This window comes from Numenius arquata, chromosome 14, assembly GCF_964106895.1.
Source record: "Numenius arquata chromosome 14, bNumArq3.hap1.1, whole genome shotgun sequence".
NCBI lineage: Eukaryota > Metazoa > Chordata > Aves > Charadriiformes > Scolopacidae > Numenius > Numenius arquata.
In genome coordinates this window covers 13,350,629-13,493,266 of record NC_133589.1, presented here as the reverse complement: position 1 = coordinate 13,493,266, position 142,638 = coordinate 13,350,629, and the positions used below count along the sequence as shown (strand labels likewise).

The following is a 142,638-nucleotide window of genomic DNA, read 5'->3' as shown; positions in this document are numbered from 1 at the left end:
AAAAATACTCTGGAGAGAAGCAGTTGTGCATGGGCAGCTGCACTCTCAAGTCTTCATTTTATAACAAGAAAAACATTTTCTTCCAGCCATATATAAGTAGAAACCACATCCATTAACTGATCATCTCTGGATGGCTCAGGAATAGAGGAGTGCACTAAAAAATGACTTGTAACAGGAAATCGATCACTGGCCATGATGTTCATGTCACTAACAAAAAATCAGATGCTTAATCATACCTTGTAGGTACCTAACACAGCTGGTTTCTGTGTCAGGGGCAAAACAGGCAGCCGTTAAGAAATAACAGTAGTTCCTCTCATGTTATTTTTCGTAACACTAGCCCCAGCTTTGTAGTGTAGGTGGGACCTCGCACATCTTGGGACAAAAATGGCCTCTTACATTTTTGTCAAATAACAAATAGATATTGCTTTGATGTCCCAAAACAAAATAAAACAAAAAACCAAACAAACAAACAAGAAAAAAAAAAAAAAAAAAGAAAAGAAAATGTTGTGGCAATTTGGTTTTAAATTATGGGGGGATAGGGGAGAGGAAGCCACACAAAAAAACTCACCACATTTAAATTTCACCATGCTCTGAAAAAACTTTAGCCACAGCTTTCTAGGATCAGCAAATCATATAGCATTTAGTGCAGAATGTAGATGGAAGTAATTTTTATGTTACCAAGCAGGGGTCACTATCCAGCCATAGCTGAGACACATAGGAACAGGTTACTTGACTTTCTAAAAAGTCAAGCTCATAGAATAGTTTTAACAGGTTACATTAGTATCCATCAAACACATTACTTTCTTCTTTTGACAGTTCATCTGTACTGCAAGAAGTACTTGAACCAAGTCCAGAGTAAAAATTGATTTTGATTAGAAATATTTACAAAATTGTTCATTTTGCAGGGATTACACTGGTGCTGTCTTTAGCTAAATCTATACTAGTATTTACTAATTATTAACAATACAGACTTTGGTAAATGAAAAATATTTATATTAGAAAAACACTCAAAACCAACCTTACCCCAATGTAACTTGTTGGTTTTGATTCTTGTTGTTTGTTTGTCTGTTTGTTTAAAGAAATTATTTTACAAAGCTGCCACTCTTGGAGAAATTTTTTCAGTAGATTAAGTACTGATGTCTCTTCTACACACCAACTTCTCTCTCTCCGTATGTGATCCTCAACATCTTAGATGTGATTTTGAATGTTATGTTTGTTCTACTGGAAAATGGCAAAGCTGCCCAGAACTCCTGATGCAGCTTCCTTTGAAGTCAGAGTGACATCCTTCTTTTACCATTTAGTGAGAGATGGATTCAGCTCATCATGGAAAGAAGTTGCTTTTTCTGTTTGTCTCCCATAGCTGGCACAGGAGAACACATTGCAAGACAAGCTATCTGGGGTGCCTTTGCTGACAGATTTCAGTTTTAAAGGTGACTTTGAGAGGACTATCTTTAATCATCAAGAGACCCTAATAACTGTCTAAATTGTGAAAAGTGACACTTTCATTTTAAGAGAGAAGGTATACACTGCCTGTCCAGCTGGAGGGAGTGGTAAGAAAAGAAATGGAAGCTTAATGTACAGAAGGCATGTTTATGTCTAATCCACTAGGGAAATTGCTCAAGAGTACTCCTGTGATGTGAAAATACATCATACTCCCAAGCTTAACGAGAGTTAGGTTGATTGCCTGAGTAATATCGTTGGTAGCACAGAACTTTAACTCCAAAATTAAAAAAAACTCCAATTTTTTTAATTTGCCAGGAGCTCTATTTGAAGTACGCAATAAGCCTAAATGGAATATGCTGGGGATGAATAGGAGAGAGATTGGAAATGTGGAGGGAGGGAATGTGAAGGCTTTTCGTTCTCTAGTGAAGGGTTTGTCTTCTGGCAGTGACCAGCACTTCTGCTTCCACTTAGACCCAGCTCTTTGTGCTCAGGTATAGACTTTCTCCCATCTTTTTGGCACTTGTGTCTGGTAAAGACCTGTCAGGTGAAGAATGGGGGACGGGACTCCTGATGTGCTACTTAAGTGCCTGCATTAGGAGACAACCCTTCTAAATCTTTTTAGGAATAATGGATAAGAAACACGTTTGATGTTGCCAGAGCTCCTGAAATTCAGTCTGCCAATCAAACAGTGAGAAATATGGGTGGAGAGCTAGATAGAATGAGATCAATTGCATGTGAATGTGCCTCACAGACACCTGCAAAGGCACACACAGAGAAATGATTTTTTTAAGTAACTGATTAAAACTGTGCAGCTAGCCTGTTTGCCTCATATAGCAACACATGAAGAAATTACTGCAACTACACTGGAATCCACGATCCCAGAACTATCTTCTAAAACTCCAGTTAAAATGTACTGTAGATGAAGATGAAGGTTTGCCTTGATCTGCCTAAATATGATTCAGTTACCACAGTCATAAAATATTTAAGAAAGAAATGTAAGGGTGAAGTACAAGGTAATATCTCAGCACTTAACAAACCTAGATGTCACTTAGAAATATCTATATTTCCTAGAAATAAATAAGAAGTACTGACATGGTACCTCCTATTCACAGCTGCTATTGGTGTGGGTCTGTAGCCTCACCACACAGAAATTGCACTGAAGTTGCACATCTAAAATATCAAAAAGTTCTTTCTTCAGGGCATTCTAATCAAACCTAGTAGGTTCTTTTAATGAAAGTATCTTTTATTTCTTAACTCGTCATTTTTAGGCAGACTACACCTGCTTATAATAAAATCTGCAAGTGTCTTAGCAGACCTGAAGGCTTTGTCCAGTAACCTAAAAACAGTACTTGACATGACAGCAAGAGATAAAAAATTTCTCTGAGGCTCTGAAGAGTCTGTAAGCATAGTTATGTATCCAATTTTTACTCATATTCACTATTTTATTACACTTCATGACTACCAAAGAGCTGTCCTTTGTTTCCAAGCGAACATCATATTTATAACAAAAAAAAAGCTCTGTACAGTCTCTGCTTTTGTTTTTGCAGAATTCATTTCATTGAAGAGCTGTAATCTAAAATTCCATGCCTGAGAAAAATCAGAGATGTAGCTTTTGCAAATATAAACACAACTTCTGAAATGCTAATAATTCTATCCTTAAATTTTAGACTATCCACAACACAATAGTTGAGGTGCCCATGATCAGTCTGGTAAGGTTCAATTAACTTTTAACCCTCAAAGGCTTAAGTGATACAGCAGATAGATAACCATTTTCACTGATCCTCACAGTTTTCAGCAACATCAAGCAGCAGACCTCTCTCTTAGGCAAGGAAGATTAAAGATTAAAGAAAAGACACCTTCCAATTTGAAAGCACAAAGAGACAATCTGTGCTGTTAGTCATGAACCTGTCAATATGTTTGTACAGCTGTTTCAGTAGCCCACTGGGATCTTATTCTTACTTTAACTTATTCCTACTTTAATCTTATTCTTACTTTAACTTTCTAGTTACTGTTGCAACACAGCTACATTAGCATCAGGACCTCATAGGCTTACTTTGCTATGTTTGCTGCACTTTTAGGTATATCATGAGATGCTGCTCCAAGAGACTAAACACACCCTAAACCTCTCTGAAGGATTGCTCAGGGAAATTGCTGGTTTTGAGGGATAGAATACCATTTTAAGACACAGGACAAATATGTTCTGCCAGCAAGGAGAAAACAGCCAGGGTCAGAGAGAAGAGGTGAGTAAATAAAGGATTAAAAAAAGCAAGTCCGTATACAAGCATGTATGAGAGATGTGTTGTACAGAATGTGATGCAAAGAAGCCAAATGATCTTTTAGGAGAAGCCTAAAAATATTTGAAAATGTTTATTTTGGACTTTCTGAAAACGTTCTGACATTGATAAATCAATCTAAAGAAAAAGAAGGAAATCCAACCAATGCAGTTAGAAACTTAAAGTAATCTTCTTGAACACAATGTTCTTCAAAGACTTTGAACACTGCTTTTAGTCATTGATTTATTTTCTTAAATTGCCACATATGTAAGGTTTTTTTCAGTCCAGGGAATCCCACTGAAAGGATAGATATGTAGCTGTCTTGAAGATTAGTTTAAATATGTGTTTAAGCATTTTCAGTGATCAAACTCTTTTGAGGGGATTTTGAACATCTCTGCCTTTTAACAATTGAGTACGTTTCTGAGCCATTCCAGGAAGAAACATCTTGCTCCTGTGGAAGAAATAAGCTGAACTCGACATTAAATAAATGGTTATTTCAACAGTAATCCCACTTAAAGACCACATGCGGTGACAGATATTGTACAGAAGCAGAGTCAAAACACTATCTCAAAGAGCTTCCCCTCTGAATCAGAAATGGGACCTTGTAAGTCAGGAGGGAGGGAAGGGTGGATGGAAGTATAGAAACAATATAAAAGTTACTCACACAAAAGCTGTCTGTGTGAATCAGTGATGTTTGCATTCTCATGCCAGAAGGGGTTTATCAAAGGGTAACATTCACTCCTCACTAATAGAGAAGGGAAAAAACAATGAGAAAAAAATAGTATCTTATTGCAATATATCCTCTTTTTTTTTGTGTGTGTACATATGATTAGTATCATATTATCTGCTTTAAAAACTGTCATTCCTAGGCAGGGAAGGAAAGGAGGTGACTTTCAGTACCCAACATTGGCCAACTTCTGCTCCCACGGGGCCTGACCACTGAAGTAAAGAGAGCAACATCTGCTCATTTCAGTGGGGCTCAGGGTACAGTGAAGGGGAGAACTCCCTTAACCTGCTCCTCCCCTGCTCCACTGGAAGTAACATCCTTTCCTGCCTGTGATGAAAACCTTGTTTTTAACGGTGGAATCAGAACCAAAAGTAATATCCCTGGCATGCAAATTAAACCAGATGAGGAAATCCTATAATACCCACATAGGGTTTATGGATATTTCATTAAAATCCAGAACTGTGAAATACCAAGCAGGATCAGATGCAGTGCGATTACTTGGTGAACTTGGTAGATCTTTAGTCACTTACCTTTAGCTAGTATGGGATTAAGTTAATTTTGTTTACATTTATATTAGTTATAGATATGTTTCAAACTACTAACACATATATTGATATAATCTGTATTATTTATGCGTAAAAACGAAATTGATTAATATTTTTTATTCTTTAAATTATTATTTATCATTTTAATAGCTTTAAAGCATAACTTTCGCCTCTTAATTCCCCCTGAGTCAAATGAAAAGACATCTCTTCCCTTCTAAATGGTTAACGCTTATTAAATTAGTTTTGAACTAGAAGTTAATGTAAAATTAGGTTACAGCAGCAGCGAATTCGCTGTCCCCATGCCCACAAGACATGTTCGACAAGGAACTGCCGGTGGGTCGAGGGCGCCGAAAGGGGAGCGGGCTGGTTTTCTGAAGTAAAGCCAAAAAAAAGAAAGCGGCTATCGCGACAGGCTGTCACGGCCCCCCCGCCCAGCAGCCATGGCCACAGGCCGGCGCTGCCCCCTCACTCCCCTCCCGCGCACTCACCGCGGCAGGTCCGCCACAGACCCGAGTGCGAGCTGAGGGCGTCCGTGCCGTTGGGCGACCTCTCCAGCCTGGAGGCATCGATGATGTACCAGAAGTCCGTCGCGATGGCCACCACGAGGAAGACGAAGCTTGAAATGCCCACCAGGGCCACGAAGAGGGAGAGGACGCCCAAGCTCACCTTCATGCCGCCGCCCGCCCGCCCGCCTCAGGCAGACCCAGAGCTCGCGCCCGCGCCCGCGCCGTCTCCTCAGCGGCCGCGCGACGGGCCGGGCCAGCGGGTCCCGCCGCAGGTAGCCCGCCTCGCGCTCCGCCCCGCCCCGGCGGGAAGGGCCGTCTCCCTCAGCGCCTCGCCAGCCGCCCGGCGGAGCGGGGACCCCACGTCCCGCCGCCACGCCTCAGCCCCGGCTCCCCGCGGCGCCACCGGGCCCTGCTCCCGGCCCGGCCCCGCTTTCCCGCCCTGCCTGTCAGCCCCGGCCCGGCCCCGAAGGTCCGTGGGTGTGGGGAGGGGGCGCTGAGGCGCTGAGGCACGGATAGGGCAGCCCTTGGGGATAAGGCTGCCTTCCTGGAAAGGGAGGGCGGGGAGGGGGGGTATCCTGATAGCTTTAGGCAGCTTTGAAACTCTGGGGTGGTTTCGCCTCAGGACAAAAGCCTCCTTACCCCAAACAGCACTGTCCCTGAGGAGAGCAGGGAGCAGAAGTCATGGCCTGGGGAGCAGTAAGTGCTGGTGTTCTCACAGCCTTTCTTTCTGCTGCTATCTGTATTTACAACAGATTTCCTCTTGCTCTTTGCCTTCCAGATGCCGACCTGTGAAGGACAGATCTAATTTGAGAAGTGGTGTGAGAGAAGGCAGTAGCGTGGCAATTGCTGCCTGATGTAGTGATGTCTGTACGCTGCTCAGGATCGTTTTCCTGTCAAAGTGTCACTGATGGAGGGAAGGACGCAAGTGTACCCTTTTCCAAAAACTTCGGAAGGACAAGCAGTGATGTAGTTTCCAAGGGCACACGTGTTCATGTGTGAGCCCCTAAGCCACACTTCGCCTAGCCTCCTGCTGATTTTCGGCCCACTGAAATCTGCTGGATAACAAGGTAAATTGCAGTAACAGAACCTTGGTTTTAAATCTGCAGAGCATTTACTAGGGAGTTTTACTGCGTCACTTCACTGGCATAAAGATAGAGTGCAGGTAGGGTCAATAGGGCATCTTGTTTTCTTACTCACAATTCACTTCAGGCCTTCCAGGGAATTGCTAAGTAACTCCAAGTCATTAAAAAATCATTTATTTTCTGGCATGGACACAGGGCAGAATGTGTGACATCATTACCCAACCATAGCAACAAGCTGTCGTGAACCAGTAGGGTTTCAGCAGAAGGATCAGTCAAAAGGAAAATATTCCTTGAGAGAGAGTGTTTATTTAAACACAGTAATCATCAGCACTACAGACCACATTTTACTCTGCAAAAGTACTGAAAGGTGTATGTTTCTGGGATTATAACAGTCTTTCCATTCAGGAATACACTTTAGCAGCTAAAGCATTGTTTTGAGCTTTTGCATCTCTTTCTTAACATCTCAAAGTTGTATCTGTAGTATATGAAAGTGCCTGTGTAGTCCTACAAACTAAGCACCTGTTACCTCATCATAATTGTAATTGTTGGGTGATAGAAGCCATACAAGTCTTATGAAGCAAGGTGAAATGTTTTGTTAGACTAAGTGATTGAGTAAGAAAAAACGAATGATCTTTGGGGCACATGGGTCTTAACTGCAGAGTTACTTGAAAGTTTTACTTACCCCATGAACACCATGTATTAAGCAGATGTTTTACCAGCTCTCTTCTCAAATCTAAACCAGAGGCATTCATACATCTAAACCATCATGCCACTGCAATGATCAGCCATTGTCATCTTTCAATTAAAATCAAGGGAAAGCAAAGTGTGTAAAACTTCAGGAATATCTAACCCAGCTGGGTCCAAGCTGTTAATCAGGTATTGTACAAAATGGTTACTACCAGTGATGATCTGTGTCCTGGAGAGTTCTTGTACTAGTCTTGGGCCCACAAAGTCCTGGACACATACTTATTTTTAGAAACATTATTAAATAATTTGTTACAGCCATCAAGATATGTGGAGGTCCTTGTAGAATCTGTCTAGATTAACTTCACAGTAAACAAAAGTTAGAGCCTGCTAACCCCTGATCCTTTTGTGACCAGGCTGTGAGGATAGAAAAGTTTATGTCAAGAACAAATCAACTCTACATGGAGGTTTAATTTCCACATCAGCACAATCTATTCAGGCATTCATTCTCATGCTGAGGAAAAATTAATTCCTACAAAGACAGAAAACTAAAAAAGTGTAGTTCATCAAAACACCTTCATGTATTCATTAGGAAAGGTTCATAATGAAAGGAAATATTCTGTAGTACAGATTAGTTTCTCCAGAGATTTAATTTCCAATTTACTGAGGTCTCTAAAAAGAAAACAAGGCTCTTCAAGTTAAACTAGAATTTTCAGAATTAAAGATTCAAAATTTTAATCTGGTCTTGTGAAGAAGAAGTGACTCGCTTTGCATAGACAGACCAGGTGTTGGTTAGATTTGCTAACATCAATCTGCTGCTCAGAATATCAGACATAATTCAGAAAATGCTTGCAAAATGGCAATTATTAGTGCACAGAGTGCGATACAGCAAAATTAGCAGTCTTCCAGTCTGAGCAGAGCTTGTGTAAGTAACTTTTACCCCATCCTTTCTGCTTGCAAGATTACACAGGTACTGAAGGATTCAGAGGGCATTGTGCTCTGGAAATCACCAGTGTGGCTTCCCAGGACTCTTACTGGGCAAAATGCATCTATAGTACAGTTCCTTCTGAGTTGTTCTGAACCTGTGCTATACTGGTGCAGCAGAGGCCTCAGCCCAGTTATGTTTAATGATTGAGAGCTAAGTCCAAATGAGATCTTTGAGGTAAAGTTGCCGTGGAAGTACTATACTAATTGTGTTAATACTTGAAAGTGAGTGAAAGCCAGAGAAAGTGATTTGGCACTTTGTGGTCAATCATTATAAATGGTTTACTGAATATCAGTGCTCAAAGTAGGAAACAGCATGCCATTAATCATATTACAGACATGCTTGCTATCAGCAAAACATCCACCTGTTGTCTGGACTTAACTTCTGTCTGGATTTAAAAGAGCCATTCCTCTCTCATGGGTCGAGTGTTTGTCTTTTCAAACTATACAAACTATCCATGTAAATTTGGTAAGCAGGTATACTTTTTAAGATGTTCATCAAAATCTTTCTTTTTAAAACAGACTCTTCGTACAAGATGAATTCCTGAATTTTCCCCAATGTTTATTTTATTTCATTTCCCCTGCTCTGTTTGTATTTGTGAAAGAGGTGATTGGGTTACTAAAAGTAAATTATATGTAAACTGAGGAAGGAAGGGATTTCCACAATATTTACCCATATGACTGCAGGAAAGTGAAAGCCAGGCAGCATAAATGTGCACCAACGACTGTAATTAATTTCTGCCACAGAAAGAAGTGCTATCAACACACCTGATGTTATTCACAACCTTTCCTGGGGAAATATCATGCTTTTTCTGTTTTTCATTGACTGAAGAAATAAACAGAAAACCAGTTTTCCACTCAGCATTCCGCTAAAGCTAATTGGATTCTGACATCTATTGTTATTTTAAGCTATTAAACGATTACCACAATTACTTCCTCTGTGGTTCAAAAGAGAAAAGAAGAAAGGCTATAATACTACTATTTTCAGATTCGCTGCCCTTTGAAATTACTAGCTTCTGGCTAGTTGATCTGAAGTTTGACCATTACATCTCAGATTTAATCTTTTCATCATGCAGTTGTACACATCCATTTTTTGAACAGCCACAACCTGCAGTGGATTTAAAGGAAGACTGACTAGTCACAATTTATCTCTGATGAAAGAAACCCACGGGGTGTAGACATGTCATATTGAATTAAAAGGGGAATTACAGGAGGGACAGGCCTGAAGTACTCAGCACAAATTATCACAACCAACTTTGGTTTTTTTTCAAGTCTTGTTGTAAATTGTTTTGATGGAGAACTAGTTGTTGAGGTTATAGTAGGAGAGATACCTCCTTTTGAGCCACCTGGTTAGATTATACTCTGTGACCTTACTGCAACAAAGTTTAGCAATTTTATTCTAGCAAATTACAGCAACAAAAAAATCTGTAGTAGCATCTACCATTTCACCTACCATTTACCAGGGAAAAATCTTCTATCTACACATAAACAGTACTACCCATTTCTAAAGGTAGGTAGAATAATAATATGTCTACAGTGATGCTTGCATGGATAGTAAAGAATCCATGGTTAGTGTTTTCATTTGGATGGTCTATAATCTTTTTTATGGTGTTGTGTTTAAGTGTTTTAGTCTCAGGTTTAGTTCCTCTGTGATATGGGAGTGGCTCTTCTCCAAGGTCACTAGGAAATACACTGCCAAGGACACCTAGGAAGGCTCATTTTAATAAAGTCATTGCTTTTAGATAAAAATTGCTAGAACATGCTGTGGAAAAATGAAGAAATATAATTATCTGGCTTTCTGACAGTAAAGGAGATGACTATTTGTGGAGTATTAAAAGCAGTGTTTTTGAATGGCACAAATCAAGTATGTGCTTTTCTTTACAAATTTCAGGTTCTAATGAATCTGGCAAAACTATGGTGTGTAATAAGTTACTGCTGCTGCATACAATGCAGGACTGTGCTTTGGTGAAAAGAAAAGGAAAAATATGCCAGTAAGTTCTGAAAACTCCACACTGGGTGAGCTAAGAACTTTACCAACTTATGGTGTGCCCCAGAGGGTCTCAGGCAGTTGTTCTGATTACGTGTACCATAACTTAGTATTTTGTTGTCTTTAGAGTGTTTAGCTTTCATACAAGCTATAAGCAAAGCATATAAGGATGGTTCAAAACATGCTGAATAAGCTCCCTTGGCATTCTTTCTTAATGTATTTGTGTGTTTCTGTATTTGATCACATGATACTTAGGCTTCCTCCTTTGGATTGTGGTGAACTCTAAGTCCCAAGTTTCCCTGTTTTCTCTATGTGAGAATATAGAGTGTGGGAAAGCTTTGATTACCCACGCTTATGCTTGGTGATACGAACAAAAACTGGACTGAAGAAGGATCTCAAGAGGCTGGGTCAGATAAGCTTTGTAGTTAAGTTTTTCCAAATACTTTCCTGCTTGAAAGGCTGTACAAAACACTCAATAAAGAGATTAGTCACATCTCACATTTTGAAAGTTTTGTCTAGAGCCAAAAAAATAATTCTATTTTTCAGTCTAGGCTTTCTTTGAACAGGTAGCTGCAAAGTATGCAAGATAGTTAATCCAGTGCTCCAAATGTACAAAGTGTTAGCTCAAATATGTGAAAGAAAGCTCCTCGTTTAGGCACTCTACTTCTAATCCTACCTAATAACATTCAAAAATTATCTCATTGTTGTTGTACTGAATATAAGATTTCCTAACATTTTCTTCTGGGCTCGATCTCCATCACTTGAAAACACCCAAAGATTAATGCTGTTCTTATGTGTCGCTTTTCTTACTCAGTAATAATGTCTCCAAGTCATCTACTTGACAATCCCCAGTGATAATGGCACTGTGTTTCACCATGGGGCATCCCAGCTCAAATATTGCATTTAAACATACCCCCAAAAGTTGCCTTAGCCTCACATCCCTCAGATACACAAGAAAGATGCCAGACAAAAAAAGATGAGTATTGAAAGTAAAAAGCAACAGCTGGTCTCATTTCTCTTCTCTTTAAACTTGTGCACTCTGGAAATTGATTTACGGAGCACTGGTTTGAATTCTGACATGGCTACATACAAAGAACTCCATAAAACTCTGAAAAGCATAATTTGATTTACTGGAAATTGCTGTAGGAAACACAAAGTAAAAAAAGGAAGTTTGTGTTACTTAATCTTAGTCAAGCAAGTATTTATGTAGCGTGTCAAGGAGAAGAAGATCTATTGCTAGTAAGAGTGTATTGAGCATGTGGAACAGATGCTGATAAGCTCAAACACCGCAAGTGACAGGCCTGGCAGGGAGAAACACTGTTCAAGAAGACAAGGGAAAAGAGGGCACAACACAAAGGCAGTGCAGGAAAAACAGAGAGGAACCAATCCACCCAGAACAGAAGTAGTTTTTGACTGTTGAAGAAGTAAGTGGAAAATAAGAGCTTGAAAGAAATCCCTCCTCAGTATTTCAGCACCATGACTTGCAGGATGTGTTAACTTTGGTCTTTCAGACCTATCAAGAAAAAAAATAATGGAGTAAGGCAGCTTTTAAAATAAAGAAATCATGTTAAAATATGAGACTTTTCTTTTCCATCTTGCCCACTGAGACTTTCACAGGGTGGGCCTTCTCCTTTTGCCTTACCATGCAGTCTTGAAGTGCCCTTCTGCATTGCAACACTCTCCACAACCTTTTCTAGGTCCCCAAGTGTGTCTCCCCATCAGCCCTGACACCCCACCAGGCTCTGTTCTCCATCCATTCCCAGGCAGGAAGTTCCCTATGTGTGTCCTTCAGTTGCCGTTTGCCCAATCAATGTGGTTCCCAGCTAAGCATGTCCATTTGGTCTCTAAAACGCTGCAGTCTCCTGCTTCTTCCACAGGATCTGGTGGTGCATATCACAGAATCACAGAATCTTCATGGTTGGAAGGGACCTTTGAGATCATCGAGTCCAACCACAAAAAAAACCCCCAAAAACAAACAAACACAAACCAACAGACACTAACCAACAATCTCGGGCACTAGAGCATGCCCTGAAGCGCCATGTCTACACGTTTCTTAAATACCTCCAGGGATGGTGACTCCATCACCTCCCTGGGCAGGCTGTTCCAGTGCCTGACCACTCTCTCAGTAAAGTAATTCTTCCTAATATCTAATCTAATCCTCCCCTGCCCCAACTTCAGACCATTTCCTCTGGTCCTGTCATTATTCACTTGGGAGAAGAGGCCAACACCCACCTCTCTACATCCTCCTTTCAGGTAGTTGTAGAGGGCAATGAGGTCCCCCCTCAGCCTCCTCTTCTCCAAACTAAACGTGCCCAGTTCCCTCAGCCTCTCCTCATATGACCTGTTCTCTAGACCCCTCACCAGCTTGGTGGCTCTCCTCTGGACACGCTCCAGCAGCTCAATGTCCTTCCTGTAGTGAGGGGCCCAGAACTGAACATAGCACTCGAGGTGAGGCCTCACCAGTGCCGAGTACAGAGGCACCATCACTTCCCTACTCCTGCTGGCCACACTATTCCTGATAGAGGCCAGGATGCCATTGGCCTTCTTGGCCACCTGGGCACACTGCTGGCTCATGTTAAGCCAGCTGTCCACCAACACCCCCAGGTCCTTTTCTGCTGGGCAGCTTTCCAGCCACTCTTTCCCAAGCCTGTAGCGTTGCCTGGGGTTGTTGTGACCGAAATGCAGGACCCGGCACTTGGCCTTATTAAACCTCATCCCATTGGCCTTGGCCCATTGATCCAACCTGTCCAGGTCCCTCTGTAGAGCCTTCTGACCCTCAAGCAGATCAACATTCCCACCTAGTTTAGTGTCATCTGCAAACCTACTGAGGGTGCACTCAATCCCCTTATCCAGATCATCAAAAAAGATATTAAACAAGACTGGCCCCAAAACTGAACCCTGAGGGACACCACTGGTGACTGGCCGCCAACTGGATTTCACCCCATCAATCACAACTCTCTGGGCATGGCCATCCAGCCATTTTTTTACCCAGTGAAGAGTACATATGTATCAGGGAAAAACAGACAGGCATGTAGCAAAACTGAAACCTTCCTTCTTGGGCGTTATCCAGACATTAATTATCCAGATATTTAAAAGATAATACGTCCCTAAGTGCTTAGTATATAGATAAGAATTCTAGGAGTCTTAGAGAATAGCCTGATCTGAATCCTCAAATTGTGAACAAAGGTTATAAAACCCTGCCTCTGAAACAGATCAGGGAAGAAGTGAATGAGGTGGATGCGATACAAAACCTTTTCATAGTATCAAGGTCAATGGTGATGCTAAAGTGCTTAATTTAATAAAAGCATCTCATTTCCATTGCACAGTTATGATTTGTTACAAAGTAAGTGAAATACCGTGCACTTGAAGCAGATGGTAAAGGTGACCTCATCTGCATGACTTTGATTCAAAGTGATTATGGGACATGCTTACAGTCTTAATACCAGTAGACAAGATGGTGGATTGCATTAAGCAACAGGAACAGCAGCATTTTTTGGCTAGCCCACCTAGCTCAGAAGAGGATGTCTACCATGGTATGTGTAAGCAAATACAGAGGAGACACAATGAGAGGGAGGTGAGAAGTACAGGATAGCAGAAAGGAGCAGGTCTAATGAGATTCTAAATCGAGATTAAATGACCACTGATGATGATGTGAACAGCTTGTAATAAACTGCTGTATTATCTAATTATTACTCTGTCTTGAATAGGCCCAGTTTGTCTCTAGCATAGACTTCTTGGGACTCAGTCAATAGATGAAATTGGCCCAATTCATCATTTAAAACAAGCAGTTAGACTTCTCTAAAGCTGTCTGGTATGTGAGGTAAATTAAAGTCTTTACCTTCCTCTTTTTCATACACTACAGGTCCAAGCCTGAGGCTGATTCACTGCCGTGTTAGGCTGACATGCTTGAAAAAGTAAGGAGAAGTAGTGCTAAGCAGAATGGTTTCTCTTACTTTCTGGAGCGTTGATCAATGTTAAAGTCTTTGCTAAAATTTTAAGGGAGCATTTGGTATGGAGCATGTAAATATAAAATCCTTCTCTTCAGTTCTTCACTGTAATCTAGTGTAGAGATATTGATTTAAAAGACAATTGATGATCCCTGATTGCTGCTGAAGAATCAGAGTGGCTTTTGTATTTTGTGGATTTGATATGTTTGGGAGGGCTTTTCATTTACTTTAATTTTGCTCCTTTTCCCCTGACTAGTGAGAGATATTTTGGGTGTTTGCAGTCATAATCACGGGGTTGACATTGTTCTAAGAATCACTTGAGACATTACATAGATGCCTCTCTTAGAAAAAATTCTGTGCAAATCAGCTCATGTTGGACGTGAGAAGTCATGATGAGGTGATGACAAAGGCATGCAAATTGTTGTTTTGAATAAGCCCATGGAGAAAAATGCTATAGTCAGAGAATGTAAATGTCTCTGATAAACCACCATAAGATAGTTAATGAAAAAGAAATCCCTGTGGATTTTAGCTCTGTGCTGCTAATGTTAGTGCTTTGTGATTCAGTTTTCCTGCTGGTGAGGCAGTATGATTCTTAGCTTCCCCTGGGAAGGACCAATGCATATTCAGGAAATGTGGAAACAAGAAAGCTGACAGCTGCAGTTGCCCTTTTTAATTATTTTTAAGTTATTCCTCTCATGCACTTTTCAACTTCAAGCAGTTATTTAGGAATTTTCAAGCTGGTGACCAACACTGCGGTGCCATACCTGCTTGGCGAGCAGAGCAAAATCCTGTACTGATTTATCATCTAGTCCAACAGTCCTTTTATTTGCTGTGTTACCTGACATTTCTCAGTGCTGCTTGATGGCTTATGGAACTTGCCTCAAGTACTTTGCATACCAGTAAACAAGATGAAGTGAAAACCGGTTCAGCATATCTCCTTTCAACAGCCCCAGTACGGTAGGATTGAAATGATGAGGGCTGATACATTTTTTACTTCCTAATAGCCTTCAGTGTGTTTTTTGTTTTATTTTTTGCTTTTACTGACCTGATGGAAGCACAGAATATGCTTCTGTCTGGTAGACACATAATGAAAGAAAAGACGACAAGAAAAGAGACAGTGCGTATGGGAAAGCTACTGTCAGCTATCAGCAATATGCTACTGCATAGTACTGATGCCGTGAAAGACAAAATCAGGACTCAATAGTCGGGATGACTATTAAGCAGGTATCCTTTATTGCAGCGCTGGACGCACAGGGGATAGCTCCTCCAAATGTGCGTGTCCGACAGAGTCAGTTTAACAACATATATGCACACCATACATACATATTCATGCAAGGAGTTTTAACATATTCATTAGTTTCCAGTAACTCATTGCCATATGCTACCTCCCTCTTGGAGCCCCCCATTTGTCAGAGATAACATTGTGCTGGCCTCACAATTGCTATCTACATAGGTACCTTCCTGTCTTGTTACTTATCGTAGCTCTGCAGGGGTGTAGGCCCCTATTTGTGGTCAGCCAAGTTATATTTGCTAAGCAAACCTTCAAGCCATACCTAGCCTTATTCTTTAATTCAATCCCCCCTTTTCTTTATGCTATTGCAAATTCTTTTGCATAATTTTGTTTACAGTCCATAATACATGTACTTGTTGAGCAACAGTTCGTACTTTCCACCACAGCCAAATGTTGAGAATAGTCAGCAGTAGGGCTGCAACAATCAGCACTAGTACAGGATGCACTAGGAAATTGAAAACCTGTGCAGTGGTTGGAGATTTTAGTGAGGTATTTAGAAAAATGTCCCACCAATGATGTTCACCAGTTTTCTCAATGGCTGTGATGATGTTCTTTATTTCTACAGTATCATGCTGGACTTGCCATAATGTTCGTTTCGAAGCTTCCTTCACCCTCTTTAGCAACATTTTAATGTCTGGGTGGGAAAGCATTTTCTTCAGGACATTAATGTCCATTCCAATCTGTAATTTAGGTATATCATTGTATAGCGTGAAACTGTCAGAGATCAACTGAGAAGTGGTTATTGGAGCAGAATAATTAAAATCACAACCTTGTATCTTGGTAAAATTACAAACACAAAAGTTAGTTCCATTTGTTTCTTCTTCACAAGTATCAATGCTGACATTAACACAACTAGTCCTTATACAGACACATCCTTTTCCTACATAATACACCTGTGATTGAGCATGTTCTGAGGGAAGCATCTCAAACGTGCATGTACTGTCCTCTGTGTCTAAGCACAAATCTTCATTTTCAATTACTGCATTCTCACAAACATATCCTAGTTGTTCCTTTGGGATGCAGGCTTCGGTACTAATGGTCTGCCATTTTCTTATATCATCATTATATTTTGCCCAAACATTATGGTTTATTGGTCTGACTACTACATCTTGATGGATTGCCCCTAGTGCTAAAATAGGGAAAATATCCCATACCTTTGCCTTTTGAATTGTCAGCACGTAGGCTTCAATTTGTTCTTTTGTGTCATCATAGGTGAAATTAACTAATTGCCACCAAGCCTGATGTTTTAATTCGAATGGGGTGGTAGTATCGTTCTTAGCGATAATTTCTCTAATTTCCTGTGGTAGGTTTCCTGACATCCCTTCTCTGATTATATCAGAAACCACAGATTGTATCCAAAGTTGTGTTTGTATACACTGAATGGCAATAGAGACATTTCCTTGTAGTCCTTTTTACAAAAGTTGCTACTGCTTGGAAATCCTCAGTAGTATGGTTAGATAATAGGGAAACGAAATCAACAGTTAATTGCTGAGTTTCAGCCAGAGTGATTAAAGATGACCTTAGTGGTACTTCTAGCCTTCCTAAATCAGAGGTGACTGTGCTCAGTTTATTAATTATTACTTCCTGATCAATCGAGTTTAAAACTCCTAGTCCAGATCCAAACCATCCTGTTAAATCTCTCTGTTTCCTTGAGTGGTGAGCTCTGGAATGTAATCATGCCTTCCATCCTTTAAGACTTTGTGAAATAAAAGGTAAGCATTCTGATTTCATCTGAGATATATCAGCTTGTACCTTTACCCGTACCTTCTTTAAAGAATATGTGGGGTCCAGAAATAATTTCTGCTCATTGGATTGTCTCACTACATAAGGGCCTGCGAACGAAAGGTTATGGTATTTCACAGCACATTTAGCTGGTTCAAACAGAGGGATGGTGGTTGGACTTGGAGTAATTATATTTCTCCGAGGCACATAGAGCACAAAGGGGAATAGGAATGTTGCTGCACGGCTTTCTAGACTCCATAGTGCGCATATCTTATAAACTGCTTCTCCTTTATTTACTATAGTAAGGCTACATTGAGGTTGCTGACATGTAGCCTTCAAAGCAGTTGTTGGTACTTCCCATATGGTAAATTTCCCTTTTTCAGTGCTATTGTATTTTATATTTATAGTGATGTTTTCAGCCTTTTCAGATGCATTACAAGTAACCCTACTCCTAAAGGTAAATGTTTGAGTGAAAGTTTTTATCTCCTTTTTGCATGCTATATTTTCCCCATATATTACATAATTTTTATATATTACTGGTGCATTATAATTGAGAATAGTATTTGAACGTTTCACTTCTGGAAAGGGGATAAGTTGGGGAGAGAGAGTATCCATACCATGTGTGGCGGTTATATCCTTTGGGACTAAAATCAAGGCCGCTTGTCGGTATGATCTTATAATTTCCCTTGCATCATGTATAACTCCTATGCACCTAATCATTGAACTAACTTTAGGTTGGACCTCTGCTCGACAGTAATCTTGGTGGAGTGTACATACTGCTGAAAATATGCATTGTTGTGGCTCTTCTAAATTATATACATAAATGCCAACCGTTATTACAGTGGTTAAGTACACTTGTGTCATATCAAATTTACATGCTATATCAATCAAGCTGTTTTCTCTTATTTCAAAGGATGGTATCTGTTGTGAATCTCCCCAGTCTCTTTTAATCTGGCCATCAATTTTTAAAACTGTGTATACCTTAGTCTTTTTATATGTGATATTCAGACCTGCATTGCCCAAATGTCCATTCCTGGTCCAGTCTTCGGGGTCGGGGACATCATCTAGGTCTTGATGGGTGGTGCAGTTCTCTGTCCATCCAGCTGTGATGTAGAAGATCACAATAATGATCTCCGGAATCGCAGTTTTGCTGATCCGGTACATTCGGAGGTCCATTTCTGCTCAAATTGGGGATCTTCCTTATGCCTCGGAGCCGTCTTTTGTAATCTTAGTTTTAAAGGTCCTAAAGGTTCAGAAGTCCACTGCTTGTCTGGAGCTTTTTTCACTCGAGAGTAGTGAATCCAGGACGGCTGCTCCTTCACCTTGATTGCAGTGAAGGTGGTCAGTAACACTTGAAATGGTCCGGTCCACCTCTCTTCCAGTGGATTGCCTGAAAAATTTTTGATATAAACCCAATTTCCAGGACTAAAGGGATGGATAGCGTGATCCAATCCCTTAACTCTAGTTCCTAGGACACTCTTATTGATTTTCTCTAATTGTTTTCCCAAAGAAATAACATATTTTTGTAAATAAGAATTACCCAACTGGTTTAAATCTTCTCCTTTATATTTTGTCTGGTATGGTCTCCCATATAATATTTCAAAAGGGCTTAGGTTTTCTTTAGCTCTTGGCTTTACACGTAGTCTAAGCAGAGCTATGGGTAATGCTTGATACCAATACAAATCTGCTTCTTGACATATTTTGGCTATCTGCTGTTTTATCATGTGATTCATTTTTTCTACTTGCCCACTGGCCTGCGGCCTATATGGGGTGTGTAACTGCCAATCAATTCCCAATAGTTTGCTAACTTGCTGCACTATTTGTGCACAAAAGTGAGTACCTCTATCTGATGAGATGACTATAGGTACCCCAAATCGAGGTATTATCTCGTTCAATAACACTTTAGTCACTTCTCTTGCCTGGTTTGTTCTACAGGGAAAAGCCTCTGGCCATCCAGAAAAGGTGTCTGTAAGCACCAATAAGTACTTATACCCCCCTTTTCTTGGGAGTTCGGAAAAATCGATTTGCCAATGGTCTCCTGGTATGTTTCCTTTCCCAATAGTTCCTAACTGTACTCGATTACCTGTGTTGGGGTTACTTCTCAAACATGTTTCACACTGCTGAGTCACCTGTCGAACAGTGGTATATAAATTCTTCCCTATCCATCTTTGGCCTAAAAATTTATATAACGAATCTGCTCCCCAATGTGTCTTATCATGTTCTTCTTTAACAAGTCCCCACACTAGTTTGGCAGGTATAATCATTCTACCATCACTCAAATGAGCCCATCCCCGGGAAGGAACTTGTCCTCCTAATTCTCGTATGAACTCCTCATCTAATCTAGAATATTTAATGCCCTCGTGGTCATCCAGGTCTTGATTTCTATTGTCTGGAATTAAGGCTAGAATTTGTTCTTTCTGTATTCTTTCTGCTGCCTGTTTAGCCTCATAATCAGCCAATCTGTTACCTCTTTCTTGGTCAGTGTTACCCCTCAGATGTCCTCGACAATGCATGATGGCGACGCTAGCTGGTAACCGTACTGCCTCCAGTAGACGAAGTATTTCTTCTGCATGTTTGATTTGTTTTCCTTGTGCGGTTAGCAATCCTCGTTCCTTCCAGACTGCTCCATGAGCATGAACAACTCCAAAGGCATATTTGGAGTCTGTCCATATATTTATCCTTTTCCCTTTCGCCAGTTCCAAAGCCCTAGTCAAGGCAATAATCTCAGCCTTTTGAGCTGATGTCCCGGTAGGCAATGGTTGGGATTCAATTACCTTATTTGTTGTGGTCACTGCATATCCAGCCTTACGGATACCTTGTCGGACAAAGCTACTTCCATCCGTAAACCAGGAGTCCTGTGCATCCTGCAGGGGTTCTTCTTTCAGATCTGGTCTGCTAGAATACACAGCCTCTATTGTTTCCAAACAGTCATGTGTTAGCGGTTCGGTTGTTGCTTCACTAAGGAAAGAAGCTGGGTTCACAATGTTAGTCACTTCAATTTTAACGTCATCCGATTCAACGAGGGTGGCCTGGTATTTCAGAAACCTGGATGGGGAAAGCCAGTGATTCCCTTTTTGTTCTAATACAGCGGATACAGTATGCGAAACCAACACTGTCATCTTCTGGCCCAAGGTAAATTTCCGGGCTTCCTCAATATTTAGTATTACGGCCGCTACCGCTCGTAAACATCCTGGCCATCCTTTACTTACTTCATCTAATTGTTTAGAGAAATAAGCTACAGCTCTTTCGTATGGTCCCAGCCGCTGAGCTAAAACTCCTAGAGCTATTCCTTGTTTCTCATGAGAAAAGAGCCAAAAAGGTTTGGTTACATCAGGCAAGCCCAAGGCCGGGGCTCTCATGAGTTCCTTTTTGAGTATTTCAAATGCGTTCTGAGCTTCTTTGGACCATATCAATCTAATGGGATTATTTTTCAAAAGTTCATATAAAGGTTTCACTATTATTCCGTAGTTATAAATCCATAATCGACACCAACCTGTCATTCCCAAGAAGGTTCTGAGTTCTTTTACCGTCTGAGGAAGTGGGGTTTTACAGATGGCTTCTTTTCGTTCAGTTCCCAACTCCCGTTGTCCTCCAGATAATTCATATCCCAGGTAGGTCACTTGCTGTTGTACCATTTGAACTTTCTGTTGAGAGACTCGATATCCATTTAGTCCAAGAAAGTTTAACAAGCTCACAGTCCATTGGATACACTCAGGTTTGGTTTCAGTTGCTATTAACAGGTCATCCACGTATTGTAAAAGGGTTCCATTTTTGGAAGGAGGCTTCCATCCCTCAAGCTCACGTGCTAATTGATTTCCGAAAATTGTTGGACTGTTTTTGAAACCTTGGGGTAACACTGTCCAAGTAAGCTGGGTTTTCCTACCAGTGGTAGGGCTTTCCCATTCAAAAGCAAACAACTTCTGACTTTCTTTAGCCAAAGGCAGACAAAAGAATGCATCTTTTAGGTCTAATACTGTAAACCATACCTGACTGTTTTTCAATTTGGTAAGTAATGTATAGGGATTGGCAACTACAGGGTGTAAATCTTTAACAATTTTGTTTATTTCTCTTAGGTCCTGAACTACCCGATAAGTTCCATTTGGTTTCTTTACCGGCAGTATGGGGGTGTTATATTCTGATTCACATTCCACTAGTAGTCCATGTTGTAAAAAGTTCTTAATTGGACCTTCTATCCCTCTGCGATCTTCTAATCTCAGGGGGTATTGTTTTTGACGTATTGGGCTTGCTCCCTCCTTAAGTTGTATTACTATGGGGGTAGCGTGTTTCGCCCTTCCTGGAGTCCCTGTAGCCCAAACCCCTGGATATACCTGATTAATGACTTCTTCAAGTTCGGGTGATGACACAGTGGGCTTTTCAGAGTGCATTAGGGCTAGGCTCAAAATTTCAATCAACTGATCTTCTTTCACTTTTAATTCCATGGCTCCTTGATTAAAAACTATCACTGCTCCTAATTGCTCTAATAAATCTCGCCCTAACAGTGATTTGGGGGAATGTGGTAAGTATAAAAATCGATGTATTCCGATCTGTTTTCCTAATTTAAATCTAAGGGGTTCCGAAAAGAACGCCTTTCTCTGCTGGCCAGTGGCTCCTATTACATTTACAAAATCCTTGCTTACAGGCATTAATTCTTGATTTAAAACAGAGAAAGAGGCACCTGTATCTATTAAAAATTCAACTTCTTTCTCTTGTTCCCCTAGTTTTATTTTGACCAGTGGATCCGCTAGGGTAGATGCCCCAGGTCCCCGTCAATTAGTCTCTGTTTCAGCTATCAGGGCACGTGGGGTATGTTTAAGTTCAGGGCATTCATTTTTCCAGTGTCCTGTTTTCCGGCAATATGCACATTGATTCCTTTCCAATAAATTCTCAACATTAACCCCTCTGCCTTTTGCCAAATTCCTCAATCCTCCTCTATTCCCAAAAGGCCTCCCTCTTCCAGGTCCTCTAAATCCCCTACCATTCACTACTCCCCTCTGTTCTAATGCTGCCACAGTGGCTGTGGCCATCACTTTTGTCAGCTTTCCCCTATCTACATCTTCTCTATTTCTAAAAACTCTCCAGGCTTCTTCAAGTAATTTCTCGAGATCCCTTATATCTGGTTCTTTTAATTTCTGGAGCTTCTTTCTAATATCTGGGGATGATTGTCCTAAAAATAAGGAAACAAGCTGTTGTTTCCCTATATCTGAGGACGGATCTAAAGTGGTATATTTTCTCATTGCCTCTCTCAGTTTGTCCAAAAACTCTGTAGGGGTCTCCCTCTGTCCTTGTTTGACAGCATATAATGCTGACCAATTTATAGCCTTTGGAATGGCATTTTCCAGCCCTAATTTGATCCAATCTCGATATCGTCTTAACATTGCATAATCTTGTCCATCATTGGGATCCCAGTTCGGATCAGTCAGTGGGACGTGCTCATCCACACTCCCTTGCAGGACTCTCCCTGTAATTTGAGCCTGCACATGGGTTCGGGCAGTCTTTAATACCAACTGTTTTTCTGTCTCAGTCATCTCCCCCAAGATTAAATCTACATTTCTCCAATCTGGATCTTGATTTCTAACTATCAATTCAAATCGTTTTGCCACCTTAGAGGGATCATCTCGATACCCTCTAGCTACCTCCTTCCAGTCATTTAAATCAGTGGTGGAAAACGGAATTTTCACTCTAGCTGGTCCACTAGATCCCATTACTTCCCGTAACGGGGCTAGGAGTTGTGGAGCTCTCTGAGTTTTGCTCCTGGTTCTTGCAGTAACTGGAGTAAAAGCAGTTGCCGCTTCCCCTTCTTCCTCACCGCTACCGCCACCCTCTGTCTCAGGGAATGGCGACTGGGGTGGAGAAAGCGGATCTGGCAATGGAGGGGGGGGCATTCCCAAATCCTCAAGCTGATCTTCTGTTTCCTCTTTCCTCTTACTGGATTCTGTCACTTTTAAACACCTTTGTCCAATACTACATGCCGAGCAACATCTCTTCATTTTCTGCTGCCCCTTCCTTTTATCTTTATGTTCTTTCTCGAGGGACAAAACTAAAGGGTCTTGCGGTGGTATATTAAATCCGCAGTCCTTTTGCCATTCAGGATGATTTCGCAAAGTGAAAAACATATCCGCATACATAACCTCATCCCATTTTCCTTCTCTCCGTAAGAACAACATCAACTGCAACATAGTATTATAGTTTAGAGTTCCATTAAGAGGCCACTTTTCTCCATCATCTAATTTGTATAAGGGCCACCATTGATTACAATATTTTATCAAAGTTTTCTTATTCACGTTCCCACCTGACGGTCCTCCTATATTTTTCCAATGTTTTAAAATACATCCTATGGGGCTCTTTTTCACAATTCCGCCACTTTGCTGTCCCCCCATATTTGCTAATTTAACACAGTACAGTTAGAGGATACAATCTGTCTCCTCAATATTCCTCCCACTGCATCCACAGCTGGCAATTAGGGCACTCAAGATCAGTACAATCTGGATTAGACCCAAACCAGTGAAAAAATCTTAAAACAATTTTAACGCTTAACACTTATTGTTTGCTTTACACCCGTTATCTGGGTGGAAAGGACAATATCCATTTATATGACCGATCATATTCATCCAGTCAACCAAATACACTCGCTTTGTTCATCTCCGGCCGCACCCCTCGCGGGATAACGGAACCGCGGATCAGAACTCCACACTCGCTTCGCAGCTGTGCCGCGTCTCAGTCATACAAGAGCTAGCTCAATTCATTCACACACCTTTTACCAAATCCAAATCAACTTTCAATAAACAATTCCTTTAAACAGTTCCAATTTCAATACCGATAAGTTACTACCACCACAAAGTACGTTAATGCAAAGGTACTTAGCTTTACTCGCGACCGTACCTAACGTACTAAAACCAAGTGTATGAAATACAAAAGTACAAAACACAGCATGTGCTCATACCCGCATACACAAACCAAACCAAGTGTACGAAATACAAGAGTACAAAGCACAAAATGTGCCTGTACCCGCGTACACAAACCAAACCAAGTGTACGAAATACAAGAGTACAAAGCACAAAATGTGCCTGTACCCGCGTACACAAACCAAGTGTACGTAATGCAAGAGAGCGCAGCACAACCTGAGTTGCGCAGCACAACTCACGTACACAGTATGCCCTCAGGCACTAGTAGCCTGGCATACAGCGCCCTGCGTAGGACGTCTCCTACGACTTATGGGAACCCCAAGTGACCGGTTCCAAAAACCAAAACTCTTTTTTTTTTTTTTTTTCTCTAATTTTTCTTAAAAGAATACCTTATTTTCTAGATGGTCCTTGTCTGCCCCCGCAGTGATCCGTATGAGGCGAGGAGTCCCTCCGGGAAGATCCCGGGGGTACCCTAGGGAGTCCTGTTCTCAGAGGGTCCTGCAGCCGAGCAGACAGTGTTCCATCTGGGTCGCCAGAATTGATGCCGTGAAAGACGAAATCAGGACTCAATAGTCGGGATGACTATTAAGCAGGTATCCTTTATTGCAGCGCTGGACGCACAGGGGATAGCTCCTCCAAATGTGCGTGTCCGACAGAGTCAGTTTAACAACATATATGCACACCATACATACATATTCATGCAAGGAGTTTTAACATATTCATTAGTTTCCAGTAACTCATTGCCATATGCTACCTCCCTCTTGGAGCCCCCCATTTGTCAGAGATAAGATAACATTGTGCTGGCCTCACAATTGCTATCTACATAGGTACCTTCCTGTCTTGTTACTTATCGTAGCTCTGCAGGGGTGTAGGCCCCTATTTGTGGTCAGCCAAGTTATATTTGCTAAGCAAACCTTCAAGCCATACCTAGCCTTATTCTTTAATTCAGTACAACATCATATACGTGGTGGTGTATTAATTCATCTGCTTATTCCTGACTTCTGAGAATCAGCTCTGTTCTCTTATCTGTTCCTAAGGAATTAGATTTTCCCTGTGATACATATTTTTCAGGGTTGTCTGTATAATTTTCTTCTTCTCTGAGCCTCCTGCAGCATTGCTGGCATTTTTGAAGGCAATCTGTAAGGAATTGTCCTAGCAATATCCTTTGGGCCATGAAAGGATTTGGCAAATGTAGTGTGGGAAGCAGTCATTTCTTCTAAGTCCCCTAATGCCTGGTGTGATGTGACTAAGGGATACTCTTGGGTTGCTTTCTTTAAGCAAATTCCTAGCTCACACATCTGTGAGGAAGATACGAAACGTAACTGAGGGGCATCATAAAGTCTTTAAAATAGAGGCAGATCTCAGGGATTTGCTGCCAAAGCCCTCGTGTCTGTAGGACAGAAACTGCGTCTCCAGAGCCAGATTGTCCCTGAACAACTGTCATTAAGTTACCACCCACATTATAATGTCTGCAGCCACACTGGCTCCTTTAAGACTTTCTGCAGCCACAAGATATTCCTGCTTTGCCTAATAATTATATATACACGAGAAGAATTTCTTTTAGAAAATAAATGATAGCAGCTCCATTTCTCATCTAATGTACCTTTGTGTTTAAAAGATCCTGTGTAGTGCAATGCAACACAACACCTAACTTTTCAGCTACTCCTCTAGTAATACTGAATCTGCATGGTCTGCATACCAGTGTCTCTTGTTGCAAACTGGTGACATTTTGTGAAAAATATAATCTGCTTTGTCTGCATGTTGTTAGCACTTTATAGCAGTGGGGAATATATGCCAGCAGAGAGAGACTGCAGTAATAATTTATGTGGCAGCGTATCACCACGGGAAGTAAAATAATATTCCACTCTTTCATAGGAGCCAGAAAAAAAGGAAAACAAATCTCCAAAGTATTTTTGTCAGATGTTCATCCAATATAATTCCCCATAGAAGCTCCAATGAAAGATTTGAGTGGCTCGCTCTGTTTTCTATTTCACTACCACTCAACACTCTAGACTGTAAAAATAGGGAAAGATTACTTCACTCTCTTAATAATTCTCAGCCTTTATAGAAGGATGCAGATGACAAGAAAGACATCTAGAAATAAGTACAGACTATGCATTACATTCCAAGGGTTTTTTCCAGCATTGATTTTTTAATTCTTTCTTCCCCACAAGTATCCACTAAAAAAAAAAAAACCACCAGGATCATCTGTAGCAATTGGCATTAGTTTCATATAACAAGTAATTAATACGCAAATGCCCGCTTTGGAACCAGATCCTCCCGCTGAAAGATAGGAATAACTTCAGCAGCCTTTGCAGGCTTGCAGAGGAGCTAAACCGGAATGCAGAGGGGAGCCTGGCGTATATCCATGTCTGTGACTTGCCCAGAGGGGCTGCAGAGCATCATGCCCAGCGGCTGTGCCATGCTGTGCCCGCAGGTGGCCAGCAGGCTTGGAGCAGCAGGGCTGGGCCACAGGGCCCGTCCAGCGCCAGGCCAGTGGCCGGTGGCGGGCTCTGGGCTCAGCTGGGCTGGGGCTACCTCAGGCACACAAATCCAACACGGGGGGACTGGAGTCTGCTGCCACCCAACTCTGCTAGTTAGATAAATTTCTGTTATTCAAGTTTCTCAGAGCACTCTGGTATGGGGTTCCTGTTCAACACTCAACTCAGTTTTCTGTTTATTTTACCTGGTTCATGGTACCTAGTCAAAAACTCTGCAGAATTAAGCAGCTAACCCCCCTGTTTCCCAAGTGAGCAGATACTGCTATTGCTCCCTCCAATCTTTTGGAGGTTGTACGGTTCTGACATGATCTGGGCTAAAGGAAGAAATTCCTACTTTACTCCGTATAGGTTTTTCCATTTTTTTTGTTATGAAGCTGTTTGCATGGAATTACGCACGAACAGAGTCAAGGTAACTAATGCTGAGATCAAGCAATAAATGAACTGGGGTAAGAAACATGAGTTCAGCCGCTGTGGATGCTTCAGTGGCAAGACTAAACTTAGATGCTGCTGCTGTTTCCTTTTACCGGCTGCCGGACTGGTTTTTACCTCGGGGTCCAGCGCTGGGCAATACAGCAGCACCCCCACGAGCACCATGAGGGGACGGCTGTTAGGCTCTGCCCCGGGAAAGCAGCAGACGAAGTAGAGCAGGGACTAGCCGCAAGCCTACCCAGCTTCAGCGGCAGGAGGCTCCCACCCCACCGGCCCGCAGCGTCCGCCCGCCGGCGTGGAGCCCGCCCGGCCGCCCCCAGCCCCTCCAGCCCGGCCTCCCCTCAGCGCGGCCGCCCGTCCCTCAGCGCGGCGTCAGCGGCGCGCCGGAAGGGGCCGTCGCCTCCGAAATGGCGGCGGGCTGCGCCGTGTGGCGGCAGGTGGGGGTCGTGGCAGCGGCGGAGAGACGCGCTCGCCTCGGCGCCTTCGTGCCCCCGTCCTCCCCTCCCCGCAGCCGTCCCTGCCCCGCCGAGCCGCTCCTCCCGGCGCGGGGCCGCTGAGGGGCTCCGGCCGGCCGACCGGCCCCGGGGAGGAGGAGGAGGAAGAAGAAGGGGGCGGCTTCGTTGGGAAAGCTGCCGGTGTGGGCAGGGCCGGGGGCTGCGCCGGCGGTGCCCGAGCAGGAGGCGATGGCTCCTCGGGGAGAGGCGGCTGTGGCTGCGGGCAGGCCGAGTCTCCAGGCGTCGGGCTCTGCCCTGCCCGCGGAACGGCGCCCGGCCTTACCCCGGTGGCGCTGGGCAGCCGTGTCCCCTCCGCGGGTGGCGGAGGAACCGCCGTGTGTGGCTTCGCGTCAGTGTGGATGTAGCTCGTGCACAGATTTCTGCTGGCAAAGGGCAGGTTTGCAGCTGGGCAAAAGCTAATAGAACTTCATAACTAGAGTTAGGAAGGCTGCCTGTAAATAGAAGCATTTTAAGCCTTTATATTTATGATCTTGTTCAACTATAAGCAAATAATGGAAAATTTAGTTTAATCTTTCAAGATGATAATGGCAACATAGGAAATGGCATCCACAGTTTTTACGTAAGGGGTATATTGGAGTGCTCATAGCTGGTGAGACCTGGGTGTCTATTAACTAAATTGTTCGTATAACGCTTGGTGATCTGTGTGGGTGTGGTATAAGCTCAGCATCTCAGTTTATAAAGTTTTTTAAACATAAGTTTTGCTTTCAGATCTATGGTTCATCAATGTTTTGCATACCCTTCACAAAACGTAAAGTTTTATAGAATGTAGGGAAATAAATGTCCTTTTCTGTTCATAAGAGGAATTAATTTGTTTGTGCCTTAGGGCAGAGAGACAACTCAGCCTTGGACATTAGGTAGTGAGGATGATTTCAGGTGTTTATATTTGTTTTCTGGAGAAGAATAAAGAATGCCAAAGGCAAGAGACATTAACTGCCCAATTAGTGAAGGCATATAAAAGGAGCTGAATTTTCTCCAGGAGGGGCAGATACTCCTTTTACAAAATTTTGGGGACCAACCTATGATAATACATTTAGTAATTGTGTGCATTTCTGAGAAAATTCAGAGATTCTTATGAAGAACAAGATCCCTTAAAATGGTGAAGTTGTGCACACAAGGCCTTATGTTCCTTTAAATATCGTGACTTAACATTGTAAGTCTGTGCATTCATAATAACATCAGGGGTTTTTCCAGGGGTGGGGGGTGTGTTGTTTTGAACACAATGTAATTAGTAGCTCTTCCTAATATATGTGATACCTGCCAGTGAGCTACTACCAATTATGTATTTTATGATTCTTTGGAGCATTGTAAAAGAGAGCACTGGAGCGTTGCAATTTTATTGGACCGTGTAATCTGATTTTAACTTCTAAAATATTGCTGGAGTAATGTTCAAACAGTGTCAGGATGTGACTCAAAGCTTTCTGTTTGCTTTTAGGTTGGATATCCTGATGCGCAATTTGCTGTCTTATTGGAGCGTGGTGGAGCTTGCATGGCCACATCTTGCCTGAGGTCTTCTCAGAAACTATGTCATGAGGTTATCTTGCTGAGCAAAACTGTTATTTGATGCCTGTTAATGGAAAAGTATCAAATCACTTTGTGACAGCACTTCATAGGGGACTGTTTGGGTACTGTGGATGTTCCTGTCACCGGCACATCATGGTAGATGTAGTGGAGGAGGAGATGGATAACTGCACATTTAAAAGTGACACTGTGCTTTCTGATGTTCACTTACACTGTCCAAACAAAAGACATCTTATGGTACGATTGAATGCAGTTGGACAACCAGGTAATGTATATTTAGACTGATGGAGCTATATTTTAAGAGTATTCATATCTTTGTAATGTCTGAATCCTCCTTTGAATGGTTGATATTAGTCATTACATATTTTATTCCAGTTAGAAGCAGCATCACTTCCTATTCAGTCTTTAGGAGAAGGGCTAGCTGGATTCTCTTAATGAAATTAACTACAGAAATGAAAACTATTAATGCAGAATTTATATACAGCCTATCTTAAAAAAATAAATTTTAAGTTACTTTCTGAAAAGTAACCAAATTAACTTGCTTGCAGGTTTAATTTTATTTATTTATTTGCTCATGTAGCTATAATCTCAATATAGCACTTTGGGAACATGTTTAAAAGTTGGGATGTTTCTTGCATACAAACAAAAGGTGGGAAGCCAGGGGTTTTAAACAGCGTAGCTTAAATATACAATAAAAATTATCAGTAATTAATTTATGAATTTTTATAAAATCTTTATGTGATTTACCATCTATTCCAGAGGAGCCTAACAGCTTTATTTGGGTTTTGAGGGTTTTTTTTGTTTAAAAAAAAAAAAAAATTGGCAATGGGAAAGCTCAGAATAGCAATGGTTTTGACTGACATGTAATTTGAAGAGTCAAGGCTGTAGTGGAAATGAGTTGGCAAACGCCTCTGATTGCCAGCTTGGGGGTTTCTATAAAGTTGTCAAGGAAACTGACCTTGAAGCTGCTGGTAAAATGTTCTGTAGAAAAGTACTGCTCCTGCTGTGACAGAAGTGTTAATTGTTTTTTCAAAACCAGTTGTGACATAAGAAGAATAACTTTTGTAGCTGTTCTAGCATATGACAATGTGAAAAAATGACAAAGAAGTGGATAATAATTTTGACCCTGGTCAGGTCAAAACCAGGTAATTAATGCTGTGGTGTGTCTTCATGCTGTTTGACATTTGTTTGCTATGATTTTGCTTAATGCAAAGAACCTTTCAACAGAATGAAATGACAGCATATGCTGCCTACTCTGAATGTACTTGCTCTGGGAAATTCTTTATTTATTAAGACAAGAATTGGATTGTAGTATGACAGCTTTTACTCTAACAAGTACAACAACAATCTCCCACTGTCTCTTTGCTGGCTTTTAGGGAACCTCATAGGGATTTAGTCTCTGCTGCTTTGGGTCAGTTTTACCTTACACTGTTTGAAATGCCATAGGACGTGCAGGGGGTCAGAATGGACTTGGAGAACAAAAGCACTTCATTCATTGATGGCATCCTTTAAATTGTTAAATATTCAAATCAATTTAATCTGGTTGTCATGCAAGCAGTAGATGACTTTAAAAATTTCTCATGCTAGGATAGGCAATGAAGATTTTATTAGATCTAGGTGAAAATGATCTCTAGGGAAGAACTTTTCTCAGATTACAGTAGATCAAGTTTGAATTTCTTGCTTTCTGAAGAAACTGTAATAGAACTCCATAATTTGTGTTACTAAATCAGATGGAAGTGTGCGTTGTGACTGAGTGGATGCTGAGTCAGCTGGCTGACCATGAAAGTGCTTCATTCATTTCTACTGACAGAACTTAATAACAGAAATATTTCTTCATAGTAAATCGAACTATATTTCAAGTTATCTGTATAATTTTTTATCCTCTAGATTTTTAATATGTGACATACATACCAAGACTTCATGCGTGTGGAAGCTGCACATAGATTCTGTTCTTACCTGGTGTTTAACTTTTTTTCCCTCTCCATGTTCGTACAGTGTTCCTGTCATATTTCAAAATCCTTTGGAACACAGAAGATTCCCCACCCGAGAAACGTGTGAGAGAAGTTACAACAGAAAGAGAACACCAGTACAGAAGTGAAGATGAACTGTGTGACCAGGACAGGAATAATCTAAAAAAAGAATTAAACAGTGAAGGAGTAGAAGCTCTGCTAGATGATGACGGAGACTTGGATGTAGTCAGAAGACCTCGAAGAGCTTCTGATTTAGAAGCAGAGGATCTTTTGAGGGATAGAGTGTATCCTGTAATTCTGATGAAAGGGAAAGACGATGCTTTTGAAGATGAAGAACAAGAATGCACTTGCAGTGATGTTGTTAAAATAGGTAAATAGCAGGCTTATGGTCTATAAATAAATATGTTTGTGTAAAACAAAAGAAAAATAGGTTTTCTTTAGAAATGGAACAGCAGATGTTAAGTGAAGGGAGATAATAAAACAAGCATAATACTGTGATATTGTAAATATTTTAAAAATTTACCATTTTTCTCCAGAAGTGATTTGGCAATAGTATACCATGGGAAACTCGATGCCTCTTTGTTAGAGTGGTGTTTTCTGCATTATCTAGCATTATTATATAGAATGAAGAGTGTTTAGTTCTATATTTGAAAGGGAAACATGACTTGATTTGAACAGTGTTTTGAGGTAATTACTTCTGCTCTACTTCCATTTTCACAGAACATACTATGGCCACCCCCTTAGAAGATGTCGGTAAACAAGTATGTATTCTGCCTTGTAGTATCTTGCTGTTCCTGGGTTGTGCTTCAGAATTGACTCAGTTTTAACTGCTTCTCTTATCGCCAGGTCTGGCGTGCAGCCTTTCTTCTTGCTGATTACATTCTGTTCAAACGGGACATGTTCAGGTGTTGCTCAGTGCTAGAGCTTGGAGGTGGCACTGGAATTACAAGCATTATCATGGGAACAGTTGCCAAGAGAGTTTATTGCACAGGTAAAGCAGTTATTTCCAGTTAAGCATTTTCATGAGACTTCACAAAGCAGCGCTTTTATCCTGGCATTTTCATCCTCATCTGTTCCATTTTAGCTGTTAATTCTTTTATTAACAGGTAGAAAGTTGTGTTGTTTATTGAAAAATAACAAGAACTTTCTCAACAGATTGAAAAAACTGCTACTTTTAAGCACAAGACTTTAAAAGCAAGATACATTGCTCTGAACTCAAGATAGTGTGCCTACATTAAAATAACTACTGCAGGGATCTAACTTCTTTCTTCAAGGGTGTCTCAGAGCTTCATACTGAAAGACAAAAGCAAGAAGGATACTAGGAAAGCAATCATCAGTGGATAGAGTTGCTCTGAATTTTCCTTAATCTTGTTAGTTTGAGAGAAACTTAGAGCATTAGGCTGAGAGGTCAAGGTCATATGTGGCCCATGCAAAATATTCTTATTTTGAATAGAAGTATCACTTTTTTCCAGATGTTGGTGAAGATATTCTGGCCATGTGTGAGCAAAATGTTGCATTAAACAAACATCTGATGGAGCCGGGAAGTAAGTGCTATACAGTTAGTGTTTGTGCAGTTGCCTGTATATGTACTACTTCGGATTAAACAGCCCAGTCATTGACTACCTCACGTGTTCACAAGTAAAATAAAAATTTTGTCTTGGTTAAAAGTGACTCATTTAAAAAGAAAGATGCAAGATATTTGTATGTGATCCGTAATGGGACAGCTTCCTTTTGAGAAGAGCAAAATACTTTCTCTGCTTATCATTTAAGACCAGCTGTAGTTCCCACACAGTCGTTGTGTGACTTTCACTGAGGTACTTGGGAGGATCACAGATATCCAGGTGCCAAGGGTCACATAAACAGAGTATAGATGACAGAGGTAGAACTCTGGAAGGGAGAAGTATTTTGCAGGTGAGACATGTAAAAGAGAACATAGGTTGTCTTTCTGAGCCTTAAGTTCATCCTGTTCTCTTGTGAGTGGGTAACTGTTTTTGAACAGTAAATGACTTGATGTTCAACTTCACTTGTTTCAGTATGGGTTTTGACTCTTTACTTTTGCTTAGGTACTGTCTGAAAGGCCATTTGTGACTGATGTGATCTTTCTTCACTTACAGGAGGGGAAGTTAAAGTGAAAGAGCTGGATTGGCTGAAAGATGAATTCTGCACTGGTAGGTTGTTATGGGTCCTTTCAGATAGGGTTAGGTGGTTTGTTTTGGGTTTTTTCCCTTCAGAGCCATCAAGAAAAGCTTACTCTGTTGTTTATGAAGTCCTCCAGCACATGTCTCTGGAAAAGTAATTGAAAGTACAGTATTGTCTTTGGGAGCATCATTGCCATGTGAATGAGTAAGGAAGGGTTTACTGATAGGTTGAGAATAGACAAGTAGTGGCTGTCCCTCACTTAGGTCAAAATCCAGAGGTGCAAACGAGATGTGTCTGTTATGTGGTAATAACGGAATCCAGGCACTGTAACTTTCACTTTCTAGTGACTGCAAGGTCAACACAAAATTGTAGCACTAGGTTAGATGAAGTCTACTTTATAGAATTTTTTATCATCAGTTGCATTTTCTGGAATGCTTCTAGAAAATAGAGCAACAGTTTAAGCAAGTGGAAACAGCCTTTACACATTCAAGAGCCTCTCTAGGACCTCAAAAAAATCTGGTTAATGAAAATATTCCATACTGTCAGTTGAAAAGGCTTTATGTTTTTTGGACATTCAGAGAAAGTTTCTATATTTTAACAGAGTAAATTTTTTAAAGCATGATGAAGTAGGAAGCTTAATCAAAATTTATACAAAGATGTGTTTGTTGTTGGTTTTTTTTTTTTATTTAACAGAGTATTTTAATCTAGTTACCTCTGTGATCTTGTTACAGGGTAGTAATTTGTTATAAGTTCTAAAGTCAAAGAAAACTTACTCTTATCAGTCAGCCTTGGGAGGACTGAACATAACACAGAGAAAGCAAAGGACTGCATGGAACTTCAGAGACTGAATAGAGGGAGGTTTTGATTTCCCTTCAGTGCGGTGCTCCATTTATGGAGTAGCAGATGACCACAGGAGTTAGGAATTTCTTTTTTCCAGCTGTCAATCACTTGAGACATTTAGTCATGTACACCAAAGCTATATTTTTTTTGTTACAGATCCTGAAGCTCCTTATAGCTGGTCAGAAGAAGAGATCGCTGATTTGCATGACCATTGTACTGTGATAATGGCAGCTGATGGTAGGAAAATATAAACAGTAAGCTTTTAAATTGAACACTTGAGCATTATGAGCAATAATTTAAACATACCTAATTTGCTTTTAAAATCTACTAGGTCAGATCTTACCAAACTTGTCAAAGCTCTGCCTTAAGTGTCCCTGCCTGTAATTATTATTTTTTTTTAAAGCAACTATATTCACATTCTGAATTAGCAATAGGAGAACAGATGTTGAAAACTACTAGCTTTTTCTTTCCTTTGGTATGGTAATTATTTGTGACTAAATAAATGACTCAAAAAACATAATCACAAGTTAGCGATGAATTTGACCACCAGAAGAGTTTGGTTATCCGATGCAAGACAAAGGTAGGACAACAAAAGCAGTTTCAGATGCTGCACTTGCCTATGGAGCCTATGCCTTTGGATATCTCTTTTTTTTTTTTTCTGCTCTTTTTGTTGCTTAAGTGAAAGACTGAAAAATTACAGGTTTTCTATATAGGAAAACCATTGTTGTTTTGGTATATAAATGAAGGAGAATTGGTTTTAGTTATGATATTGAAAGGTGTTGCAAGAGTGCTCTCCAAGGAGATGTGGTTATAATGGTATATTAGTTACTGCCTTTTTTGTATTTTTGTAAGCAAGGAGGTCCTATACATTGTGATGTCCTGTCTTTTTTGGCTTTGCAGTAAGATATTTCCAGGCTGTGAGAAATCTTGTTAAAGTTTTGTAAGTTGTCTGACAGAATTGATTCCCACTGATACAAGAGGAATCTTAAAGAAAGCCTGACATAAATAGCAGCAGTGGATACTGTTACAGGGTCAGGTGTTGCCATTAAAAATATGCTTTAGGATTTAGTTAAAATAGTAACTTGTTTGATTAGAATAATCAAGCTAAGGCCTGTGGTTGTTTCATATCTGAGACTTAAGTAAATAATACACTTAAACATATATATTTTACACTTTTAATCTTTTTTTTTTGTAGTGTTCTATGACGATGACCTGACAGATGCCTTTTTCAGAATGCTGTACAGAATCACACACAACTTGAGAAATTCTTGCACAGTTTACCTAGCATTAGAAAAGAGGTAAGTATTACCAAGAAATTAAAAAGCACGAAAAACATAACGTGCTTTCTTTATGTGGAAGAAACATCTGATTTGATTGAAGATCAGGTTCTGATTTTCATCATATTAGTTTATCATAGGCTGCAGTATATACTCAGAACAAGTATTTGTTTTTATACATGCTTAATTTTTATCAGTTCAGAATTTGATTTCCACAAGAGTTCGGCTTTTGTTGTCCTACCTTTGTTTCACATCAGATAATGTCTGTGCAAATAAGGATAAATAGGTGGCTAGGCTGATGTATTCTATAATGCCTGACAACATTTGCTATGTATTTTTGAGTTCATCGAGTGGAGTGAAGGGGCTTATAATTAGGGTATGTGTTTCCCAGGTTGAGTACCTCTAGAACAATTTCTCTTGTCTTTTCGTTCAAGGAATCGTTGAATGTTTTTACGTAGTCATGTGTTGCAGTCCATTCATAAACTAATATATAAATAGGCTTTGCTTAAATCTCTGGAGATATCTACGCTATTCATATGATTTGTTGCCAAGTGTTTGTCCTGGAAGCCAAGCCAATAATTGTGTTGTGGCAAAGTGCCTTAAAATCAGTGGAAAGATTCATCCAAGAGTTATTGGTGTATTGATGCTAATGTAAATCTCATTTGCTTTTCAGGAATAGTGGGGGAGGGGGTTACTTTTTTTTTTAGCTATCAAAGTTACTTAATTACACTGAGAAGACACACATTTTCCATTAGCTGAGGAAAGTTACAAAGGTATTTAAGATGCCAGTACAGGAGAGACATTTTTAATTAAATATTCTCTTGCCAGGCTGAACTTCACTTTAAGACATATGGATGTTACATGTGAAGCCTACAGTCATTTTAGAAATACTCTAAATGATTTGGAGAACCTCCAAGACAGAAAAATGAAATATATTGTGGAGCCCATTAAGCTTGATTTCTGTCAGTTTCTTGTTTATGAACGAATTGAGCAGTTGGTAAGTGCATTGGTTAAAATAAATGTAGTATGTTGGGCTAATCATCTCAAATTAGTTTTTGGCTGTTTACTTAACATGAAGTAAGAACAGGGGAATAAACTTTACCTTTTCATTTATTTCCATTTAGCATTTTGTTGTTTTAAAAATATTCTTGTTTGTGCTTTTGTAACCTATACTAGATTGACATAACACACCCTTTTCTAGCACCAGCAGGACAGTGGCTTAGATTGCACTCATTTCCTCAAAGGTTAAGAAACAATATCTGTTACTTTGTAAAATACGATTTTTATGATTGACTAGAAAATGGGACCGATACCTCTTCTCATTTATTTGCTTGTAAAAGAGCTTTCATTTCATAGTTTTAGTAATTCCTTTCCCAGTTCAGGGTTCAGGAAATAATATTCTAGTATCTATGAAGAAGTCGTTTAGCTGTAAACTACTGTTCTGCATAAAGGTGTCAGCTATAATTTTGTAGTTATGTAATTACCTCCCAAGCACTTACGGTTCTCTTTATTTATTTTTCCCAATTGTCTACTCTTACGAATATTGTGCAGGGTAGCTAATAGCTTGCTAGCTTCTAGAACAATACAATTTAACAGATCTTTTTAAAGAACTTGCAAATCTTGTACTGGGTTGTAGATCTTTTACCAAGAAATGATGTTCCTGTAGTCAATATGCTATTGCTGTGTCTTCTGCAGTATGTATGCCTAGTAAGATTTAGGAGGGCACAGTTACTTAAGGAGATTGATTTATTTTACTTAATGCTGATACCTTCAGGCATAAAACAGTCATGCAAAACTTTAAAACAAGTTTTACAAGTATATAAATGTAACCTGGATTATACCTACATGTGTAAACTCATTCCCTAGCCTTTTTGCAGAAGGGTACTGGTCTTTGAAATATATGCATTTTCAAAACGTCAAAGTTTTTATTTATCACGAAGTATATTGCCACAATTCATGGTGAAGAGTGCGTGATAGCCTACTTACTAATCTTTTGTACAGCAGACAAAGTGTATACTAACTTGCTGTATAGAAATAAAGTGGTCTGCTTTTCATCTTCATTGTCCAGTAGACAGAGAAGCGCCTGTGTGTTTGTATAAGATATACATTTGTGAGAGCTTGATTCCTTACGTAAATAGTAAATTACGTATTTTTTCAGTTGTATTTTTACTAATGTTATTGACAGCATTTGTCAACAAAGGCTAAGAAAAAGAGCAAGATTATCAATCAGAATACTGCAGAAGGTCATGCAGACCAATGACATTATTTTAAAACAAGTTATTTGAATGATAATTTTTTATTTTAAAAAGTCATGCTAAAAGAATAAAGAGATCAATTCTGTTGCTCTCAGAGAAAATTTGGTGTTTGTTCTAGGAGATTACATTGATGCATTCACTATCTGTAGATGGAGGTATAGGGTGTGTCTTAAAACTTGTCTTCAAGTGGGCGTGTTGAACTTTTTTATAATTGCAACCTACTGATCTGAGAAAATACCTGTATGTATTTTTTCCACTACAGGAATTGTGGAAGATCATTGCTGAACAGCTAACGTGACAGGGACATGAGAAAATAGAAGATCTTTATGTAAGGATAAAGGCTTTTTTGATGTTTTATTAAAAATGGATTTTCATCCCAAGAAAAGCATTTTCCTGGTGGAACTGTGTTCTCAGAAAGTATTGCTATGCAGATGCGCTTTACTTCAGTAAGTTTTCGGTTTGGCACTTAGGACATGGTTTTTTTGATGTTTATTTTACAAAACTGTTTAAGGTTGATCTTCAGAGTACGTGCAGGATGCCAGACGGTGACAGTGTCACAGTGACTTGCTCTTTGGGATTGATGACTTAGGTTTTAGACTCTGACAAGGAGGTATTTTAACCTTTTCCATGTGGCTGATTTGCAGATGTCATGCATTTTCCTTTTTAGTTTTCTGAACATGGACACTGTTCTTGGTCTCATCCTATTTCCACATTATTTACATTTATGGACATTACTGAAACTGTGTTCTGGGCAAGACCTGTTTGTCTTTCATGGACTTTTCCTTAAGCAATCTGTTTATGGAACTTAGTCCTTAATTTTCAGTTTATCCTATCTAAATCATTCTAGTTTAGGGCTACTCTCTGAACTGAAAGGAGATGAGATGTATTTTGTTTGGCCCTCTAAAAATACTCCATAGAGGTCTTGGAGCTATATTGTCCTGCTGGAAGTTCAAGCTATTCTGTCCTTGCCAGGTTGAGGGTGGAGAGGTACCATGTGAAGTGCTATGCTACTGCTCTTCCAGTATTTGGAATTCCACTCTCGATCTGTATGTGAGGCTAGGGAGAAGTAGGAGACCGAGAATGTCTTGCCCATACAAGTGGAGCCTTCAGTATCTTAGCTTTTGGATTAAAGTACAACATATTGATCAAATCTCTCCTGTGTTATTAATGAAACCAAAAATTTGTTCGTACTTCTTATAAATTTGATGTGTACTATTACGTTTGTATCACTTGCCATATGTACGCCGTCACGGAAGTTCTTGTGCCTGCTGGGTTCTTCAGCATTGTGAGAGAGTCGGTGATGAAGCTGTTCTGGCCTGAGAGTCGTGGGAGGGTGCGTACATTACATTAGAACTGCCTGCCTCACTTCTTGAAAGTTTATTTTACATTTGGTTTAGTTCAGTTGGTTTGGGTCAGTTATTTTGTAACCTGCTTATGTGTATGAAGACTTTTTTTTTTTTTGGTGTTCGTTAATGAGATGAAAGGTCATTAGACAGTAATGGCCTTTGGCTGTGAGTATAGTCAAAGCAAAAATTACATTCTGTTAGCATCTATCTGCCTAAATTAATACAGAAATTCTCTCTCACAACCCTCACTTGAACTTCAGAGATAATAAACTGTAATTTAACCCAAAGATTCCCAGAAGAGTGTTGTTGGTTTGTTTGTTTTGTAATGCGATTAACTTTGGTAGATTAACTGAAAACAGCTGTTTTTGAATGTAGCTGCTTACTTAAGTAGTTATTTTTTGAAGGCTGTAGCGAGAAATGAATTTGAATTGATATGAAATAGCATGTGCAGTTAGAGAGGATTTTTACTCACGCAGGACTTCTGAAAGTCTTTGGAATTATCAACAGAAACTCATCCCGGTAGAGGGATACTGTAGATCTTCTAAACGTAGAATTCAGCCATTTTACCACAACTGGTTTAAATTAACATCTGGAAAAGATTTTTATACTTGTGTATTTTTGGTTGAATAGATACAAACATCATGGCTGCCTGGGAAGCAAGCTGAAGTAGAACTTCCTCCTAAAGAAACAATGTTAATCTTTCTGTTGAAGGGAAAGAACAGCTTTGAGGGTTCAGTGACTAAGATCTAAAGGTCAATGCAAATTTGGATGTGACCCTTTTCACTGATGATAAGGAATAGTCAAAAATAGGCAACAATTCTAAGAACACGAGAATCACAAGAGTGTTGCAAGGCCTTAGCTTTGTGGTGTTAATAAGATATAATATAGCCTGTCTTGCCAGAGAATTGTCCACTGCTACTTAAGGATATTAAGTATGGATGCCCCCTTCTCAATTTTGACTTTAATCATACTTCAAGTATGTCCTACATGGTAGTTGTTTTCAGAAGTCATCATGCAAATTTACACCTTTAGCTGTTCATTGTTTATTAAGATGATGAGAAGTGGGGAATTGTTTAGTCTTGGGCATACAGGTTATGATTGGAAATCAAGTTGGTGCCTAAAATGATAATGCCTTGAGCACATTATCTGTGTTTATGTAATCAAGAAGGATTTTTTCCTAATAAAGCATAATTTAAAAAACACTATGCTCCTGTGGTGATGTATCTAAATTTTGAAAAATTGTAACAGGTAATGTTCTTGGACTTTTTTTGGCAGTTCTGTCTTATACCTGTTTTTTTTTTTGCTGTGTGTTAGACACAATTTGCCATGATCTTTAGCCAGATGGAGAGAAAATGTGATTATGAGAGGGGCAAGATGTTAGCGTGTATTCAACAGCCCAGTGTAAATTGCATGAGGCTTTCAGTTCATGCAACTTACGGAAACATCAAGTGATTCAACATCAGGTTGGATGGTCTTGGATTTGTGAGCTACTGGGAAAGAGCTTGCATGTTTCATTGTAAGACCCTTAGGAACTGTGCTGGCCTATTCATATGCTTCTTTTTGATCACCTCATAGCTAGTCGGAAAAAAAGGAGAATTAGTAAATGTTTCTAGTCAGTATCGCCCATTCCTGCAAGTCCTTTATTTCTGTGGAGGGGAAGGAAGAGAAGGTGGGTGCTTGATCTAAAATTTATTAATGTTTCTACTCTGCTGTGAAGCTGAGGTTGGAAAGATTTTATTTGGAAAATTGACTTTCTCCTCTGCTAAATAAAGTGATTCTGCACTTGGGAGCCCTTTTGGGTCTGGTTGGCATCGTCCAGTTGGCAGCCAGATGGATCGTTCTGGGGAGAGAGGAGGTGGAGGGGAGCCTGTGGAACTCTCGCAGTGCACTTGTTTCTGATAAAGGAGAGGAGTGTCACAGCTTTGTTGGGAAGTGTGGTAACGGATGGACACATGATCTTCCAGGAGGAATGTTGTTTGAAACAAACTGATTTTTACTTGTGTCACTGGTGCATGGTGAATTAACACATGTTGTTTCTCACTCTTGTCCACCCCACACCTCAGATGAAGATGGCAGGCATCCCTGTCCTGCTTTTCTCTGAAGAGGAACACGGATAACATAGTTGTAGATACTGGTGAAAAGAAGAACTTGAACTTCAATGGGACATTTGACATTCAAATGAGCATTGCAAGCTGATTACATTTCTTTCTTTTCAATCTTTGTTGACGTGAAACTTGGAGAGCTGCTTTGTTGCAAACTTTTGTTCACAAAAGTGAACTTCTGTGTGTCAGTTTGCAGTAGAAAGAAAAGTTGTTTAAGATAATCACTTGATGGGATACATTATGTATATTTATTATCTCTCTGTGTTCTCATGTGTAGGTGGCTATTCATAGACCATACTTGTAGCTCCATCTGCTGTACAACACTTTGAGTCAAAACATTTTGCAGTTTGTTAAACACCCTGTTCCTTTCTGTTTTAACAATATTATATTCTGGAGTAACAGCTTAGGTTGAATATGTAGTTCTGCATTTCTCACCTAGACTTGTAGATGTGTGTATTAGAGATGAAGTTACCATGGAAATAACCTTGAAGAAAGTGATGTTTAATTACCTACTTTTTAACAACAACTTTAGGAGGCTGCCTCCAGCAGTTCTGGATTTTCAGGAAACATTCTAGGAAGAAGTAGAGAATTTTTTGTGTGGGGTAGGGCCTTCTCATTCATTAGAAGGTCAGGGCTTACATTGGATCTCAAAGTTGTATAGCAGATAAATCTCACGACATTGTCTGTTCGTTGACTCAACTGTTCTCGTGAACTTCTACATACACCACTAGCTCCAGTCCTTTTTTGTTTTCACCAGAGAATTAAGGGCTTTGTCTCTGGCAGTTGCACTTCTGGGTTTTTTGTTTGTTTGTTTTGCCTTCTCATTCTGGTTAACATCTTCATGGAACTTGAAGAAATAATTTTGTGTGTTTGATATTTCTACTGTCTTTCATTTCAAGACCAATAAGTCAATGGACTCCAGCATCGTTCCTTAAGGAACCAATATAATACTTGCCTATCGCTAGTGGGGTAGCACAATGTGTTTAAATTAGGAAATTGATTATTTTACAACAATAAATGTTACTAGAGTCAATTTTGGAAAGACTGAAATGCACATGAACAATGACCTTGCAGTATCTGTTAATTTTATGAACTTTTGTTACACTGTTTTTGAAGCACAGACCCATGTCTTGCTAGAGGTCTTAACGGCGTAACGGGAAAAAATAGCAGAGAGGATTATTGTACTTTTCCTAGTGCTGTACAAGCAAATCATATTAATTATGAAACAGAAAAGGGAGAAGTCCTGGAAAGAAAATGTGATTCCTTGAAACTGAAGGGGGAGCGATCCACAGTGGTCCTAGAAAGCAGCAGAAGGAATTCCTGGAAACCTAGAGGGATTTGGAGGGGCAGGGGAATCCCTACAAAACTGAGGGAAATCCTAGAAAGTAGTGTTGGGGTTTTCCTGGGAAGGCAGGAATTGTGGGGAAGTGCAGTCCTAGGCAGCCATGTGGGGATTGCCAGGAAGCAGCACAGGGAGCTCTTAGACAATAATGGGCAGTTAGGGGATAATTCTTAGGAAGTAGTTGGGGGACTCCTGGGAAGAAATAGGGGAAATTTAGGAGCCCAAATGTCCAGATGATGCATAAAAGTAGGTTTGATCATGAAGTGTTTATATTTTTTTTTTCCCCTCAGTGTCCTTTTATGTAGAGATACTGGCTTGTCAAAAGATGAAGATGCAAGTTATAATGCTTATAGAAATAAAGTGATAGATTCTTACAGAAAGAATGAGGAAGCAAGTCCCCAGTTTTATTCCATCTGTGCAGATGCTGTGTTTCTTGCATTGCGTGAAGTGTTTTCAGAAGCAGCCTTTTAGGTGTGCTGAGTTTTGGCTGCCTGTCTTTGAAGAGCCCTAAGAGTCTGAGTCAAGTTCATGGGTTACTGTGCTGTAGCTGAGCCACAGTCTGTCCATCTGAACCATGATCACTGAAGCATTTATATGTTTTTTTTCTATGTGGGCTACATGTGAATGGTATCATTTTGTATTGTGCTTTATTTTGATATGAGAAAAGGCAGCTGCTGTAGAAGCAGTCTTGCTTTCCACCCCCTGTGCTTATTTAATAGTCTAGTTGTATATTTAGTATGTTTTCCCCTTCCATAGTGTTGGTTATAGCAATTTGCAATCTGAGTCAGCTTTTTTGATTCCAAGAAAATCTGATTGCAAGTATGTTTCTCCATTGGATCGATGAGATCTAATCAAACTGGCTCCTGTGATCCAGTACAAGGCCATCAGTAGAGTTTTGTTGCTGGGGGTATAAAGAGAGAGCAGACCAACTGTTTTGATGGCAGCAGATAGTTGGGTCCACTTTAGAGTTATATGGAGCTGTACTCGTAACACATATGGCAGTGCGTGGCATTTTAGCAAGCTGATTTTTCTCAGTCATGTGCCTGAGACTACGATTACCTGTGGTTGGATGGCCAGAAGTGTTACGGCCAAATGCTGCTGGTGATTTTAAAGAGTTGTTGGTGCCGAGTGTTGGGTACAGAAAGCTAAAGACTGCTACTGAGAGGTGGATGCTGAATTCCTGTGCATCTGCTTGTTGTGAAATGTCAAGAAGAGCTGCCTGCCTTGTAAACTTGTAGAGGTTTTTCAATCTGAAAGTAAATCGAGAATTATTCACTTAATGCTTATCAATATGTCTTTAGAATGCAGTTCGCCTCTTGAGTGTGATTATGGTGTTCATAACCTGAAAAATACAGTTGGCAGAAAAGAGCTTTCCTGTAGATTAATCCCAAAGGTTAGAGACTGAAAATTCTGTTAAGATCCATGTGACAAGAAATAACAAATGGGGAAGGAGCAGAGTTAGGGAGTAAGTAGTAATTCCCCATTTCTTCCTGCATTCAGAAGCTTGTTTTTATTTATTTGAAGACATTAACAATAATTAGTTTCTCTCTTGACAAACAGAGATAAGCAGGCTCTAATTCTGAATGGGATCTGCCACAGCTGCTGGAAAGAAGCTGCTTCTTTTCAGATTCTTCTGTGTCTAGTTACAAATCCTGCCCCTTCTTCACTTTCCCTTACCTTCTGAAGAGAAGATTATGCAATAGTTTTCATAGGGAAAAGTATAAATTATTGATTGATATGCTATTACCTAGACCCCGTAAGCATGGTGTGATGTGCGTAGCTAAAATAAAACAATGGAAGGAAACAAAAGAGGTCTTTGGAGGTTCAAGTCAAGTAGTAGGATTTGAAAATGAGCTGCTTCTTGCTGCCAGGCTGTTATATGCTTTGTCGTGTGACACAGGTCTAAAGGCTTGTATTTTCTTACAGACTTCCTCCTGCTTTTGTTTCACTTCTCCTGACCCTGACTTTCTGTGTGTCTTGTGTGTCTGTGCTGAAAGTTGGTGCATTAACCTGGTAAAGCTTCATCTTGAAAAATCCTGCCTCTTTAGGCTGCCAACAGCGTGCCGTCAGATGTGCTGGTACGGCACGTTGCCTCAGAATAAGATTTCTTCCAGCAGATGGCATAGGGGTTTCTTTTAACAATGCCAGCACCCAAATGAAGTAACATACTATCTACATATGTGTGTGTTTACAGATTGCTCGCCAAAGTCAGCCCCAGGGGTGTCAGGAGAAGGAGGTACAAAGGAACATCTCCAGCTTCTTCAGCAAGGTGAGTGCATTCTCCAGGCTCCTGCTACTTATGTATCAGGGATTTTCTTTTGTGATAGGGATAGTGACAGCAAACTGTACTCTATAAAAATTCTCTTTATTTGATGGATTTTGTTCTCTCCAATTTCTTACAACTAATAATGACTCTGAGAGAACATGAGTCTTGTTTGTTTATACTCCTAGGAGTAGAGGTGATCAGGCAATGAAAATAATACACTAGCACCAAGTATAAAGAAAATAAGTTCTTTGGAAAAGGAGGGAGAAGACAGAGTTTTTCATGGGAATATATGATCCAAAAATGTCTTTCCGGTCTTTGAGTGGTTTGGTGTTAGCACAAGTGACTGTCCCATGTAATCTCTTGGGAACTTGCCAAGCGGACCGTCTCTCATTTCCTCAAGAAACACTGTTTTTCTCTTTGAATGCTGTGTATATTTGATAGTGAATCAGATAGTGACAAGTAAGATGTTAATCAATAATAATTAAAAAAGGAACATTAACTCCGGCCTCAAAGATGAGGAAAAGTATAAATAATGAGTTAGGCAAGAAAGTTAACAGTGAGTTGGACAATAGATACCATGAGAAAAGTAGCATCTGCTGCTCTGTAATTGCCCAATTCTATTCCTACTATGGGATATCAGGAGTAGGTTTACACTGTAGCTTGATCAGAAGAGACACCAAGAAATTATCTGCTCTGTTTTCCTCTCAAAGCAGAATCATACTCATCTGAGAATCTTGATGAGTGTTTGTCTTGCTTCTTACTAAAGCATCTCCTGATAGAGATCTTGTATTTCTCCCAGTAATCTGTTCTAATGCTTCATTATACTTTCTGCTACAAAGGTTCTCTTAAGGGCTAAACTGCTGCTTTTCTTGCAATTTTGGACCATTACATCTTTCTTATTGTAATAAACCGTGACAGATGTAAGAGTTCTACCCAGGATAAGTGGAACTGAAGAAGTGCAGATGGCCCAGCCTTGAGTGATGTGTGCAGGGACAGAGAGATCCTGCAGCACCATCTGCAAATGGGTGGCGTTTGCAGCAAAAACAATGGCTTCAGCAGCTCAGAGCCTGCAGGCTTCCTGCCTTGCTTGTGTTCTGTTCAGCTCTCCTGTCTAGTGGCCTCCAGCTGCTTTACCAGATTATCTGCTCCAGGATGCTCCTTGGAGCCTTCAGTGGAGGTACCTAGGGGCTGAGCAGGTACCTGTTGGCCTTCTTCAAAACCTAAGACCTGGCTAGCAGAAAACCAAGACCTTGAATGAGACCTAGAATTCTGTGAGATGAGAGTCAAGGCAGGATTCAATGTGTTTGCAATAGCTTCTGTTGCGGAGGAGATACATAATAATATTTATGACTGGGTGGGAGTTTCAAGGGTAGTTTTGTGTCTGCAAACACCACATTGCTGTAGATGACCTAAGCAGCGACAGAAGAAGAGGTCATTCTTGCTTACGGAGAAGCTATTGTGAAAGCACTCCCACATGAGAGTTGATTGATGGCTGATGTCCTCAGAGAGGATTGAATGCTGGCTAGAAACTTACTGATGCAGCAGCTCTGCTACTGACTTAATCTCATCTGAATTCTGGACTGTTTCAGTGCTAGGGACATGCGTGGTGTTGGGCAGGAGGATTCACGTGCCATTTGCATGTCACTGCCACATGCATCGCATCTAGCTGCTTTGATCCACTAGCGTCTACATGAAAATGGTGTTTGTTCTGGGCAGGCTTAAATATTAGACTTGGATTTTAAATCTGGAGTTTGACATCAATACTAGGTTTAATTTGAGTTTCTGATTGGAGTTAAAAGCCCAAATGACTTCCCCTGTTGCTGTGTTTGCTAGATTAGGTATGTCCCAAGTGACTGACAGTAAATATTAGGAATTAATGAAGAGAGAGTAAGTCTTTGGGAAGCTGTAATAGCGCAGACCCAGATTCCCATCACGATTAGCAAACAGGCTTCCCTGCCCTTCTCTCGGGTGCACCGTGGCCTGCAAAGCTGAGTGAGGCAGAGCAGGCCAAGAGACGGGCTGGCAGCTCCTTTTTCAAGAGGAAATTTGCTGCTCGTGCCAACAGGATTTCAGTTTCTCTTTTTTTTTTTTTTTTTTTTCCCTGGTAGCCATTGTGGGCAATGTTTCTCTAAGGGAGCGTGCTGTGACAGTGGTGACAAGTCAGGTCCGGCTGTAGTGGTGCTCTCAATCCACCGGCAAGGTTTTGGAAGGATCTGTCCTTAACGAACCACCCTCGGAAATCATAAAATGGTTTGGGTTGGAAGGAACCTTAAAGATCATCTAGTTCCAACCCCCTGCCATGAGCAGGGACACCTCCCCCACTAGAGCAGGTTGCTCAAAGCCCCATCCAGCCTGGTCTTGAACACCTCCAGGGATGGGATATCCACAACTTCCCTGGGCAGCCTGGGCCAGTGTCTCACCACTCTCACAGTAAAGAATTTCTTCCTAGTATCTCATCTCAGTCTCCCCTCTTTCAGTTTAAAACCATCACCCCTCATCCTATGGCTCCACTTCCTGATAAAGAGTCCCCCCCCCCATCTATCCTGTAGCCCCTGTAGGTACTGGAAGGGGCTATAAGGTCTCCCTGGAGCCTTCTCTTCTCTGGGCTGAACAACCCCAACTCTCACAGCTTGTCTTCATAGCAGAGCTGCTCCAGCCCTCTGATTATCTTCGTGGCCTCCTCTGGACCTGTTCCAACGTGTCCATGCCTTTCTTCTGTTGAGGGCCCCAGAGCTGGTCACAGCACTGCAGGTGGGGTCTCACCAGAGCGGGGCCCTGCTGGCCACGCTGCTTTTGCTGCAGGCCGGGATGCGGTTGGCCTGGGCTGCGAGCTCACATTGCCGGGTCACGTTGAGCTTCTCGCCAACCAACGACTCCAAGTCCTTCTCCTCAGGGCTGCTCTCCATCCATTCTCCGCCCAGCCGGTGTGTGTGCACGGGACCGCCCGGCGGTGCCGCGGCAGCCGTCAGTCCCTCAGTCAGTCTCTCGCTCGCCCGGCGGGGATGGACCGGAGGTGCGGCCCCGCCCCCGCCGGGGGCGAGCCCGAGCCGCGCGTTCCCATTGGCCGTGCTGGGCGCGGGGCTGCGGGCGGCGGCGCGGATTGGCTGCGGCGCGCGGGGCCGCGCAGGCAGCGGGCAGCGAGCGCGGGGTCCCGTGGCGTCCGGCCCAGCCCCCGCCCGGCGCCAGGGAGCGCGGCGGCCGGAGGAGACGCAGCCCCGCACCTCCCGGTGAGCGGCGGAACCGCGCAGGGACGGCGGCCGGGGCGTCGGCTGCTCGGGGCGGGGGGGCCTGCTTATGCCTGGCGAGCGGGACTCCCCGGCTGGGTTTAGGAGCCCGCAGGCTGCTGGGTCGCCCTAGCCTGGCGGCACCCCTCTCTCGACGCCTCCATCCTCGCAGACGGCGGTGCCCCTCCTCGCTGGGGATGCGGCGGGGAAGGGGAGCGGGCTGCCCCCGCCCGCCCCCTCTCTGATACCCTTCCCGTGGCTAAGGGCTGCCAGGCGCCCCTCCGTCGCGGTGTCCCCACGCCAAGGGCACCCCCGCAGCCAGTGGGTTGGCGCCGGGGCTTCCTGGGGATCCGGCCGCAGCCCCTGGCCCTCCGCGGGGCCAGCGCGTCGGTGCGGGCGGAGGTACCGTGTGACGCAGGGGGGATGTTGGCATCCTCGGGGAGCCCTTTTTTTTTTTTTTTTTGTTTTTCCTGTCAGAGCTGAGCGTGGTTCTGGACCCCACCAGGTGCCAGACAGGGCGCAGCCGGCAGCCATTCCCGGGGGATTCGGGGGAACCATGCTGAACGGGAGGATTTGTTGTTATCCGTGAGTTTCAGCGTATAAGGAGGCGGCGGGTAACGCTGTGTGCACTGGCTGCCCCCGCAGGGGTCGGGTCTGACCGGCGGATGGACCCTGACACAGACCCGCGGAGAGCAGAGGGGGGAAGAAGGGAATGGGAGGGCACAGAACCCGTGAGAAAATACGTGCATGCCGTGGGGAAAACACGATTGGCCTTGCATATAGCTCTCCCGTTCTTAATGTGTTGCATCCAGCTGAGTGGAAATCTTCAGTAATGGTGTTTATGGAGGCCTGCTGCTGCACTTTCAGCTGAGATTCATCAGTTCTTTTCAGTTTCCTGTTCTCCAGCTAATGTCTGTGGTGCAAAACCCAGGCTACTACCTTAGGCTTTGCCTTAGGACCTCCCTGGCTTCACTTCCCTTACCTTCATTTGTGCTTTAAAGTAGTGTCATTTATGCTTTAAAGTAGTGTGTGGCTGTTTAACCAGAGCTTTGCCTTTGACTAGTTTAGATTTGCTTCTGTGATTCTCCTCTGTTTATAAAATACAGTGAAGGGAATGATATGCAAAGAAACTGAACTATTGCAGGAGATTTCCAAGTAATTTTGTAATCAGTAATGAATGTTCAGGCTTATAAAAGTTGGATTTTGCCCTACTGTTCAAAGACATGGCTCATGGATATGACCTCTTAAAAGAGTCTTGGCTCGTATAATTTGAGGCAAGGTATTCAGTAAAGGATGAAAGCCAACTAGTATAAAAGGACAGTACTAGTAGGGTTACCTCCTGGAAGTTCTACGGTAAGGAAATTGCCTGTTAATCATCATTTTAGTCTGATGATTGTATTATAAATTTAATTGAGGACACTTTTTGCAGCTCTTGTGTTTGTTGGTTTTTTTACTGTAACTGGTCTTTCTGTCTACTTGAGTAGCATGGGTGTTGGGCAAATTGTGTCTGGGGTCAATTTGTCTTCTCTGAGTTACACATGCAGGCTTGGAAAGAAAGCTGGTGTTGCAAGTTACCTGCTAGGCAGCCTTTTGGACTCAGGATTGGTGTTCAGGTCTTGTGTCTGCAGTCAGCCAGTGTTCTGCCATTACAGTGCCATTACACTGCGTTGTACCTCTTGGACAATCTGGAGAGCAAAAAACCATGATGCAGACATCCCCAGATAATGGGGACCCAAGTCTGTAAGTAGACAAGCTGACTGCTTTTTTTCCCACAGTGGAAAAGAAACGCAACAGAACTGGTCTCTCCAAAGCCCAGCCCTTTAGTCTTCTGGGGAATAACAGGCTTAGAGGCATACTGTACATGTCTTGTCTTGTGCATTCAGATACAAAATAAACTAAAATACATGGATAAAATTGGATATTTATGCCCAGGAGGCAGTAAACAAGCACAGCATGCAAATAAACACCAAACAAATCAGTAGGTGTCCTGCTGGCAGCTGCGCTGTCATTGGAAAAGGAAAATGTCCTGATCTGGATTCTTTCAGAAGCAGAGAGGAATTAAGATGCTCACAGGCCATGTGTATATACATCTAAACCAGTTCTTGCCGCACCTCCCAGCAGCTTAGTTTTCCACGTGGTTCCCCTTGCCCTGTCTATTTTGTATGGTGCTTAACAGCAAAGCTTCAGAAGAGTTTGTACAGTGCCTTCTGTGCCTCACAGCTGTATCTGTCAGCACTCTTTAACTGTGCAGATCCCAGCCCTGCCGGGTGTGCGGGCAGGCATGACTCCTGCCATCGGAGGTGCAACTTCTGCTGCAGAGTGTTCCTTCTCCTGGTTTGTGCTCTGATCACTGGGCCTGAATTAAAGCAGCTCAAGTTATCTCTTGACATACACCTCTACTACTGCTTAAATTCATACTTTCAGTGATTATAATATCAAGGTTCACAGAATTAGGAAGATGTCACAGCTGATCTAAGAAAAATTGGCTCTGCTTCTTGGCTTCCCAGCCCTGTTTTATGACTTTTAGGATAGAGATTCTATTCCAGAAACACTTTTAAAAATTTTTAGCTGTTTCAAATATAAATTAAGATTCTCTTCCTTTCCTATCCAAATGGAAACAGCTTGTGGAAATGTCTCAGAAAAAAAGGTCTGTTTAGTGGCGGTACATGTATGTACTGTATGGACAGCATAGCACTCTATTGGTTTGGTGGGTTTTTTTGATTGATCTCCTTTACTCTTGGCTTTGGCTTGCCAGAGGGAGCAGGGAGAAGAAAGGAATACGTCTTGATGGGGTAATTCTCAGATTTCATGTAAGACATTTCTCCTCCTTGTTGTTTTCAAAGACCACTTGATTCCTTCTTGTATGTTGCAAATGGTCACTCCATGTGCACCATTTTTGTTCAACCAGCCTTTTCCAGCAGTGCCTACTCTTCTTTTACCGTTCCTTACAGGCTTTTAAGAGTTTTTCAGGCATAATGGTAAGTCTGAATCAAATAGTGAGGTATCTTATCCCATTTGAAAGAGTAATAGAAAAGAGCTGGATTTCATCGGAAGGAGAGCAGCTAGTTCTGACTTGTAGGAAGCTGTAACAGTATAGGTAAGTAATGCAAAAATGACACATCAGGAGCACTACAGCTTAAAGACCATCAATGCACTACCCAGAAAATTATCAGTGTGGGGCCTATCACCTATGAAAGGATGGATATGCTTGAAAACTTATGTAACAGATTTCATTCAGGAGGCTGAAAACGCCCTATTCTTGTTCCAGACCGATCTGCTTTCAAATTCTTTTTCTTTATGAACAGAAGAGGTTGCCTTGGGGGTCAGAGCTGCTATCAACTTAAAGTAGATAATTCTACCAGCCACTGCTCTGTGGCTTGAAAGCCGTACATTTCTGTCCCCTCTTTGTTTCTGATTTTTTTTGATCTGTTTTATCAGATCACAGCCCTGTTTCCTGAAATGACGGCTATGGGCCAGGAAAACAGTGATATTTTCTTAGCCATATGGTGTTTGTGCAAAAATAACAGTGTTCTGGGGGTTTTCCAAAGCATGCAAAGTGTATAAAACAGAGAATATTGTCCTAAACTGTTTCTGTGGCTTTCAGACTCTTCTCTGATCTGTGGGAGTAGGGTTCTGTACTGTGTCCTTGTATTAGATTGTTTGTCTTTCCTTTTGCAAAATATTTTACTGTTCATTTCCTATCTCTTAGTTAGCCAGATACTAGAAATTCAGCAGAAGAATCAGGTAGGAGCCTTGGTTATGTGTTGTAGTTCTTGGTTATATGGAAGAAGAAAGTTGTCTCTCTTGCTGTCCAGTGACGGTACGTCTATTTGCAGCAGAGAGAACATTTTCAGAGAGTATGATTTTCTTCTGAAAAGAAATCCCACTTTTTGCAGCATGAAGTGCATGTTCTTTTGTCCTAGTTTGTGGATTTGGAATATTTTTCCATTTTGTGTGTGACAGCTTCTACCATTGTAAATTCTATTGAGGAAATGGATACATGTTCTAGCTCGGGCTGGGTAGTCATTTAATTATTTTACTGCACCAGCTAGCAGCTGATCTCACTAGCTGCCTTTGTGAAGGTGTATTGCAGTCGCTTCTGAAGCTGTGCTGCTGAAAGCTTGACACCTGCAGTGTCAGGGACACAGGGCTGCCGTAGTGATGAGGTCTGCCCTTACCATTTTTAAAAAATGATAAAGCTCCACTGTGCTGGTTGATGTGAGAAAGCACTAAAACCACTCCACTAAATGTACTGCCTTTAGTAAGCGAACACTGCCAGCTTGAAGAAAAGGACCAGGAATGTGAACTTACTCAGATTTAAGTGATTCCCCTTTATATTGTCTACTGCAATTATTTTAGTGAATCTCTCTCAGTTTTAATGCAGGAAAAAAAGCATTTGTGTAGATGAGTGCTTATATTGTACTGTATCAAACTCTGATTTTGGCCTCCGGCTGAAAGGCAGTGTACTATATAACTCTTTCTGTGGCAAGGTATAAGGCTCTTTAAAGGCAATAAAGCTTCAGACTTGGCGAGTTTCCCATTTAGATTTTATGTTTTCACTGAAATACAACTCAGCATTGGCAGGGAGCGGAGGTCTCTATGAAAAGTGTATCTTCTTGTGACTTTTGCGAAACTCAGTAGTTTAAAAATTAAAATCTAATTCTGATGGTGTTTCTGGGGGCAGTTCAGAGTAATGCAGCTTGTGAGGGTTTCATGTAAAAAGTCAGTATGTCTCAAGTACGCTCTAGGTGACAGGATGAAGTGCCAGACTACTGTTTTAGCTGTGCTGCTGTAATTCTGAGAGTAAAACAACTTCTAAACCTTTCTCCAGTTTTCCTTATCTTGAACACTTAAAAATACTCCTTCTTCTGGATGAAATTTTCCTTGCCATTCCCAAGCAAAACTCAGGTTTAATTTTACAAGTGAAAATACATTGCTTTGTAACTATTGTACCCATATGTGGAATCCAGTTTAGCCTGGCGGGGCAGGGGCAGGTGGCTGCTGGGAGCCTTTGCATGACAGTGATGGTACTGGGAGTGCATCACTGAGACCTGGTCTTCCCCAGCAGAAAGATGTTCCTTGGCCACAGGAGGAGATGGTTGATGTGGAAGAAACCTGCATGTGCTTCCTTTGGTTTGTAGCACATTCCTATTTTATGCTGACTCCCTTATGATACTTTTCACTGCGTCAGCTGAGAGGTTTGGATTCAGGTTCCCGTGTCAAACTGGTGCTCCGTTCCCTGCTGACAGTTCCACTTTCACAGCTGTGTGGGCTCTGTTGGTGAGGAGGGATCCTGACATCAGGATCAGCGCGTCTGTCTCCCATTTCTTTTCATCTTGTCCACCATCTGCATGTGATGGGCACCAGATTTTTCTTTTCTGAAGCCTTTTAGCCTGCCCACAGTGACATCCTCTCCATTTCTACTGTCTTCCCATGTAGCTTTCCAGCCTTTGTGTTTACTATGTCTCAGATCTGTTCTAAGGACTCTTAGTTCTACCTTTCAGCTCTAAAACCAAATCCTTTTGACTGGAAGACCATGATAGCTCTGTAGGAGGCATAGCAGATCATACACTAGCCTGTCGGATAAAAGATGTGCTGGTGTAGAAAGTGGAGCTGGAGCGGTGGACAGGGTAAACGGACAGAGAAAGTGAGGAGAGGGGCTGTCCTGCCTGCGACCTGAGCGGGCATCTCCACCTGGAGCGCACAGGTTACCTGTGGATCGGTTGGGTGGCTAGAAAGCACTGTGATAGATGTATGGCTGTGGAAGAGTGTTACCAAAGAGTGCAGATTTCCAGCACACAGTTTTCTTTCTCATTTGTTGGGAAGGTGGGTGTTTTGAGGGCTTTTATTTTTTCCTCCCCTTGTAACCTTGGTTTCATCACTGGTTTCTCACAGAGCAAAGCAGAGGGTGTTGGGAGGAGACATAAATTAGTGATGAAGTTTTCATGACGTCCTATTTTTAATTTTTGGCTCAATTTTAAAGTATCCAGCTTCCATCTGTAAGCCTTGTACCAGGCAAAGCACAAGGCAGCAAGCTCCCCTAGTACTGCATGATTTCATGCTGTCTTGCCTGTAATCTTGGTATGAAATCACCCCTTCCTCTCCCTCCTTCCTACCCAGCAAATGAACAACCCTACAGACTTTTTCACAAGAGGTGTCTCCTCTTGCCTGCCAGCACTTTTCCTTTCTGAATGAAGCAAACCTAGAATATGGGCTTGCAGAAGCCACTGAGGAAAACCAGGGCGGGGGGGGAAGTAATTTTCAGGGAAAGGAATGAATAATAACCCTCATTTGTATTTGTATAGCATCATGCTCAATCTTGATTAAAGACTTTGAACATCACAACAGCATGCCAATTTTGGCTTCCTCTTTTAGCAAAGGATAGAGCGTGCATCGGTTCTTGGCAGCACCCCTTGACAGTAAACACAACTGAAATCAACATGTATATTTTAAATTGGTCTGGAAAAAATACAAAAATGTGAATAAGTAATGTAAATAACATAGAAATTAAGTATTTTAAATAAGCTCAGTGTAACTTATTAGCAGTCATATTTTTTGTTTGTGTTATGTTTCCTCCAAATCTGTCTGTCAGCCTTTCTTCATGTTAGATGCCAAATACTGGGAACCAGCTATCCTGTTCTTCTCTGCCACCTCTCTTTCTGCATCTGGCATTAATGACGCATTTTTTGCCAGGTGCTTGCTTAATACTAGTGTTGCAATGTACACCAAAAAAACATTAGGACACTACAAGTAGGATGGAGGGAGTAAGTTTGTACTCGCTGTGTAAATCTGATGATATAAATGATTGCCTCAATGGGAATTGGAGAACATGGCAGGTTAAAAAGCTGTTTAGAAGCCAAAACAAACTGCTCTGGCATGACAGGACAGACTTCAGGCAGAAGATGCTTCCTGGCAACAGGCCAGAGCGTAACCCAACCACAGAATGCTGCAGACAGGGTAAAGGCCATGGGTTCTGAATCCCTGTTGATCTCATCCTTTGGGGCGAAGCACGCTGCTGAGCGTGCTGACAGCGACGGTCCCCAGACGGCAGGCACGAGGCACGCATTTTCCCTCTACCCACCATCCTGCCAGCCACCCCAGTGTTCTCTCGTCCCAGCTCCAGTGTAAAGCAAACCTTGTTTTTTGCTCCACAGCTATTGCTGCAATGCAGCTTCTTGGAGAGGGAAATAGGATTACACAATCAGAGTGTGCTGGTGGAGGTAGGAAAGCAGAGGATGAGCGTGGCTCACATGAACTCTGTGTTCCTTGTTTGCAGTGCAGTTCTCCCAGGTAATGGAGTTACAGGGGCGAAAATCTTCAGTTTGTTGCATGGTTTGGGTAGCGGGTATTCTAAGTGGCTGATGTAACTGCTGTAACGTGATGATTCTGCCTTGGCTGTTGTAAAAAGCAGCTGAAGAAAAATGTAAAAAAGGCCAGCTTGTGTTATTGAGAGAAGGAGTAGAGGCAAGTGGAGATAATGACAAACAGTGCCAGGGGCTGGATTCATGACGTTATGGGGCCTTTGACAGGGAAGAACTTTCACGATCCTCGCAACCATCTGTGCGTTGCATTAACTATAGCTAACAAATCTTGTTGTGCTTTTTTTCTTCCAATTATGAAATCAAAAATGCCAGTTCTTTTAGAAATGTCTTTTAGCAAGCAGTAGCAGGAGATCAGCGACTACTTGCTCAAATTCTCATCAGTAATCTCCTTGGCCAAGAAGGTGATTGGAAAATAGCCCTTCTGATGCGACCTGTAAGATTCTTGATGTTAATTTATTCATAAAAATTGGACCATTACATGATCATGAATGAGTTCAGAGTTTGTTCTTTTGCTTCTCTGTAGATTTTGGTGTAGCGGGACTTCGGTCAAAATGATAGGACTGATGATTAACATGGTTTCACGTGTGCGTGGTGTTTCAACAGTGAGTCAAGCGTGGTGGCTACTCTGATTTGTCCTCTTGTTCCTCACTCTGCTTGGTTGTTTCCTTTCACTGGTGTACCTCATTTTCCCTGAGCTGAATTGTGACTACACTGGATGCTGTGAAGGGTTTGGTGATGTCTCCTCTCCAAACTGGGAATCCCTCTGGTGTAGGTGCGAGGCTGAGCCACAGAGTAGAGAGGAGAGATAGATGGAAGTGGAGTTCTTCAGAAAAGAGGCTGGGAAGATGCTACTACCCTTGCAAACCTGAGGTTGGTTGGGTGACACTATACAGTATTTCTGGCTGCAACCCTTGCATAAAGTGTATTTTCTTCACAGAAAATACACAGGGAAAATCATGTTCCAGAGTGATCTGATGAATGATAGGAAATGGCTCACAAGTCCAGTTTTATTGTTCTGGATGGAAAAGGGAGGCAAAAGGAACTGTTTGTTACATCTGGTCAAAATCCATATGCAGCCTTGCATAACTGATCCTCTGCTTTGGCGCGTTATCAAGCTTTGGAGGCTTGCACCCACATTCCTCTCCTCTGTTGCGAAACTTCAGCTTCCAATTATCTTTCAGCTATTGTCAGTAGTTAACAGCAAAAAGAGAAAGGGCCAGCTTGAGGTAATACTGACACTGCTTCTAAAGGCTAACAGTGCACGTGATTTAGTAACTTCTAGGAAGAATTATCTGATTACTGATAAATTCTACAGTTGCATCCATTTGGTGAAACCCTGATTTTATGAAGAAGAAAAATTTGCTTTTTTAATTTTTTTGAGCTGCTATGACAGTGCTCTCTTGGGGCCTCTTGAGAGGGAGAGGTTAAGCACCACTGGAGGAGGATGGAAGGCAGTGCCCTGAAGGGAGGTGCTCCGCTGTCCCATTGTGCTAACACCACTTACTTTCATGGGCTATCCTTAGAAAGATAAATATTTGCCTTAAAAGATTTTTGTTAAATAAACAAACAAGCTGTTTAATGTACTAGCTCCTTATTCCATACTGACATACTCAGCCTGGAGTAACTTGGGGGAGCTGCTTAACATTACACTGGCAATAGCTTCACCTTGATCTCTTTTTGGTACAGCAGCCATTCCTAGTGTTTATTAGTGTCTTTGTGGCAATATTGTAGTTACAGAGGCAGGCCTGTCTGACAGTGTGGAAAGGGAGGATAGCTGCTGCCCTGTGCTACAGGACAGCTTGAATTAAGATGTCTTTCTCTGCTCTTGTACAGTGTTTTTGTGTCTTGACAGAAAGCGCAGTGTCCTACCTGTTCCACCACACTAAGGCTAGTGCTATTGCCAGCTGATTTGTTACTTAATTTTCATAGTTACAACTGATATTTGCAAGGTATTTCCTTGCAGCACACCCATGGATGTTCCTCATGGGATCTTTGTGGAGCTGCAGGACGTCCACTGGCTCTCTTGGTTGCTCAAAGTGAAATGGCTGGTGTGGGGGGCAAGGTGTGTGGCACTGACACTGGCTGGTGGTGGCATGGACGCTGGCTTCGGGTACTTCTCACAAGCTTTCAAAACGTTCTTGGAGCGTGGGTGCAAGTAGATATTCCAGATAAGGTTCTCTCCCAAAGCCTTAGAAATCAGTTGTTTTCCATTCCTGCTTTTAGCTTGTCTGTAAATCCAGGCCAATGGGCCTTCTCCTTTATGAAATGGAAGTAATGGGTATCTTCTGTGATTCCAGAAGCAGCTGAAATAATATCCTGGGTTTGTGTCCCCACTCCCAATTTTTCCAGCCTCTCCGAGCATCACAGTTGCACGAGGATTCCTTCAACACTGTCTTGATTCCAGGTCCCTCTTCTCTTACCCCAGCAACTATGCTGGACTCGCTCAACTTGTAATAGAAAACAAAGATTTGCCCAGTACTAGCAGCCTTCCCAAAACTGTCCAACACTTTTTAACTACCTAAATGTGACATACAGAATCTCCACAGTCATGTGATTCATAGCTTGTATGTACCAGACTGAAAGACCAGCACTCAGCCTCTTTTGTGGGTGTCAGTGTTATCATGAGAGTAGAGGGTACAGTACAGATGGACCTCGCTGAGACTTTACCAGAGAGTTTAGCCATTAGCACACTTAGTAAGGTCTATTTTACCTCCTAAAATTCATGTCCAGGTATTTAATACTTGTGTTAAATGTTATAATGCAGCAGCTTCATTATTTTTGTCAAATAGGCAACATATAAGGAGCAAATAAGCACAGTTTATGCAGTAGTCATGTGGTTTTTTTCCCTAGTGAGTAACTTTCAGATTTTGATACCTTCAGTGAGTCTTCCAGTTACCAGTTCTTCTACCTTGTTTTTAATTTAACAGTGCTTTGTCTCATTCGCAACATCAGTTTTGTGAATGGGCCCAGTGAAGTAAAAAGGGCCACTTGAGAAATATGTATTTTGCTGAATCAGATTGGCACTGGTTTCATCGTCCATCTGGAGCTCAAAAATAATTTTCAAAACATACCAGGGAATTTAGCCACAGTCTCTATTGATTAACACTGTGTATGTATCTGTGTTCCCTAAACTGTTTTGAAAACTGCCCAACTGCTGTTCTTTTAACCTGTTGCCTGACAAAACAGGAAATAATAGGACTTTTGAATAGTATAAATTCATAGTAATTGTGCTTAATTCCTATATCCCTTTCCTTCTCCTCCTTCCGAGTGTGAAGTTCTCATGTTTAATGGGAATTAAAGTAGTTGACATCTGAAGAACAGACGAGGGTGATCCCACTCTCCCTGTGTTGTGTAAGTTATACCAGTTACTGGTTTGTAGGAAACGCAGGCGCAGCTCAGGTGTGCCCTTGCACACACCCAACCTCTGATTATTTTATTTTAAGCTGAGCATCTGCCCACCAAAGAAATCCCTGGATGTTAGTGGCATTGATTGCATTGAATTCCACTCTGTTCATGTGGCTTTTTGCTTAGTTCAAAGAAGAAAAAACTACCTCTGTATTCTTAGTGTAATGTTATTGAATGTCTAGGGTAGGAAGCAGTCTTCTGAGTAGCTACAGGTTAGAAAAGCTGCAGTGTCCTGGTTTTCCTGCAAAGCTAAGCAGTCCCAGTCTTTCCCTTTTTTTCTGTTTTGCCCTTCAAGATAATCCTCTTCGTCCAAATAAGATTCTTATCCTTCTGTCTGCAAACCATTTGCTCAGATTTTTATAATTAACTTGGGGTCGACATTTATATAGTCATACTTTGTTTTCTTCCAACTACATTGAAAGATTTTTTTTTTTTAATATATTTTAAAATGAACTTACTAATTACTGTTACTGGTACCTAAAAGTTGATTTGACGCTGCTTTTAGTGCTTTATTCATTCTCCAAACATGGCAAGCCCTTAAGAGGGATGTTGCTTTTCCTCTTTATGCAAGTTTGAGGTCCTGAGACCATGCTTGTAGTCCTGTAGCAACTCCGTTTTTTGAAGGAGGACTAGAACTTGGTGCTGAGTATCCTGGTGTGCCTTGTCCTCTGCTTTGTGATACTAATGTGTTTTTTTTCTTGTTTCTTGCAGGCGTGTATGACGTTTAGGATTTTGACATTTTGTTTCTACCCTAGAACTGCTATTTCTGGATACTGAATTTTTCTAAAGTACCGTAGCTCTGTGTTGTTTGAAATGCTTTGGTTTTCCTAAGAAATTCTAGCAGATGCTTTCTAGAGTGTGAGGCAAGGATTAAGAAGGGCTAAAGAGTTGCTTCTAAGAATTTGCCATCATTTGCAGTTGATAACATAGTTAAACCTTCTAATATTATCCATAAAAACAAAGTATCCTTTATACTAGCCTTGTACTTTTACGTGATTTTGTGGACCAGCCTGGCCAGAATCTGATCCCTGTTTTGCCTTGTATGTATTTCGGAGATATATATCAGATAAATAATATATTTCAGAAGGGTGTATGTAGTATTTCATAAAAATATATCTAGCAGTGGAAATACATGCTTTTGATTCTGCTAAAGCAGATTATTTCCTAACAGTGAAAGATTGTGTAACGACTCTTCCTTGGAAAGCTGCATATCAGTGCAGAGTGTATACTTACTGTGATTGGTGATGTCCTTTCCAATGACGGACTATTCAACTAGATCTCATTACCAATGTTCTCTTGATTAAATCAAACGGAAGTCCATGGCCTTCTTGTTACAACTGCACATTTTTAGTAGAACTTAAATAAGTCTTTAGCAGTTATAGTTGCTTCAAATCACTGACATAAGAATGACTGGGACTTCTGTGTTCTTTGCCCTGCAACAGGACTTTGTCGTTCCCTTTGTGCCTCCAGCCTGCCAGGCATGGTAATTATGGAGGATATGCAGGGGCTGTGCTGTGAGCGAAGGGGCTGAAAGCAGCCATACATAACAGCAAGAACTTATGTCCTACCTAGGAAGTGACAGTTCAGTGTCAAGCCATTTGATGCAAGGGTTAAACTAAAAAAAATTCCACTACAAATAAGAGTTTACTACCGAATTATTCTCCCTCTGGATGATGAGTTTGCAAGCAGTTGGACGCGACATGGCTTAGCATGATGGGGCACGATGCTGACTGGAGTCTCTAGGTGATGTTGTCATATAAATTGTTAGCACCACTGTAGCACTTCACAATAAGAAGTACTTTTCATACAAGATAATTTTGTTTAATGAGTTTAGCCTCACATCATGTAAGGTAGCACTCAGCAGATGCACAAAAATTTCTTTGTCATACCTCAGTCTCTCTGGAGTGCACCCTTAGGAGCTGTAATCCCGATTATTCACTGAATAAGTGTCATAATATATCGCTGATACAAAGCATTCCTTTGAATCCAGTGTTTTATACATGGTGAGCGTAAACATCTACAACTTTTCTCAGTCCTTCCCCCTCTACTTTGTGATGTGTCCCTGCACTAACCATCTGTCTGAATGGTATTATTGCACTTTTTGTAGTAGATCAGCTAGTTAACAAATTCAATTTAGAGTCAGCAGTTTGTTTTACTGTCTGGCAACCAGTAGAGGCCAGCTTAAATACGTCATTTACAGTCTGTGTATGTAATTGATAACAGATTTTAAATTATGAAGAAGGTGAGGGATCGGCTTCAGTCTTTAATTTGGATCAAATCAACAGCTTGTTACTTAGGAGTAGTATGGTATGTGTCTTATAAATGACTGCAGCCTGGACTCCTTTCTTGACAGCTGCTAGTACTTGCTTGGGATCCAGGCCGCAGTCTTATAGCGAAGGAGAAGAGAACCGAGACAGAGTTAGCCACGTCTGATTCCCTTCCTTATTGGTGTTAACGGCAATTTCATTAGCAGTTTGTCTGGGTGGTGATGAATTATCCATATTGTGTAGAAGAGCTCTGAAGAGGAGCATGGTGCCTTTAAACCATATACTTGGGCAATGGATATAAATCGCTTGTGTGGTTGCTGGCATTGCATCCGTGGGTGTGTAAATTATCTGTGTCGGGATATTGTTATAATGGAGAGAGGCTGCAGAGTGCGTTTGGTCTACCTGAACGACTTTCTGTCCCTTGTCCTTCCAGTATTAGCATGGTAATCATCACAACATCCACCCCAGCCAAATAAATACTCCTGCTGTTACTGTACTGAGAGAAGGAGGAAGAAGAGAGCGTGATGCTGTAATAGCAGCATGAACCGGAGTCACAAAATTGCCAGGGGCCTTAGCCGCTTCCTACAAGCATTGCATCTTCCATCTTTGTCACTTGCTTCTGATATCTGTCCTTCGCTCTGTCTTCCCTCTGTTAGACCCTTCCTTGTGCTGAGCTGAGGTGGCAGGAGTCTGGGGCTGGCTCTGGTTCCCTGAGGACTGGGCTGCTCCCCCATCTCCCTCCTGGCAGCATGTGGGGGCAGGTGCTTGGGTTGCAGCCCCTCAGGCAGCCTTCAAACCCTGCGCTCAGCAAAGCATCCTGCCGAAACCTTGCATCCCGCAGCTGGAGCCCATGGGAGACAGGGTGTAAAGCAGGTCCCACAGTTGGGATTCGGCTCCCTGCCTGCCAGTGGGCACAGAGCACCCCCTCCTCATCTCGACTTCTTCTAATGCCCTGATTACTGAAGTGGGTAAGTCACCATCTTGCTTGTAATAATTACAGATTTCCTCTGTGATTTTTCACTCGTTGGTTGCCACAGCAACCGCGCAGTGGCTCGGCCGAAACGCTGTCACAGGGATTTAAATCTGAAGCGGCTCAGCCTTTTCTTGCACCCTGACGCATCTTCCCTCTTGCCCGCTGGTGCCATGGCAACCTGGCGATGGCATCTCTGCCTCCGCCATGGCACCCTGTCTGCGGGCCTGAAGGGATGCTGCAGCCGAGCCGCTGCTGTTATTCTCTGTGCGTATCCGCGTCCCTCCATTCCCCGTCTCAGGCAGTGCGCGGGGGTGGCCCTGGGATGTGTGCTGGCTGTCGGACTGCCTGTGTGCAACCGGGACAAACTGAGCCCAACCAAGGTTGTTTTCTGATAGTTGTGTGCCCGGGTGTCACCCGCGGGATATTTCCAAACCAGAGTTAAATGAAGGGGTTTAAGGACAAAACCTGTTCTTCAGCTTCCACAATTCTTGAAAACTAAGGGGCCATTTCAAACGTCAGTAAAGTCTGGCTCTGCACTTCGGGACTTTGTTTTCAGAAACCTGGCAGCAGGCATTGGGGTGAACTCAGACTCCCAGGGCCCCGAGCGGATGGGCTACACCCCATGCCAGAGTCACGGGAGTAACAAGGGGCAGAGCTGCTGGTGTCAGTTTGGGCAGGGTATGTCTCCGCTGGCTGTGGCTGAGCACGGGGTATAGCTTGCGGGAGCGGGTTTCGTTAACCTTCATTAACTGGGGCATCCCCCCGAGCTGAGCTGCAGGGTGGCAGCTCGGGGTTTCCTGCGGGTGATGCCTGTCCTCGCTGCCGGCAGTGGTGAGCGGCTGCTGGAGGGAGCTGGCAGCAATGGCACTCATCAGGGTTGCGGCCGGCAGCAGCCTGCTCTAAGGTGAAGGAGAGCAGCGTTTCCAGGACCTGGCTGGCTGCAGGGAGTTTCATCCAAGTGCTGTAAGTGCCTCTCTCTGTGTGCGGCGGGGGTTAGCACAGACCCAGACCACAACGGCAAGGGCTGCGCTCCCCTGCTTTCTGTTGGGAGGGGAATTTGTGTCTCTGTGTGTGTGCGGGCGTGTGACATGTTAAAATGTCCCTGTCATGGATACGCGTGGTTAGCTGTTCTCGGGTTGTTTGCTGTACCCCTTGTAAAAGAGATCTCCCGCGTGCATCTGCTTTTCTGTGTTTTCAGCTGAAATGGGGGTCACCTTGAGAAACCAGAGCACTCGCTCCCGGTTAAGACGTTTCCCTTGGTTTGGTGCAGGCTGCCTCCAAATGAACTATTTTATGACTTCAGGAAGCAGAAGAATAAATTGTGCTTTTACAGTACATTTTATTTGATGCTATTTATCTACCTATTTTCATGACCTCTGGGGAGGCAGTGGTAGGATACTGAGGAATAAAATCTTACAAGGATTGTAACTGAATTTCCTCAGAGGAAGCTACACTTGAGGATATTTTGCAATACATTAATTTTTCTAAAACTACAGAACGCTTGTGGAGCAATTAATCTGAAAAGCATGGCTGTGTAATAACTTAAGCTGTTTAACCCATTGAGAGCTGGCCTGTTTTGGTGTGGGAAACATGGAAATTTGCAGGTGTGGTTTGGATATGTTGTTGCCATCTGCAATTAAAATAATGGATTCAAAATACGCAGGCTTGAAGAGAGATTCTCATGGGTAGCTCACTAGTAAAGTTCACTGAAATATCAAAAAGTGCAGGTTTTTTCAGTGGGAACTATTAAGGAATGTCAAACTAAAAAAGAATTAAAATTTTTCAGCTAACATTAGTTGTGCTTGTTTTTTACCAACATTTATGTATAGTTATGCCATTTATGTACGTATTTCTAGCTGTTGATCTGCAACTTGCCCAATTTCTAACAGATGCTTTTTAGACCCCATTTTTTCTTTTCCTGAGACCATGTATTTCTTTCACAGGAAAGGTGTGGGCATATTTCATCCCACCTTAGCTGTTCCAATAGCTCTTGAATCAAAAATATGCTGCTCAAGAGTTTAGTGGGTCACCTGAATCCTAGTGTGCCATATTCACAACATTCCCACCTGTTCTTATTCATTGGGTTATGGATCAGGAGTCTTTTCTTGGTCCAATATTTGTTGGAGACGGGCAGGAAGATTATTACTTTTTAAAAATTAACAAAAAAAAAAAAAGAGAAAAAGATGTATTCATATCCAACCACCATGTGCTTAGAAGACATCTAAGGAAGAGAAACTGGACATGAGTGTAATTACATTTGTGACTCTAGATGAGTTTTAAAACTTGCTGGAAGGACTGAAGGTTTCTGTTCCAGCTTCGCTTGTTCTGGGTTCAGCTCTGCCCCGATTGTTGGTCTCATGAGGCAGGTAGGTATTGACATGTCATGATGGATACTGTACGGTACTTTCAAGCTATAGACATGAGGTTTTTCTCTCGGGTGTTGCATCTTGCTTTGGGCTTTTGCTGCAGTTTTCAGAACAGACTGACTTGAATGCCAGCTGAAGGTGGAGTGAGGTAAGGTAGCTATGCAAAAAGTCAGTTTATTAGGGAAGACTTACACTGTCGTGTGCAATATTTACTGTTTTGTCAAGACTTGAAAGACAAAACCAGTCTCCCCATTTCTGTTCTTCTAAAGATTAGTGGGAGTGTTTGATCCTGTTGGTGTCAATAAATAAATAAGCAACCCTGAATAACAGACACTTGAGCTTTCCTTGTAACTATGACAACTGTGTCCTTGACAACTTAAGTACAATCATGGAGTTTCCAATTACATCCTGTTCTACACAAAGCCATGAAGGTTATTAGAGGAATAAACAGCAAAAGCAACTGTCAGCATGTGAAGTGCTCTCTAGCAAAATCCATTTTGGTGGTAGATAGAGGTTTCCATTTGCAGGTAGCTGTTGCTTGTTTTGTTGTCGGTGTTGGTTGGTGGGAAATGCCTTGGTGAGCTGTGCTCTCCAAGGACAAACTCCCTGTTCCTTGGCAAGAGTCACTCTTCAGCTGACTTTCTCAGTTGCTGCCTGATGTTGTGGGGTCCTTGTAACCAACTTTGCTTTTGAAGTATGATGCTGTGGCCTTTGATTGACCAAGTTGGGTGAGGAGCAGCCTGTTTCTCTTTTCTTTACTGTCTCATGAGGATGGTCCTAGGTTCTGTTCTTCCTGAAGTTGAGGGTTTCAGCTCTGTTTTGGGTTTATATAGATGCTTGATGGAAAATCTAATGCCAGCATTGTATGAACGCTACTTGTAAATTTTCTTGCAGCTGCCTCTTAACAGGACTTTCCTATTCCTCTGATAATTTGAGATAGCCTTAGTCTAGCTACCATTAGAAATTCTTGGTGTTACGCTTACAAACTTCTCTTGCAAATGCTGTTGTAAGCTAATTCAATTTTTTTCAGAAATATACCTTTGAAAAAAACCCTGTTGAACTAAAAGGAACTGTTGTATTCCATTGTGTACACTCAGGCTTTCATAACTACCTAGTCTATATTGAACTCTTAACTCTGCTTCTGGGACCAAGTGAATTGCAGTTAAATACATCAACATGCTGGCAGGCTTATTTATTTATTTACTTTGTTGTTTACTACATTTAAGTGGCTAAAGCAGTAAGTCAGGATTTCTGATGTCACTCTGTGCCCTGTCAATAACAACTGGTTAAGTCATTCAATTTTTTGCTGCATTGATCTATTGGATGTGGACATTCCCCGTCTCCCCAAGGGAGGGTGGGGCAGTACTTAATGATTGCAGTGCATTTTCAACAGCGAGTGCTGGATACATTATCTTTTTATGTAGATACTGCCATGCCGTTAGGTTGCCCCATTCTTCTTCAAATGCAGACTAAGGAAGAACATGATTATGTTTAATGGATGACAGGCTCAACTGTCTTCCACCTCACCCATACTTAGATTTCTTTGTGAAATTGCAGGGATATTCCAGACTCTGGGATCTCCTTGTGCTGTTTTTAGAAGTAAAACACTTGAGCTTCATCACCTAAGGCATGAAAAATGCTTGTTTATGAACAGTGCAAACCAGGAGACTTGCCCCCTTTTAAAAATCCAAGGCTGGCTGTTGCTATTTTTTTAAGGCAGGGCTCTTCAACTCTTCGGCAGGCCCTAGACGCAGAACACTATCTGCCAGAAGTTGGTGAAAATAATAAAAAATTAATAACAAGGCATTTTCAGGAGTGTACTAGATGCAGAATGTAGAAGGGCTAGTTAAGATTTTTTTCCTTCTAACTTGTCACGCTGTTGCAGAATAAGAGATGATAGGGCTTGGGCAGCATGAATGAGGCTGAAAGCTTGTCCCTGTCCAGCTCAGAAGCTGCAGCCCCATCCAGCTCTGGTCTTGGCAGCCTTTCCATCTTTTCCCTCTTTCAGAACTACTTATCTCTGACCTACCGTACGGTAGTCGCTGCTTGTGTGACAGGGTCTGTGACTCCCTCTTCCTAGTGCCCATGTCCTGGCCCCAGTATCTGAACTATTTCCAGCTTTTCTCTGACGTATGCCAGTCTGATTCTCTTCCAGAAAAGCTGTTTGAAGAGCCCTGATATGCAGGTGTGGGAGCGTTGTGGTGGTTAGAAAAGGAGATACAAGAGCTCATGGAAGATAACACAAAAAACTTGACCAGTAGCACTTTATCACATTGTGGGTCTCTGTAACAGTAGTTGGACTCGCTGTCCTTTGAAGCCAAGGAAATTAACTTTTAATTCCAAAGGAAAATCAGCTTTGCCGTGTTATCCCGCTTCCAGTGCAGCTACCTGAGTACTGCCAGGCTTTTCAACATCATTCTTTTGTTTTAGTCACAGGAACCGTAGCTGACTTGGCCTCTCCATTTGCAGTTTAAAAAACATTTTTAACGTTTGCACTGTTAAAAAAAAACAGATGCAGAAAATGCAGTGCGGAAGCATGCTGAGCTGTGAACTGAAGAGCCTTCTCACTGCTTTGAGAAACACCCTCCTTAGAAACTGTCTGCACCAGCTCACCTCCAGGATGCCAGGGCAGGCTGGGGTGTGGAGAGGGTGGTTTTGCTTTCAGGTGTTATGCTGGTGCTGCTTGTGGGCTTCCGACAAGTTGGGGAAGTGGCCGCCGCTGTCTGGGATGCTAGGGCTTCAGGATCTTGGGCTGCTGCCCCTGCGCCACCAGCAGACCCTGTGCAGTTTGCGAAGCGAGTAAGCCTGGTGCTGCTTTCACGTTGAGGTGGATCCAAGCAAACAGGAGTAAAGGATAGTTTGAGATGTTTTAAATTTCATTACAATTAATATGGAACACTGCTGTGAGTCATAGAAAAGTCAGGCGAAGGAAAACAGCAAAGAAGGAATTAATTTGCCCTTACCTCCCTGCTCCCCTGCCCCCAAAATACATATTGTGAGGACTTGTGGAGTAATTGCAGTGTGCAGCTTGTGCTGCTGTTTCTAAACCACTTAATTATTCTGGTTAAATGGGTTTGGAGCAGCTGAGGGACAGATGAATGTGCCCCCATGAATTTAAAACAGGCTTCTGTGTCTTTGGCATGAGTTGCAAGAAAGAGATGCAAATCTGCAGTGCTGACTTTTCATCCATGTCTTGCAGTGTCTCTGTCTCACCTCTTACCTCTGCGTCTGTCCCAAAGATGCTTTCAGAGGCAGGTTCGTGCGAGCTGCAGTCTGAAACGAGGACGTCATGCTGCATTAGCTTCTCTGCCAGCAAGCAGGAATGTTATACAAACTCCTAGTTTGTATGGTTTTGTTCTTGTATCTGGATCAAGTCTCCCTGAATGTTGGGGTCCGTCTTGAATTTTTTAATTTTTTCAAGGGGTTCCCACTACAAAACAGAATCTTGTTAGCTCACGGAAACAATGCACCTTTGTATGTTCACAATAGGCTACTGCTACTGCTGCTGAATGACTGTTGTCGTTCCTAGTAACTAATTTTGCCTGTCAGAAATAATCACTCAGTACAGAATTTTAAGAGCTGCTGTGGAAAAAAATACATCCAATTTCATGTTGTGTGCATTTAGAAAATCCACATATCAATGTTTCATGTGTTCAATAAACTGTACTGACCTTCCTCTTAGAAAAATTTTTTTCTTACTAAAAGAATGCGATCGTGACTTAAACTGTATTTGCCAATGCATGTGTTTACATAATGCAAAATTACATTTAAAAAATATGCAAATACAGCTGTTTTGTAGAGTTATCTGTAACAATGGCCTTCGCCAGCTCAGAGAGTTGCTATTAAAGGAAAAATATTTATAAAGAAGACTTGTGAATCTCTTTTTTTCTGGAAAAGCCTCACCTCTTTGAGGTCTAAGGTAACTAGGGTTTAATCACACACTTAATCCAAACATTGTCCTTCACATCCTCTTTACAGTCCGATTATCTGAAATTGGTGGATGTATTTTCCCCAGATTTTAAACAATGTGAGACGGTAGGCAGTTGTTCCAAAGCAGCAGTGGTGATGGAGCGTGGCTTTGCTGTGGCTTTGACATGTGCACAAGAGCCTATGTCCGCTGGTTACAGACTGTGCTGCAGCTGCTTGCAGTGCTGGAACCAGCTGGGCCTGTGGGAATTGATTAGGAGATGGATTAGGGAGGCAAAATTCAATTGGTTATTATGATAACCAAATAATATGTGCTTAGACAAATATACCAATCACATCGGCTGATCTCATGTGAGAATTTGTGCGTGTAATGGAGATAGAAAAGAAGTTGATTTTAGTTATAGGCAAATATGATATTACATGATTTATTCTGACTCTGGACTAAAAAATGGTAAAACTTTTTATATAACAACTGTCAAGGAAAATTAGGGCTAAGCTACTTTATTTTTAAACCTCTTGCAATATTTTTTTTTCTACGAGTATTTTAGAAAGCCAATACCATTTCCAAATATGTGTTTGAGCCTTTTATGAATATTGTATTTTAACCGTTAAAGGACTTAAGATAAACAGTAAGTTTAAGTAAAAGATAAAATAACATTCTGGGAGCAAAGAGGTAGGAGTGGTTCACCTAGGGAAGGAAGAGTTAGGTACCACTGCAGGGAAACCTGGACACTGGTGGGTACAACCATGCAGCACGACTTGACAGTATGTTTGATTTGTATGTGAAGAGGCACCATCTCAGCATGGTGGGGAAGGTGGATTAGTGAGTTTGTAGCATAGTGCCTACGGGAGATGACCAAAGGGGACTAGAATGACGAAGCGAACCTTGGTGGGTTGTTTTTGTCTTCTGTCATAGGTACGTTTGCACTGCTCCGTTTGTTAGTTCCTGCAAAGCTATATTTGTGTTAGCTTTTAACAGCTCCAGGAGACTTTTAAAAAGAAATACTTTGCAGAGCAAACTTAAAGAGGGAATTGTAGATTGCAGAAGTAAAGGCCAGATAAATACCTCTGAGCAGAGGACATCAATCAAGGTGGTTAAACATTGTGAGAGGTGCTGGGCTGATTCACCCTTTTAACAGCTTTTTTCCATAGTGGTAGTCTCACTGATTTAGACTCGCATCTGTTTTTCCCTAAAGGATGGTCATAAGATAAGAAATTTATGGTATTGGAATATTTCTTTACACATTGATCATGCGAAAGCTAACACAACGAAAGAAAGAAGCTGATAGTGAAAAATTAATGACGTAAATGAATCTTGTCTTATAAGTGAAGTTACTCTTTTCTGAAAAAAATTAACTAGATCTTTCTATACTTCTAACCCAAAACCTTACAAAGCTAATCTAGCTTTTTCCAGCATGCGCATGAATGTTGTGCAAGTGTTTGCTCACCTTGGAAAATTTCAAAATACTTTGAATTTTAAATTGAACTCAGAGCAAACTTAAGTGAAACCAAGTGCTATGTCGATTGTCGATTGTCTGGGAAGACACAGGGAATTTTCTTTGTACCTGAGTATTAGTAGGTCCATGAATGAACAGATCTCTGTAGGCAAGGAGTTTTTTGTTTTCTTTTGCTCAAGCATGAAGGAAAGCAAATGGTATCTTGGCTAAAAACAATACAGAAATTAAATTTCTGATATATTAGTGTTGGGTAAGAAAGAGGTCCTCTCATGGTAGCAATAGATCAGCTGCTTCCCTGCATCTAGTCATCAACATCTGTTTACATATTTTATTGATGGCATAGAAATGATGTAAGCGGTAAGCTGTGATCTATTTCTGCCGGAAGATCAGCTCCATTCTTGGACCATGTTTGTTAAACAGAGTTCTTCACAGGAGTGTTACGGGTAATAGTGACATTTTATTTGGACTGCAAGCCTGGGTTCATTGCTACTAAATGGTTGGTCTACACCCGCTGGGGTGGAGGGACATCCAGTGAGGTGAAAAATGCCAGCTTGGTCTCTGTACAGGCAAAAAAGGCCTCTAGTGTCCTATATAGAACACAGGTTATCACACTTCTAAATGTAAAGTTTGAATTTAACCTGTATTCTGGATAATAATTCCATGACCTGTTTTATCTATTTATGACTTCCAGCTAGGCTTTCTGCACAGATGATCCAGAGTGAAAAAGAAGCCTTGTTATAGTTCAAACTAGTTGACTTTACAAGGTCATTTATATTTAACTAGCTGAGATAAAATCACGGAACGGTTGAGGTTTGAATGGACCTCTGGAGGTCATCTGGTCCAACCCTCTACTCAAGCAGCGTCACCTAAAGCAGGCTGCTTAGGACCATGTCCAGTTGGGTTTTGAATGTCTCCAAGCATGGTGATTCCACACTGTCTCTGGGCAACCTGTCCAGGATTTTTCTATGTTTAGATGGAGCTTACTGTATTTCAGTTTGTGTCCATTGCCTCTTATCAGCCACCGGACACCACTGAGAAGACTCTGGCTCCTTCTTTGTTCATTCCCATCAGATATTTATTACACATTGATGGGATGCAACCTGAGCCGCCTTCAGGTTGCATCCCATCAATCTCAGCTCTCGCAGTCCCTCTCCACAGAGATACAATTAATTGGTAGAAACTGTTTTTTCAGGGGATTGATTTTTCTTTTATTTCCTAGTGCTTGTCCTGCTGTCTTTTTGTATTAGATGAGATTTTTCTCATAAACTTAGGTCAAATCAAAATAACACATTGACTTGAGAGGCTAACTGGAAACAATTTTTTAAAAGTTCAACCTAGTCCACATACATAGAGAAAGTAGAGAAGAAGAGCAAGAGAAAATAATGATCTTTACCCCCTGGCCCAATAAAGCTAGGAGATTCAGATTTAGCCTAGAAGTCATTTGCCTCAACAAGACCACTCAATCCCGAGACTGCTCTGAACATCAGCAGTAATCCTTCAAAGCATGCTCTCAGTTTCTTTGGATCGAAATTAGTGAAAGGGGAAATGGAAATGAATGGCACAGTAATAGGGGCTGCATCCATAGGCACACGAATGACTGTTTGCTTTTCTTGTTTTCAGAACGTCAGCCAGAAAGAAATCTCTCAAGATTGAGTCTTTTTGAGTAAAGCAGAGATAAAATGGCGTCAATGTTGCTTAGTCGACAGCTGACCTGTTGCCTGCAGCAAAACTCCAGGCTGCTTGTATTTGGTAAGTGTTTTGTTTATTTTTTTAAAATATTTTCTTGGTTTGTATTTGGTGAGTGTTCACTTTATGCTAGTGGAGAAAATTCCAGTGTGAACATTGCTGGGATTTGTCTGGTGGTGTGGAATCTTTCAAAACTTGAAGAACATGCTGTTCTGCATCTTAAATAATGATGCAGTTGTAGTCCAGAAGTGGCACACAAAGGTGCTGTGGGTTTTTTTCATTGTGTTTTTCTTTTTTTTATTCTGCAAACAAGAACTTATTTAGATAATTGCGCTGTGAACATGCTAACTGAAATGAAGCTCTTCAGCCCTTGGAAATCTGCTCTTACAGAGCTACTTTCTGATGCTGTGTGGTGCAGAGGTGAAACAACCATCCATCAAAATCAGCCTTTTTTTGACTTTGTGGTGTGATCCTGCCCATCTTCCCTTGTGGGGAGGTTTTGTGTGACTGACATGACGAGGTGGCCCTCACTGGGTTCTCACAGTTTCTGACTGTAGTTAACTCTAGTGTGACATAAAAACCTACCACACAGCATCAGGCTACTTTCTCCATAGTGCATAACAACAAGTTCTTGCTTGGCCCCAGCTTGTAATTTAGCATGCGTATGTGTATATTAAGCCTGCAATCTCTGTGAAATAGATACAAAAACTAAGCTTCTGTTGGCTTTCTTGGACAAAGTGCTGTAGAATGTAAGCTCTAGCATCCGTTTCTTGTGCTCTTGTACTGAATATCGTGTGGATGAATGGCTGTTTCTTGATCAAGTAAATAATGGTGTTTCTTCTCTCCTCTGGTGCTTCTTCTGCAGTGCCACTGTGCCCCTTCTGCCACTGCCAGGCAAACACAGAACCCTTCCATTTGCTCAGAAACTTAAACATGATTGATTTCCTTTTAAATAATACACTTTGGGGAGCAACTGACCTTTGGATAGAGAACACAAAGTCTGGTCTTGTAACTATTGGATAAGTATTAGGTCAGTATTTCAGCAGAGGATGCACTTCTATTTACGGGATTGACGCACTGATTCTCTGCGCTGTGCAAGAGCAGTGATCGTTTGGTCGATAGTGGACAATGGAAAGTGCTTGCAGCAACCAGGCCTTCGTTAGCTGTCAGTCATTTGAGCTAATCTGTCATCTCAGTATCACTTAATGCTCCGTGTCCCTCCCAGTGTCTTGCACACTTCTGTGCTGCTTCCCAACCACAAAGACAAATATGTTACAGTTGAGCAAGACACTTGAGGTCACCAGAAGGCAGATGCACTCACTCACTCACTCAGCCTTTCTTACCACTGCAATGAGGGGGTCTAGATCTTCACTAAGAAAGGATAGTAACTCCGGACTCCCTTTATCCATCCTTGCTTTCAGGAAACTTGTAAGTGGGAAAGCCTGCTAAAATATTGACACAAAGAGTAGAGGGCCTTGACTACAGATTGTTTGACAGACCTGGGGCCTTTGGGACTTGAATGCTTTGTGTGTGTGTCCAGAGATTAGAAAAGATGAAGCAAGAGGAGAACCCCTCGCCAGAAGGAACTCTATCCTGGCAGTTTTTTAGCCTGCAACGTTCCTGGCTGACAGAATAGTCAGGAGGCTCTGATGCTTACAGCAAAATGTGGAGTTTCAGGCTGTTTTTCTGGTGAGCCCCAGCAAAAGTTGCAGTGCCGCTGCTCTCTGCTGGCTCTTAGGGAAATGCTGAGGGCAACGTCTCAGAGCTCTCTGGTCCAGAGTGCTCTTCTCCAAGGTATTTTTGAGCACTCAAGTTCAGAGATTTACAGACTAAAAAAAGAGACTTGTACATTACTCCCATAAAAATCCTGCAGTGCCATTTGGTCTGCTTTTTTTTTGTTTTTTTCTGTGGATACTGAAATGACAGGGTTTGCAAAGAGGGGATGGAGTTGGAGAGGAGGAGAGAATAGTCTCTACATCTGTGGGCTGTCATGTTTCCATCGTGTGTGCGCATGAAGCACAATAATCCTGTTCAGCTTGAATCTATGCTAAATTTATTTACAGAAAGAGATTTTTTTTCATCCTTGATTATTTCTGATTTTTAAAGCAAATGTAGGAGTCAGCATTGTGCTGACCCTGGGCATGAAATAAACTGGTTACTGACAAAAAAGGGGCATGTGAAAAGGAAGGCAAGTTTGCATTCACTGCAGCAAAGAATTACATACACATTCATTGTTGTAAAACATGTGGGAACAAAGATAACTAAGCTTTGTAGTAATCAAAATATTTCTGGGATCCTTTTCTCTAGTTGTACATGGGGCATAGTGTTTCATTCTAATTAAAATGAATTTCAAGCCCTCAATCTTTTAAGGAACACGGGACAAGAGGTAAACATCTGGTTGGAGAATCTTTTTTACTTAACCATTCCTTGTAGTGTTCTCATTATTGACACAGTACTAGCCCCTGGCAAGCTAACTGGACAGGGGAAGTGAAAATCATTTAAATTGATCAAAATGCAAAAGCTGAGCAAAACATGAAAGTAATGTGTAACTTACAAGCTTCACATTTTGGGGGAGGATTTAAGTATTTGGAGTCCTTACATCTTCCTTAAAACTAAACCTTAATCAGGTACTATTTTATTTTCCTTATGTATTTGATCTACTTGATAGTTTGGCCTTGAATATGAAGTTCACTAGAATTTGAAGGATGGCAGAAGAATGAGACAGACTGAGTAACTAGCCCAATATATTTTTACAAAGACTCCTGCGTAGTGCTGTCAGTATGGTCACAGCCAGGCAAATCCGGGAAAGGTGGCTTATGTGGTAGAAATGACTATGTACCTCTGCACTATGTCTTACCTGAATGTAAGCCCAGTGTGCTGCAAGGTGATCACAAGTGATAGTCATAATGTAAACACTTATTCTGCTTTGTTTTATGGCTGTGCCACTGTGGTAGGAAAGCTGTTGCATTTCCATGCTTCGGAGGCAAATGAAGATGCAGTCAGTTGTTAGCTGGTAGGGTCGTACCATAATTTTGAGGACAGGCTGGGACTTCATAGATCTAGGTTCAGTTTCCTACTGATTACCCCAAGGGGTTGAATTTGTCTGTAAATCTTGAACTGGAAAGCATGCCAAAAGGTCGGTCTTCTGCCTTAAGGTTACATCAGTTTGCATTAGTGCATGCCTGTGCCCTTCTAGGATGCTGCCCTGTTCTTAAAGGCCCCCAGCAGCGCAGCTTCTGCAGCCTCTCCAGGCAACCTGCTGTATTTCTGAACTGACTTTACCTTTAAAACTTTTTTCTAACATTTAGCCTAAGTTTCAAAACAGGGAAAAAATCAAATCCTTGCTACTTGTCATGTCCTCAAAGGACCTGGAAGCTGGAATGTTTATTTTTTATTTTCAGCATCCTTTTACGTATTTGAAACCTATTACCTCCCCAAAGACCTCATACTTTTTTCTCAGCTGGTCTACATACTGTTTCAGTCTCTCCTCGTAGGTCCACCTAATGCTCCAGATTCTCTGCACTTTTATTGCAGTTCCCTAAATGGACTAACTCTGGTTGAGGCTGTACCTTGCCTATCTCAGTCTGTTTCCTATCTCTTTACAGAGGATAATAATGTTTTATCTCATAGCTGTGCTGCAGTAAAGTCTGAGAGATGTTCGTGTTAATTACTGAATTGTCTCCATCACAGTTAGAATCATGGAATCATAGAATAGTTCGAATTGGAGGGGACCTTTAAAGGTCATCTAGTCCAACCCCCCTGCAACGAGCAGGGACATCTTTAACTAGATCAGGTTGGTCAAAACCCCATCCAACCTGACCTTGAATGTTTCCAGGGATGGGGCATCGACCACTTCTCTGGGCAACCTGTACCAGTGTTTCACCACCCTCAGTTTAAAACACTTCTTCCTAATATCTAATCTAAATCTACCCTCTTTCAGTTTAAAACTTACTCCTTGTACGATTGGCTTTCTGGGCTGTGAGCTCACATTGCTGGCTCATGTTGAGCTTCTCATCAACCAACACCCTCAAGTCCTTCTCCTCAAGGTTGCTCTCAGTCCGTTCTCTGCCCAGCCTGAATTTGTGCCTGAACCTGTCCAGGTCCCTCTGAATGGCATTCCTTCCATCCGGCGTGTTGACCGCACCACACAGCTTGGTGGTGTTGGCAAACTTGCTGAGGGTGCGCTCAGTACCCCTGTCAGTGTCACCAACAAAGATGTTAAACAGCGCTGGTCTCCAGTACCAGAGAAGCTGTGGATGCCCCATCACTGGAAGTGTACAAGGACAGGCTGGATGAGCCTTTGAGCAACCTGGTCTAGTGGGAGGTGTCCCTGCCCATGGCAGGGGGTTGGTTTGAAAATTCAGTGGAGATTTTCAAGACCCGCCTGGATGCAATCCTGAGTAACATGCTCTAACATGCTCTGGGCAATCCTGCTTCAGCAGGGGAGTTGGACTAGATGATCTTTATGGTCCCTTCCAACTCTCAGTGAAAATTCAGTGAAATTCAGTGAACTAGATGATCTTGGGTCCCTTCCAACCCAAACCATTCTGTGATTCTTACTCTTCCTTACAGGAGCTTCCACTTCTGTATGGCCTGTTTGGTATTGGATTTTTTTCTTTGTCTTTGGAGAATCCCATTCCAATAAAATCTCCAGTGTGTATGTGGGAGTACTGAAACACAATTTCATGTGGAACAGCTTCTGATCTTACAGCATGAGCATTCTGTAAATAGCAATCTCAGTTTTCACAATATTATGCAATCGCGATGTTCGTTTTCCAAACATCTCTAGCTAGCCTGGCCTTTTGCCATTCCATTTCAAGATCTGTTAGTAACAGATTCTACTTGCAACACCTAAAAGAGGACTTGGGGGAAAGTGCGGTCCTCCTACTTTTGGCTGTCAGGGCCTCCACACGCTAAAAATTGTGTCTGGAGGGTGGTTTGATAGACACGGTGGAGTGAAAGTTAGAGGCACGCATGGGAGATTGCCTTTCTGCACTCGCACAGGGCAGCAGTGCTGTGGCACATGTAATGTGCCTCCTTGGAGACTGTGGAGCTTTCATTTCACACTCTTCACAGCAAAACACTTGTATTTGAGAGATGTGGTGTGCCAGCACTTATTTTCATCTATCCTCTTCTAATTTTTTAACTTGGGGTAGTTCCTCCTCTTAATTACACTGATGTAATTTCAGTTCCTACACTGGAGTTTCTCCCAGGCAATAGCCAATTGTTGTACACTCAGGAACTGTGATTATATGAGTAGTATTTGTGGTCAAACATATCAGAGGTTTAAGCACTTCCTTTCTAGGCCTGTGATGAACCTGGCCCTTGTTAGCAGAGATCGGTACTTAGCACAGAGACCTGCTAACAGTAGTGCTCTTTGTGACTACCGACATCACAAAATGTTGGAAGGGTGCACTTATATTAATTATGTTGCTATAGCAATGTGGTACTTTGTTAAAAATCACTGAGTTAGACACCTGGTGAGTGATGAGGGCAGCACAGAGGAGAGAAGTTGGAAAATGAGCTTTTCTGTCTGCTAGCAAATGATGACATCCTGTTAGATGGAAAGGAAGGATGTGATAATTTGCTGATTTTACTCAAGTGTTTAGAAAAACGATGTATGTTGCATAGAGCTTTGAGAAGTCTGGAAGAAGCAAGAGAAACAGAATTTAGCTTATTATACCCACCCTCTTTAAATGGGTAGAAAATTCTCTGCAAATTGTTCAGCCAATGTGCTCACTGATAATTATGCTTATTAATAGTACGTACATTTCGTTTTTTACTTTTGCCATGATGTGAAGAGATAGCTTTGTTTACCAGGGAGAAGAAGGGCTGTTCTTTGTCACATTAGCTAAATGTAATTTAAGAGCTTTTCTAATGCTTCTTCAGAGAGGGACACTCTGCTGTAACCCATTACCTCTACACACTTTTAAGGTGAGAGCTGAGGTCACGTCATTTGGTCCTGTTCTTAAGCTAATATAACACAAGAAACCCTTTTTCTGTTGCAGTTTGAACGTAGGCCTCCACAGGAAGTCAATGGATTGACCTCGTCTATTGGCTCAAGAACATAACTTTAATTAAACCTCTAGGTACTGATTTACATACATAGTGTAATACAAATTGATGAATATTAACATAAAATTATATTTTAAAAAAATCTGTGAGGATGTTTAGGCAGATAATATATTTCTGCTGAGCTTCTGCCTTTTCTTGAAGAAATTTTAAAATAAAAAAGCCATACATCCATCAGCCTGTCTGCATGGAGGAGTTAGAGCGGTGCAGGTATCTTAGTATCAACAGCGACAGGCTGTCACGTGCATATGTGTCCATACGTGACAGTGACAGTCCATCAGCGACAAAGTCATAATGAACGTACACACTGTGGAGATTTGTTGGAGAGTTTCAGCTCCCCCATTTGGGGAAATACGGGTCTCGCTTGACCCTTGTGGCACTTTCTGTATTCTAGGTCTTTTATTACACAGGTAATGCTGTTAGTTCACTAAAGGACCAGCCGCCAGGGATTCTGAATTCTTGAAAATACCTTAGTTTGACATAATAAGAATCTCAGGTTTTATCTGTCCCATCTCTACTGTCTTTTGGAGGGGTGAAGTGCAGTGTTCAAAACCAAGGCCTGAAGTGCAAACGTCTAAACTCATCGGTATCAAATTGGAGTAACCTGAGTTACGGGGTGACTTCAGGGCTTCTACTGCAGAGTAAGTTGATCTTAAAAAGTCAAACAGGAATAATTTGGGCTAAATTGTAAAGTACATTGAGTACCCTCAAGGCAGAAATGCCAGCTGAGCAGACCGCGCTGCAGTTTACTGGGGGATGGAACACTGGGGGGGGTGATCTGATTTACTTGCATCATTAGGAGAATGCGATACCGATACTTGGGGTGGGGGAAGCAAGAGAGACAGAGCATGGCCTCTGGGCTGCCATCCTCTTCAAGGCAAACCAAAGCAGGTATGGGTGCAGCCCTCCTATCACACAGTGACCAGGTGCTTGGAAAAGCCTTTGCAGGAGAGCCACAGGACACAGCGTGGCAGAGTTCTGGGGCCTAAAAGTTGACGAGTCTCCATGCAGGGGGTGGCCAGATCATCGTTCACCAGGACTCTGACGCCTGTGCCTGTTGAGAGCAGTCTGAGCTCCGGGTTTGGCCCATGCGAGGGGGGCAGCCTGCCGGACTCTACCTGTGTGTGCCACAGCAAGCGACACCGAGACTGAGCTCTGCAGGAGACGGCCACTAGACTATCATAAACATTCCTGATCAGAGTCCCAATTTCCTTGGATAAGAGTAGGGAAAGAAAAAAAAGGAGTTAAAAGGGGGGAAGGCAGGAGAGCCGTGTTTTTCTGTTCTTAACATTTGGGTGGTTTTGTTTATTTTTAACCAATCCTGTGACCAAGTATGCATATCTGATGAGTAGTGAAGTGGGCTATTTGGAATAAATCTGTTGACCTTGCTAGAAATTGTGTGAGCTTGTGCCAATCATTTCTGTTATACTCTCAAAGGGAGAAGAGTTTTGTTAAAAAATAAGAAGTTTGATGATTAACTCCACTTTGGTTTTAGCTTTTGTCATCAAAGGCTTTGATAGTATGTTGAGATTATGCTTTTTTGACGGTTTTGTTCTAGCCAGTATTCTTCATCCTCTACCGAAGCAGAAGTTAAAAACCCCACTTTTCAAAATCCTTTGATCTGGTAACACAGGACATTTTCATTTTATTTATGGCAAGCTGTTCCTTCAAATTCTAACCATAGCGTTTGCCTGAACTAGGAGGTGGAACAACTCTTTGGCAAGTGTAAGGACCAATAAATCAGCATAGCTGCCATTACACTGGTGTTAATAAAATGAGATACTCTGTGGGCTCCTGAAAACAAGTATATAAAATTAAATTTGTATCAGTGAATCAGCCTAGAAACCACTTGCTGGTAGAGCATGATGACGTGCAGTGTGCTTTAGGAGATAACAGGCAATGAAGGGAAACCTGCCACTTGTGTTGCTCATTTTTTAGATGGCTCTGGTTTGCTGACTTACTGAAAATTACTGTGGTTTGGATAAGCTGGTCCTGAAGCTGTTATTTAAAAAAATAATGTCTCACTATTTGACCAACATTACCAATTTGATAAAATGATCTTTAAACCAACTCTTCTTCTGGGGAGACCTGTATCTTTGAGTTTCACTTGGCTAATTTTTGCTGTGTATGAAAACCTGTGTGTTGATAGACACGAGCTGTGCAGTTCAACATACCTGTGCAAGAGAGGCTGTGGCATAAACAGGAGCAAAAAGATGATGATGATGATCTACAAAGCAGGCTGACTGGTGCTGGTCTGTGTTACTTACACAGCCTGGCTGATGGAGGCAACCTCCTCTTGACTTGTGGTGTGAAACAAGTTAGGACAACAGGAAAATATTCTCCAAATGAATTCCCTGCGGAGCAGCTCTGTAAATGTGTGTGTTTTCATAGGGTAGACTGTGCCCTTTGTGATATCCACAGCAGAACTTTCTTAGAGAAATAATTAAATTTGTGTTTAACTTGGAACCCTCATCTGTTAAAATATTTCACAGCTTATCCTTTAGAGGAGTGGAAGAGGGAAAATATTATCCACTCCTCACAGGTGATGGCCAGAAAATCTTTGACTGTCGGTCTTGGGTTTAGAGCCTGGCGGTCTTGCATGTTTGCAGGAGTGGCTTGGTTGTTAACAGAAGAGATCTTTAATCACTGTCCAAACAAGTGCATTTTTATGAGAACTCAGTTAAAAAGACAAATGAAGGCAGTGGCTGCATAAGCTGCTGCTTGGGATGGGAGGATGCTGCAAGAAGGACAGAGGGGACACAGCAGCACAGGGTCTCTGGCACAGAGCTCCAGGCAGGGCTGGGGAGGAGGAGGAGGAAGAAGGGGAGGAGGACCATGTGTGCAGGTTGTAGTTCACCTGTCTTACATTCCCAGCTGTGTCAAACAATTCCAAGTATGCTGCTGGGTTTCCATATCTTTCCTGTTCCTGCCAACTACCAAAATGTCCTATATATTCTGTGCCTCTCTTGGTGCTTTCCCTTTTATCATATCAAGTAGCACCCGGAGCCTGGGGAGCGGGAGAGAAGAGGACACGGGAGAAGGAGAAATGTTTGTTGCTGGTTTGCTGCAATCTCCATTGGGGAAGGAGCAGGGTGCACAAAAGGGTTACCTTTGTCTCTTTTCCCAGACTTCATAGCATGTCTGATAAATCTGCAGCTTTATTTGGTATGAATTGTGTTGCTTTTGATCTTTTATAGGCAGTAGCTTTTTCCCCCAGTGGAGCAGTTGTCATGCGGTCCCCAATTTACATGAGCGCTAAACAGAATGACACAAAAATGAAGTGGCATTGCTGTAACGAAACCTATTAATAGCTTAGCGGAGAGGCACTGACGCATCTCAGATATAATACTTGGAATTAAAGCTGAGGAGAATAATCGTCTTTGCAGACTAAGTTTTCCCAAAATGAGCAGTGGATTTAAGTGCACAGTTAGAGATGCTTTCAAGGGGCTGTGATTTTTCAGATAGTTTCCCAAAATCAGGCTTGCTTGAGACCTCTCAGCCTGGGCTGGCACAAACTGAGGCAAACATCTCTAATCCCTGTTGGAAATTTTGGCATCTCCCCTTCTGCCCCTCTGCAGGACTGGGGCGCGTTGTGTCAATTTAGCATTGGGCCATGCTGCCCTGGCATGGGGTGATGCTGGGGAGCACTGACTTCAGACTACGCTGCTCCGAATCCAGCCCGGCAAGAGCTGGGATCGCCTGGCTGCCAGCGGGGAGCGAGGCACCCTGAACTGCAGCTTGGCTTTCCACTGGGGAGGAGGAGACCTAAGGATCTTCATTCTGGGCTATCCAAATCACACCAACTTAAAAATGCCTATCACAAACTAAAATGAGCTATGCCCTCATCTTCTGGGTGTTGATCTGGTCCAAGTGTCATACCCCTAAGTGTATTAAGATTAATTTGTTGTGTACAGAGCAAGCTCATGGTCTCTTGCTGTCACTGTGGTAGAGCTCTTGAGTCTGTGCTTCCTTTGTTGCAAATGTACAATTCCCATATTACCCTGTAATCCCCGTAATGGAACATATATGTATTTGCAATATATGCTTACCAGAACTGTCTCTGTCATATGAAGTATGCCTAAACCCTTCTGGTTACTTCAGAAATGGAAGCAGAGCCTGTTACTGATGAAGCACAGGAGAGTTTTGCCTTTTGGTTTCATTAAGATGTCAAGTTTATTATGATCAATTGCACACGTGGATAAAGAACAGCAAGGTCAGAGGCAGGATCTGAGGAAAAACTGTCACTATTTTTGACCCAGATTTCAGAGCTGCACTGCAAGATGCTGGGTTCATGTGAGATCTGAATTTATTTAAAACACAGCCATTTACCTTTCTGAGACAAATCTTTCCCAAACGGTGTTCTTTGGGCTATTGCAGAACATCACAGTGTTTTTTACCTGTGGACTGCATCAGGCTTTTCCATTATTAGTGATAGTGAATGAAACCATCTCTGCATAGCTGCGGGGAATTTACGGCAAAGGCTTGCTCAAGACATAATGGACAGACTCAGCAGCAGAGATGGAAACAGATGTGCTCATAGTCCTCCTGTCCTTTGCAGCAGGATTTGCTTCTGTTTCTCTAGAGTTGCCTTGTCATTTCACTTGATTTTTATTTTTTTTTAAAGCCACCTCAGTGGTATTAGTTTTCTTTTAACGCTTGTCAAAGATGAGATATTTAGTGCACTGCAGACGGGACAATGTAATTGGTCTCATCTGTCAAGTGTTCTCAGTCAGGTAAGGTATGGATATTTATTCTGAGAGGAGAGCACAGCAAATATGGTCTGTACTCAGGTTTTCATTATTTCTTACAGGACACAGATATATCAGTCAAGCTGCAGCTAAAATTGATGTGGATTTTGATTATGATGGACCTCTAATGAAGACAGAAGTTCCTGGACCACGATCTAGAGTAAGTTCCCAAAGTATAATAGCTTGTATTATTTGTTTCTTTAGCTGTGTTTAACTTGTTAGAAAACAAATTTCATTCCAAACCTTAAATCTGATATGAGTAAACATCATTTCACAACAGTCTGTGCCCACTTTTATCAAGATGCCAAGAAAGAAAAGCTCATGAATGAAATGTCCCTCTCTGAGACAGAGATCTGGAGCTCAACTGCCAACTTCCCTTATACAGTAATTGAGAGCAAAAGAGCATCAGTTTGATGAAACAGATTTGGTTACCTGTACTCCTGCTGAAACAAATTTAGTTGGCTTTTTATGATGTGAAATAACACTTTGGTTTTGAAGTGAAGCAAGAGTTTAAATTTTCTGGACATTGTTTTACTCCGGCAGAGTCAGTATTTATATGTGTGGTGGTGTGTGGGTTTGTTGTTTGCTTTTGGTTTTTTTAAAAAAGGAGCTGTCTTTCTACAACCAGTGTGCCAGTATCCCTTCTGTGTGTCTCTGGCTTCTGTTGTTTTTCGATTTCTCTCTCATTTTCTCAGTTGATCAATATAGGAGAGGCAGCTTTCTCCTTTTGGAGATTTATAATTGCACAGTGTACGCAGCCCATATAGCTCTGCGAGCCACAGTTAATTCTGACTGTCATATTGGCAGGATGCACTGGGAGAGTTCATGTGGCAAGTAGAGTTGCCTGGTAAGCACACAGGACTGCAAGTTATGCGTATGATTTATGTGATCATAAAAAAGAAACATACATTCCTCTTCAGTATTTGGTAATTACATACCTGAGACTCTTTGGTGTTTGTTTTTCTGCAGGAATTAATGAAGCAGCTGAATGGAATTCAGGTAATTTGATAAGTTTTCTGAGTTTGGAAAGTGTTAACACTGTGATTTCAAAACTTGGTTTAAAATCCCATTTGGTATGTTTAATTCCATACAAAAAAAAAAAAAAAGGTGAAACACTGACTCCAGGTTTGCATGCTGAGTATGTGGTGTCTGATATATATGCGCATTTGAATAAAATCTTTTTTACTATATTTTGAATACTGCAGAATTATTTGGTGGGATTAGTGATTTTTCTTTACACACTATATGTTCTTTTTGAGTTGTTATGAAGTGGCCAGTGCAAACATAGGTATATTTGAACTTAAAAGTATGTCAGCCTAAGTGCATGTTGCCTTCCCGAGATGAGCAATTCCTCAAAGTCTGTTCTTTGTTTCTGTAGAAAAGTGCATGCCTGCCCTTTTAACAGTCCCTCTATATAAAAATAGCTCTACAGTTACTTCCCATGCAAGGAATATAATCATCGAATCATAGAATAGTTTGGGTTGGAATGGACCTTTAAAGGTCATCTAGTCCAACCCCCCTGCAATGAGCAGGGCCATCTTCAACTACATCAGGTTGCTCAGAGCCCTGTCCAACCTGACCTTGAATGTTTCCAGGGATGGGGACCACTTCTCTGGACAATCTGTCTTTTTATCTTATCATTACATATTTTTATCAGATTTTGCTGCATAACTGTTAGTTGCACCTTCTACACACTGCTATTTTTTAAAGCATTGTTTGGTTTTTCCTTCAAGAATGCAGAAGCTGTGCACTTTTTTTGCAATTATGAAGAGAGCCGAGGGAACTACCTAGTAGATGTAGATGGCAATCGCATGCTGGATCTCTACTCTCAGATTTCATCCATCCCAATAGGTAGGAGACATTTATACCAAAACTTTTTCTTTTGTCCTCAAACTGTTGTTTTCTTGTCTCAATCACTACCGGAGAAGTTGGCTGATTAAAAAAACCAAAGCTTGACATAATGTATGCCTTGTTGCAATCAGGGTACACCTCACTGCTGTGTATTATGTAGTGATGTTTTTGAATAGCTGAAGAAGCTAAAAATTCAATACTTACAGCTCACTTGAAATACGTAGTAGTACCTGGAGGAAGCTCTAGTATTAATCTTAATTTGAATATGCAAGTTCTGCAATTTAGGTTGTCTTTGTTTGGATTTGTGTACTTTGTGATTCTGTAACAGTATGCTCCTGTTTTAAACATTAACAAACAACTTAAATGTTTTAACATTAAATTATATGCTTTAGTCCGTGTGAACTCCAGTAGGATGAAACAAGACCAAGCACGGAACTGTGGTGCTGAGTGTAAGCAAAGGTGATAGATAGCTGGGCTGAGGGACCAAACAAGGGCTTTGTCAAGTGCTTGGGAAAGTCAGTTGGTTTTTTGTGAGGCATTTCGAAAAGGGTCCCCAACATAAAAAGGACATAGACCTGTTGGAGTGAGTCCAGAGGAGGCCACAAAGATGCTTAGAGGGCTGGAGCACCTCTGCTCTGAGGACAGGACAAGAGAGTTGGGGTTGTTCAGCCTGGAGAAGAGGTCTACAGGGACACCTTGTATAGCCCCTTCTAGTCCCTAAAGGGGGCCTACAGGAGAGATGGGGAGGGACTCTTTATCAGGAAGTGGAGCCATAGGATGAGCGGTAATAGTTTTAAACTGAAAGAGGGAAGACTGAGATGAGATAGTAGGAAGAAATTTTTCACTGTGAGGGTGGTGAGACACTGGCCCAGGCTGCCTAGAGAAGCTGTGGATGGCCCATCCCTGGAGGTGTTCAAGGCCAGGCTGGATGGGGCTTTAAGCAACCGGCTCTAGTGGGAGGTGTCCCTGCCCATGGCAGGGGGTTGGAACTAGATGATCTTTAAGGTCCCTTCCAACTCTAACCATTCTATGATTCCTCAGTCACAAAGGAACTATAGTACAGTGCTTCGTACAGCTTCTCCGATAATGGCTCTATGATCTGTAGCAACAAGAAGTAAATGGAAATTTAATACTTACATGCTGACCTAAATCTAAGTGAACACACAGCATTAATTTATTTTTTTTTAATTGTACGGAATGGCAAGACTGACTATCTGAAGCTGCAGTGGTTGCTCATAATGTCCCTCTTGGTGACAGTTAGGTTCTAGACTGGGACACCAAAACAAGATCACAAGGTGCTTGCTAGTCATCTGTGCTTATCTCTCTGCAAGCAAATCCAATAAAATCTTTTATGAATCTGTCAGAACTCCCCAAGATTTAATAATGATCTGCTCCACTAGAACGCATTTGCTAGCAGCGGCTGAGAGGTAATAAGTGCCTGTGCGGAGAGATAAGAATTAAAGTATAAAAAACCTCTAGGTAAAGGTGTTCTGGGCTGCTTCTTCCTGAAAAACAAAAATTAAAACAGTTTTTTACCAAATGATTTTTGGGAGGTCGTAGCACAACATGCTCCTTTAAACCTGTATCTAATCTGCCTAGTAGAGTTAGAAACCTCAGTGAGCCAAATGCAAGAGAGGATTCTATCGATGTGGTTATTAGCAAACATCCTGGAACAGCAAATGGAACAACCTGTTGTTCAGTGCTGGGAAGGTCTGGTGTTGTTTGGGGACAAGTGTAGTTTGCTATTACTGACAGCAGCCTGCTAAGTTCACATGGATTCTTGGGGCTTTCTCCATCTCATTATTTTAGCAGCCTCCAGTTTTTTTTTCATTTTGCAGCCAGGCGCATTCCTGAGCCTGGAGGACATGTACTCTCCTGTCACATTGATCTAGACACACGGCAAGAGTGATGAAGCAGGTGCCCTTCACTTATGAGCCAGCTCTGTCACTTCTTATAGGAATGTATTTGAGAGTGGATTTGTAAAGCTACAAACCCTTGCGCTGATCATGACAATGAAACAAGTTACTGTCTGTTTTGCCATCTTGGTCCAAAGCTTTTTGACTTTGTCTACCATAGTTATATACGTTATTTAACTGCTTAGTTCTTCCTGGTGTTAGTTTTACGGCTATGAACCCCCGTACCAGAGCAGCATCCTTCTTCATGTAGACCTATTCGTTCAGAAACAGTCAGGCTTTAGGGACTCTCTCTCCATTTCCTGGGGCCTGTTTGAGGCTGCACCAGCAGAAGGAACAGGGAGTGTTAGGAGGAAGATCAGGCCACTCAGCCTGAAGTGAAGAGATGGGAGAGACATCTTGGGTGGATGGGAGAGGGTACATTATGGGTAATAGAATCCTTGAATTTGTGTTACGTGAGAGAAGATGCAGAGATGTCTGCGTTCTTCATGCATCATAACACCAGCAACAGCATTACACGTTTTACAGGCAATACCACAGTTAATGGTTAAGATTTCTAAGCAATGGTAGCTATTTATAGCAAACTTCTGTAAGGTTTAGTTTGGAGATTTCTAAAACAGTAGATACGTGCTCAAAGGTGCTCTCAGCGGTAACTACAACTCTTGGTGGCACAGCTTTCATTCCCTCTAGCCTAGCAACAATTCTTCCCATGACAGCAGATGCAATGCGGATTTAGTTGTCGGTGTCCCAAATAACCGCTTGTATTATCTTCATAATAATTTTAGCAGATTCTTTGCAGCATGACATGCAGTTAAAACAATCTGGATATTTCCTTGTTTTGAACTAAAATATTCAAAATGGAATTTATAATTGATTTGTTAATGCGGTAGCCTAATGCTCCATTGCTCTGACAGGATAATCAGGGGTATTGGCATTCAACTAGAATGAGGAGTTCAGAGCCATGATAAGCTTTTCTAATAAAATTAGAGCAGTCTGACTTCTTGAGCAGTAGGGAAGATGAGGTTTCCAACTGTTTCTACAAGGGAATATAAAATATGATGTTAATATCTGGCTTTGGCATTTCATACATTAGAAATCAGGCTTAAAATTAAATTTCCTGGGCTCCTTTGGTGAAGATTTTTTTTTTTTTTTTTTTACATGGGATTCACTGGTTTACCAACTTACACCATAGAACGTCAATGAGTATAAATTAAGCACCCTGTTGTGTTAAACCTGAAACCTCCCTAGTACCTTGATGTTTCTGTGTAAAAAGGATAAATTGTTGCATCTTTTTCCAACTAAAAATTTGTCAAAGTAAGGAAAACGGGAAGGAAAAAGCAGCTGATCACGAGAGAAAGTGAAAAGTGCAGAATCTCCTTCTTTAATACAAGACAGCAGTTTATCAACCGGGGTTTTTTATGGTGATGCACAGCTGAGGTATGTAAATCTGTGACTGAAAAGGAAAGATTTCCAGACAGATGTCTTGGAATAACTGATGGGTAGTGGTGGGTTAGAGATTTGGGTGCTTATTAGTCCCTGAGTTTCAAGTGTATGGCTGTCCTTTTAGACAGCCTCTCCCTCCTGAAATGACTGTTAGTGATTGTGCATGCACCCCTGCAGCGTGCAGGGGTGGGATACGCATCTTCAGGCGTGCAAATAAATGTAAGCGTATGTACATGTGAAAGCCTAGACAATGTGGAGGCTGGTATGTGCACGTCTCAAAACAAGCTTGGCAGTGCCTTGCTCAGGGAGTGTGTTGAGATAGCATTGTAGAGGCTACTGGTGGTGAACGCCATCCAATTGCGACAGATGTCAAGGAGCGCTCTCAAGCCATTGGCAAAACTCTGCTGGAGTCCCAGGCTTGTCCCTGCTGGGTCTGCCGTAACATGTGCTCGTTGCACGCTTCAGCAGGAAAACCATCTCCGAGAACAGCACTGCTGCGCCAGCAAGGTTACCCTGCACCGTCCGCCTGGATCTGCCGAGGGACAGAAAGCCCTTGCTAGTATTTTGTTACTTCGTTATAATGCACTGAAATTACAATTGCTAAATGAGCTTTCTTTGGTACATCAGTAAATATGTGGGGTTTTATTGTCTTTTTCTTATGGTCAGCTGCCAAAGACTGGGGAACTGCATGGAAGAAAAGCATAAAGGGAGGAATATACGTTTCTAAGTTGATTTTACAATGAGGAAAAATCCCATCAATTAAAAAGCACAGTGAGAGGAAAAAAGCTCTGTTATTGTGCTTGGAAGATCAGTCTGATATTCAGGGAGGGTAAAAATTGCTCTGAGACTGGAAGTGTGGCACCAGCTGCTGTAAATGGACACAACTGCACCGAGAGCTTCCCTCAGTGGATCCAATGTCAGGAGCCATTTCTGAAACGCAGGGTGGGTGGTCAGTGCTTGGTGAGAGCCCTCCAGGTCAAGCAGAGCAAGGTGAGGGTGGGTGAGAACAGTGAGCAGCCTGATTCGGGCAGGGGAACCGGGGACACTGCTAAACCACAGCGAAATGGTGACTGGCAGAAACAACAGCTCGTGGGCTGCTTTGGCAGACAGTGATTCCTGCTTGTCACTGAGGAAGAAGAGACATTCACGTTATACTGTACGGAAGTCAAATATACATGGGAAACCTGGAAAGGAGAGCGAGCAAACATTTAATAATGTCAGGCCCACAATCCTAGGTAGAAACTGTGATGATTCAGTCAGGCCCTATCCATTCATCAGGCAAAAGATCTATTCATGTTCATTTCTTTTTTTGTATTCAATTTTTACCTTACAGTACTAAAATACGTTTTGCTGTTGCCTGCCACCAAATTTGTTCCAAAGTTCCAGTTAATACTATTTTTGTAGAAGGAGAGGTTTGTCCTATGTTGAAAGAAGTTCTATTATAAATAGTTAAAACTTATACAAGTTACAGAAACAGTTAAGCATAAAAATAAGGTTATTCTCTATGTTACTCTTTACGCAAGTTTATTGAAATCAGATAGAAAGAACTGTTTTCTTTCTTTGTTCTTCTTAATTAGGTTACAGCCATCCCTCTCTGATAAAGCTTCTACAGCAGCCACAGAACCTGGTAAGTGAATTAAAACATTAAGTGCTTGAAAGAGTCTTCTCCCTCCTTGTGGCGGTCTTACTTATTTTTTCTTAAACTGATAATGAATGCTTAATGACTCAATTTAAAGTATGGTAGGATCTGCTTGCTTTATTTCTCACTAGATGAGAAGAGCTTGGTAGCGTTTAAGAAGACACCAACACCTCTGTGAAGCTTTACAAGAAGTAAACATTTGGGTGATAGAAGCACTTGATGTTTGCAGCCAGATTTAAATCATAGTTCAAGCATAGCATTTCCAATTAATCATTTTAGCAATGTTCTTGAGTGAAAGCAAGCACAAGTCTTGAGAGAGCATATAGTATTTTGAATATGGAAACGGTGCCATAAATCTGGAATGCTGTGGGTGCTTTTTGGGGTTGGTTTTGTTTGTTGGGTTTTTTTTGGGGGGGGGGGAGGAGAGGAGGAGGAGGATGGCTGGTTCTCATCTCCTAAGCGCCAAGTTGTAGTCAACCACTGACATGTCCCTGAAAAATTAAAATCGGTAGACTAGAGTAACAGGATTCTTTCGAAATACGGTAACTGCTGCTTAGCTAAAGTATTTTCCTAACAGTACACTGATAGTGATTGGAAAAAAACTGGATTAAATTACAGGAATTGTTGAAATGAAGTCGCATTTAATTTCAGCTTTCCTTTTTTTTTCACCGCTTGGACGGAAGTTTTGGATTCCATAATGATTTTTGTGGTTTTTTTTAATTGTAACTTTGGCACAATAGCTTGTGTATAAAGTACGCGGATAAACTGAGCTCACTGGCTTTTGACTGCACGTCAGTAGATCCGTGTTGGTTGTACTGACTGTAGTGACTGAGCCCCTGGTTCTGCAAACCAGTAGTGGGTGTCCAGGCTGCCCGCAGGGCACAGCTCCTGTGGGCTGGTTCCCTCTCACACCTGCGTTTCCCTTCCTAAACAGCATCCTGGCTCACTCCTGCAGAGCGTAAATCCTGAGCCAGCACGTCAAAGAAGTGCAGGCATTTGAGTGCCCTCAGCTGATTTGCTTTGTGGAGTTCTCATTTCTTCAGGATGAGAAGTTCTGCCTTCCCCAGAACTAAAATATGTCAAGTTTTTTAAAAAACACCACAGCTAGAAATGCTGGAGTTATCAAAGGCAGGTCTGGATATCATGGATGAGCAGCAGAGATGTTCTTGGTGCCCTACTCTGGTTTCTGGAGCCCGGGCTAGTTCAGCGGAGAGGGTGGCACTTAGCCCGTTCCTCCGTGCCTGCCTGGGCACAGGGGATGGCTGGCGAGCTTTCAGGCTGTGGCAGCTCCGCAGCGCCTGGGCCACAGCGCTGGGAACAGCCAGCACTTGTGTAAAACTGGCTGCAGACAGGAGAGCGTGCTGGAGGCTGACGGCAGATGAAGTGCCAGCTTTATTGTAAAAGTCCTTTTTCTGAGGAATACACACTGAGGTAGGGCCCTTGTTTAATGTTAACGATGGGATTGGTGGGGTTTTTTGTAGGGATTTTTGGTTTGGTTTGTTTGTAATGTTCCATGTACCTGCTTTATAGCCAGCTATAAAGAACAGAATATGCATCTGTCATTTGAGACCGCAGCAGCTTGATGTCGATGTTCTGTTTTTCTCAGTACTGAGCATCTCATTAACAACAAAAGAAAAATACACTTTTCTGCTTAATGGCGTATGTTGTCAATTGACTGTTACAGCCCATAATCAAATTCACAATGAATTTATGGCATCGTACCTCTAACTTTATATGAAAATTTACTTCTAAACTGAGATAAAAAGTCAAGTAAGATTTCTCATATGTACTAAACAAAAACTTTGTTTTAAATCTATCAGTAACATCCTTGCTTAGGTTTTTTTTTTTAAGCTTGAGTCTGTTGAAACAAACATTGTTTTGGAAGTAACACACTTGTACAAGTTACAAAGTCCTAGCTCATATTCTATTGTATCTTGTGTGATCATTGGTTTTCCTGAAGAATTCTGATGGCATGTTCTTACAGGTACAGTGTGACAACTCACACCTCTTACTGTGGTTCACACATCTGAATAAATGAGTACCTGTGTTGAGGAAAAAGGTTGAAGGCTGCTGATAAATGTGCACTCTTGAGTTGCGCTGAAAATATGAATGTGTTGGGGGAGGCAGCCTGTCCCCTCTGGAGACCCATAAAGACTTAAATCATCAAAGCTCAGCCTTTAATTTCAAGGATGATTTGTTACAACAATAACAACAAAACCAACAAACAAACAAAAAAAAGGGGGGCAAATAATGCTGCTTTGCAGCTGGAAAATTTATTGAGCTTGTCCTTTTCTGCGCTAATTTAATTTAAAATAAAAAGTAGCACATGGTGAATCAAATAAGATTACCTACAGAGACTAAGAGCAATGATGAAATCAATTTTAATCCATGACACTTAATTTAAATTAATTGCATAAACATGATGCATTCATCTCCATTAGTGGACTGAGGAGAGAGAGGCGGTTTTCCAGAGCTGCTCTCCAGAAGCTCCTGTGGGCAGCAGCCTCAGCTTTCCCACCACCTGCTGTTCACCGACACCAACATTACCTTTCTCAAAGACGTGAATCCTGGTGTGGCCAGTTCATAGGACCAACAGGACATTTCAAGTTGGAAGGGGCTCAGGTGGTCTCTTGCCCAATCTCCTGCTCAAAGAGCAGACCAGGTCGATCAGGGCTTAATCTGGGGTCTTGAAAGCCCCTAAGGAGGGAGACTGCCCGACCTCTTTGGGCAACCAGTTCCACTGGGTCACTGTTCTCTTGGTGAGGGGTGACAGTGCAAGCTGAACGTGCTAGAACAGGGAATATTTACCTGCAAAGCAGCGAGCTTCGTGGAAACAGTGCAGAGTTGAAAAGGAATTTCACCAAAGTGTCTGGATAGATCATGGTCAATGTTCTTGAGTTTGATTAAACACTTCTTGCTGAGTAGTGAGGTAATAACACGCAGGGTCGCTTCTCGCTGGTGTCCTCACCACACTGCCCATTACTGTACATGCCAGAGGAGCTCAGCAGGGAGACAGCATTCCTGTGTGCACAAGGTTTGGTCAGGAATCTATTTTATTGTAGCGTTGTGTTGCTGCTTCTTGCACGTTATCTTTCTCAGATGCAGCCCCTGTTCTTTACCTGTACCCGTGTCTTGTTCCCCCAGTTCCCACTGTAATAGTCTCTGGAGGATGTTTATAACCACAGCGTTCTGAAATGGTCTTTCCTGAAGCTCAGTGAGGAAGAAAGCGCTGCTATCCTAATTGAATTTAGATTTAGCTACACAAACGGAAAGCAAGTAGTTAAGATTTTAAAGTGTATTTCCTGTGTGTAAGGAAAATTGAATTGAGCAACTGAAACAGCAATATTGAAGAGGAAATGTCAGTATGAGTTAGCATGCCCCTTTTCTAAGGTGCCCTGCAAAAATACAGTATTAAGGATTAGACAGAAAAACATATTCTAAGACATGAATGTTATTCCCTGGTTTTAAAACTCCTTGTGCCATGACTACAAATTTTTGGCTGGTATTTATATTTAGAATAAAATGTAACTGCCTTTATATCAACATGATAATTTTCATGTGATAGTAAAACCTAACAATTTTGCTTCCTTTGTCTTCGTAGAGCACTTTTATCAACAGACCTGCCCTAGGGATTTTGCCTCCAGAGAACTTTGCGGAAAGACTGAAGGAATCTTTACTATCAGTAAGTCTGAGATAGCAGTGATGACTTACCGTGTGTTTAGGGACGGGGGCAGACCAGGGGATGTCAGGGATTTCAGTGGGGACCGTTCCAGACTGGTTCTTTGTCCACCTGCCTTTCCGCTGCGAGTAATGAGACCCAGCCTTTGTCCCTGACTTGGCAGCCGAACATGAGGGGGCGACGTGTCTGCTCTGCACAGATACTGCCTCTTTCAGCCTGGATTCAAGAACTGATAGAAAACACATTTTCTCAAACTTCTGTTCACTGTGTTTCCGTAAGAGAGAGTGGAATAAGTGGCTTCTGATTGTCTTGATTTAAATTTGAAGATCCTTGGGACTGAAACTGAGTCAAGCCCTCTCTGCTGCAGTTGAAATTTGCTTTCCTCATCGTAGGCACAGTTGGTCTCCCATTATACTGAAGCTCCTGGTGTTAAGGACTGATCAGTGTTATCATCACTTTGCACTATATTTGTGCTTAATATTTTGGAGTAATTTTCTCTTTTCATTAACAGGTGGCTCCTAAGGGCCTGCCGCAGGTGATCACCATGTCGTGTGGATCCTGCTCTAATGAAAATGCCTTTAAGGCAATATTTATGTGGTACAGAGTGAGTAAAATAATTAAGATTTTTTTAATAGGCTTAGATGTAGAAATGAGTATTTACTCATCATCAGAACCATTATTGTAAAACAAAATAAGGCTTGGAGGTTGTCTTGTTCATGATGTTATTAATATTCAACTTGGTATAAAATCTTTATTAAAAAGTCTCCGTCTAAGCTTTCACTTTATATTGACACAACTTTAGAAATGATGAAGAAAAGGAAAATTCAGATTGCAGTCAGTATGTAAGAGCCACAGTCAGTCTCTTCATCGGCTCTAGTCTGGAATACCAGCATTATTCATGTGTGGTTCAGCCATAAATGCATTGGTTACAACTAAAGGAAAACTATCTGTTGGGTTTGTTGGCTTTTTTTTGCAGAACAAAGAGAGGGGCCATAATAATGTCACAAAAGAAGAACTGGAGTCTTGCATGATTAACCAGGTAACACTTGTTCTGTACCACACACACAGATGTACCATTGCCTGGGGTTTATAAGGGAAAATTGGGAGGAAAAATCTGCTTTACTATCTCTGAAGTGGTGGAATCTCAGTTTCGTAAATTTATGAAATGGTGAAATACAAACTGCTCCAAACAAATATCAGGACCTGCTGCTTGTATTCTGCATCCTTCCCAGCTGTGAATCTTGGGAAGATCTCCCTTTTTTCATGACATCATTTGCTAGAGAGCGGCTCGTGTGATGGATAGTCCATGGAGATCATTAATACATGCAAAAGTTTATAAATAATAATAGACCTTCTAGGTTTTTTTTTTCAGAAGTTGTGATTTTATGGCTTAAAACTGATCCAGTGATTGGTTAAAATTCGAGTGACTAAATGTTAACAAGAGGCAGGATGAGGAAATTGAGATGCAGCTGATAAACCTCTGAAATCCTATTCACCTTCAACCGAGGTGGTCCTGCTCGTGCCAGTCACAAATCTTAACATGCAACAATAGCAGAAAACAGAGTATTGAATCTCTACTTTGAGATAAACGTGTTAGAAATTAATAACCTGCTGGTGCCAGCCTGAGCTTTGGCACTTCTGTAGTGATGAGCATTCAATTCATTCACTCAGGATTAGGGAACTCATTTGGCTTTAAAAATAAGGAGGGGTTTGTTTGTTTGTTGTTTTATTTATCTTCAGAATTATGTTCTAAGTTCCGTGGTGTTGCTTACAGCACGGTCAGAGAGGTGGCTGTGCCAGTACAAGTAAGAGGATGGCACACCATGACCTGAAGGAACAAGAATTTTATAAGATGACCAAAGACTTGTAAAATTAATGATCACTTTTTGTCCAAGTTTAGCTGTATAAAGAGAATTTGTATTTTTAGAGGGGGCAGAGGGATTAGCCCAATCCTTTTACTAAATTCCAGGTAGTACACGGTTTTCATGTCTTTTGTCAAGGTTCCTTCTCATTCTTGGCAGAGCGAGTCACCAGGAGCACATGGGGCAGCCCTGGCCTCTGCTGGCAGAGCCTCCAGTGCCACAGCTGGGCCTGGCCACCCTGGCCACGTGTCCTCGCGGTTTGTACAAGGGGGTGGTTGTACTGTGTTGTTCAGCCTTTGCGTGAGCTCATGTGTGAAGGCATATTATGATACAGTGTAAATTGCCAAGGATTAATGAATATTAATGATGTGTTTTAGGAGGTCAGGCAGATTTAGGGGACAACAAATGTTATTTATTTAAATGGGTAAATATAACAATTAGTGGTGGTTGAAGGGGAGGCCGATTGGCGTGCTCTGAGAGGCGGCAGCTCGGCTGCAGCCACCCCATGGTGCTCCGGCTGTGGGTCGCTGACAGCCGCCTCTCTGCTTTGTTTGCAGCCCCCCGGCTGCCCCGACTACGCCATGCTCTCCTTCATGGGTGGCTTCCACGGAAGGACCCTGGGTAAGCGAAGCCCCGCCGGCAGCACCTCCCCTCCCTTGGCCTCCTGGCAGCCGCTGCAGTCACCTCTCAGCCCACTGTCCTTTCTGAAAAGTGGGTTTTCCCTTAGACAAATAGCACCCGCAGAGAAGCTGTAAGTTCACTGAAGGTTTGCTTTGGAAGTACCCCCAGTACTGAAACAGAATATTTGAGAGACAGTGGGAATTAATTTTATATATTTTTTTAAAATTTATTTTCAGAAGGTCCCTTGTTTTCATTCTGTATCCAAGGTGTCCTGTCTATACTGGTAAAAATCTAACTCCTGGGGTAAAATTACCACAATAGACAAATGAAATGTCACTCATTTTTACCATTTTATATTGGCTTGATCCCTGTTCTAAACATGTTACCCAAGAGCGCTGTAATTCTGAACTTTGTGACCAGTTGCCTTTGGACTTGTCTGAGCAACCTGTTCAGATTGACAGAGGTTCTCCTGTTCTTCTGGAACTGGTGCTTAAAATGCTAGAGCCATTCCCTTGAGCTTGACTAAATCCAATTGCCCAGTATTTCAGAAAATAAAGTAAAAGTGTAGAGCAATTAGGAGAATTCTACAGTCCTGGTGTCAGGCAATTTTTCACCTCTTGGTAGCTGTTTTCCTGTATTGTTCCTAGTCAGGTATTATTTTAATTTTTGCTTTCCTGGGTTTAGGTTGCTTAGCTACAACTCACTCTAAAGCAATTCACAAACTGGACATTCCATCACTGGACTGGCCTATTGCTCCATTTCCAAGGCTAAAGTATCCTCTAGAAGACTTTGTGAAAGAGAATCAACAGGAAGAAGCCCGCTGTTTAGAGGAGGTAAAAAATTCACTGGCAGCTTTCTGTTGTTTTTGTTTTGAAATAATGAATAGTGTTAGTAGGGTTAGCCGCTTTTCGCTAAAAGAATGTTTTCAGGGATTGGAACAGCATGTGATTCAACCAGCATTCACTGCTGTTTACGGTCAGGAGCTTGTCCCTGCCGTTCAGACCAGCCAGCTCACTGTGGGTCACAGAGGTCTACCTGAATGGTACCAAGGGGAAATGTCACATGCAGAAGTTCGCTGTATCACAGTGAACTCGTCCGCTGGATCTTGCGAAGAGGAGCACAGTGTGTCTAATCCTCTGCAAAGAGAACCTGTAACAGTATTTCAGGTTTTCCAGCCTGTCTGTGGTAACCTGCTGGCATAAAGAGCTCTGACCCGGCCTGTGACAGCAGGGACTTGTGCCTTCCCTAGCGCAGGAGGAAGGAAAGGCGGCAGAACACCCTCAGGGGGGCAAACCCTCTCTGGGTGCCAGAACCCTGGCATTCCCTGCTGGGATCCCTGGGATCCAGGATCTGTCACTCGAGAGGCAGCGGTGGGGAGCAGGAACTGTGATGCTAAAAATCAATCCACAGACCTTGAAGCCATCATTTTAAAAAACAAACAAACCCAACAAAAACCCCAAAATAAAAAGCCGATGGCGTTCTTTGACAGTCTGTGAGGTGGCTTCCCGGCACCCTGTGGAAACCATTGCTTTGTACAGCCTGCAGGGGTCGAGGGCCCTGGAAGCTCTAAGTGGCATTTCAAGTACAAATGACACTACGAATCGCAGCGACTAGCACTACAAGGTTAATTAAAACTTCTCTGTAGGCCCCTTATCAGCAACAGGATTTCTGCACTAAATCTGATTAATTTTAAAGTATCTGCAGTGGGTGACTAGAAAAAGCAAATTTACCAGGTCACCTTCTTTAATACATTGGCTGAGATTTGTTTTCTAACATAAAATCTGTTTTCTTCTGATTTACTTAGGTGGAATGAGAGCAAACTACACTGGTTTCCACCACACTCTCAGCTGAAATGTGCTAGGGCTTTCACACCACTGTAGATAAACGTGCAACTAGTCGCAATGTGTTTAGGATATGATTTAAACTTAAGCGTTATTCAGGAACAAGATGGCAGCATAAAACTTGGAGGGACTTCTTGTTAATTCCTTACATTTCCTGACACCTTTATAGCCAGGAATGTCTATGAAAAGTTGAAGTTCTGTTGCTGAGATTTAATCTTTCTGGGAGGAAACGTGCAAATGTCCTAAAAGGAGAATGTACCGTAATTACAGGTGGAAGATCTGATTGTAAAGTACAGGAAAAAGAAGAAGATTGTGGCTGGAATCATTGTAGAACCAATACAGTCAGAGGGCGGGGACAATCACGCTTCAGATGACTTCTTCAGAAAGCTGCGAGATATTGCCAGAAAGGTAATCAAATATTTCACTGTTCACTCAGGGGCAGCTAAACATAAAATAATTCTTGGTGTTTCCAAGGCCTGGAAATCCAGAGGCCCAGACACTTTGGGGAGTTACCTAGAGGTATGTTACATGCTCAGATATAAGCCGCCCCTTGTCAGCACAGTATTTTTCTCTTCCATTGGATGCACACACAGTGGCTTCCTTAGTCCAATAAATTTTTGTCTAACGTCCAAGTGAAAGAGAAATTACTCTGATTCATTAACTGTGGGTTTTGCAGTAGTGTTCTTTAAATGGTAATGCCAATTTTTTGAGGGGGTTCAATCAATTTCAGAAGAGGCAGGTTTGGAAAAGGGTAATTTTTTGTTGACATACTTGTTTTTAATTGCAAAAAAAGCTGAAACAAATTGAGTCCAACCATAAGTGCTGACGTTCCAATAAAACAATGAAACGGACGTATGTCTTGATACTTGGAATGTAAAGTTACCTGTTTGGAAGTGATGACCCTCAGTAAGACCTACTCCGTGCTTTTTCACCCTCAAAACATTTGTGTGCTTAAAAAGAAAGGCATTTGGAAAACTCTGTTCTGCCATGAGGACTAGCAGCTTTTCCCATTGTTAACAGTTGCTCATGCGAGGGTGATGGAGTGAATAAGGTGAAATGAAAAGGTTTGCCTTGTCTAAAATGAAATGCTGCCAAAAGCACTTACCAAATTGGTTTATCGTGATATAGCTTGATCTCCCTGCCCCAAAGTTTCAACAAAATAGTGCTTTGCATAAAAAAAAAAAACCAAAACACGTTAACATCTAAAATGAGTAGCTCTTCCAGCAGACTCACCTGGCAAGGCAGCTCTTCCAGGATCATTTTAGACCCCTGGACCGAACAGGTCACGCTGCTGGTATTGCCTTTGTGCCACACGTGCCTGACTCGGATCGAAGGCAGAGGCTTCTTATTTAAAACAAACAAAACTCCTAAAAAATTACACTCCGCTTCGCTCAGAGGCTTTGAAAATGCCACCCAGACTCCTGGAGATGTTTTCAGGTGTTCTCTAGAAATGTTCCAGACTATATAAAAAAAAAAATGCATAGATGATATATAAACATGTACTTTGTGAATTTGGGTAGCAAATATGTTTCTAGTGCCTTTCTGAAAAAATAGCTGAATTTTTAATTGTGAAATGCAATGCACAGTGAGAGGTGTCGGTGTGGGGCTGAGGAGGGGAGATTTGGAGGGGTGACGGGAGGGGAAGGAGGGATGTTGCATGTAATTGGCTTGTATTTACCCGATGACCGAGGGAGGAGTGTTTGGCAACACGGACTAACGCTCCCTGCTCTGTCCATGTCTCGGCAGCACGGCTGCGCCTTCCTGGTGGATGAGGTGCAGACGGGAGGTGGCTGCACGGGGAAGTTCTGGGCGCATGAACACTGGGGCCTGGATGACCCAGCCGATGTGGTCACGTTCAGCAAGAAGATGATGACAGGAGGATTCTTCCACAAAGAGGAGTTCAGGCCAAATGCTGTAAGATTTTCAGTGAAACAAACTCTGTGCTAGTTGGGGGCCCGTTCACGAGTGACTGCAGCGTCCATGGAAGAGACAGGCTTTCCTTCAGTGACGCAGGCTCAGCTACATGGAGCTGCTGGTTCATAGCTCTGTGCTTACACAAAAGTTGTCGTCACTTCTTCACTTTTATTCCAGTTGCTGTCAGGCACAAAGCTCATACACGTGGTGGGAGGGGGTGGAGAACCAGGTTTAGCCTCGTGAACTAACCTTCAGTACAAAATCCAACCACAAACTGACACCTTTTTCCGTAGGGCAACGTGGTATCTTTAGAGCTTGTCTGTCAGCAAGATTTCTTCTTTGCATTAGTGACATTTTAGATGTAATAAATAATAAGAAAAAAATATAAAGGGGGAGAACATAAAGCTTGAATGTCAAACCTGCGTAGATGATGCTGATTTCCATGTCGTGTTTCAGTGAGGTGTCAGAGCAGCAAGACAGAACACATTAAATTTGTAGCATGAAGTAGTTGCCCTTTGTTTCTGCTGAGCAGGGCAGCTGTATTTCACTTTTTCAACAACAAAAAAGGGGGTTGGTGAGACTAGAGCCTGCTTTCCCATACACCAGGTGTTTGCATTACCAGTGTGATGGCTTGCTTGTCTTTATTGTAGTGATTTGCCTGCTAACGCGTTCCACAACTCTCTCTCCTCCCTTTCCCAAGCCCTATCGGATTTTTAACACCTGGCTTGGAGATCCATCCAAGAACCTCATGCTTGCTGAAGTCATTAAGGTTATTAAAAGAGAAGACCTTCTGAACAACGCAACCCACGCCGGGAAAGCACTACTGACCGGGCTGCTGGATTTACAGGTAAACCCCTGGAAGGATTATTGATAAGAAAGAGGAATTTGCTGATCAGGTAGGATCTAACCTAATCCAGTTTAAGCACTCTGACTGAAGAACTCCAGCTGGGAACTGGACTGTAATGGTAACCTACTGGCTTAGGTGCTTCGGTGCAAGCCTGAATAACTGTGTCCTGTTTTGAATTGAAGTAAACTTTCTTTTAGTGACGTAAGGATGCTGGGTTTATATAGTTTAATCCAAAATAAAGGGTGACCCCAAAAATATCTGAAGGTATGAACTGCAGGTAGTTAAATTATTTTGCTAGAAGTCTCTGTTATCCCAAGCAGGTAGCATTTCATTGTCCAAAAAGGTCTTTTTAAAGGAAAGTGTCTTTACATTTTGTTACAATTCCGTTGAGCTCTTGAAACAGGAATATTGTAGCTTTCCCTCCCTTGACTAAGGGAAATTCCTTCACAGCTTCAGCTGTGGAGCCTCACGTGAGAAGGGAAATCAGCTGGGTGTTTAAGGGCAGGCTTGCAGATACCTCTGAAAAGGTGCTTTGGGCACCTGTCGTGCAGGGTAAGCCCAAATACAGTCTCTGCTCTTCGAACAGCTTCAAGGCGTAGTGGCAGAAGGAAACAAAAAATTACAGTCTTAATACTTTGGAGGGCCAGAATACAACTAGTACTGTCCAAAAAGGGTTGTAGTTGATAGGAAGTGAAGCAGATGATACTAACAAGCGTCTCAGTGCAGCAGAATGAGCTGGTTTCTAGCCCCATTCCAGGTTTTTTTATGCCCATTTTGCTGGAGTGCATTTTAGAGGTGAGGTGCTTTATGCTCATTTCAGGAGGCTCCAAGTAAGATTTTACTTGACCCGGCTCAGGGGTGCAAATTCATCCTGGCTTCCTGCTGGGCTGTGTATCTGCCTTGTGAGGAGACCCTGCCAGCTCCATGGTCTGGGAATATTCCTGGGGCCATCAGGACAAAGGCTCGGTGAGGAATCCAGCCTGTGCGGTAGCTGCGCTTTGGCCAGATCGCAGGCGGCAGCGGGGCTCCCTGTGGCACGATGCCCGGCAGAGCACAGCAGGTGCCCTGTGTTGCAGCAGCTGCCGTGCGTACACCTCACATACACCTCACCTCTCTTTGCAGGCTCGTTACCCCCATCTTATCAGCAGAGTGAGAGGAAGAGGCACCTTCTGTTCGTTTGACACTCCAAATGATGCAACTAGGAACAAGTTAATTACAATAGCCAGGAACAAAGGTAAGAAGCCAGTAGAGCATCGGCAGCTCGGAAGGCTGTTAGAGCTGTGCTGGATGGAGTCTTTCCACTGTCGTTGAGATTAGTCCCACCATTCCCAGTGTTTCACAGAACAGCCACGGGCACCCACAGCGTTCTTCTGAGTCGCTGGAAGCTCAAGGTCCCTTTGCACCATGGACCACGTGCTGTGTCACCGTGTGGTTAGTGGTGACTTAGGCAGCTTCTGCTCTGCTGGGCCTCTGCAGTGAGACGAGCCTCCTTCCGAGACCTGCATTTTTCTGGGTATTTGGCAAAGATGGGAATAACTAAAGGGCCTACTCTGTTCTCGTTTTAGGTGTTGTGCTGGGAGGCTGTGGCGACAGATCGATTCGTTTCCGTCCAACGCTGATCTTCAAGGATCACCATGCGCACCTTTTCCTGAACATTTTCAGTGACATCTTAGCAAACTTCAAGTAAAAAGCAGTTCCCTCGCACTGAACAGCTGATTATGAAATTAGTTTGCATTAATTCATGTCTTCTCTACTCACAAGATAAGTGTAAAATCATAAACTAAGGTTTGTGTTCTGTCTGTAATCCTGCCCAAGGCGAGCTGCTCCATCAAACCCAGCCCAGGCAGAGCACTGGTACTGGTCACCAGCAGGTACATCCAGCTGTCCCACACTGTGCACTGGTAGAACCTGTGGCCCTCCATCTTCCGGCTCGGGTCATATCAATTGCAGAGTCCTCTCTACTTTCACAGCCCTGACTATTTGATGGTCTATGATCTGGCACAGCCCGTTTCCCAGGTGAGCCCGGCAGATTTACTCTCGCCTCCGGAAGCAGCACCAAGTGTGGCGTAACACGAGCCACGCGCCTGCCAGACAGAAAGTGCCATTCTCCCATGGCAGCTGCAATAAAAGAGGTGTTTCAAGGAAAGCGCTGCTTTCCACCACTGCCAAGTACAGTATTTTACAGAATAATTTCCAGCTTTATCCCCCTGAACACAGATGTTGCTGCTGGATCAGGATGCCGTCGGCTCCTCTGTGCCCATCCCCTCAGCCTGCACGTTCCGCTTCAGAGGCACCGCTGCTCTCAGCCACGCGTGCAGCGCTCCAAGGGGAACTAAGGGACTTGTACCTTTTTCCCTCATCCTGGATTTTAAAACTCTTCACTTCTCTTACAATCAAACTTGTACAGAGAAAACTATACCCTGAAGTATATAATCTGACAAAGCTTAGAGTCATATGAAGCGCACTATTTCCACCTCTCAGCAATCTAGAGTGATTTGCGATGATTTTACCATTTGCCGATAACAACAATAGCCATTAAATTAATCTGTAACAAGTTCTACATGAATACTTGAGGTATTTTGTAAAACTACAGCAGAACTGCTTGACCTTAGCCATTACCTGACATCAGAGCCACCACAGCGAAGGCCTAGTCCTAATTGCACACTTACAATGCAAAGGAATTCTGTTTTTGTTTTAATAGTGAATTCTAAGTCATTGGTACTTCAGAGAGCTTCTAGAAAGCCACAGGATCAAAAAGCATCAACACTTCATTAATGTGTTTCTCGTCAGAGAATCGTTTCGGATGTTTCTTTACTCTTTGCTTCAGGCTGACTTGAACTAGGTCTGGTGCCTTTTTTCCTTTCCCTTGGCGAGCCAGCAGCTGGGGTTTGCTTACTAAGTTTAACTTTCTGTTCTGCACCAAAAACCAGGGACCACAGCAGACTTTACAGTTGCCCTATTAGGATTTGACCACAATTTTTAAGTACGTAATAAAAGAGAGTTAAAAGATTTACATGTTTAATACAGCTACCAAAACACGAAAGGTTTCTTACCTGCTTCGAGAAGTGCTAATCATGGTTTTCCCATTTCGTTTTTCAAGTGCTGGTATTGGGGGAAACTCGAGCACACTCACTCCCGCTGGCTTAAAAATAACAAGATTTCTGTAAACCTCTCTGCAGAAACCAGAATTCTGGTACGGGCTGGTCAGAACCTGAGCAGGTTTTTGAGCGGAGGTTGTAGAAATCAGGGGGAAGGAGCGGTGAATTGGTGTTCAATAAAACCTCATCGTCATCGCTGTCCTCGCGCGCGTATTATCAGCAAGAGGCAAGTCAAACCGAGACCTGTATTTGACAGCATTTTGGGACTTAGTCTGTTCAACATATCAGTGCCGTAGTTTTAGTAAATGTCTCTAGCAAGTCTTGTACTTTTACAGAAGCGAAGGTCCAGTGATTTGAAGTCTTACCACATCTTCACTTTTATTATGAATACTCTAGGTGTTTTTATAATTTTTACTGACACTCAGTAACTGTATAATTGTGTACAAGATGTTGATGAAATCATGTTAGAGAATACATAGAAAGCACTGCAGCTGAAGCATATAAAGTTAATATTGTTTACAGCATACTGTGGACAGTGCCAAATAAATGTTGAAGCAAATACTGAACTACACTTCATGGTGTAACTAGTAACTGTACACAGACTCATAAAAAAATGACATCTCATGTGTAATCAGTATTCTTAAATAAAATATTTATAATTGAATTTCTCCAGGGCTTTTTATTTTACATCTAGTACATCCCTAAACTGAATCACTAGTGCCTAGTAAATACATTCTTGTGCAGATAAGCCTCCAGAAACCATGCTGGATGCACACGGTCCACTGTATTTTGCTGCCGCGGTGTTTAAGCCAAGGAGATCGTTTCCTTTTGCTGCTGCTGCACCACACAGAATCAGCCAAAACTTAAAATAACGGAGCCCCCAGCAGGAAAAGTCTAACGTGAATAAATATTAAATCAGGGTCAGCCCGTGCACTTAAGTGCCAATTTTACTTACCTGCATCTGCCGATCCACCGAGGTTTCGATATGCCTGAGGAAGAAAGAGGGCAAAGAACACTCCAAATTTCTGTTGGTGAAGGCCAGTTTATTTGCCGTTGTTTCAAATGAAATGACAGCCCGAAGAGCAGAGTAAGGAGTTTACTTGCTTCTGACAATTCAAAAAAAAGAAAAAAAAAAAAGTTTTACATGTTACAATTGCTCAGGTTTGATTCTTTCTTGGGTTTAAATCCTGCTCCTCATTCCTACTGAGGTTTTGCTTTTGGAAAAGGAGGAATCACATTGACACCACAGACACAGGTGCTGAGGCGATCAACCCTGAAAGTTCACCAGAATACAAAGCACGTGTATTTTCAGCCTTCATTCAATACGGCTTTTAGGTGTCTTACCTTTTTTCTTTCCATTTTAGGTGAGCCCAGACTGGGAGTAGGGACTGGAAAGGGTATTTGGCAACAGAGCTGTTGATGATACCAGATCCGTGAACGCATCCAGGGATGCAGGTGGCTTGTTCCCCCGGCTACGCGGTATCTTCACAGAAGATTGCTTCATTCACGTAGGCTGAGAGAGTTTTTGTAACATTTACTGAAGTTTTTGCAACTCAAGCATTACAGCATTGATTAAATGTCATTCATACATACAAAACAAATACAAACATGAATATATGCAAAGAAGGACAAGTGTTTCCAAGTTTTCAGATGATGATTAGGATCCAAACTGAAGGAAGGACGCCAGACTGTCCCTGTAACTCACAGCACCGTCGCCTGGGTACGTTTTCCCTTTATTCCAAGGGGGGAGCAGTTTCTATGAGAGGCTCCAGAAACGCTGTCCCAGTCTTTAACTGACACTTACAGCTGAACTGTGTCCTACAACACACCCCCTTGTTTTGCCCAGTTACATTCACATCCTGGAAGACCTTGCCACGAGACCCCACGCGCCTCACACAGCACCACATACCGCTCTTCCCAGTCACCCCCATGTCACTAATGCAGGAGTCCCTATCTCTGACACCCAGCACTGTTTACCATACGCGTGTTTCACACAAGTTTTAATTCCAAGAGGCTTCCCAGTCAACCTAAAATCTGCTAAAAGAAACAATGAATTTAAATGGAGGGAGCCAGACTCTTTTCAGTGGTTGCCAGTGAGAAGACGAGGGGCAACGGGCACAAGCTGGAACAGGCTGCCCAGGGAGGGTGTGGAGTCCCCTTCTCTGGAGATTTTCAAGACCCGCCTGGATGCAGTCCTGAGTAACATGCTCTGACATGCTCTGGGCAATCCTGCCTCAGCAGGGGAGTTGGACTGGATGATCTTTATGGTCCCTTCCAACTCTAAAAATTCAGTGAAATTCAGTGAAGTGCAGATCTCTGGCAGAGTTACTGCATTTTGCTTCAAAAGTTACTCCTGGTCCAAAACGCTCTTAAGAGGCTGGCTGAAAGGGTCAGAGTCAGCATCAGAGACTCGGCTCCTCCTGCCCCCTCCAAGTAGGACAGTGGTGACAGCAAACCACGCGTGTCGCTGTATCCAACATGGAAGAGGGACGCTGCTCACACCTTAAACAAGCTGTGGAGACAATGAATCCAATGGATTGTTCCTTACCATTTCTCCTGCCTACGCCAAGTGCACCTACCAGCAGGCTTCGCTCAGGAAAATCAGTACCTCAGTTTGGTAAACTAATTAAACTTCACAGAAGAATAAGCACAATGAACATGCAACAAGGAAAATCACTGAAAATTAGCTGCTGTATCACTCCAGTTCTCCAAATATTTGAGTAAACCTCTGTTTGTCTACAATCTGGCCAAACTTAATTGTAAAATATAAAATATCTGTGCTATTATACCGCTTGAACTGGAGAAGTGGCTCCCCCTTGCTATCTCCAACTTCATCCAAAGTCATCACTGTCTCTATGGGACAGTAAATGTCATTCCGTCTTCCCCAGAACGTCAAGTGGGCCACTTTGACAGTACGGCCAGTTTCATTTAAGTAGATTAATCCAATAATTCGTCTGAAAAAGTAGCTCATACCATACAGCATGGCACCAGCAAAGAGGGCGATGCCAGTGGTATACAAGAGGATAGCCTGAGAAACCTGGTCTTGCAGGTAGAGATAGCAGATGGGAGGCAGCGTGACCATGGTGGTGGCGGTCTGTAACAGCTTCAGTCTGGACAGGACCCTGCAGTACTTAATCCACGGAAACCTGTAGACCAGTTTGAATTCTTCTGCTTTCTCCTCCCCAGCCTTTTGCGGGACCACGGCAGCAGGGGCCGAATGGCACAGACACACAGACGGCTCTCGCTGTCTCCCAAGATAACGATTAACAGCACTAGGTCGCCAGTTCTGAGACTGCAGACGGGGCAGAGGAGCATCTTCCTTTTTCCACGACCCCGTCCAGAGCTTGTTTTGTAGACATCTCCCAAAAGATGGTGCCGTGCAGACTTTAGTCCTAATTCTGCAGAGCCTGGCCTGTAAGGAAATAGTCCCACAGGTCACCACTGAGTCTTCTTTACACCCCAGTCGCGTTTAGCTCAGCACCTGTTCCTCAGACACCCGAAGACAGTTACCGTAAGCCTCCCCAGCTCACCGTAACCTTGTGCCCAAAGCCAGCGTTAGGACAGGGAACGCTCCGTGCTCACAGCCCTCCCTGCGCCTGAGGAGGGAAAATACTTTTGATCCGGCAGCCGATACCAAAGCCAGCCTCCTGCACCGGACCGGGCGGCACCCCCCGCCTCCCTCCTTGGGCAACGTCCCAGTGAAAACACCGGCGCTGCCAAGAGACCCGGCGGCTGCTAGCCACCGAAACGTTAAATAAACACTTAAATAACGACTTCAGGAAAAACGAAAAACGCGGACTAAGCACGAGAAAAGGGGGAGCAGACACAGGAACGCGCAGGACAACAGGAGATAAAGAGCAGGGAACCCGCCTGCCGCTCTCGGTCACGGCGCTGCTCCGCTCAGCGGCCGCCGGCGGCCACAGGCTGGGACCGGGGCCGGGGCCGCCATCGCTCCAGAGCCCGCCCGGAGGGAGCCTGAGACAGACCAAACAGCCCCCTGCCCCCGGCACCCTCCGGACGACGACGACGACGACGACGGCGGCGCCTCCGCAGGGCCCGGCCCCGGCCCCCCCTCCCCCAGGCCGTTACTCGGCCGCTGGCACCGCTCGCGGGCGCCCCTCGCTTTCCCCCCGAGGCGGCCGCAGCCGCTCGCGGCCCAGAGTCGCCGCCGTCACCTCACGGGCGGCCCCTCTCACCCGCCCCCCCGGCCCGCCCCGCTCACCGCCGCCATGGCTCCGACGGCCCCGGCGCCGCGCGGCAGGGCGGGGCGGAAGAGGCGGCACCCCCCGCTTCCCGGCCTCCCCCGCGGCGGCAGCGCGCGGCTGACGGTGTCCTGCCCCGCGCCGCCGCCATGGCTCCGCCGCCGCCCGCCGTACTCTGCCTCTTTGACGTGGACGGCACCCTCACCGCCCCGCGGCAGGCCGGTACCGGGGACGGGGCGGGCTGAGGCGGGGCGGGGGGGCGAGCGGCCCGCGGGGGCTGAGGGGTAAGCGGTGCCGCCGGCCCGGGGCCTCAGGGGGCAGCTCGGACAGGCCCATCGGATTCCGCAGCCGTTCCCCTGGCGCCTGATGGGCAAACTTAACGTGGCGTTTAAGGGAAAAAGCCCATCCCTCTCTTCACGTTAAAGCCGTGCACGGCACTGCCGGGCTGGGTGGTCCCCGCGGAACGGGGCTGCCGTTCTCCCGGTGCGGGTACTGACAGGCCTTTCTGTCGGGCGCAGAGGATCACGGCGGAGATGGCCGCCTTCCTGCAGCAGCTCCGGCGGAAGGTGCGGGTGGGCGTCGTGGGCGGCTCCGACTTCGAGAAGATCAAGGAGCAGCTGGGCGATGACGGTACGGAGGGGCTGACGCCGCGCCCGGGGCTGAGGGGGCTGCGGGGGTTAAACGGAGGTGAAACCCCGGTCACTCCCCGCCTTCCCTGCTCTCGGGTGTTCTCCTGGTTTGGTTGAAAAGCTGTTCGCAGGCGCTGAGAAACTGCAGCCCGTGTTGGGGTTTTGCAGGTGCCTCGGTGTCTTACCGAGGGACAGTGCCGATAGCGAGATCCTGGCTCTGTGGCAGGTGAGGTGCATGTGCAGGCTGCTCGCACGCTCGCCCCGAAGGGTCCGATTCTGCTAACTGAGGGGTTACGATGCAGAGATGGAGTCTTGCTTTAGTCCTTTGAGAGGCATTTCCTTTTCGGTAAAAAAGTCTACCTTTAGTGGGCTTTACTCAATCGATGCCACCGATCGCCTTCTGTAACGCCCAGGTAACTCGGGATTTGTTTGGCTGACAGGCGGTCTCCAGTAAGCCATAACATCTTTGCGTTGTACTGAGATCCTCACAACTCCTGGCCAACTCCTGCCGTTAGTAACGCTGAGAAAATGAACCTAAAATAGTAGTATTTGATTTGCTGTATTGTAGTATTTGATTTGCCAGGCTGTGTGCCAGGTGTTTGCCACATTTGAGGGGTTTGGTCACGTCCTTACGTTTAACGCAAAGGGACATACTTTCAGAAGAGGAAGAGCCTTTAAGCAAAAATACAGGTAACTGAGCTGAAAGGCTTCAAGTGGTTTGAGGTGCGTGTTCATCCTGGAGAGAAATGAGAGTGGTTTTGATCTTGTGCTCCGTGTTATGCTGCTGAATCTTTCATGCTTTGTGATGTAACGTTTACTGTATTTTGACCTGTTTAATAAGTAAGATAATTCTGTGTTAAAAATACAGGGGAAATTATAAATCACTGCCTTTTTTTTTTTTGTTGTTGTAGTGGTTGAAAAATTTGACTACGTTTTTCCAGAAAATGGTCTTGTAGCATACAAAGATGGGAAATTCTTGAGCAAGCAGGTAAGTGGGAAATTTCCAGTAACACAAAAGAGACATTTTCTAGGCAAGATTGTGCTTTGTTACTACAGTGTCGTCCTGTATAATCACCCTTCTAACTAAGGGCAAAATTGCTGCTATTTCCATGTGTTACTTCTGCAACGGATCACTCATTTGTTGCTCTGATTCGTGTAATGACAATCTTCAGCTTAAGCTTTATTCTTTGGGGTATTCCCCAAACAAAAAGTTTTTGGAGTCTGGAGCGTCTGATGGAATAAGAACAATGAAAGTCCTGGAACAGCCTTTCCCTCAGCTCATCCACAGGAAATGTGGCCAAGCCCAGGAGGTCCTATGGAATACAGCATCTCATAGCCGATGTCCATTGGGCCCTAGGGTTCAGAAAGTTTCTTGCAGATCTCTCGTAGTTGCTTTATAGTATTAATTCACAGTGCACATTCTGATATGCTGCAAAAGCTAAAAGGTAATACTCTAAATTAATATAAACGTTCAAATTATTCTGGATACCCTAATCACCTTCATTGGTTCAATATAAGTAATGGAGATTAAAATTTTGAAAGAAATCCTGGCTGAAATGGCTGACACGAGCAGCAGTTCCCAGTTTACTGCAGTAACAATCTCTGTTTCTTCACGTTTGCCTACAGTAGACGCTAACCGCAACTTTTTGTTTAGGTCTGCTGTCTTTGGCCCACACTGTTTCCTTCTAAAGCAGGTACTAGAAGGGAGCATATTAAACGAGAGTTTGGTATCATGGTTTAAAAAAAAAACAAAAAGAAAAATGAGAGCTGTTAGTTCATCAACTGAGAGTTAGTTATTGAAGGCATGTTTCTTTGTGGTGTTAACTGTGCCTGATTATCCAATGGCTGTGTTTTCCATGTGACTTGGTTTTTAGAATCTCAAATTCTGGACCTTTGGTTGAATGGTATTTATTTTGTTAGAACATTCAGGGTCACCTGGGTGAGGACATTCTTCAAGATCTAATCAACTACTGCCTGAGTTATATTGCAAAGATCAAGCTGCCAAAGAAAAGGTATGTGCATACACGCCTCTCGTGGCACCGCATTCTCCACGTTACATATGCGTCGAGCATCAATATGTAAAGCTCTCTGTTCAGCAAGAAATGAATAGTTTGTGGTTTAGGAACACTGTGTACATGAAACAGAGCTCAATCCATGTGTACAAAGAGAAGGCCCCAGCTGGAGCACAGGATTTGAAATACTGATTGAGTGTTTTTATTCAAGAGGGAAGGAAGTAGGAGTATTTCCTTGACGTGTTTGGAATTCAGCAGCATAATGTTTTCCAGAGATTAGAAGTGTGCAGTAAGATCAGTCCTGTGTGACGCGTGAGGGTGCAGCTGCTCCAGACATGAATACAAACCGTATGTGAGACCAGCTGGAAACACTGCCAAGATTGCTCTAAATCTTGTTGCTTCACCCCAAAGCTGACAGACTGGCCTGCCAGGGTCTGAGAACTGGGTTGTCAGGATGCTCCAGTCATACTTTTAAGACCAAATCATACTTTTAAAAGTCAGTAAGGGTGATGTTGAGGTTGCCAGGTTCAAATAAAAGTCAAGACTCCTTGATGCCAGGGGTATTGGCTCCTACACGTTGTTTTTCATGTGTACAGCGAGAGGCTGAAGGAGACATCTGATTCCCCTTGTCTTCAGAATTAAAAGTTCTTTGTGATATTCTGTATTTTGAGCCATTTTTTATCTATTTTCTGTCTCGTTAATCAATTCTTTTTCAGGGGCACTTTTATTGAGTTCCGAAATGGGATGCTAAATGTGTCCCCCATTGGAAGAAGCTGCAGCCAGGAAGAACGAGTTGAGTTCTATGAACTTGATAAAGTGAGTTACAACTCTTGAAAAATATCCAACTCTTCTGGAAGAGGCAGTTATGGCCAGGTTATGATTTTTAAAAAGCTTTTACACTTTGTGCACTTTTTTTCATTTTAATCCTTTCTGTGTGGCTTAACTAACTTCTTAGTTCAAACTTCAGGAAAGTCACAGTATATATATTTTTTTGTTGCAACAGTTAACAATGATTACTCGCAGAAGGGGTGGGTTTGGCTCGTGTTTCTTTTAAGCCTGTATCCAGAGTAACGAACATCTTACCCCTACACACAGGGTTCCTGAAAAACTGTCATAGATAAACCCATACTTACCAGCAGTGCTTCTCAGCATACCAGTCTATAGCCATTCAAATCAATAAAACTATTACATTTCTTGTCAACTCTTTAAAGCAGAATTTAAAAGCTGAGGTCAAACTATTCACCGTTTATTTTCCTTTGTGCAGAGCTGAAGGTGCAGGCTGAAATGAATCCGAGCCATGCTATCAGTTCTGTTCCCTGCTGCACAGTAACAACTGTTTCTGACCCGATACAGAAACTGAAATTCTAATTCCTTGAAAGCAGCCTTTGCCTGCAACTCGGTTAACGGATGCTGAACGATATCTAAGCCCAAGGCATTCTGGAAATACCCTTTCTGGAGCATCAGAAGATTAGTACCAGTTTTGAGACTCTTCCTATGCCTCAGTCTCTCCCTTTCTAAAACTGAATTTTACTGGGAGTGGAAGCATGCGCTTCCTTAGTATTCTAAGAGTTTCAGCTAGAAAAGCAAACATCACAGCATGCGTATGGAGTTTTGCTCTTATTTTTTTTACAAGTTGATAACAGATTAAAGTAGAAATATTCTCAGCGTGCTTTCAGTAATAAAAAAATACAGCTATAGCACACTAGTCCTGGTACTCGGACCTTTGAATATTTTCGGGGTGGTTTTGGGGGTGATCTTTTTATTGATGAATTAACACAGCACGTAACTGATTTGGGGTTTTTTTTGTGTTTTTTTTTTTTTTGTTTTTAACAGAAGGAACATATAAGAGAGAAATTTGTAGCTGATTTACGAAGAGAATTTGCAGGAAAAGGCCTCACATTTTCTATAGGTATCATGTTTAAAACATCATTTAATTTAAGTACCACTTAAATCATATCTTCTTATGGGTGTGACATACCCTACCGCATTTGTGTGACAGTTATCTCTCTGGGGGTAGCTGCAGGCATTGCATGCGAGACTAAGGCTCTTTTTCCTCTTAGGCTTTCATTTGGTACATTTTAATTGAAATCCATCAACAAAGAGAACTTCATTGCTTGTCATCAGTCCATTGTCTTTTAATGTCAGTTGTGTGACTGATTGTGCTCATTTTGAAACATATTACATGCTTCTGATTAGTCAGAGTTGTTTCTGCAAATCAACTCTGATCAGAAATACTACATCAGAACTGTTCTGGTAGCCCTCTGTTCTTCAGTTCTGTAGCTGCATTGTGTGGGAGGAAGAAGAGGAAAGAAAATGCAAAAGCAAGTGCAAGCTTAAAGAGAAAAGTGATAATAAGGGGGAATTAATTTTCCTTGCTTTTTTTCTTTTTCTCCCTCTACCACATTATTATTTTTCAGAATTACAAAGAAGTGTGGTTGCCGTTAGAGCTGTGGTATTGAAACACTAAGGCAGAAATGAACAGCAATACAGCTCTCCTAAAGTGTGTTGTAAATACCTTTTTGAGATGCACTTCAACTGGGGATCTTGCTTTTATGTATTGGTAAAGTCCAAGGATTTGGAACTGGAATAGTTGTTGTCCTGTTAGGCTTTGTAACAAAGGCTGATTTCCTCCTTTCTTCTATTCTGAAAGCTTTAGAAAATCTTTTGCGTAAGACCAACAGCTGCATTCGTTCATGTAATTTCTTTCTAAAAGTAGAAAGATTAAATGTAATTTTTTAAAAAATGTTCAGTTTGAGAGCAGTCAGTGTTTGGGCACATGCTAAGACTTTCATATTTGTTTCATGGGTAAATAATATCTGTAAATCACCACTGTAATAACTGATACCCTATTAAACACTTGCTGTACTTGGAAGACTTATTTCCAGGGTTTCATAACATTTCTGTGACTTCTTCAAAGCCCCCTCTACCACAAATCTTACCCAGTTTAGTTTTTCCTCTCTTACACTCCCCTCAGAGATGTGTTCTTAAAATAAACCAAAGTTTGCTTGGCTCACGTCTGTCCTAGGAGGCCAGATAAGCTTCGATGTGTTCCCGGATGGCTGGGATAAGCGGTACTGCTTAGGAATCGTTGCCAACGATGGATACAAGACTATTCATTTCTTTGGAGATAAGACTATGCCAGTGAGTATATTGTTTTGTATATACATTTCAGAGCTTCTGTTGTATACCACAAGCCCTGTAGGTTCTAACCAATTGCCTTATGCCCAACAAGAACTGAAGTCAGCATATAAATGTGAAGGTGTCTGTGTTTAGCTGGCAGTGCAGTACTGGCCAGCTGGGAGATAGCCCTGAGCAGACTTTTTCTGTGTTTCCTGAAGTGAACACAGTGCTTTTGACAGGCTCAATACTGGAATATATTTTCTAAATTGAACTTCTGTAATTATGTTAAAAACCTAGGTGACATGGCCACATAGAACTCATTATCCTGTTTGTTATTGTAGATTAGATAGACGCTGCTTGTTGGCTGGTGATTATTAAACATATTTATTTTCCATTGAATTTAATAGCGTTCCTCTGCTAACCTCTCTGTCTGTCTCCACACCGAGGAACTGAAATTATATATAATCCCCATCCCTACTCATTGGAAGGAGCTAAACCGCTTTGCAGGGTGATTCAGGGGCTTTTGAAAACGCTGAGCAGAGCCAGCGAGGGCAACAGCAACAAGGATTCGGGTGAAATTCAGGCTGTCTGAACATGGCCAAGGGACAGCGTCAGGCTAAGTCTTATAAGGAAAGGCTTAGTTTTCTAAAAGCTTACGGTTTTATAACTATAAGTTGCAAAGAACTTTATAGTTTTATAAACTTTAAAAGGCCAAGTTTTATAAGACAAAGACAAGCTTTAAATGAAAGGGGGATTTCCCCTTTGACACCAGCTGCAAAAGTAATCTCTTGTCCCTCTGGCACAGAGCTTACAGACAGTTGATTTTAAACCCTATTATTGGCAGTGCAGCATTTTCAGAGTTTCGAAGCAGCAGGAGTTGCGCTGACTGACTGGAGAGCAGCGGGGCAAACAACGTACAAAAATCAGGTGCTGCTTCCTGTAGCGCATGAAGCTGCAGCTTTCAGGGATCTCTGCTCATGCAGGTGGCAGCACCTTTGTTCCCTGAGCCAGCTGGGAAAGGATCTTGTCATCCCTCTCCTGTGATTAGAACCCAGTTACAAACATCACATTAGAGCAGTAGCTAGGCCAGGCCACAACACTGCTGCAAATAGTGAAGCATCAACAGTCTTAACAATGATTGACCTAAAAGCAAAGGAAACCAAGTTGGAAGGAAGAGGATAATGCACACAAGTCACAAATACCATGTGCTGGTACAGTGTTGTGTAACAAGCTTTACACCTTAGTATTAAGAAGTCAGCAATTTTAGGAAGTCAGCACTGGGTTGCTCTACCAAACTAACACATGGCTGAACTTACACTGAGAGTTCTGCTCTTTCATTACCAATTCTAACGTGCCGGTCGGAAGTTCTCACACCCGTGTTTGTGGTGGTCAGCAGAAGTTTCAGCCCAGGTGTGCCATAAACACATTATGCAAAATCTCAAAATGCTGGTTTGCAGTTTCCTGGCTTTCTGGAAGACATCTCAGCCATGAATATGTCATCTCTCTTCTTTCCATAATTTCCTTCATGTGTCCCTTTTCCACACCGAGACATGAAACTTAAATAACACTAAATCCTCTTCTCCTTTTTACCTCTTCTGTTTTCAGGGAGGGAATGACTATGAAATTTTCACAGACTCCAGAACAGAAGGCCACAGCGTCACGTCCCCAGAGGATACAAGAAGAATCTGTGAAGAGCTATTTTTTTAAATAGGAGACTTTAGAATTCACACTTACAAAACGGTTAAGACAGCTTAATAACTCAAAACATCTCCCTTCACTCTGTATTGGTTTTTGTCATTGGTCAGTCATTACAGAAGGGAAGCTGCTATTTAAAAGATGAACATTTTAGAGGGGTTTTTTAAATACTACTTTATGCCATAAAGACAGGAATTATAAGACAGTTGGGATTTCCTTGTTTAAAACTGGAAGATGAGGAAGAAAGGTTTTATTTCTTTCTGGGGGTGGGAGAGTAGAACTGAGCAGAAGCCCCTGACCTCACACACGTTCCAGTGCATGGTCACAAGGTGTGTTGAGTCCACCACCACCACTGGAAAGGCTGGATCAACTGGTGCTAAAGTTACCTCCTCAGTACAGTCGTGGTGCCAATGCACAGTACGGTTCACGGTACCTACACTTTTTGCAGACTGTTTTTAAATCTAAAAAATAAACAAATTATAAAAAATTAATTAAAACAACTTGAGCATAGTAGCAAAATGTATTTCTGTCACTAATTACGCTTCTGATTTCCTGGGAAGAGGTTAAGGGTAGATGAGATTTCAGTACTAAGAAAAATGATGTAAACTATGTTTCTATTAAAATTCAAGTTGAAGCATGACAATCAGCATAACTGTTAATATTACTTTTCTCATCTGGCATTAGGAAAGTAATATTGTGTATGAACAGTTTAATTTAGTACAGGAGAATAAATTCTCATTTTATCATGAATAATCACTCTTTCAGTTTGTCATTTTGGCAAATAAAATAGGTAAAGCAGACCTGTTGTATGCTGCCTGTCAGTACAAATAAATGATTTACTTGAATCTTTCCAATTCCAAGTTTATGTGATACTTAGTAAAAAAGGGAAGAATACAATCTTTGTGTACAAACCAAAATCCCCAACAGGGCTTACAAAAAAGGAGGAGGAGCTGTGATGCCCTCATGCATCAGAACTATCTCGTCTTCTAAATAAAACCCTTTATTTATTCTAAATAAATTCAGCCTGAACCACTTTCGTGGGAGCAGACTTTGGACCAGAACCATCTGTGCTGCAAGAGCTCTTTAAGGACGGCCAGATGTTCACAGCTGCTGCTTTGTGTACAGATATGTGATGTAACTGATTATTTGGTTGCTTTACTGCATGGGTGTTTCCTGTATTTGCAGAACGTTACCTATGCAAAACATCCTGTGCAGGACCCAGCCCAGATTTGTTTTCAGCCTCAAATACGGTCATCTGTGTGCACGTGTTTGCATATGTTCAGCTCTCAAAAGCTCGCTAGTCAGCCTTGCACAGCCGCTGCTGATAGCTAAGGTCTGTCTTCTGCCTCTCATGCCAACAGATGAGAAGCAAACATTCTGTCTCGCTGAGGGGAGAAAAAGCAGAAAGTAAAGCAGCCCACAGTGCCTACTCCCTCACTTCTATCTTACTTTCTATAGCATGAGCTGAAAAAAATGAATTATATAATGAAAATCAATGTATTTACAGAAGTAGTAGTATATATTATACACAAACGTATTAAGCAGCTAGAAAACTTGCTAAATTATTCCCTAATTGTTCTGGTAATGCCAAACAGTTGATACTACAATGCTTTTTAAAACACTTATGTATCATCATACACATGTGCACGTGCAGGCACCTGCATTCTTTGCTGCTAATCATCTTCAACACCACTTGCACAGAGAGCAGACTGAAGACATATGTTAAAGCACTATAATGGTCATGTTTATTGTAAAGGAAGCAGCGTGATACTCAAACAAGCTGGACAGTGTTAAAACCACAACTACTGTCTTACGGTTAATAAAAAAACTCAAACAAAACCCCAAGACCCCACTACAGACTGCTCACTATCATACACTACGGTGTAATACAGGTACAGCTGAGGCAAAACAAGCCATCGCAGCAGCTACTGACCTCTGTGCTCCCCGGGTCACACCTGGAACACATTGCTGCAAAAGAGCCTTAAGACATTTCATGGCAGCAAGTGCCTGTTGTTAAAGCTGCAGAGAGGCAACTGAAGTCACGCTGTTCCACACAACTAACAGAAGAGTATTGTGCCAGCTTTTTTTTTATTTGCAAAGTCATTAAAAATCCACTGTTAAGAACATAATAGAGACAAATACTTCATTTGAAAAAAGATGTGGTAGACAAACAGAACAGAACGAATTTATAGTTGCACTACAACTACACGAAGTCTTGCAGGAAGAGTCAGAGTATGGGTGACCATATCACATCCTACCAAGCAAGTTTTCCAGGGAAACAGCTGTGGAATCTACTCGCCCAAGACAGCTGAGCCTATTAACTAACTCACACGGTACTTTATACACGGTCACCTGAACAGCGTGTAACTTGCTCTTCAGAAGCAGAGTTATTCTGCCTGCCCAGTGAAATACCGCAGCAGACATTCAACTACACGCAGTCAAGAAGGTTATCATCAGCTTTGTCTAAATTCAGACACTATGAAGTATCCACTATTCTACAGCTTTCTACCATTTACCTTGAAGCAAATTTTTTAAATTTCGGTTTGGTTTTTTTTTTGTTTGTTTGTGTTTTTTGTTAATACTGGCCTATAAAATCTGTTAATCAACCATCAAGGCACCTAAGTAAATTCACAAACAATCCAAGCTCTAAAACCACACTGTCCCAGACATATGCAGACGTGCCGTTTGCCAATCATGCACGTGAAGGGCACCCAGCCCTGGCTATTGGAGCGTAACCACCAGATGGATATTTTCCACCCTGCGGCAGCTGCTCTGTTTGTGAACTTCCTTTCACGAGGAAAGCAAATGGCAGCAATGAACACCTCTCCCTCTCAAGCCAAGGCACTCAGGCCCCATTACCAGCAGTAAGTGTAGCCCGACCCTTACAGAAAGGCAGCTAAAGGGAACCTGGTGCTCACACACCTCCAGGGCCTCGGTGTCCTGGTGCCTCTGCTACGGCCATCTGTGCTGGAAGAGCTCTCCTTCAAACCTCTCCCCGGTTCCCCTGGGCATCTCCTGGAATCAGTTTACAAGATAAAAGAAAAACCAAACCTCCCCCTTCCACCAAGCACACAAAATAGGGCTCTTTAAAAATATGTTTGTTGTAAACACATTATGATAGATTTTTTTCATTAGCATCTGAATTGCCTTTTTTTTTTTTTGTTTTTTTGAGGCCAGCTGTAAAAATGGTAATTTTGGCCTACTTCTGCTTTATTGACAATGCAATATTTCCTCCCGCACAATACGTAAAATATTCTTAGGACAGGTCCCCTGCAGCCAGTTGTTGAGCAGTGACCATGCAGGCAGCGGCCGCGCTCCCTCCGGGACACCTCAAGAGCTGATGACGTGCCCTGACCAGGTCTCGTGCTTGGTTCCAGGAGCTAGATGGGTAATCACCACCTCCACCGCCTGAAGCTTCTCATTCTTCGGTGGGATGGTGCACATCTTGTAGGTGACCTCGTCGCCTGCCACGGGAACGTACTCGCCTTCGATACTGTGGAGGGGAAACTTCAGTTAATCATAAATCACATAAATACTCTTACTCTACTGCAGCTTATTTAAATTTTTATCATAATGATTATCTTAGGTGCTCAAGATGCTTCTGTTTTTTTTATAGAAGTCCATCATTCATCAAAGCTTGAGGTTGATTTTGGTTGTCTTGCAGCAAAACCCCGTGAAAACACTATAAACACCACCAGCACCCTACACAAACAAACACCAAAAACCCCACACTCTAATATGCCTTGAAAAATAACCAGCTAAGCACAGCCTTGGAAAACGTTCCTGTGAATCGCTTACTCGCCGGCAGCACTAGAGGGCAGGGCTGACACTGTTTGGCACTTTGTTTGGGGGTTGGTTTTTTTAAACTATAGGAAGTTGCTCTTTTTTTTTTCCCTCCTCTCACACGTCTGAAGCCTTTTTCCCCCCTTTTTTTTTATTTTAAAGGATTGTATCATGTCAGTCACTGATTTTACCTTTATTTTAATCCACCATACCACAGTTCATCTGAGGTATGAAAAAAAAGAGCTTAAGACAGAGTGTGGAATACTTCAAAATTACTTGCTGTGAACAAAGAGAGTTCTGTGATCCTGATGTGTTACAGCTCAGAAACTCTCCTCCAGCACCCAGTATTTTGGGAGATTTCCAAGAGTCTCCCACTCCTTCATCGCCTATAGCAGTGCGACAGTGTGGGATGCTGGAGGACTCACACCATGCATTTGTAACTGCACACGAGTCCTTACCTGGAAACAGTGGGAAATGGCAGAAGGGCTGTCACCTTCTGTCCAGAGCTATGTACTGATGAAACAGAGAACTGCAAAGGGTAACAGCTTTCCTCGCTTCTACCACTGTGTTCAGGATGAGAGCTTTTTAATAAAAGTCCCAGCATGCTCCAACAGAGACAGGCAGAGATGCCTTCCAACCTGCATCTCTGACAGTAGAAAGGATGCTACTTCACCTTTCTTTAAATATACCTACATGATGCCTTGCCCAGGCTCCCCTTCTCTGACAACCCAGGCTCTAGATGTCTTCTTGTTTCTTCAGTATTTCTTAACAGCATTTGTATTTGTGAACAGATAAACACCACTGAGTTTATTTGCCTTCACTGAGAGCACACGGGGAGCATACTCACACCACCCAGGAATTTTACCCCAGAAAACTTCTGTTATAGCAGGGACCTAAGATTTTAGCAGTGCCCTCCGAATCCACTCTCATCTTGTGACCCGTTATTATTACAGCTTTTCTATTGCAGGAAAGACTGGCAGAACTGATAGGAGGTAAATATACTGTCACTTACTGCCAGTTGTAACTTCACATCAGACTTTGCCTCTCTCCCCAGTTTTGCAAAACTGCTTCAGCTTCATCTCCTGCACTGCCTCTTGCCCACCCTTCCCCTTGAGGGGCTGCCTCAGCTTCTGCTCCTCCCCTGGCTCATGCACAGGAACTGCTGCTCCGGGAGCTGGGGACGGGGTGAGCAGGCATGTACAGGGGAAGCTAACACTGACCCAGACATTAGAACTTCTCCCATGGGAAATTCAGAAGAAAAGTCATTGTTTGGTAACTGACTGTATCAACATGATATTGAAAATGCTCCTGTATCTAAATACGGATCAAAGACCTACTACGAGGAGTTAAAGGCATTCCCAAGGCCTGTGGCTTGAACCACATGTCTGTCAGACTGTATATCTCTGGGCTCAGCCCCTACTCCAGGGCTGCCTGTGACTGCAGGAATCGGACCCAAGAAGGCATATCATAAGCTGAACTCTCCAGAGCAGTGCCTGGGAAAAAGGCAGTAAATGGAAGGCAGAAAAAATATTTACAGAAAAGTCAAGATAAAACCTCCTTCATTAGACCTAACAGCCCCTTCCTCCCCACGCAGCCTGACCCCACTGACCTTTATTTACCTCCAAAGTCTCCAGGCCAACCTGTCAGCCCAGCTCTGTACCACACTGGGCAGACGATGTCCGAGCTCCCACAACCAGACTCCTGCTGTGGCTGTTCTTCAGTGACTGCCTTAATTCACAGCCCACCTCCCCCATTCCTAACAGGTCTAAGATTTCTTCAGGTGTAAAGGAGTTGCACACCCAATACTTACAGTCCTTTCAGGGGCAGACTAGTTCACATTTTTCAATGCCAAAGTAATTTGCCACCAAATTCCCTGCAGCTTACCCTGACTTTGAAACAACAGATTTCAAGCAAGGATGAGAAGGTGCTACTTGCACTGTCGCGGAGCCTGACAACTGGACACGAAGCCCCAAAAAGAGACACAAGACAGGGTCAAAACACAAGTGAAAATAGGAATGCCATATAAAAAAGCATCATCTTTCCCACTTGAATCTCTTGAATGATCCCTTGATGCCAAAAAAATTGTTGCTATTGAGTTAAAACCACATTGCCATGAGCAGTAGCAACACAACGCATGCAGGGTGTCAGTCCCACCTGAGCAAGGTCCCATCTTTCAGTGAAGGCAATCCAGCACAGGCATTTTATCTGTACAAAGTAACACGGGACTAGCAAAACACAGTGAGCAGAAATACTTCCCAGCTCAGATGTAATGAACGTAGACAACATGAGCTGAAGCGGAAAGCCTACACTGACTCAAGTACAGCTGAGCCACTGGAACAAGTTGTAATGAAACATGTTTCTTCACGTGGCCTCGAGCAGTGGGACCAGCTGCGGACAGTGTTCCAGGGAGCGCAGGCAGAGCTGTTACGTGGGGCTGGAGCTATATAATATACCTGCACGATCCCATGCCCAGGTTCCCCATCCCTGACAACCGAAGCTCTAGATTTCTTGTTGTTTGAGCATTACAGACGCCCACTCCACAGCCCCAGGTATTGCCTTTGATTCCTGCACAGAGGATGAATACGCACAGCGAGTGGGGAGCTCAGAGTCACCACTTCGCAGACATCAAATAAAACGGATGCCCTGCCCAGGAAGGGATCTCATGTTTGGCTGCAAGGTTTTTTTTAATGAACAGGAACCTGACATGTTCTTTAAAAGCTCCCGTAAAACAGGATGAGATGCAGTTAGTGAAATAAACACTTGAAATCTGCAAAAGATATCAGTAAGTATGGTTAATGTAGAAGGAAAGTGGATTCACACCACCTCCTAAAGCACCAAAGATGTGCCATACACAAAGACAGTGTTTTAAGCTCCTGAAAAACAGAGACAAATTAGATACTAGTTGAATCTTCAAATTCAAGTGAGGAAGAAGTACAGCTTCAATGATAAAATGATGAGGGTTTTGTTGGGCTAAGTTTGGTTTAAAAACAAAACATGAATATATACCAATTAAGAAATTAAGAACAGTGAATCAGTACATGCATGGAAATGGTATGCCTGTCATGGTTTCAGCTGGGATGGGGTTGACTTTCTTACTAGCAGCTGGTGTGGGGCTGAGTTTTGGATTTGGGATAAGAACAAAAAACAAACCACATTTGCTGACCCAAATTTCTCACGCTTGAATCTTGAGGTTAATTGCTCCTGGTCCTTCTTCTAAACAGATCACATTAGCCCTACGCATTACCCAGAAAGGTACATTGTTCTCCCCCAGAAAACACTTCTTACAGGAGCAAGCATTATGATGACAGCATCAGATCCTTTCTTGGTTTCTTTCCTTACCCAAACTGACAATCCAAGAGACTGAAGCTCATGGTAAAACCTCATGCAAACCCAACATGGCTTCTTCTCATTTCCTAGTTTGTCTTATTTCTTTCCTTGCTTGTTGAGGTGACACCTCATCAAGACCTGGCTTGTCCTTTGCACAGCTGTGTAAAAAGGTTGTGGCCACACAAACAGCTCAAATTTTATTTTCTGCTTTTGGCCTTTAAACTTTTCTCCCACAGATCAGCTATTCTTTTCTTTCCTGCAGCATTCTGATTATCAGCTACACTTGGTGCCTACTGAATACGAGACTAGTAACTCATTGCCCCCAGTGCACGTGAAAAGTGAGAGGACAAAGGTCTTTGCTGGCAGCCTGAGTAAACCGGTTTGTGAACAGTGTTCCCCGCACAGTGCTTGCCCACTGAGCGCTGCTTCTGGCGTAGATGCAGACTCACTCCAGCATTGTTATCGATACTTGATGCTTAGAAGTGGGAACAAACAACATCCAGACCGTGCAGTACTTCTGGTGGTGTCAAGAAAGAACAATACAATGGCACTTGACAGGGGATGAGATGATATGGCACTGGAGGCATAGCCCTACACAAAGCTGTGGCAAGATCCTCCATCAGGAAGCAATTCCCTTAAGCGCTGGGAGGGAAATGAACTGGAAAAGATCAGAGAAGGTAAACAGAGACCTTGGAACGGATTCAGCCTAAAACAGGCTGAATAAGTTACCTGGATAATTTCATAGAGGAAGTTAAACATGGGCTTTTTTGATGTTATATATTAATTAAATATTTTTAGATCTGTATTTTTCACTTTTACCCTAACTATATATTAAATGCTGATCTAGAGGAAGGTGGAGCTTTTCACTGCTATTTAGGAGACTGGTATGCATGTCCTATTCAAAATAATGGATATCTATGTATCCAGGATCCTTAAGACACTTCAACAAATTAAGCTAAAAATAGGAAACGCTTTCCTGACATTAGTGTCAGAGTGAGACACAATAGACTGAGTTTTAGATTATCCAGCAACTCCCATTTCCCAGCCCAGCGCCAGTCTGGTGGAGCATTTTATCCTGCACTATTTTTAGGGAACTGGGAGGTTATTAGGAAATTACCTAAATAAGGAATGTTCTAGTTCTTCCTTCTCACAGCTGCTATTCATATTCCAGGGCTCTAGTTAAACCTCTTGGGACAAAGACTAAGTCACATGGAAACATTTTTGAACAAGAGTTTTCAGTGAATTCAGAGCCTTGCTGGACAAGAAGCCTGCCATGGATCACACCACGCAGCCGCTCCCCATGGATCAATGGGCTGTGTTATCTTGTGGGCTTCTCAAAGCTCATTTAACACCTCAACACACCTCGCAGGAAACCCACATGTTTACTAAACAGCAGAACATGACAGAGTAATGAACTATCATGAGTTACTCATCCTGAACGCCCTCCCATGCAGTCCCAGGGTAAGCTGACAGCTCCAGCATTAGTTAGCAAAGCCAGCGATGACCTTATCGAGCCATCTGGCAGGCAAAGCAGAAGCAGAGCTGCCTCTCACCCACCAGTTACACTCGGATCCGGGACAGAAAAGTGTGGAAGAGGTCCAACCACTGAAGAATCACAGCTGTTAGTATCCAAGGTCTCTGCTACATGATTGCCCTGCTCTCTATACCATTGCAGAGGGATATTCCCATGAGTTGCCTTGTCTAGGACAGAAGCTGCACTTCCCTCCCAGTACAGCGGATGCATCATCCTCTTGCCCAGTTCTCTACTGAGATCTCTAGTCACGGATTTTGAATCCTTGTTCAGGGACAGTTATGGCTCTATATCTACTTTCAGCAGCCAGTTCAACACCAGGCAGCACACCGTGCACCATGAGGAAGAAACTGGTGATCACAAGAGGCAGAGCTTTCCAAGGATGCCTACATGGACTCAGTCAGAGATACAGAACACACTTGTTCCTGCAAGCAACCAACTTTGATCCTATCACAATAATACCTACTGTTTGCATCTGGAAACCAAAGCCCAGTGCAGGTTATGTTCTGTGCTCACTAACCACAAAGACCCTCCATGCTCGGGTGGCCACAGACTTCTTCAATGCCCACTGCCTGGCTTGAAGGTACAGTATAAGTCTTGGCTTTTACCTATTACAGTTTATATCATTTAGGTGGGACTTCTAGGGAGGTTTTGCTACAAGCACGACCACAGCAAACTGGCTCTCCTGCATGCACCAGTGCAACATGTGAGTTTTCTGAGCCAAGTCGGGGGGTGTGGGAACCCTTAGGAAAAAGCAGCCCATGTTCTGTTCATTTCCAAACCCCTCTCAAGTAAGATCTGGTATTCTGCTGCTTCTCCTACCCGTCTCAGATAATCTACCTATTTCAGACACTTCAACAGATGCAGCAAGGCACCAGAAAGGCAGTACATCAGGAAGGAAGTTGTGCAGCCCAAAGGAGGCAAGTCATCAAGTGTTTTAAGTATTTTGGAGGAAATCAGAAAGCTCAGATTTTCTTGCCAGCTGTCGGTTGCAGCCAGCAGAAACTGTTTTGCTGCTGGTTCACAGAAAAGGCAGAGAGTCCAGGAAGGTTCGTTTTCTCAGCTCAGATTCAGTTCTCAGGTTGTTTGTAATTATCAGTTAATTTCCAACCCATACATTGTTACACTCCACCAGAAGAACAGAGTCACAGAAGAGCCAGAAGAAGACATGTGGCATTAATGCTTTGCATTAAACAGTGATCTGGCAGAAAATCAGAGGAAAGAAAGGAGCATGAAAAGATGATCTCTCCACGGACATGAGAAGCTCAAAGCCAGCTCCTCAAAGCAGCAGGGATGCAGCTGGGTTCCTCCCCACAGAAGATGCGGCCTGACAGTACATCTCCAGCACAGCCAGAAACTGAGATGCAGCAGCAGAATGGGACCATATCCACACCTGGGAGCCCACTGAGAGACCACTTCTGTTCTGTTCAATACTCCCGAGTTACAGGCACTGTGAGCATAATCTCCTGAGATCACAACACAATGCACAAGCAAAACAAGAGTCTCTCCAGGGACCCAAGGGTACTGTGTGTCAACATCCCGGGGGAAGTATAACATCAATTCTCCAAAGCCGTCATTAAGCACGGGGTCAGGAATCCAGCCTGAAGGACAGCCTGAAGGCCTCTCTGCAATGCAGCATTTTTCCCTTCAGAGCCAAGTACTAGCAAACTGCAGAAAACCCACAAGCACTGCACAGGGTTTTTCTGTTCCGTTAAATCAGCTGCTTTTGCAAAATAAAATCATCAAAAAAAGAAGAGTGTGGTCATTCATTCGTCACTGCTCTCTGGTGAACCACCTCCTTGCCTTGCCCTTGCAGCTACACAGGCTTCAGGCCAAATCCCAATCAAATGCAAAAGCCCTGGAGAGTATCCATCATGTGCCACCTCCCAAATACACCGGGAAACCAGAGAAGTGGGATTCTTATGCGGTGTTTTAAGCACATCACTTGATCTGCCATTACACACCCCACCTCGCCCCATACCCCCAGCCTGTGCCCTCAGGACACCCCTTGGAAGGCGAGCAGATATGATCCTGTACAGGCAGCAATCCAGGGGGACCTCAACAGGCAGCACTGCAGGAACTCCCTGTCTGCTGTCCCTAAACATGCCACATCTACAGGAAGAGTGGCAGAACAGTGAAACTGAAGCCACCAGAGCTGTTACATTTCAGGAACAACCACACCAGCTGGTGTTTGCGAGAGCTAGCCCACTGTGGAACAGCAGCAGAGGAGGTAAGATATAGAGGAGGATACAGTTCTCAGCACTGATGCTACAATAACACCACCAATTTAGTGGCAGTGGATCATGATACAGCCTGGTGGAAATGAAAGCATTAACAGTACACATTACTATTAAAAATGCAATTAAAGGCTTTTTAAAAATTTCACCCCAGGCAAATGAATTTGCCTTTGCTTCCAGCTTTCCAGAGACATTATCTGGAATTAGAATCTCAGCAACTCCTCCATCCCCATGCTTACCAGCCAGGGTTTTATGCTCAATACTAATAAGCACGTTTTGTCTTCTCTTCCGGAGAAGGGCGAAGTATTAAACTGAGAAAAACAAAATCTCACAACATTCAGCCAGCCATAATGCTTTCCTAGAACAATTGCTCGTGCCAACTTGAGAAGTGTTTCCAATAGATACAAGCAGGCAGGACTTGCTGTGTGCACTGTGGAAGGCAGCAGTGACCCTGTGGTTGGGTGGCAGGGGTGTGACAGCTTTCTCGCCACACGTCCGCAGGCAGGAACAGCCACTCAGGACGGTGTGCACGAGCTGGCTCCAACCTGCCTGTCTCAGTGCCGACAAGGTTGCAGTTGTGGTACAGGGCTTCAGCCGCAGATGCTGTGCCCACAGACCTACCCAAGGAAGGTGCCAGGAAGCTTCCGCTGCCTGCAGTGACTGTCACCAGAGCTGCCACCATGTCTGTACTTGCCACAGGAGGACAGCTCAAAAGGAGATGCTACCACCTACCAGTGTCAGCATTTCCAGAGAACTCCAGGCTGCCCTGGTTAATTGTACAGTTTTCTACATTTTTACCTAATCAGTTAAAAAGGAGAACTGGCTCCACACAAGTGTTATCAAAACCCAAACCAAATCTTCTCCGCAGTCTTCAGAACCACTCGTTAGAACAGATAAAGCCACAGACAAAAAACACCTTTAAAACCTGTATTTCAATCTGGCATTTCTTGTACCCAGATACCCTTGTATCTACCCACACCTGACAAGTGCAGCTTCACAGTAATGCAGCTTTGCTGCAAGTTCCACTCATAAAACATGTCCACGTGCCCACATTCACCTTAAACTTTTGCACAGATACTGAAATTTAAGCTTTTGGTTATGCCAAGTGAATAAGCTCTTGAACGCGACGTATGTTTGACCTTATTTTTAGGCTAATGTTCACTTATGGAAACGGAAACGCCATGCAAGTGTTATTATCTTACAAAAATAAATGGAAAGCTATGGGAATCGGACATCCCATTTTACAGAAGACATATTCACTGAAGTCTAACCTTACAGCTCCCCAAAGCTTACGGAAGAAAAAATTTAATTCCCCAAATTAAATTTTTATGTTTAAAATCTTATTAATCTGCAAGATAGGCAGCTGGTCCCAATGCTCAAAACCTTCACTAATCATCACAGCTTAGTGATGAACACAGGGGAACAGTCTATATTGCCAAATCCAAACTGGCATAACATTTTATCCACATTCCTGAAATCCTAACTTTCAGGCAGAACTGATTCAGGAGAAACAATCCTCTTTCCTTTCAAACACACTCAGTAAATGCCTATACTGTGCTGAGACAGTGAACAGATTGCTGTCCCTCTCACATTCAGGTTTAACTGAGTAAAACAGGTAGAAAAGACTCGTGTGATAAACATGCAGTATCTCAAAACTCACACTACACAAATCAGAGTCACTGGAGTTCCCCGAGCCACAGTGATGGTTACAGAATGCTGCTGCAATAAGCAGTTCTGATTAATAAAGAGCAATGTTTCTAATTCACTGTGAAATAAACTGAAAGGGATTATTAATTCGTCTTTCCAATGCTGCCTTGCATCAGAATTAAGACAGTGATACCATCACCCTCTAGCACTAAAAGCTGTTTCCAACAATTCACATACACTCTGAGTAATTAAAGAACACAATGTGCTGAAACCTTCAGCACTTCAATAATAACACTTTTTCCTAACAGGTTGAGGCAGAAACACCAGCTATTTTTGAATTTAAGTTCTGATACAGCACCTACAAAAGAAGCATTTAAAACAGTGGCCCAGTCCTGGTTCAATAGGAAAAAAATCCTCTTGGCTTCAAAGGAGCAGAATTGACCCTAGAAAAGTTGCATAAAGCACACCCTTCAGTCCTACAACATTCGTATGAACTAACCTTGCTAAAACATTTCTGAAAGAGCAAGGAAAACCGTCTTTGAACACATAAATGACAGGCTTAAGGAGGAAAGGCACAATGTACCTGCTCTGGAGATGGAAGGAGGACTGAAGGGCCATATAGAAACCAAGGGAGATGTCAGTTAAATATCAGAAACAATTAAGAGTCAGGTCTGTTAATTACAGGAAGAGATTGCCCAGGGAGGCAGTGGAACTCCAGCACTCGAATTGTTAAGAGTGCATTGGTTAAAGCATCTGCCAGAAAGGCACAAGCGCCTTCCAGCAGAGGATGGGGTAGAAGAGGTCCCCTCCAATCTTCTCACCTACAGTGAACTCTTGCGAGCTGCCGTACCGGAGAAAGGCTGCAGCATTCAGCAGCAGTTCCCCACCCGCGCGAGCATCACACTGAAATAAAGTAACCAAAAACAGAGAGGCAGCCTGGCCCAAGAGCAGGGCACAAAGTTGAGAGATGGGAAGCTGGAGCTCAGGCTGAAGGTTGTACCCGAGTGGGACAGAGCCTGTCACCCACTGCCCATGTGGTGGCTCTCCCCCTCTAGTCCTTTACCTGCTCCAGCTTTCCCACACAGGGGTGGTCTGAGGGCATGGCTGGATGAGGGCGAGAGCAAGCAGAGAACTGGACATGTGTCAGCAAAACAAACATGCTGAAAATACACCAAGAACTATGGTTGCCCATGAACTTTTACAACCTTGGTGACTTGTTCAATAGTGTTTTTATGTGAGTGGAAGAAAGGGGAGGCTGGCACACCGCATTCAGGGCACAATTACTGAAATACAGCTCATTGATGGCTCACAGTCAAAGCATTTTGAAGGCATACGGGATTGATACACCAACTCGCACAGCCCACGAGAGGGGACCCCTCACAAAGACCACCAAAATCACAGCAGACAAAAACTGTTTCTCAAAACGTCATAGAGGATTTCAGTAGAGGAGACATATGGGACTCTTAAACAGCTAAACAGAAAAACATCACTGGAATTTCTAAGAATTACAGCTGAGTGGAGGGGGATGGAGGGCAGGAGCAGTTAGTGTACCCAGAATCAAGTACTGGGATTTGGGCCCAGGGAGAAAGATGTGTTGGGCCATAGGACAGGAACTGGAGAACACCTAAAATATTAGTTCCTATTTTGTATAGGCAAAGAAAGGGCAGCCCCAATCAAGAAGTTCTCTCTAGGGTTTTAAAAAGGTTAATTTCAGTAACTGAAGAAAATTTTACCAAACTAATTGGAAGAGAAAATGTAGAAGAAAAAAACAGGACTGAAAATAGACAGTTCTTTAAAAAGAATTCATTAGGAGGGCTGAGAATTCATGTTTCTGTGAGAGGGCTGTTTTAACTAAACCCTTGCTAATCAGTAACTGTATAGGTCAAACTAGATGTTCACAGTAAAATTTTTAAATTGTGATATAAGAAATGTTATTTTTAAGTTATTAAGGAAATAAGGAGAAATTGTGCGTTTGTATTAGATGAAAGAAAAAGAAGATATTAAATAACATTTCCTTGGGTTGAACACACAAGTCAGACCACTCAGCCCATTTGTACCCACGAGTCCTAAAAAGCTCTGGCTTGCCAAGGTCCATCACGCAGTAACATTTCAGAAAACTGGAAGGCAGCCAACATGCTCCTCCTCCGAGGACACGTGCTGCACTCACAAGCAGGAAAGATAGCTGGGGCAATGTGAATAACTTTGGTAAGGCTTTTGTTGACTTATGGCTGGATAACCACTCCAAACAACAAATAAGGATTATACAGCTGCAACACTGTAAATAATATCTAGACTAAAAACTGGTGATGGATCTAAGAGAGTTTATTGGAGAATAAACATTAAGCAATCTTAATACACACTCTCAGAGATCAGTTTCAGCCCCAGTGCTGGTCAACATTTCAATGTAGAAGCGAATAGAAAATTGCCTATTAAACCTTGCAGATTAACCAAGCAATAAATAACAAAGACAGTGCAGTCACGGAGCGTGATCTGGATCTCTTAGCAGGCACATCAAGTAAGATGTGCTGCCGTGCAACCAAATATGAAGTCTTACACCTAGGAACAAGGAATGTAAACACTGCTGTCAGGGATGCCAGACTGTGTGGGACTGCACCAAACTCTGACACTGCAAAGGATGCTGAGGTTAGGGCAGATAAGCAACTCAGCAAAAGACTAGGGACAAGAGGGCTGATGAGATTATGGCACGTACAGAAAGAGAAAAATAGCAGGAGTCTGGACGAGATTTTCTCTCATTATACTGAAAGTACGAGTACAGTATATTGTTTTAAAATTATATTTAAATTCTACAGCACATTTAGAAAAGAGACTGAAAAGACTGTTTTAGACTGGAGAAAAAATTCTCAGTGAAGGACCTGAAGAGCTTAATCTGTTTAGTTTATCAAAAGGTAGATTCAGAGATGATGGTTCTCAGTGTGGTCAAGGCAAAAAAGTACAGGTACTAATGGACCCTTGAACAGAGAAAGCTTTAGCTATAAACTGTTTGAAACTAAAGCTAGATAAATTCAAGGAAGTAATAAAATGTGACTTTTCTTAACAGTAAAGGTCATTAACCTTTAGTTTAATAATGGTACAAGCAGTGCAAAGTAAAAGTAGCGAATTTTCAGTGTTATAAATTGTTAAATTAAAACTGGATACTGTATAGATGATTTGCTTCAGGTAAATGCAAGTTTCTGGGTCTGGGTGAAATCGCACAGCTTATTCTAAGAGATTTGTCAGGATCATCTTCTAGTTTTTAACTCAACAGATTTATAGTAATACAGGAAAAGAACAGTATAATCTATAGCTGCCAGTAACATCTGCATAACACCTCTTTGCTGAGGTAAGAGGGACAGATTATAAACCATTCTTGTATCTGAAATGTCAAAAGCATTCAGTAATTAAGGCAAACCAAAGCTCCAGCCTTCCTCAGCCACCCAGATGACTTACTCAGAGATGTGTACAAAGATGTCAGGCCCTCCATCTGCGGGGGTAATGAAGCCATGGCCTTTGGAGCGGCAGAAGCATTTACAGACGCCTTTGTAGATGGGACCCTCCGATGCTCTCACAGTTCTGCAAAAGAAAGTCCAAACAGAGAGGTTCATTGCTGAGCATGGATGGGACAGCTTCCAGCTGTGTCAGCCAGAGCACACTACACAAATGGGCACAATGGTCCGAATACTCACTCCCAGCAAGCATACTCCTCCCTAGCAACTGCTTAATACTCAGTCTTATACACTGCATGTGTTTTGCCTGTAGCCTTTCATAAGGGAGATAAAGGTGATGAAGATATTTGCTAGCATTATGATCCATCAGTTGCCATCTTGAATCCATCTGCTCTATCACCCTGCCGGATTTTCTTTTGGACACTATACTAAATGTAAGCATCTCACACCTTTCATGAGTTCGAGAGTACCTACGTGCACCTAGGTCTTGTATGCACTTTCACAAATTTAACAGTACAGTGCATGTAGTATTGAGAGAATGCAGCGCATAAAGACATATATAAATGTGTCCACATGTATGTATATACATATACACACACCCTTTCTGCATGCACATCTGTCATTATCCTGCCAGACTAGGATCCAGTGAAGTTAATATTTCACCTTCAAATAATTCCAGCAGGCCACGAAGCCTAACTGGTATGCACAACACCAAGACTCAAGAGTGATCTCCTCCTTCACTCTCATGGGACCTGTATTTTAAAACTAGACAGATTTGAAGGTAAAACTTTAGGATGACTTACCACCATCAAAAAAAGAACTTGCATGAACTATGACCCATCCTGAAAACTGTGTGACAGAGTCCTTTTCCCTGCTAAATATGCTGCGTTGAATCTCCAGGGATCCAAACTCACTCAAATACTTTCATTAATGAAGCCAACTGTTTTAGACGTCTCACGGGGTTTACACAGAGGAGTTATTAGATCAGGTCTCATGCCACGACTACCCAGTAGGTTTCCTCTGTGTTAGAAAAGGATTTTGGTGTGATTCTTCAAACTCAGTAAGTGATTGTGTTGCCGCTTGGTTACGTGCATCATGGCAATTTTTACATCACTTTCCCAAATATTTGAAGTTTACTGAAGTCTAAATAAAACCACTAAATACATGGTAACAGCTCTGCTCTGTAAGTCAAACTAACAATAGAGAAATACAGTTGAAAGTGTTAAAGAAAGAAGAAATCTTCATTAAATCAATTAATTTCCAGCTCTATAAAGCTGTTGACACACCTAACCCCACAAGTGCTTGTTACACAGAAAAGCACTCACTGCCCTAAATAAGCCATTAAAGTTCATCTGCATCTTTCAAGGAGATAAAGGACTGTGGGGGATAAGGCTCCACACTTGCAATGAATCAAAATTAAATAATCCTACGGAAAAATAAGGCACTGCCTGTCAGATTCTTCTTCTCCTTACAACTGTGGGGTGAGAGCTCACCTAGAGCTCCTCCTGTTTAAAGAGACCACTAAAAAAATAATAAAAATTTAGAGCTGTTTTGATTTTTAGGGCAAAAAAATACAGCAAGTTTCCTACACTAATTAATGATTAAAGGACTGTGGAAGGGAATAACAAATTCTTTAGTTTTCTAAGAACCAGACTAGGATTAACAGCTGAGAAGAATTACAAAGAGTTCATTATTAACACAGCACTGAGGCAAGCTAGCTTGCAAATGCATTTCAAGGGCAATCCCAATTATCAAGTCAATTATGTTCCTTTTAACAATCTACTTCCATTACAAAGTTTAGGGCATTTGAAGGCTTTTGGAACTGACAACATATAAATTTTTCTTCTGCTGCTGCTGTTCTTTTTCGCCTCATTTTGAATAAAGCAATAATATGAAGCATCATTGAGATTGATGTTATTTAAATCTGCATGGATAACTCTTGAAGAAGAGAGATTGGTAACACTGCAAGAAGCAAAGAGAAAAAAGCATGACAACTAGATTAAACAGCACAAAATAGGCCAGCTGTGGGTCTGAGATCTTACTGCCACAGTGTTTTGCTTGGCATCGCCAGACCTTCCTTACACAGAAGTAGTTGCAAGACAGAAGCAGGAGTGCAATGGAGTGACCACAGCTTCATGTCATACTCTCAGGGCCTGATTCAAAGGCCACTGAGATTAACAAAGAAGCCCACACTGCCTTCTGCAGCTCAGCACCTCACCGGGAGACCCATCACAGGCACTGGGAATTTTTTATAATGGCCAAACCTTGCTACACCATCCTCTTCTGCTGTGCTGGGGAAGAGTCCCCTTTGGGCGGGGGGCTCCCAGGAGCCTGCACAGCACCACAGGAAAGGCAGCTCTGCTGTAGGATCACTACCTCAAATAACTAGAAATAACAACAAACCTCACCTCATTTTATGGAAAACCTGATATAATGTTAGAGAATCAAAGAGATCGGGGTTCATGCCTTGAAAACCAACATATTCTTTTACAGGTTGATTTGAGCAATCTTAAGATGGAGACATGAAAGCTGAATAGGAAAAGGAAACAAGCCCTCTGAAAAGTGACAGGGTCATGGACCATCCTTAAAATGTGACCTGGTTGATGGTAGCACAGATTGTCAGGAGCGAAAGAACTAAAATCCCCAGTGAGGTTGGTCCAGTGCTTCAGGCACGGTGAGAAGAGAGGTCATGCCAAAGAAGAAGGTGGAGCTGATGAAGAAACGCCACAGGAACTGGTGCCAACAGCCACAACCCAGTGTCTGAAGCAAACCAAAGCTTCAGACAAGAAACTCTGTCTTGAAAAATCTCAGTGAATTTTCCCCTACCTGTAAAGCTCTGGTCTTAAAGAGTAGAAAAGACTTTGAACATCCTTTACGCAAACAGAGCATTGAAAAACTACAGGCAATTTGGAATGAAAGTCTAGTGGCACCAGAATTTATTTGAGACAAGATAACAGTAAAATACTAAAGCATCTTCCAGATATAACCATCCCCCCTGATTCCTTTCACCTCGGCAGGGGGCCAATCATTCTGCCCAAAGGCAATCGTTTGGTTGTGTCTATGAAACGCAGGTTTCCCAGTACTCACGCTGAAAAGGTTCTGGTCCGTCGGGTGGGCAGCGGACTGGGGATGAGGTACCCTCTCATGGGCGACGGGGAGCGATCTCTCGCCCTGCGGTTTTCAGGCAGATGGAGAGAACTGGGTGAGGATGGAGAGGTGGGGGACTGCTGCGAAGCAGACGAAGTGGGCTCAGAAGACATTCCTGATGCCTGAGAAAAACCTAGAGGGAGGAAGAGATCTGACTTAGCCCAAAATGGGAATTGTCACAAAAGTCACAAACTCTTCAGCTGATGATTTTGTAAGAATATGACTCACTTCCTGCAGACGTACATGTGGACACAGTTGCACCAAAAGCTCCTGCTCTGTGTCAGTAAGTTCGTTTTTTTAAAGTTTATTTATTTTTAAATCTCACAGCTTTTGTAAGCTGTACTAGGAAGTTCCACTGAAAAAAGGTTACTCCACAACTAACACGTATTTTCTTACTCCTTCCTCACTCACGGGCAATGGCTACTGAAGCAGAGCTCAGTCCCAACACCCCAGACAGATAGGGTTTGACCGTTGACAGCACAGAGGAGCCTCCTGCATCTGCACACAAACACACGTTACAAGAAAGAAACACTAGAAAAAGAAATGCTGAAATAAAGGCTGCACCTCCACTGCTGGAGGTTAGCTTCACTGGGCAATCACCGATGCTTCATTGCTGCTGCTCAGCTATTAGCACAGCTCTGTCAGAGCTCGTAACATCTTCAGCTTTACTGCAAGAAGAAAATCATATGAGTGCTCCTTAATTCACCTCAGACAGAGTCATTTTTTTCTCTGCCAAGGACAGGAACACAGAGGGAGCCAGGAGGCAGTGGCTGACCACAAGGAGGTGACCCCTCCAGACTGCAGAGATATGGCAGACCCAGCAATCCCCTTTGGTAGGTCTGAGTCTGCCACATTCTTCCAATAACGAGGAAGCCAATAGTCCATATTTGCATTCAGACCTCCAGCAGCCCGTGTCAGATTTGCTCTTATTCACGTCCTCCAGCAGAGGAGGGAGAAGGTCCCTTTCTCAGCACACCAACAGCAATACACGTCTCATCACACAACAAGTAAAACTCACAGCGTCCATGGAAAGAGAAGGACAGACAAGAAACAGCAGCACTTCTGCATACAGGAATTCATGGCTTACAGGTGCAGCAGTGGCAGAAAGAAGAGAAATCAATCAGCACTGCTCTGGTATTACTGTGCAAGTCCCCGTCCACAGTAGATGGGGAATAAGCTGTACAAAAATAACCAATAACCCACCACACTCTTACTTAAGAAAATCTAAAAATATCTGAATATCTGGATGAGTTAGCAAAAAGTGTGGCGATACGGGTCAAGAAAATATCAGGAAGGCAGGAAAAGCTGCCTTTAAGGCCAATAGTTTCATTGAACTGAAATCTCTCATCTCCATTACACACCCTCCTTTTGACACCCACACTCCCCAGCCCATGAATTATGGAGTGGATCCTTCACATGACATTTGAGAGATGCAGTCTTCTTGTCAATGACAAATTCCCATTATTTGTTCCTGAAACTAAGGACTAAAATTAAAAAGGCCTCTTAAGAATGAAGTCACCGGGGAACAAAGGCTTTTGTGTTTGATTGCTCAGGGTGCTGAGAAGGTAGAAGTGGATAGTCATGCTACCTTGTGTACCAGCTTGAGCTTTCCATACTGTTCTCAAGAGCAAGAGCTCAGCTGGAAACAAAACCACAGCTCTACAGGTAGCATTTCAATTATGGATGGCATTTGTCACTCACGAGCTAATATCCTGCCCAGTGTCATGGCATGGTTCAGCTGAGACCGAGATGACAACACCAAAGGGATGAGATATTCCAAACTTCCTCTTCCTCCGAAGAGAGCTGCTAGTACTGGCTGGTACTGAGGAAGTCTCCTCAGGTTTCAAAAGACCTCTCCTTTGGGTGCCTTGCTTTCAAGGAATGCATGCTTGACATAGCAGGGTTATAACTCTAGTAAGTCACGGGAAAAAAAAGAGCAAACAATTAAAACCTCATTCTGATAACTCAGCACACACGGTCTGGCCTTTGCACAAGTGCAAACACAGCTTTCAGAATCGCACGCTTTCTCTCCTGATCTAAATATAAACCAGCTTGTCAGGTGACAAGCAAAATGCAGAGCCTATTCATCCAACACCAGCAATGCACTATAGCCAGCCACAAAGTACTGCCCATCCCCTTCCTCAAACAAGGGTAGAGAGGCAAGAGAATTCTCCCTCCTTTCTTTAAAACATAGATGAACCACAAAAATATTTACTAAGAAGGCTAAATGGAGTTAGAAGTGTGCTAACATATGATATTGTTCTCATTTATGTTATTTTTGTGCCCTCAACTCTGTAAACATGAAATAAAAAAGTGATGTGGAACTTTCAGTGCCATTGCAGCGTACAAATACCCTTTTTGTTCTCTGCCCACGGCCAAAGTAGATGAATGGCCTCGACTCTCAAAATTTCTATTACACAAGTCCTAAATTGTGATCAGAGCTCGGTGAGAGCTGATACACAAAAGCACACAGCTGGAGGCTGCCAGGAGCAGCTACGCTCGACTTCACACCCACAGCAGTGAGCGAGTACCGCTCCGAAGAGGAGGGGATGCAAACAAGCAGCAATAGGAAGCCTGTGGCTACACTACTGCTCAGCAACACTCTCTATGGGCATGGATGTTGTGTCACTGCATATGCAAGCGCACCAGCACATCTGTTTGCCTCTCGGGCTTCTCTGACAATTGTAAAAATCGGATGCAATGAGAAGGACTGGACATTGAATTACCAAGTTTTACCGCATGCACTGTATACAGTGGGACAGCAGCAGCTCCTGCCTCCTGCCAACCTGTGCTCAGCTTGCTCAGCGCAGACGATCACTTCATCTGAACCTTTTTGAGGACAAAGGTGGAGTTTAGCGATTTCAGTTTGTTCTGGTGTGGCCACTGTCCTGATGTTGTTCATACGGGGATTAACTCATTTCCACTGGCAGGACTCTTGAAGGAGCAGAAACAGTGTCCCCACTTGGACACGCAACTGGAGGCACATTGAGGTTGGGTGGTGTTTGCGCAGGGAGCCTACAGCAAACACCCAAACTGAAACCCCACAGGCCCAGCTCTCCCAGCCTGCCTCTCCACACAAGTTTTGCCTTCCAAATGCAGTTACTGGCAGCCTCCAAAGATGATTTTCAGATGTTTTCCTAGGATCTGAACCAACCCTCTGCAAATCAAGAATCACCCTACCAGTCCTCCCTCAACAGCCACGAATACCTTCCCCTCTTTGTGACCAGCTGAACAAACCTACTTTCTTACATGTCTCACCAGCGCACCACCTCCCACCCTGTTTCCATTAGTTTTCCCATGTCCCTCCAGTCCAGGCACCACTCTCCATTTTCCCAGGACATCATATGAACCCCAGGCAGCGCTAACAGAGCACCCTGCCCAAGCTCCCCACGAGCATCCCTCTTGCTGTGCCTTGTGAAGGCAGCCAGTACTTTATAGCAGCACCTCGTAACTACAAAAATCCCAGCAGTGTGAGATTCCAGCTGCGACAGAGATGAGGGACAACACAGACAGTATCTCTCTTCTGCCTGAGCCAGCAAAATGTTTGCCTTCAGGTATTTACAGAATGACTGTAATGTAATGCAAGGTGGTAATATTTTCAGGCTCTTTAGGAAACTACAACCATGTGCCACCTTACCCTTAAATCTGCCCTTATTTCCACATGCACCACTTATCTTTCACCAATATGATCTTTTTAGTATTTTTTTTAGACTGTAGGTATGCACCAAAATATAAATAAAATAAATCACAGAAGCATCATGGAAACAATAGACTAACTTAACATTTCAAAGCAAAAATATATGTGGGGTTTTTCAACTATACTTTTTTCAACTGGCCAATGTGTACACAAAGGGACCCCAAAGTGTCATCTGTAATAGGTGACCTACAAAGCACAAAGTGCAATACAAGCTGAAATTCTCCATAAAATACTATCAGAAAAAAAACCAACTATTGAAGTAATTAACGTTGGGGGTATGCAAGGGACACTATAATTTCTCTATATTTCAATATATTCTTTTTCTGATCTTCTTTAAGTCTACCCCAAAATACCCTAAAAACAGCAGTTTTGGGGAAGTTATATATTCTGACCAGCACAACACTACCATGGAAATCTAGTCTCACTTTTAACTAAAGGAAATGCCTGGAAAAAAATGTCAAAACGGCTAGGGCAGGGTGACAGACTCCAGGAAATCTCTGTCTATAAACAGTTTCTTTTCCACACAACAGACATTGCAACACCTCCAGTGGGCACAGACCTCATACCCAGGTAACGTTGCTCTGCGAGCTTCAGTGCTCCTGCACAGAGAAACAGCTTGCTCTAGCCTCTTCAGCCTGGAAATGACACTGGCTGGAGGAGCTGCTTTCAGAAGGTACCAGGATGGTCTGCAAATAGGACAGTACTGGTTATGCGTGTCTGGAAAACCAGGCTTTTCCTCAAAGACAGAGCAAGGTTTCTGTACCTGAAGAGCAGCCACTTTCAGCTGGGTTTTGGTGCGAGTTAGCTCTCTCATTTCAACCTCTAAGAGGAATGTGGACATCTGAAAATTTGTTTGTTTTCTGGTCTTTCCTTGGATTTAGAAACAATGTCAAGAACTCTTTTTAAGTGACTCACTTTTAACTGTCCTGGTTTTGAAATGTATACTACACAGCTGCATTTCTTTCCTTCTCTAAGGAAGCCTCACAGATAAACCCCTGAGCTTTGCCTGATCTTCTGCTGACAGCTACAAGCTCTTCTCAGCGAGAGAAAAACACAGCACAATAGCACACGGTGAGAACTAGAGAGACTGATTCTGTTCCAGAGTGCCCTTTCCCAACAGTACACCTCTTGCTCTCATCTACTGAAAGAGTGAAGGCACTGGGACCCTCTGCTCTCCACATTACCTTGCCCTGATGAAGGAGAGGAATTGGGGGTGTTTGGCTCCCCAGGGTGCCCTCAGGTCTTCTAAAGCAGCTCCCTGGCATGTCTCTGAGGCACCCGAGCACCCACTCACCCTGAGCACAAGGCCACAGAACTGCTCCCACCTGCAGTTTCTTTCCAAAGCACTTTATGGCACTTGGGTCCCGGTGCACGCAAGGATCCCAGCGCCACAGAGCATCACAGCATCCTCCTGCGTCACAGAGTGAAGCACTTACAAAACACACGCAATTACAAAACAGCTGGTTCAAAAAGCTTCCCCTTCCAGCTTACTTTGCATGACTAACTTTCCACAATTAATATTGGTATTTCAATAGACACTGAAACTCAGAGGAGTTGCAACATGCCTGTGACGTGTCAACACAAAGCATTACGGTATAAACATTACGCTGCTAGAGGCCGCAGGGGAGTGCCCACGTACTATAGTGATTTGGCAGTTAATGGACACCAGGACATTGCCCAACCGTCCCCATGTCCAATAAAAGCCTAAATACAACAAGGAAAATTCCTATTGCTTGTCTGTGCATACAAATTAATTTGGATTAAAACAGGGTTGAGTTTAAGCAGCAACAGCTGTTTCCAAGCAGTCTCAGCAGCAAACACCTTTTCCCCAAACACTGTGGTGCCCTTCTGCTCCTCTGGTGAGCCGCTGCCGTGTCTGAAAGCAGTGCTGCCTCCGCAGCACAAACCAGCCCTGCACAGCAGGGACCACGAAAGGGACCAGAGGGGAACCAAGTCAGCAGTAGCCTATAAAGTATATTGATAAAGATGAGGACTTCTTACAGTCCTGTATTTTCCACTGTTCATGTAAACTGCCAGATGCACTTAAAAATGCATTTAGATTAAGCAACAGAGTGGATAGTTAGATCAGGTACATGTTTCAACTGACTTATGGTTATACGGACCATTTTTCATCCTACATCTTGTCAAAAAGTATTTCAGTGGGAGCAGAGCACAACAGCACCCAGCAGTAAGGTCACTTCCTTGGGACAATGCTGGGCAGCAGACACCGAGCTGGGAAGGGCACAGAGCTGTCCTGAGGCCAGCACAGCTCCCCGCATGCTCTCTTATAGCACCAGTCCAAGACTCCAGCCTGCTTACAAAATCTCTATCTAACTCCTTTTGTTTGAAGAGCAGATTAAAAGAGGTGAAAACGCTCCCCAGCTCATGGTGAGCCTGAAGAAGTAACAACAGGTCTCAGCATCCTCCTCCGGAAGCTCTTCCCAAGCAAGGATGAAGATGATGGTTGAAGACGATGGTGATAATCAGTGCATGCTAATCAGGTGCAAGTGTTGCCCAGTGACTTAAGTTCCTGTGCACATATAGCACAGGCATCTCCAGCACCAAGTCACACTGTATGCTGGAGATGTGACCTTACCTGAAATGTAAGCCCACAATAAGTTAAAGATTGTGCGTACAGCTTTGTTTCCTTGCTCATGCAAATCCTCAGGTCAGAGAGTGTCACGCTTGAAGTAAGTCTGGGAGCCAGCCCTTGCATTGCCTGCACCTGAGCAGGACTCAGCAGCTTCTCACCAATCAACATAGTGGGGCCAGGCAGGAGCCACCATGGTGGGGGCAAGTTGTTACCCCCATCCTAATGCTGCTGGGGCAGGTAATGGACCATACCTGAGCCAGCCCAAGGCACAGCCACAGGCAGATCGTGAATCATCACTCCTGGACTAGCGAGATCATGATGCTGAGCCAGCACTAGCCTGGGGTGTGATGTCCAGCATCTTGCCTTGCTTTCACTCTGCCAACTGCTTTCTGCGTGAACTGTCAGTCTACAAACCCGCTTGTTTCTGCAGCAGCAGTGACACTGTGTTGCAGCACTGCCCAGCTGCTCGCAAAATCACTGCCAGCAACACCCGCACTGCCAGGAGCAGGAGCACATACGCCAGCTCCCAAAGCCCCACTCCAAGAGCTCTTTCTCTGAAGCCAAGTACACGACACATCCCCTCCAGCAGCAAATGTTGGCTTCCCTAGATATAAGTCAGTCTTCACACATCCCAGATGGGCTGTTATAAAGGGACAGGGAAGCATGAAGGGACACCACAAAAGGACTTTTGCAGTGAAATGGGGGAACATCAGGATGACTTTACTCAGTCTGACGCTGGTAGCCAGGTGTGGCTGCCTAGGTCAGATTTAATTATAAGGTGAGTACACAGTGGTGCTTACCCTCAACATCTTTCCAGTATCCCCGATGTACAGTTTAAATAAAAGCCAAACTAAAGGTTGCACAGTGGTATTTAATAACCTCCTACGATTTTTTTCAGACCCTTCCTGAGCTCAAATAATCTTTTAGAGCCCAGTGTCCTGTGGCAAGGAGTCTCACAGCTTAACAGTTATCTGAAAAAAACCTACCTCCTTTTAGCGGACAGTGAGGAGCAGCCCTTTTTACAGAGAAATTAAGACAGTGAGATCAATGACAGAGCACAGCGAATAAGGTAAAAAAAGGAAAGGAAAGGGTGTAATATGCAAGGGACCAAGCAGGAAAGAAGCATTAGCTCAGAGGAGCACACAGGGAAGGGTGGAGGCTTATTCGTAAATCAAACCTTAAATTTTCCACCAGTGACACAAATGGGATACAGAGCAAGCTTCTTTCTGGTGTTTTTAAATTTCTAAGTACAAAAGAAAAACCTTATGCCCTTTTAAAACACATTTTAGTCTTTCTAAATTCCTCCCCTGATTTGTCACTTGAATAGCTGCCATTACTCTTTCTTAGACAATAAACCCTACTAGTATTGAATATTTCTAAAGATTTAGCTTGCCAACAAGTTACCTGCTTTAGGCCAGAAACCAGATATTACCTGTTGAATGTTTTATGTTCTCCAGCACAGACCCATTGTACTGATCACTCCAGTACCTCATCACACCTCCTTTAGCCAAGGCTGGGAACTCTGTTCTTGGATAGCAAAGGCAACATTTAATACATCTCATGCTATTCTTGCTAAACAGACTCAGCCACAGTATGCTTACGTACTGCTCAGATGAAGTACAATATATGGCTGAACAGGGACAAAGCAGTCCCTTCCAGCTCTTGCTCTCGAGTTCCGCAACTCAGCTCTTCCTTCAGCGCTTTTGCAAGTCTGAAGTTCTCCCTCTGCCATTACTTCCATGCTGGCACATCCCATGTAAAATTATTCCGGGATTTATTTCATTTTGGCAGAAAATATTTATACCAAAACATGAGAAATATCTCATGTATCTTGTGACTAAGCCTCTTAAGGCTCATCTACAAGGTAAATGGACTTATACAGTGTCATACTATTATAAAGACTAGTTATACACATGCAAATCCCTAGGCACTTCTGAAAAGTTTTCCCTTTTTCAGCCTCCTCTCACATCACAAAACTTCAGCCACGATTATGGGTAAATTTGTTCATGTGCAACTTTGAGCCTTTTAAGGCTACTGAAATCCCCTGAAATATTTATGTGGCTCAAGTGTTACTCAGAACAATCAGTTCACTGTTTCCTCCCTAATCAACATTTTCAATAGGAGAAAACTGTTCACATTATAAAGATCTATAACCATGGAAATTTATGAGGCATACAAGTATTGGCAAAGGAAAAAATAATCCTCTGAGGATATTTCAACTGCTGGCATTACAGCAAGAGGCAGATGGCAGGGTGCAGAGTCAGAAACTACTCACAAATAACTCGATCCTTACACCAGTACCGCAAGGCACCCGCAGACCCCAGACTCCTTTTTGGCAGGCCTGGCTCTATTTTCTGGCTGATCAAATGCACAGGCCATCTCCCAGTTTCACCACCTGACACCTCCTGCACATACTCCTAAGCATCCTATTCTAATAACCTGAGTATATTTCAGTTAAGTCTCTCAGAAATCAATTAAACAAAAGGTTTCTTATTGAAATGTCATTAGTAACCTGCATCAGTATCAATTAATGACCAACAGACACACAATTTACTGAAATACTTTAGGAAACAGAAAATCCTCTGTATCTGACACAGGAGTGATTTCTGTTGGGCAACAAAGAAATGCTCTTGATTTCTATTAAACCTCCTCCTGTCCTATCCTGTCCCACAGTTTCCTACCCGCATCCTACTTCCCAGGCTCCAGCAGCATAACTGCTCCCTACACAAGTGGCTGCATCCACAATTGGTTTTTCTACCAAGGCAAAGTTTTAAAACTACATTCCACCTGCATGGAAGATTAGCGACTGGTTTCACCACTCCAGCAA

The 142,638-nt window shown here is 42.8% G+C and overlaps 6 protein-coding genes across 9 annotated transcripts in view; 3 read left to right on the top strand and 3 right to left on the bottom strand.

Moving 5' to 3' along the window:
- Positions 1-5,660, bottom strand: part of TMEM114 (transmembrane protein 114) — a 14,546-nt gene extending 8,886 nt beyond the window's left edge. Inside the window, exons 1-2 of the mRNA XM_074158674.1 lie at positions 5,477-5,660; positions 4,381-4,461 (exon numbers count right to left, since the gene is read on the bottom strand). Coding sequence (XP_074014775.1) covers positions 4,381-4,461; positions 5,477-5,660 — 265 coding nt within the window. The remainder of the gene's footprint in view (positions 1-4,380; positions 4,462-5,476) is intronic.
- Positions 5,661-27,403: 21,743 nt separating this feature from the next.
- On the top strand, positions 27,404-40,077 carry METTL22 (methyltransferase 22, Kin17 lysine). The gene is made up of 11 exons (XM_074158503.1): positions 27,404-27,460; positions 28,971-29,321; positions 31,052-31,396; positions 31,747-31,787; positions 31,873-32,017; positions 32,499-32,570; positions 33,141-33,194; positions 34,162-34,242; positions 35,201-35,303; positions 36,111-36,279; positions 37,800-40,077. Exons 2-11 carry the CDS (start codon positions 29,099-29,101, stop codon positions 37,833-37,835), a joined length of 1,269 nt encoding a protein of 422 aa, XP_074014604.1. The 5' UTR covers positions 27,404-27,460; positions 28,971-29,098; the 3' UTR covers positions 37,836-40,077.
- A 31,136-nt stretch (positions 40,078-71,213) lies between these two features.
- ABAT (4-aminobutyrate aminotransferase) lies at positions 71,214-103,410 on the top strand. 4 transcript variants are annotated; one of them, XM_074158216.1, is made up of 15 exons: positions 71,214-71,283; positions 82,103-82,200; positions 83,010-83,039; positions 83,774-83,891; positions 88,825-88,874; positions 92,488-92,568; positions 93,077-93,169; positions 93,542-93,604; positions 94,985-95,048; positions 95,733-95,881; positions 97,160-97,297; positions 98,636-98,803; positions 99,504-99,650; positions 100,773-100,884; positions 101,216-103,410. In XM_074158216.1, the coding sequence occupies exons 1-15, from the start codon at positions 71,214-71,216 to the stop codon at positions 101,335-101,337; spliced, it is 1,503 nt and encodes a 500-aa protein (XP_074014317.1). In that variant the 3' UTR covers positions 101,338-103,410. The 4 variants fall into 4 exon arrangements, with proteins under 4 accessions (XP_074014317.1, XP_074014318.1, XP_074014321.1 ...); XM_074158217.1 differs by lacking the exon at positions 71,214-71,283 and having other exon boundaries at positions 82,114-82,200; positions 97,199-97,297; XM_074158220.1 differs by lacking the exons at positions 71,214-71,283; positions 93,077-93,169 and having other exon boundaries at positions 82,114-82,200.
- A 369-nt stretch (positions 103,411-103,779) lies between these two features.
- On the bottom strand, positions 103,780-106,998 carry TMEM186 (transmembrane protein 186). The gene is made up of 2 exons (XM_074158221.1): positions 106,971-106,998; positions 103,780-106,160 (listed from the first exon to the last, which is right to left on the bottom strand). Exons 1-2 carry the CDS (start codon positions 106,977-106,979, stop codon positions 105,444-105,446), a joined length of 726 nt encoding a protein of 241 aa, XP_074014322.1. The 5' UTR covers positions 106,980-106,998; the 3' UTR covers positions 103,780-105,443.
- Positions 106,999-107,052: 54 nt separating this feature from the next.
- PMM2 (phosphomannomutase 2) lies at positions 107,053-115,439 on the top strand. Its single transcript, XM_074158230.1, has 8 exons — positions 107,053-107,168; positions 107,469-107,580; positions 108,491-108,567; positions 109,500-109,591; positions 110,308-110,407; positions 111,425-111,500; positions 112,617-112,732; positions 114,317-115,439. The coding sequence occupies exons 1-8, from the start codon at positions 107,100-107,102 to the stop codon at positions 114,416-114,418; spliced, it is 744 nt and encodes a 247-aa protein (XP_074014331.1). The 5' UTR covers positions 107,053-107,099; the 3' UTR covers positions 114,419-115,439.
- A 691-nt stretch (positions 115,440-116,130) lies between these two features.
- CARHSP1 (calcium regulated heat stable protein 1) lies at positions 116,131-133,648 on the bottom strand. The gene is made up of 3 exons (XM_074158231.1): positions 133,462-133,648; positions 130,379-130,501; positions 116,131-117,899 (listed from the first exon to the last, which is right to left on the bottom strand). The coding sequence occupies exons 1-3, from the start codon at positions 133,632-133,634 to the stop codon at positions 117,737-117,739; spliced, it is 459 nt and encodes a 152-aa protein (XP_074014332.1). The 5' UTR covers positions 133,635-133,648; the 3' UTR covers positions 116,131-117,736.
- Between the last annotated feature and the right edge of the window lie 8,990 nt (positions 133,649-142,638).

Bases quoted from the DNA above. Each gene is read 5' to 3' on its own strand.
- CARHSP1 (XM_074158231.1), bottom strand. From the start codon at position 133,634: ATGTCTTCTGAGCCCACTTCGTCTGCTTCGCAGCAGTCCCCCACCTCT. The intron at 130,502-133,461 runs GTGAGTACTGGG...TTTCTTTTGCAG, and splicing joins CGGACCAGAACCTTTTCAGC to AACTGTGAGAGCATCGGAGG. The intron at 117,900-130,378 runs GTAAGTCATCTG...TCCCCTCCACAG, and splicing joins ATCTTTGTACACATCTCTGA to TATCGAAGGCGAGTACGTTC.
- ABAT (XM_074158216.1), top strand. From the start codon at position 71,214: ATGGCGTCAATGTTGCTTAGTCGACAGCTGACCTGTTGCCTGCAGCAA. The intron at 93,170-93,541 runs GTGAGTAAAATA...TTTTTTTTGCAG, and splicing joins CAATATTTATGTGGTACAGA to AACAAAGAGAGGGGCCATAA. The intron at 99,651-100,772 runs GTAAACCCCTGG...CTCTCTTTGCAG, and splicing joins CCGGGCTGCTGGATTTACAG to GCTCGTTACCCCCATCTTAT.
- PMM2 (XM_074158230.1), top strand. From the start codon at position 107,100: ATGGCTCCGCCGCCGCCCGCCGTACTCTGCCTCTTTGACGTGGACGGC. The intron at 109,592-110,307 runs GTATGTGCATAC...ATTCTTTTTCAG, and splicing joins ATCAAGCTGCCAAAGAAAAG to GGGCACTTTTATTGAGTTCC. The intron at 111,501-112,616 runs GTATCATGTTTA...CGTCTGTCCTAG, and splicing joins AGGCCTCACATTTTCTATAG to GAGGCCAGATAAGCTTCGAT.
- METTL22 (XM_074158503.1), top strand. From the start codon at position 29,099: ATGCCTGTTAATGGAAAAGTATCAAATCACTTTGTGACAGCACTTCAT. The intron at 35,304-36,110 runs GTAAGTATTACC...TTCTCTTGCCAG, and splicing joins TACCTAGCATTAGAAAAGAG to GCTGAACTTCACTTTAAGAC. The intron at 36,280-37,799 runs GTAAGTGCATTG...TTTCCACTACAG, and splicing joins ATGAACGAATTGAGCAGTTG to GAATTGTGGAAGATCATTGC.